The sequence below is a fragment of the Mauremys reevesii genome, linkage group 21, assembly GCF_016161935.1.
Source record: "Mauremys reevesii isolate NIE-2019 linkage group 21, ASM1616193v1, whole genome shotgun sequence".
In the NCBI taxonomy this organism is placed as follows: domain Eukaryota; kingdom Metazoa; phylum Chordata; order Testudines; family Geoemydidae; genus Mauremys; species Mauremys reevesii.
In genome coordinates this window covers 16,422,517-16,531,434 of record NC_052643.1, presented here as the reverse complement: position 1 = coordinate 16,531,434, position 108,918 = coordinate 16,422,517, and the positions used below count along the sequence as shown (strand labels likewise).

The 108,918-nt window shown below is 47.0% G+C and overlaps 1 protein-coding gene and 1 long non-coding RNA gene across 4 annotated transcripts; one reads left to right on the top strand and one right to left on the bottom strand.

Annotated features, from left to right (window-relative positions):
- Positions 1-11,152: 11,152 nt before the first annotated feature.
- Positions 11,153-14,378, bottom strand: LOC120387834. Its single transcript, XR_005590367.1, has 3 exons — positions 14,207-14,378; positions 13,071-13,164; positions 11,153-11,914 (listed from the first exon to the last, which is right to left on the bottom strand). It is a non-coding gene; the product is annotated as an uncharacterized LOC120387834 (long non-coding RNA).
- MIB2 (MIB E3 ubiquitin protein ligase 2) lies at positions 13,355-107,734 on the top strand. Of its 3 annotated transcripts, none has more exons than XM_039509046.1 (19): positions 13,355-13,464; positions 42,833-43,150; positions 47,226-47,397; positions 68,177-68,283; positions 77,297-77,491; positions 78,665-78,807; positions 79,740-79,847; positions 83,011-83,115; positions 83,898-84,060; positions 85,046-85,179; positions 90,011-90,159; positions 90,762-90,918; positions 92,603-92,757; positions 94,615-94,741; positions 95,899-96,129; positions 100,264-100,442; positions 103,533-103,717; positions 104,470-104,535; positions 106,615-107,734. In XM_039509046.1, exons 2-19 carry the CDS (start codon positions 42,904-42,906, stop codon positions 106,854-106,856), a joined length of 2,865 nt encoding a protein of 954 aa, XP_039364980.1. In that variant the 5' UTR covers positions 13,355-13,464; positions 42,833-42,903; the 3' UTR covers positions 106,857-107,734. The 3 variants fall into 3 exon arrangements, with proteins under 3 accessions (XP_039364980.1, XP_039364979.1, XP_039364981.1); XM_039509045.1 differs by lacking the exon at positions 13,355-13,464 and adding an exon at positions 14,333-14,761; XM_039509047.1 differs by lacking the exons at positions 13,355-13,464; positions 83,011-83,115 and adding an exon at positions 14,333-14,761.
- Positions 107,735-108,918: the final 1,184 nt, after the last annotated feature.

Below are 108,918 nucleotides of genomic sequence, written 5' to 3'. Positions count from 1 at the left end.
GTGAAGGCCCTAAACTGGGACTCAGGAGATCTGATTTCAATTTCTGGCTCTGCTACAGACTCCTTGTATGATAGTAGGTAAGTCACTTCCTCTGTGCTGCCATGCTCCACCTGTAAATGGGGATCATAATACTTCTTTGTCTTGTCTATTTAGACTGTACGCTCACTGGAGCAGCAACTGTCTCTTATTTACTTATCTAGCACAATGGGACCCTGATCTCAGTAAACCCTAGATGCTGTTGGTGGTATGTTTATTTCAGTGGAATTCACTGTTTGTTTTACACAAATTCTGACTCATTTCCAAGCTGTGTGTTTTATTGATCAGTTTTAAAAAATAAAACCGTGTAGCTGTTCAGAGTATTTGAGTCCAAATTGTCTAGTTCAAAGACCCTTCTCTCATTTAACGCAGGGAAGGCATTTTGCTGCAAAACTGCATTATTCAGCTCCTGCGGTCTCTGTGTATCCTTTAACTTCCCAGCTACAAATCTGGGCACACAGTTCAACCGAAAAGTTGGCCAGGTTGGGGGGGGGGAGGGGAGGAGAGTTTCAAAACAGCTAAAATTGGTTATTTCCAGGGTTTGTTTAAAAACTAGAACCGTGAGAAGGGCTGGGAGGCAGTTTGACCAAGACCCTGACCTGTGGGCAGAGGCTGGGTTAGTAAAGACCATTTAGCAAGAGAGCCTCTTGCTTAACCACCACCTTGATTTACTTTAAATGAACAAGTGCCATAGCTGATCACACTCAGCCTGATTCTCCCCTGCCTGGTGCAACATGGGTGTCAAATGTGAGTGAACCAGCTGGGCAGCATTTCACACCCACTGATCTAAATGGGTGACGAAGGAGCACGGCAGAGATTCAGCCTCATCCTGTATCTCTGTCTCCTATGGCCGGGAGCCTACTAACAGTGACGGCAGCTGTAAAAATCCCTCTGACTTCAATGGCATCAGCCCCTCCCCTGCCCCCCATCACGCTGCCTCAAACCCACCACAAGCAGCTGGCTCATGTAACTCACTGGATTTCAATAGGACCTGGACACCATTTGAAAATTGCAGCCCGAGCCAAAGCTTGGTGCAATCAATAGGAGTCTTTCCCTGACTCCCACTGGGTTTTGGATCAGGCCCCAGGACCATAGGCCCTCCCTTCCACAATGCACTGAGGGGGGAAGAAAACAGATTTTGTGGTGATTTTTTTTTTTAAGTTGGAGGAATGCTGACTCAGCTTTTTCAGAGAGATCATCAGCTCTGTAGGAAGCTTGTGGTCTGGAACACATAATGCTTAATGTCCCATTTAGTAGTTTTCAGTTCTAATCATATGGAGAAAACTGTATCTGCATTTCCCCCCATCCCCTGGTGCAGCGGCAAAGGAAAATGGATCAGTGAAGCTCCCTGGACTGGACTCGAAAGAACCCCTGTGCCTAGGTTACCTCATCTAATCTAGCCCCCTCCGCCAGTGCAGGAGTGTTTACCTCGATCAGTTAGTCTTAAATGTCCCAAGCAATGCAGGGGCTGCCATGTCCCCAGGGAGCCTGTCACATGCTCATAGATTGCAGGGCAGGGGAATTCACCCTCCATTTTTATCTGGCTAAATTTCATCCCCTTCCTTTCAGTCACTGTCCCTTTCCTGAGCGTGAGAACATGAGAGGAGCAGGGGGAAGGACAGGAAAGCACATCTGGTTTCCATGAGATCCCGAGGGCCTTGGCATTTGCGCTTCTTTTGACTGGAGGGATCCATCCACAGGACTGAGATAACACAAGGCCTGGTCTCTTGACATATTTCCACCCATGCAGGAGCTGACACTAACCCACGGCTGAGTGTGTGTTAGGAGTCATCCTCTGCAGCTGACTCTCACAGGATGTGAGTTTAACGAAGCCCCACTCTACAGAGCCTGGCTCTTTAACGCAAGATGCCAAGCGTCAACATACCTAGTTCAATCCCTGAGCTATTGGCCAAGATGGCAGCCATCAATATTAGCACAGGGAGAAAAGCTCTGTCAGGATCATGCTCCTGTGCATTTAAAATAAAACCTTGCAAAAAACCAGGAACCCAAATGAACTCAGCCCCTGAGACACAAACCGCCGCAACCCTTTGCTAGCAGGAGGACATCCCAGTGCTAGTGCAGCAGCCTCTTTTGGCAGCGTGGCTAGAGCCTGGAGTTGACTTGACATTATTCTTGCCCAGTCTCTGACGAAGGGTAGCAACCCACTGAAGGGGAAGGAAAAGCAGTCTGGAAATGGATCCTTCCTAGACACTCAGCTAAAATCCCTTACCCTGCTTTAACAAAACACCCCTTGAAAGTACAGGGCATTTGCTTGTTGTCCCTAAAAATGCTCTTAGATGAGGCTTTGAGCAGGTTGGGGGGACAACCAGGTACACTGCTTAGAGCTCAGTGTCCTATGAGCTATCCTTTGAGATCAGACCCTTTCAGATATTTCACTGGCCCAGCAGCTTTTCACATGCCCCGTGCCACCCTCCCACCAAGCAGGCTGGTGCCCCAGATTCAATGCCTGAGATACTCATGTGGGGATTGAACGCAGCTGGGCTATAGGAACTGACCGAGGATAGCCATGCAACCAATGGGATGAGTCCAGCAAGCAGAACAAGAAGCCAGGGACCATCTTGATGTGTCCTGAGAGAGGCTCCGAGCTCGACGGAGGATGGAGAAATTTTGCCTTTTCCTTCTAGTTCTATGCTTGATTGGAGTGGACTGCGTTATCACAGCTGTGTGTGTCCAGCCTCCGGAGGATCCGGAAATGTCAGCTTCCCCCCTGACTGAAGGCTGAATGACCTTTTGACTCAAACCCCCGTCTTAAACTACGCTTGTCTTTCTGTTAGCTCAACCATATCAGTCTAAAGCCCGACAGGAGACAGAAAAAGCCTGCAGAACAGAGTTTTGGCACTGACGGTGCTGTATCCTGGCCCTCTCCATCCATACTCATAGTTGCTCTTAATAAAATGGGTTGGATGCACTTCACAATAATAAAGAAATACTAATAATGATCTTTGCCTTTCTGTGGCACCTTTCAGCTCAGGAACTCAAAGCACTGTGCAAACACCAAGAGAATCCTTCAAAACACTCCTGACTTACACCAGGAAGGAACTTAGCCCAGCATCCTGTGGCGGAAATCGCTCTGGATGTAACTCGGTTGCAGTCAAGGAAGTTCCGGCAGGGTGGACATTGGCTCAACTTGTCTGAGGATTGCAAAGTCTCTGTCACAGTTTGCTGGGAGGTTGCTGGTAGTACACTGCCCCCAGCTGACTCAACCAGCCCGTGCTTCACAATCGAATACATCAGGGGGTTGGCAAAGAAATGGCAGCTCCTTGGTACTGACACTTGAAAATATAGCCATAAAGGGACAGCTAGTTCTAATCAGCACTAGAACTATGGGTTTTACGAGCTAGATCCTCAGCTGGGGTAGATCAGCATAGCTCTGTTGAGCTCAATTGAACTACCCAGATTTACAGCAACTAGGATACAGCCTGCAGGTTTTTAGAGTAGCACCAGACTCCCCGGGTTTGCTTTGCAGGGGCTCGCACGCACCTTGATTATTGCTTTTGAGCCCCATGGGCTCTCTCCCACCTCATCTGCCAACACCACACCCCCGAGGAACCAGAAACCTCAGTGAAATCCACTGGCAGCTGCTGGGTTTCACCATGCAGAACTATTACCTGCCCCTGTCGCCAAAGGAAAAACCAGAAGTCAGAGATGCAATGTAGACTAGTGGATACAGAATTGGACTAGTAATTCTATGCCTGACTCTGCCACTGGCCTGCTGGGTGGCCTTGGACAAGTCACTTGGGCTCTGTGCCTCTGTTTCCCCATCTGTAAAATGAAACTGAACTCCTTTATAAGGTGCTTTGAGATCTACTCATGAAAATTGCGATATTGCTAAGCATTATTAAGTCAGGCACAAGCTATCCAACCTGCGGGGGTCTTTTGAGAAATCTGCTTTGAGTTTGTAATGAAAGGTGAAAGCTGGCAAGTTTCACTGAGCATGTTTCACACAGCTCTCGCCTTTATACCGACGAGAACAGGCGGCAGCTGCACTTCAGCATAGCCAGCAGCCGAGTACATGGTGGAACGATCAGCACTCTGGATCGGTCCCATTGATCTGAGTTCAAATTCTGATGAGGCCGGCACATCTCTTTTTATCAGACAAAGTGGCTGAGTGGTTCTGGTGCCGGACTGTTCTGGAGTTTGAATCCCTTCCTTGCTCTCTCCCCACATCTCCTTTATAGCTATAACATGGGGATAACAGCACATCCCTACCTTACAGGGGTGCTGGGAAGATATACACAGTAAACATTCTGAGGTGCTCAAATACTACAGTAATAGGGGCCCAGATAAATACCTAAAAGAGAGAAATCCAGACCGGGGCCCATACTGCATGGTTCTAAGGGGCTTGCTATGGTACCAATGGTCTTACTAGAAGAGTTCAGCCCATACCAAACCCCAGGATCTGGTCTGTGTATCCAGACCATCCCCTCCCCGCAATAGATAGAACCAAAACCTCAGGCTTCAATGGTGAGTCTGAACTTTCCCAAATTCAGGTTCAGCCTATCATACGAAGAGGTTTGAATTGCAGAGCTGGATCTGATCCTTGGATTTAGGTTCCAACCCAGGGAGTAGCTCAAGGGATAGACTATATGATGCAACATGATATAGTATATAGGACACTGGCCTGGGAGCCAAGACTCCTGGGCTCTAACCCTGGCTCTGCCACTGATGGGCTCTGTGCCCTTGGGCAAGTCATTTTGCTGCTCTTTCACCTCCCACCTGTTTAGTCTGTAAGCTCTCTGGGCCAGGGACTATCTCTTACTGTGTGTACATATGGCAGCCAGCACAATGGGATCCTGGTCTAATTGCTATTGTAATACAACTAATGCCCCGGAATTACTTCCACATTTATACATCTATCAGATGGCTTTGATTTGGCTTCCTCTACCCTGGCTTTCATATCTGTCCCTTTTTGTTTATTTCAGTTTTCAGTTCACTGTCCTGGTTTTCTATTTGCAGCCTAGTTTAGCACAGGGACTCTTTGCTTTCGGCGCTATGGAGATTTTGTGCAGTTCCCTCGGGGAATCTTTGTCAGGACAGCGCCACACAAAACTCACCCGTGATTAATAACCGAGAAAAGGGGAAAGAGTCACTGGCCCTGCGTGCTGAAAGGTTAGATTGTTTTGGTAAACACAGATTCAATCAGCAGTTCCCAGTTGCAACATCCTACGGTTGCTCCATCAATGTAAGGCCAAAAGCTTTCAAGCAGTGAGTACTGTCTGAGCTGATCACTGCTGGACAGTTTGAATGCTATCCTTTAAAAGAAACCCAATTTAGTGATTTCCAGCCTTATGGCCCAGAGCCCTCTAACTGTCCACAGAACAGACAGCAGTAATGGGGCTCACACACACACACACACACTCTCCAGATCCTGAGGGAGTACTTTTCAGAGCCTCCTCCGGCCCAGTCGAGTTTGAATTGGCACGATAAAGCTCATGCTCAGGACCCAGCCTTCTCAGACACAACACGCCCCACTCATGCCCTGCCCCTTTCTTCACCTTGTAACTTGTGAGCAAGGAAACGGGGAGGGAAGTGGCTTGCACTTGCTCAGTGCAGAGGGCTCTGGTTAGCACTTACCCTTGTGTCCATGCAGAGGCTCTGCTCACACCTTGTGCTCCAGCACAACAGCCTCGTTCATCCTTCTGCATCCTGAGGGTCCAACAGAAGCTCCATGCTCATTCGAGCCATGGTCTCTCTGCTAAGACGGTCAACAAGGGATCCAACTAAAACCAGGACCCACCTCCCCAGCCCGTCTCTCGTAGGCTACCAGCTGGCACAGCCTCTTCAGTTCCTGGGATGAAATGAGTCATGTAGACACAGAGTATTATTGTGTATTCAACGCTCCTCAGATATTGGCTGCACCAGAATCACCCTAGGAATGATGCTGAAAAGGGATCAATGCTGCTGCTCTCAGGCAGGTGTCAAAACACTGCGAGAGGCCTCTGAATAACAGCTGCCACAGCACAGCAAAGGCACCTTGTACAGCAGAGCAACGCTATAGGCACGGCCGCTGGCTCAGCTCACCAGCCTCGTTGTTGTAGCTCAGCAGAGCACGTTTAATTCCAGCACACGCACCACGACTGGAAGTGCTTCTTCAGCAGGAACTTCCTTCCACGCCTTGTGTTTTCCCTCACCACTTATTGCATGGAGCTGGGATGCAAAAATCGATGCCAGCGAGGTACACAAGGGACGCTATGCCGATGAGCAAATAAATACCTTCAAATAGCTCTGGGAATGAGAAGGGAAGCTTAGAGGGGAAGCAAAAATGAACTGGGTTTGCCCATTGGCCCTGGCAGCTACACCCACCTTTTGCCAGGCACTTGACTTTCGGCATGGGTCTGGTGCATCTGGTATATTTCTGCTGTGAAGGCAGGTGTTTGCAGCACCCCCAGTTTGGAAGTGCACTGATGTTTTTAATCCGACATCATTTTCCAGCGAATAATTTGGTGGTTTACTGGGAAATTGCATAAAAAACCCACATGGGATCAAAAGGATGAACCGGCATGGAGGCTGTTCAGCCGATCGAAGGCCACTCTCAGTGCTGTTATCACGTCAGAGCCAGGCACCTGGGCAGAGACACAACACAACTGGATCAAGTGGGTCAAACATTAAAGAAGACCTCGACTGCCAGGACAGGAACGGAAACAGCCCCGACAAAAGAGGAGAAACCGGTGAATTATAGGAAGAGCTTAAAATAAAACCAAGGAGACCGGCTCTGCAATGCTGCAGCCTGCAGCCACACACATGAGGGGGTGGAAACTTGGCAGGGGAAAGGCTGGCTATTTTCAGTGATCCAGAAAACACTCGCATCTGATCAACCAAATATCTCCTGATCATCCTGCCTCTCAGGGAGGTACAGAGATGGGAATAACAGGGGGTGACAGGGAGGGGAAAGGAACTTGGAAGTCAGCAAGAGGAAGCGGTGAGAGAGGGAGCAGGCTAGAGGAAAGATGGTGATGAACCAGGCCAGGCCAAGAGAAATCCCCCCCATCCACCTCTTTCCTCCTTTCAAAATCCAGTTCCTGCCTCTTTCCAAACCCTTTCCCCAAAGCTCCAGCGAGGGATCCCCACTCTCCCTACAAAGTTTATCTCAGGGATACTCGGCCTGGAGAGCCACTTTCCCTGCTTTGGGATGACCAGTGATGGTGTCTGCTCAGTGCCCGTCAGACATTATACTGCAATTCGCGATAGCGGCTGGGAACGGGTCCCTCTTCAATTGTCGTTCAATCAAAGTATCCAACGCTGAATCAGCTTGGTGGGTGTCATTCTGGCTCGGAGTGGAACTGGGGCCCAGACACAAAACAGTAAACACAACTGGTTCCTTTGGGAAGTCTCTGTGGCAATGGCTAAGCCACCCAAAGGGCTAAATGCCCCTTGCACTCCTAGAGATGGTCTTTCCAAGGCATGGCTGAGGCCCGTTGGCAGATACTTGCCCCGGCAATGCCTGTCCCAGGCCTGATCTGTGAAGAAACAAAGGACTGTCTGCAGAGCTGCCAGCCTGGCCTGATTTCCAGCCCAAACACGCTTTAGCATTTACTAAAATGTTTATATATAAAGAATAGAATTCAAGAAGGAAGGGATTATATCTATCATCTAGTCTGCAAGCCTGCTGCCAGCAGGCCCCATCCACCCACTCCCACTTCAAGCACCCTGCCCCCTGCCCCGGAGGAGGAAGGCGAAAAACCTCCAGGGCCACTGCCAATCTACCCTGGAGGAAAATTCCTTCCCGAGGAACACAAATATAAACACAAATATAATTGCTGATACTCGAGCCATCCACCAACTGTAACAAACTCCAAACAGCACATTCGACAGTGTTTGTCAAACCTGCATTAAAGCCAAATGGGGCCTGGATCACAATCCTGGGGAATAATCCATTCAATATTTTGTTTAAAGTTCATTATTTGAACTATCCTGCAACCCCGGGCGAGGACGGCTTGGCCATTTCTGAAGTCATCCAGCCTCTCTGCAGCAGAAACAGGATAAAGCAAACAATTTGCTGGTGTCTTTTACAAACTGACCATTGACCCCAAGTCTGGATCCTGGCTTGTATGTTCAGCCACTACATCTGCTGTGCCTGCTTCTCCCAGATTACTGGTAGTTACATGAGATTGCAGTGTGAGCGTGCTAGGAGGTTACAGTGAGATTGCAGTGTGAGCGTGCTAGGAGGTTACAGTGAGATTGCAGTGTGAGCGTGCTAGGAGGTTACAGTGAGATTGCAGTGTGAGCGTGCTAGGAGGTTACAGTGAGATTGCAGTGTGCAGTGCTGGGGGGAGGGAGGGGGTGCTGTTGATAGGAGTTGCTGTGCAAATAGAGTAGAGCTTTGATGGTTTCAGACCGGGGAGGCGCTGCTAGTGCAGTGGAATGTGGCTTCCATTAAGGGCCAGTTCCTTTGAGCCTTGCTCCCAAGAGCAGCCCCAGTGACACCCAGCCGTACACATACTAGCGAAAGCGCCCAATGCCGACACTCATCAGACCCCAGCAACTCTAGATGCGAGCCTGCGGATTGCCCCAGCTGCGGCAGGCGTCGCTCGCCTCTCCCTCTCTGTGGGAATGGGTGGGGGCATTCTCAGTGGCCAGATCCTCACCAAGGTAAATCAGCCTCACTCCATGGATCTGGCCCTTCATTTCAGGAGGCACCTCATGCCTGTTTTGGGGGGCCGGCCTCTGCAGGAAGAGGAAGATGCACACAGATCTCAGTCCCCCAAATCCACTGAACTTGGATTTGCTAAACACCTGCAAAGCTCCTTACATCTTCATAGCACTGCACAAAGAACAGTGATAGTGCTGAGGTTCCTGACTGAGCCTCTGACAACACTTCAGCTCTCCTGCTCTGCCTGCAGAGCGTTAAAGAAAATCAAATATTTTATACCCCCACTCTCTCTTCCCTCCTGTCTCTGGATGAAGTTTACTCCTGTGCAGAGACCCAGCATGAGGTCTAGGCATCCTTTAAGTCCACATAATGGGATTTAAGTGGCACCTAATTCTTGCACTAGCTCTGGGCACGGGGGTGGATGTCCCCCTTTGCGTCACCACAATGCTGCCCGCGTCACCGGCACACGAGGAGAGACAGGCAGCGCTCGTCAGGAGCAGTGTCAAAGGCTAGGAAGACTTTTCAGAGACAAGAACAAAACATAAAAGCTTCCCGGAACAGCATGCAAGGGTGGCTTGCTCCCAAGTAGCACCAGAGCACGGACGGCTCTTTGAGGCACCAGGGGTCAGACAGGCACGTCAGATGTTGGAAAGAACATACCCATCTCCCTGAGAGAAGCAATGCTGCTGCAATGACCCTTTTGTGGTCACAACGAAAAGGAGGCTGAATCATTCCACCACACACAAGCAGTGCTAGGAAGGTGATGCCAGGGACAGAGACGTGTACAGCGTGCTGCCACGGCTTGGAGAAATCCCCTCCAAAGAAGGGAATGCCGCTAGGCAAACTACCCCACCAGCATTCATCTCTAAGGACATTATTATATAGTTCACCTAATGGCTTTGCCGTGATTCCTGGCTTGTTTGAAACCTAATCTGTTACTTATCTGCTGTGACTCAGATAGCAGTTCCCTGATAATGCGACAGGGAGGAGATTTGCATTAAAAACCCAAGGTGCTCAGGGATTCAGACATACCCCTTGGGCATTGAAAGCTGAAAGTCACCAAACAGTGTGTTAACCTGGGATCATGCTTTTTCCATAAAGATATGGGATAAAATCAGTTTCACAGTATTTCAGTTATGGGGGATGGTGGGGGCGTGGAAAGAGAACTGCTTTGGGGCCTGTTTCTATTAGATGAGCCCTGGTTTCAAAGTTGAAATCCAAATCTGCATCCAAACTTCAGGGATCCTGGTTGTGATTCAGGAACAGTTCTACTTTGTAATGTTCTCCTGTAACTTAAAAGTGGGCTCGGTTTGAAATATTTTACCATGTCCAGTACAGAGAGACTGGAAAACCAACACACACAAGGACACTCTGCCAAACTAACCAAGATGAGGGGTATGTGCTGGTCACTGCCTCGGGAGGCAGCAATCAAAATTCTGATCACAACCTTCATACACCTTTGAAATGTTTGAAACATGCAAAGCTGCCATTTGCAAGCTTAGCTGTTTTAAAGGGAGAGGATTCCTAGAACCAGGTTTTCAAATATAACCTCCCATGTTAAACATGGAAAATGCGCATTTGTGGGCACAGCTGGGTCACTGCACATGGAAATATGCATCTGGGCATAAAACAGGTGGCTCTCTGTTTGAAATCACAAGCCCACACACTGCGGCAATCTCTCAGTGGCTTCCCCAAACCCGGATCTTGGAATGTCTCTGAAAATGGGATGGGCCAGGTCTGCAAGCAAAGCCTCCAAATTTGTGCTCCCAGTTTTCTGCCCACAAATATTCGCACATGCTGACTGGAGAGCTGGATATCTAGCTACTTGGCTTAGTGCAACAATGACTGGTCCCATGGGCACAGAGGCAGTGCATAAAAACTACAGCTAGGAATGCTGAGGCTGAGTTGCATCACCTTTTAAAACCCTACATTCTCTTTCCCGCTCCTCCCATACAGCTTCATGGACTCTGAAGTCAGTGCCCTTCCATGCACAAATAGCAGGTGTGCCCATGGCACAAGCTGCAGAATTTGGCCTGTCTTGTCTGGGAGCAGGATTTCTGTGTAATGGCGACATCCAGTGGTCAAGTGGGGGGATTGCCACCAAAGGTAACAGAGAACCAGAACCTGACCCAATAAGCACAAATAATTATTTCCCATTTATCCAAAATGGCATTTCCCCCGCCCTCCCCCACAAAGATTTTGAGTAACCGCCCTGATCTTCCACAAATAGGGCTGTAACTGTCATTGTGCGTGCACCAACGTACACAACAGAAATCAGATCAGAGGAACTGAGTTGATCCCTTCTCTCTTAGGTCCTGATATGGCCCATTATCTTTTAAAGTATTTACCCCCACCACACCCCTGTGAGGGAGGGAAGTGCTACCATCCCCATTTTACAGGAAGAGAACTGAGGCACAGAGACTACATGACCTGCCCAAGGTCCCACAGGAACCTCTGTGGCAGAGCAAATGCTCCAGTCAGCATGTGCGAATATTTGTGGGCATTTTAAGGAGTTAAGCAGTGCACAGGCCTTGCACTGGCTCCTTATCCATGGATGAGCTTCAACCCCTGTGCGGTGAGTGGGGAGGGGAAATCGGTGACTCATCCAAATTTCACATGGCTAGTTACAGCCCTGTCTTCCAGTAACAGAGGAAGCCTGCTGTTATCCAGGGCCCTTCTGAATGGGAGACGTGTATCACGAGTCTGTCCCAGGCCAAACAGACCTACCACAAGCCTGTATTATCACTTAGCCCTGCCTCTGCGTAATTCCTCCTCTGCAACTTGAATACTAGGGCAGAGGCAACTAGGCAGTGTCAACCATAATTCATTTCTCCTTTTATCCTGAGCAGTAACATATGACCCAATAAACACAATTATGGTTCGGCAAATATTCACACTTCAGCTTGAAAAACGATGCTGTTAATTTTACCACGTGACCCAGCAAACACTCTGGCTTTTCCCATTCATTTCCCTCATAATACAAACTCCCCAAACATTATAATGGTTTAACTCATTATCTCAGGTCCTCCAGGGTTGCATTAGGCTCACTACCATCTACCACAGAGAGGGAGCTGGCGAATGGCCTCGCACACCTGTGAATTGACTTGAAATTATGGTTTGACTTTCTCCAGAATGTAAATATTGCAACAGTTCATGCTTCTTCACTAGCATTTTGTCTTCCAGGGCAAACAAGCAGTCATTTCTACCATGTTCATTCTTCTTTGGATGGGTGGGGGAGAAATTGGGAAGGGTACAATACCGCCACCACTGAAAGCAATGGGAGATTTGCCATCAGTTTCAATGGCAGCAGCATCTTTCCAATATATTTAAATAAGAATACCTTCCTCCCTTCACTCTTGTCAGCAGATCTCTCAAAGCACTTCAGTCTTTAAAGTATGTATCCTCACAACACCCCTGTGAGGCAGAGCTGTGCTGTTATCCCTGTTTTTACAGATGGGAGCTGAAGCACAGACAGGGTAGTGTCCAGATCCACAAAGCAGCTGAGGAACCTAAGTCCCAGCTTTAGGCTCCACTGCAATCTACAAAACTCCTGCTAAACCCAGTCGGTGTCTAAACTCTCTCGGCACCTAAGTTTTAAGGTAAAAGTTCCCTCGGCGCTTATGTTTCTGCCTCTGGGTGCTCACGTTGCTCCCTCCCTCTAGGTGTCTGGATGCCCATCTCCCACCTAAGCCCCTGATGAGTCACAAACCCAGGAAAGACAGGTGTGCTCAGAGGCCACCTACCAGACTGGGTCCCATTCAAAGGCTGGCCAAAGGAGGGGAAAGTGCAACTGACCTTATAACTTTTAGTCCAGTGTTAGTGGGACACCCTGGTTCAATGCCCCCCTCCCCGCCTTCTGCCAGGCTAGGAGAAAGGATTTGAATGGGGGAGGGTGTCTACTCCACCTCAAGGAGAGTGCTGTAACCACTGGAGTATGGGAAATTCCGATGGGAGGGAAGTGCACCCTCCATCTATCCTATTTAAGCTGTTCCACTGTGGATACATAATGAAATCATGATTGGAGCAGGGGGACTGGATCCCAGGTCTTCCATCTCCCCGCTAGGTAGCCTCACCACTAGGCTGCAGACTCTGTAAGGTGCTTGTTTCTCTCCTCCTCCACCAATGACTATCACACTGCACTCCAGTAGGCACTGAGCCAGATGTAGCCCAGTGGTTAGGATGCCCACTTAGGATGTGTGCTCTGATAATTGGTTGCAACCTCCCTCCTGGATTTGTATCTCACCTGTGACAGATGGACAGCTTGGGCCAATCAGTTTCTTCAAACATTTAATAATCTTTGCTCTATCTTGTTCCAAAACTGCAGCCCTATCAAGCTGTTAGCATAAAATAGAGCAAAGATGCACTGTGCACGTCATAAAAGATAAAGAAAATAGATCAAAGCAAGGGTAACGTTTCTTCCTACCTTTGAGGCTTGGCATCGTGGCTAGTAATTTCACTGTCACATCAGGCAATAAGATCACCTTCTCAAAGCTGCTCTATGCAGGTAAAGCTGAGTCCTGCACAAGAATCATCATATCACAACTTCTGAGGGGGCAGGAGAGGATGGGTTCCCCCTGTGGCTGATTTCCTCATTGGCAGAGAAAATGAGTTGATAGAGCCACAGGATACTTGATCCTAGTCTAATTTATTTAAAAAGCAATACCAGAAGGCAAAAGCAGGACTTACTCTAGGTGATTGGGTATGAATATAGGTGTGTAGAATGAGGGTTTTTTTTTATAAGCATTAGTGATTGTAAAACCCACTCCTAGGGATATTCACTGAAAGGGAACATAAAAGAAACTAATTCATATCAAAATGTGAGTATTTATTGACAAAAGATTGATTTTTTTGCTGCAGTCACTACCTCTACGTTACAACTATAACTGTTCTAACCTCTATAGCACCGTTCAAAGATCCCAATGTGCTTTACAAATCAATTGCAGCTGGTTGAAAAATACCAGTTGGTGTTGTAGCAGATTTACGGGGAAAAATGTTTAACTTCCTCTGAAAAAAAATTTTCAAATGAAAAAGTGAAACACACAATCTAAAAAAAAACCCTCAATCAAGGGTTTTTTGGTTGGAAAAAAATTCAAACGAAATGAAAAAATTCTGTGAAAATATCAGTGGCGTTTGTGTGTGCTCAGCACCTCTTTAATCTTTTATTTAGATGCCTAAATATGGAGTTAGAAGACCTAACTTTATGTATCCAGATCTGAAACTCGGGCCATATTATCCTCTGTTTAAGAGGAAGAAAGAGGCACAGTGGGGTTAAATTACTTGTAGGTCAGTACGAGAACCGGCAATAGAAGCCAGGATTACTAATCAGCAGCCCCCGTCACACTAGCCAATGGAACAGAACAACCAACTGAGCCTTGGCGCTGTGATGTTGTGTAATGTTCCCAGAAAGTGAGGGGCTACTATATTCCTCAACATGCAAAATCTCTGTGGTGGGGGTGTTTCAAAAACCCTCCACAAGGAAGAGAAGACATAATGGAAAACACAACAAGCAAAATCTGGCTTTTAAAAAAAAGTGACTGCAGCACAGGTGCACCTCATCACCTCCCCTGGCGCGGCTGCACCAGCTCCCAGATCCAAACTTTGTAGCGGAGACCTCTTCGCTTTGCAGGAGCGGGAAAACCCCACACCCGAGTACCCCCAAAGTTCAGGAAACTCCAGCTCCGGGTGCCAGCTTCGCAGCTGGAGCCCGGCTCCCGTGAGCATTGCCTGCACCCGCCTGTATTTCCCTGGGAAGAGTCAGGAGGTGGCGCTTTGCCTGCTGCTCTGGATCCTTTGCACCCAACCAAGCGGCAGCTGGAGGCGCGGGGCTGGAAGCGAGCAGCCCCCCCCCCGACGAGCCTCGGGGCAGACGGCAGCTTGGGCGCTGTAGTCCCGGCCTGTCTGCAGGCCCCGTGCTGGGGGGGGGAGAGAACTACGACTCCCACAATCCTTTGGGCCCCGGGCGGCCCGTCGGTAGAAAGTGAAACCCCTGCGAAGGGAGCTGGTGCCTCAGTGGGGAGGAGACGCGGCGGCGGCTGGAGGCCGGGGCTGCCCCAGCAGCGTCTCCCTGCGCAAGGCGCTTCCTCGCCGCAGAAACTTTGTAGCAAGTTTGGCCAGGTCAGCGGGCGGGGGCTGGGAGAGCTCCCGCAAGGGGCAGGAGCAGGGGTGGGGGTAGGGGCAGGAGCGGGGACAGGGGGGGTGGGAAGGCCGGGGGCAGCAGCGGGAGAAGGGGTGGGAAAGCCGGGGGCAGTTGGTTCATGGCAGCTTCTCCCTTGCAGGATCTTTATTCGGTCCTGGTCCCTTCCTCCATCAGGGCAGAGCTTGTTCTGCTCCTGCCTCTCTCTCGCGTGTGGGGCTGTGTCAGTGTTTCCACAGATGGTGCCATTGCATCACGCTGGCTGAGGGGCCCCGTGGAAACTTATGGCTTGTGTGGGTTGGGTTAAGGACAGGTGCCATCTGGGGGAGAAGGAATAATTGTGCAGTTGACTCTTCAGACTCCCCCTTCGGGGAGGGAGCTGGGGGGAGTGTCTGGCTGTTAAAAGAAGAGTTTGTGGGGTGGGACGTGGGAGTACAGATAAGAGTCAGTCCTCGGCTTTCTTTGGAATCCCAGCTTGCGTGTTCTGCCTCAGAGGACCTGACTCCTGTGTGCGTTCTCTGCATCCGCTGGGCTGGTTCCTGTAGAACCCCTGCCCGCAATGTATCTTCTAAGTGCAACTGGGAACCGTACGTGGTGTTAATTCTGAGCCATGCGCTTGTGGGAGAGAGCCCAGAGTTGGGACATCGATCGTGCTCTGAGCTTATCAAAGCTTGCTTGGCCTGGCCCTGGGCCTGGCCGGAACGAATGAAGAAACTTTAGAAGTGAGGGGAAGAGGAGAGGCCGTTAAAGCAGTCACCCTATGATAACCAACAGGGGAGACCTGAAAGCTGATCCCCCAGGAACTAGAAATGCTTGATGCTGGTTATCGTTAACTGACGGGCAGGGTTAGATGGTGGGACGAGGTGTAGCAGGATGCCTAGAGGAGGCAGGATGGGTACAGTAAGAGCACAGTCCCACTTCAGCGGTGGTGGGACTGGTTCTGATCTTGCACTGATGTAGATCCAGAGCAACTCCATTAGAATGAAACCGCTGCCTGACTCAGTGCAAGAGCAGAATTAGGACCAGCAAAGTGCTTGGTGTCTTGCTGCTGCTCAGTGTTGTGGGAAGGGGCTGAGTCCTGTTGGTCCCCTAGTGTCACTCATGATGATCCCAGGGCTGATGAGGTTGCTCCTTGGATTTGTTTCCAACAGATGTTGCAGTGACTTCAGGGGGAATGAATGGGCTTGTACAGCATATTAATCTGCTGATTGTAATCCTCCTGGTTGTACTACACACAATCCGCATGAGAAATAAATGACTGGCTAGAAGCTAGGTGGGAATGTGTATCAGAGCTTCTTCTGAGGCCCTCTGCGAGGTCTGTAGACCAGCCCGTGATATTCCCACTCAGACACCTCAGCCAGAAGGGGGAGAAACAAATCAAGATTTGTGGTTAATGTTGTGATCCCCAAATGATTGACGAGGGGTTGCACCCAGTCCAATCTCAATACCTCTCAGTCCCAGTTCCATAGGGTGAAGGAGAGAGGGTATGAATACAGCCAGGGCAAGGAGTGTAAATGTCACTCCCCTTCCATGGGGTGGAACGGCTCCTCGGCAGGTCTTGCCCAACGGATGATCTCCCATCTGTGGCATTGGCTCCCTGTGACCGTTTCCCCAGAGTCCAGGGCTGCTGGAGTCGGGTGCTGTTTGGTTTTGGTTTCTCTTCTCTCTGGCTTCATTCTTGGTGGGTGGCTTTCAGTTGTCCCTCAGGGAGTGAATTTATGTACTTCACTGTTAATTGAATGTATATTGCAGATGGGCGAGCGCTCTGAAAAGCTAAGAGCTTCCCACTAGATTCCTCACTCAGTAAAGCACCTGCTGCTCCGTACTGGAAATGGCTCACAAGTGAAACACGTGCTGCTTTCTGTGTCTGGCGCACCAGAGGTCTTATGTTTGTACAGTACTTACAAGCTGTGCAGAACTGGGACAGGAGCGGGGGAATGTAGCCTGTTGGTGGTGGTAGGGAGAGGGCCAAATTCAGACCTGGAGTGAGCAGCTGCAACTCCATCAAAGGCCCAGCACCAGGTCTGCATTTGGGCTAATAAGAGTAGCCCACTTACACTTACCCTGCTGTGAATGTCACTGGGTGCTGACACAGCGGAGTGCTGGTAATATTCTCCCTGGAGATGCTTTAGGCCAGACAAAGCCAAAATACACTGTGGGCGCATAGGGCCTGCCCAGCACGGGACAGAGTAGCTGAAGCAATGGATGCTTCCCATCTTCAATGTATACAATTCTAAGAGCCAAACTCAGTCTTGACACAAACAGATTCAATTCCAGTGACTTCAGTGGAGCTGAGCCCGAGCTGGGTTTGACCTCCCAGCAACTTAACGCTCCCCCTTCCAGCTAAGAGTTATCACCAGATGGTCTGTGCCTCTCCATCCCTAGAGAAGGGATTTACTTGGCTCAGATTGGGCCCCTTTGTTGCTTAGAAGACCGAAGAGCTGGTAGTTAGATAACACCTACTCTCATGAAGGACAGTGAAGAAAGCATGAGGGAAGAGGGTTTAATCGGTATAATCCTCACACCCAGATGCCAAGCAACCAGTTACTGTGGTAGCTAAATCCCTTGCCTGTGGCTTCAGATTGTTGGTGGGTGCATAAGCGATTGGGAAGGGAATCCCTGATTTTACTGAGGCTTTTTTTTACTGTAAATATTCTGCATTGTTATGGTTGGAGTGCTTCCACCCATCACATGTTGATTGGAGTCAGAGCATGTTTGAGTAACCTTGACAATGAGCTAGCAGGATCACTGTCCCCTTGTTCCAGTCTGTTGCCTTCTGCTCTACATCACTAATGTCCCTGTGTTTCTGTGGCAGTTTCTTTGAATCAGGAGGTTGAGGATTCATGTCCTGTCACCGCTAGAGCTCTTTCTTGAGGCAGCATGGTCTTGTGGCTAGGACACGGGCCTGGGGGGTCAGGTGACCTGATTCTATTCCAAGCTCTGCCGCTGACCTGCTGCGTTACCTTGGGTGAGTCATGTCACTGCTCTTTGTCATCCTACTCTTTCTATCTTGTCTATTTCTGTTGTAGCAGGGACTGTCTCATGTATTTGGAGCCCTGATATCAGTTAGGGGCCTGTAGGTGCTGCTGCAATACAAATAGGTAATAACTTTCCTAGTTGTCATTTGGTACCATCACCTTTGTTTCCTGGGGTAATAATTTTGTTTCCATTTTTATGCAGAACCCCAATACATTTCCCTTTCTGCAGCTCCTCCCCAGTGCATCCACCTCAGACTCATGGTCTAGGGAATACTTTGTAGAGTTGTTTACATTTGATTTGGGGCAGTCAGTGTTTGTTTTCACATGATTTTTGAGGAGGGGATGGGGGGGGAATCAAGGTTCGGAGAATTTTCCATAACCTGGTGGGTTTCTATTGCTTATTTGCATAGGCTGTACAGGGAGCACTGGGTTCTTTGTACCTCCAAGGTATGGTACCCACTTCTTGCTGCCGCTCCCACATGGAGAGATCACGGCATATAATCATAGGGTTAGAAGGGACCGCAAGGGTCATCTAGTCTAATGCCCTGCTATGTCCTACTCTCCTTGTTCAGTCTGCAATGACTTTTTATGCTCAGTTAAGTTTGTGACCTTTTGTGGCGCTTGGTAGCATGGTGGCTTTTTTCAGATCAGCATTCACTACTAATTCCCCGGGAGCTGTGATGTTCACTGAATGTTCCTTGCTGACACTCTGCATATGGCAGCGGCAGCAGCAGAGGTAGTATTGGCAATGTCATGTCTCTGTCTGAGCTTCAGCTGATGCCTCAGAAGTCTCAGAGCCTGCGGGAGTGGCGTGTATGCAGTTGCAGCGGCTGCACCCGTCTCCAGCCACTTTGTTTGGAGAGGGCTATATTCAGAGGGATAGCTCAGTGGTTTGAGCATTGGCCTGCTAAACCCAGGGTTATGAGTTCAATCCTTCAGGAGGCCACTTAGGGATCTGGGGCAAAAAATTGGTCCTGCTAGTGAAGGCAGGGGGCTGGACTCGATGACCTTTCAAGGTCCCTTCCAGTTCTAGGAGATTAGTCTATCTCCAATTATTACCTTTATTATCCTATGGGAACCTGAACCATCTTGATCAGTGATTCTGGGAGTAATCGACCGCTGTAGCCTGTTCTGAGATGGCAGCGCTCTTCTGATGGTTATTGAAATGTGCCAGTTTCCTTTCCCCTCTGATCTCCCTTCGCTGCATGCAGGAACTAGCCACCCTTGGCCATGGTGCGGTTGAAGTGGCTTGCTGTGGTGGTAACTTAAAGACATTCTCCAACTTGATACATCCGCAACTACTGGGTCACGTTGCCCTTGCCTGCCTGTTCCTATTTCATCTGTTTTGTTTTTCTCCTCTTCTCAGAAATGACTGTTCCCCAGGCCTTGTAGACTTCAGGGTCGTGCTGAACAGAGCCATGCAACTTGTGACAGCTCTGATCATGCCTTTTTGGTTGAGATTTTGTTTTCGGGGGTGCAGGGGTTGATGGTGTGGAAAGCAAGGTTCGGTGGGTGGACAGCTTGCAATCCCCCCCACCTCCCATGCATTCTGATTTGTAGCTCATCAGGGTGCTTATCGGGGAGCTAGACTGGTGTCATAATGTGGGGCAGGAGGGCGCGGAAGGAGCCTGCTGTGTGACTTGCCTCAGTCCTTTTGTAAGCTCCGATTGAAAGACCTGGAGGACTTGGTTGATTCCAGTTTTATTTCTTCTCCTTGCTCCCTGTCTCAGTCAAGATGCGATCAGACAGAATCTTGTCATCTGCTCCTGTTGATTCGCTTCTACCTCAGGAAAGCACCAATTGCCATTCTCCTCTAAAGAGGTCAGATGAATGGAGGTTGCTATTAGCAACGAAGAACATCTTTCCAGGCCTCTGTTTTCCTAGGTTCTTGGCGGGTTGTGCTGTCCCTTCAGGATTCAGGCGAGGAACCTTTCTTGGCCAACAGCATCCTCCCCAAGATGGAAAACCTCATTAGCCCGTTTCTCCAGCCCCAGCAGGGCTTAAACAAGTAGACTCGTTTGCCAGGTGGGCAGGCCTTGCAAACAAACATGCCAGTTAGGTAGCATGGCCTCGTTCCCAGAGGTGCTGGGCACCCACAGTTCCCATTGACATCACTGTGGCTATTGGGTGCTCAGCACTCTTGGGGGAGGGAGAGAACCAGGTCTCTAACTTGTCAACCTTGCCTGGGTGCTCAAGAGAGGCCAGCCTCTGCTAGCCTGTCTCTTCTTTATTTTTGACTTCTGATTCCTTTTCTGTTGTGGCTGCTGCTAAATACTGTAAAACCCTCTGTTTTTCTCTGTCTTGTTGCTTTAGGCTGTTCATGGAACTATAGCATCCAGGCAGGAGGAGGGGGAAATCTCATCAAGCAGAGAGTCTTGTGCATCTGATAAGCGAGGAAAGTTGAGTCTTTATTAAGCGTGGGGAGGATAAGATCTGGGCGAGTGAGAGACATTTATGCATCTCCAAAGCAGATTACTGCTATTGTGCAAACAAGGGACTTGGAACAGTCTTAAAATCCCAGCTGCTTGGTTAGCAATGAGCACTTTGGATACAGTCCTGACACCTTAGAATTCTTGCCCTGCAGGGTATGTGCCATTGAATAAAACGGAGTTCCTTTTTTTTTTTTTTAAAGGGGGGGAGAGGAAATGCCCTCACTTCCCTGTGGGGCAGAGGGGTTTTGAGGCTCCAGCCCCCAGTCTGAGAGTTATAGGTGTTCAGCACCTCTCAGGATCAGGCCCAGCTACCCACAGGATTTTGGGCATACAGAATCTTGTAAGTGGTAGCAAAGAGAGGGTTCGGAAGGGTTACGTAAACTGGAATGCCAGCCTGATGGCAAAATCAAACTTTGGGGTTAACCTGCTGTTTGGACCCATTTTAGGTGTCTGTTCTACTCTACCCCGGCATCAGTGGGGCTTTCCATGTGCCCACTGAATGCTGAAATGGAGTTTGGACAACAGAGCAACAGCTTCACGGCTATCAGTCCACAAACTAGCTAAATTAAAGCCAGTTCCACGACATGTGTTGCAATCACACCCTGATTGCAGTGTAGACGTCCCCCTTTGTCTGATAAGATTGAAGTCCCTTTGGGACAGGGACTGTCCCTTACTATGTGTTTGTACAGCACCTGGCACAATGAGCTCTGAACTTGGTTGGAACTTCTAGGTGCTACCTAGACACTACCACAACACGCACATACCAACTTTTTAAAGTTGGTATCTTAACTTTGCCAACTTCTCCCACATTTGGGACATGCTCAGAGATTATTTGCTGGTTTGGGGAAAATGTCAAAGCAGGGGTCAAATTTCTGAAAGAGGCTTGCATGGTAAGGTTACTGAGTAGTAGCAAACCTGATAGCACTTAGATAATGCCACAGCAATGCCTTTATCAAGGTGAAGGGAGGGATATTAAGTCATTATCTCGTCACAGCAGCTCCTCTTCCATGCATTTGAAGGGTCAGGCAAGGTCTCCTTCCCTGCATAGCCGCTTTGGACTAGAATAAAGCCAGTGAAAGATGGATGTGAAATTCAGTTTACACAGAAAGGATCAATGGGGTGGCATTTGTCAAGGACAGGTGTTGATCACAACAGTGAGATGCATTCAGCGTGTGCTGCCTTTACACGCAGCGCTGGCTGAGTTAATTTTAGCCTCTTCTCTCTGAACATTCCAGTATTTCAGGATGTTGCTGCTCTATACAAAACAATTATGCATAATGAAATGAGGAGACACTGATCCTTGAGCAAAGGTGCATTAATAATGCCCTCTTTGTTACTTATAGTTAAATGAGGTCTAAGAGCAGACAAGGTATAGGGCATGTGAACAAGCCAAAGTGCTTACAAGTGACATGGAAAAGCTCTGTCCTTGTTCTTTTTTAAGGGAGGCAGCTGTAGCATTTTTAAAAGCTTGTACTGGGTATAGTCTGTCATCTGAGACTTGGCTTTGTTCCAAGCTGACTCTGCTATTTAACCTACAGAAACATCATCCCCTCTCGTTTGTTCTGTGCCTGGCTTGAGCTTCTGCAATTTTCTTGTGGATGCCAATTTGCAAAATTTAAGCCAAACAGCAATTCTAATGGTGTAGGAAAAACATCCCTGTCAGTGATGAGGTACAAAGCATAAACAAATGGTCTGCTTCAGACCGGAGGTAGGTGGTGTGGGGTTTGATGGCTTGGCAACGAGACACGGAACCTGTCACTTCTCAGTTAGTGATATTTGCGATGAGCCGACCTCCTCTGCAGGCCCATTGTGTGAGCACTCTGCTTTGATTTTTATTTAGCTATTAAAGCACCTACCTTGGGCATGAGGCACTTTGATGATTTAAAAATACAATTCATTCAAAAACAGCAGATCAGCAGCAGATCTCACCCCATGTTGAACCGAAAAGAATATAGCAGGGTGGATTTGATTTAAATCACTAGTCAGGAAGACTCGATTTAATCATGGATTTCTATATAAAAGTGCATTCTTGTTGGCTGTTATAACCTTTTAATACATATTCTCTACAACTCAGAGAGATGTAGTTTCATTTTTAGAAGGTACATGCTATACATTTTTAAAGTGATTTTGAAAACTTTTCTGATTAGTTTTACAGCTATATCAGAAAATGAATCATTCTTTGGTTATTCCATTTACCAAAGATAATTGAAGCAGATATTTGTGAAGTCACTGGGAGGTGAAGTACCTCCCGTTCAACAGGCTAATCATTAGTATTTGGAGAATTTTCTTGCCAGGCTGTAATAGGAGGAGAACATCACCAGGCAAACATTTAAATTGTTTTATTTAACTAAAACAACAATGTTATGTATTATGGATTTTTTTCTTCAACAGCAAACAATATTTTAACAAAACAATCATATGAATTTTTGAATTTAGTTAAACAGTCAAGCTTTTTAAAATCAAGTTTGTTTTTGTTTGTTTTTAACTAAAATAGTTAAATGAATTTTTTTTTAAATAACAGCAAAAATGGTGGTTTGAAATAACAAGCATGTTATATCTAGAGACATAATCCACAGTTTGAGAACTGCAAAACTAAACATCTTTGATGGTATCTTCTGGACTGAGCACTGAGTCCCATTGAGTCGATAGAAAGATTAACCCAAATAATCTATACAGAAACCCCTGGAACCCCATAAGATTGGGTGCCTAATCCAACTGTTGGAACTCATTTACAAAACTTTTCTTAAACATTACATGACTATATTCTCAGACTATAGAATTAGAATTTATAATCGTTATTCCATGATGAGATATGTTATAGCTCAAAGATATCTTAATTAAAACTAATTTTTAGATAGGTTTTTTCCTCAAAAAGCATTTTATCAAAAAAGTCGGATTTTAAATAAAAAATTCAAATTTTTAATTGATTTTTATCCACCCTGGAATATGGTGTCACCACCTTTCATGCACCTCAAGTCTCATCCTGCCTTGCCCTTCCCCCTGAACAAATAAATAGGGCTGAAGCTCAGTAGATTTGGTCTAGTCCAAACCAAGGCTGTGGAGAAATTGTGTTCAGTCGAGTGTTTTATCTCCACCTGGGTTTAGTTTAGTGAATTGCAACGCTTGTGGATTTGATTCATGGATGAGGTTTGGACTCTTGCAGATTCTCGCGGCTGAATCCCAAATATAGTCATGACTGTAACACCGGCTTTTGCCCATAAATGGTTCTCGTTCAGATGCCAGTTCATATTTTTCATGGGTGCCTTTTGTGCCCCTGTGTAAAATAGACCGTGAGTCCGGAGGCTGTGCCAGGGCTGCATTTGGATATGAGAGAGAGAGCGAAGGAAGTCCTTGCAAAATCAGTTGTTGTGTGCTTGAGGATTTTTAGATAATTCTGAGTGTAATTTGCTAATTATTGTGTGGCGAATGATTGGCATATTAATCACAGGCTCCCCCCTCCCACCCACAGTAAACACATTTAAATCACAATGAATGATTCTGTTACGTGTAGGTATAATTATTATTTTTTGGCACTGTAGATGTGCAAAGTGGTTTTACAACAGGCGATGCTAAGCCCCAAAGTCTGGTATGGAGCAGCGTGAAAACATTTGTTCCCTGAAGATGTGGCGAAAGAGCTGTGCTAGAGGAGGAGAGGGAGGGAGGTTGGCTTTGACATTGAAAGCAAGTGGGGGCGTGAGGTCAAGAGTGGGGGAGATGATAAAGGCTCTAATCCTGGACCCATTTAAGTCAGTGGGAGTTCTGGCCACCTTTCAATGGGAGTAGGTGTGAAATCCTAAAAAAGCAGAAGTTTGGGTGAAAAGCAGGAAGCCTGGGATGAGGAGAAGGGCAGAGATGAGTCAAGAGGGATGGTGTAAAGCAGGGGTAGGCAACCTAAGGCACAGGTGCCGAAGGCGGCACGCAAGCTGATTTTCAGTGGCACTCACATTGCCTGGGTCCTGGCCACCGGTCCGGGGGCTCTGCATTTTAATTTAATTTTAAATTAAGCTTCTTAAACATTTTAAAAACCTTATTTACTTAACTAAACTATTGTTGTATGTAATATATTATATACTTATAGAAAGAGACCTTCTAAAAACATTAAAATCTATTACTGGCACGCGAAACCTTAAATCGGAGTGATAAATGAAGACTCGGCACAGCACTGCTGAAAGGCTGCCGACCCCTGGTGTAAAAAGCTTTGGAGGTGATGAGAAGACCAGACAGTAAGCCCAAAATGGGGAGCCAGCTCAAGGATACAGGAAGTGGTAAAAGCCAGAGGAGATGGCCCTTCAAGGGGAGCTCATGCCCCACTCATCATGCTGATAGCCTAGAATGTGAAATCCATGCACTGTATGGATCCTTAGTGCATGTCCACTGTTAGAGTGACACGTGTGTTCGTGTTGGGTAGAGAGGGAGCATTAGGCGCCATGGGAAAGGAAGAGTAAATCTTTAATGTTCAGACCTATTAACCATTGGAAGAACTTCCCAAGGGTCATGGTGGATTTTCCATCAACGACCATTTTTCAGTCGAGGCTGGATGTTTTTCGAACAGATTCTGCTTATTTCGCAGAAATTCTATGGCCTTGTGACACAGGAGGTCTGATGAGATGATCACAGTGGGCCCTTCTGGCCTGGGAGTTGATGAATTGTCAATGGGACGTAAGCACGTGCTTAGCACTTTGCTGCCTCAGGGCCTGAGTCCTTACCGAAGGCAAGGAAACTGGTGTGTAAACATGTGACCTGAGCTTAATCTAGAAGCTAATGCTGAGACTTGCTAACGGCTCAACAGCCTGCTTGGGTCAAATAACTTAGGCCTTTGCCAGAGGTAGATGATAACTTTCACCTTTCACCAGAGGATCCCCAGGCAGCTGAGCTATGGGAGTGTTGTCCCCATTTTACAGATGGAGAAGCTGAGATCTAGAGAGACCTGCTCGTGTGAGCAGGGTTAGCCTGAGAGAAGCTAAATGACACGCTCAAGATTTCATGGCAAGTCCATGACTGTCTGGGGGAATGTCATATGACCGTGCTAAAGAATTACAGAAGAGACATTTTCTTCTAACGTGGAACAAAACTGAGAATAGAAAAAAGTCTCTGCCTTTCTCTCTCTGTCCCACAGTGTGCATCTCTGGCTCACCCCCTGGACTGTGCACTTACACTCACCGGAAGAACCCCAGTCTCCTGCTTCCCACTCTGCTAGACCCTACTGCTTCCCTCCTTCCTGCTCTGCAGAGATGTTTCTTCAGGAGGCGAAGCTGCATCATTTCCTTCCCTCTGTCTCTGCATTTTTTTTCATGTCTCACTTCAACCCAAATGTAACTGGGCGGTGGAGCAGCATTTCTGACAAGAGGGTGCCACAGTAGCATAGGAATCCAGTTCCTTTCCATGCTCACTGAGGAGGGGATGTGTGCTTCAGTCCTTTATTGGAGCTTGGGGATCTATTTTAAAGGCCTGCCAAGGCTTGTCTCCTTCCTCATTTTAAAAGTGCCATGTAGGGACTTGGCATACAGAGTGCAGCTCTCACGGTCTCTGTGAGGTTTAGCATTGGGGGAAAGGTGCCATTTTGCCAACCTTGGGGACATCCTCGGGACAGATATAAGATGATGTGAACTCCCCATTCCCTGGAAGGACAGCCTCGGGGGGGATCGGAAAGGATTTCCGACTCCACACCCTGTACAGTCAGTAGATCTCTGCTGAAACTGCCAACAAGAGAACTAATTAGTGCCAGTTGCAGTGCGAACGCTTGCAGTGTTTTCAGTTTCATGATTTCAGCATGAATCTCATGATACTTGGTTTTTCATAAGCACCAGCTCCTGCTGCCAAGCAATTATGTGAGACTGGCCTGAGCTACAGCAGGAACAGGAAAGGACAAAGCGAGTGGCATTTTGTTTTGAGGGAGCTAATTGGCCTGCAGTCATTTTATGTCAGCGTCTCTCTGACCACAAGGCTTGGGTACTGTTTATGTGGTAGTGTTGCATGGGCAGAGATGCTGAGGACCAAGGTGAAGCACAAATCCTCTTTTCTTATCTGCTACCAAAATGCACAGCTTGAGTAACCGCCTCTCTGTTCTGCCTGTTAAGCACTTATCTCTGATCCAAAGGGACTGTCGTCCATTTCAATGATCCCTTTGGATATCTGCATTCAGTTAATGAGATTACAGCTACTTGCAAATACTGGTTTTTTTGTTGTTGTTTTTGTTTTAAATAGGGCCATTATTCACACCTCATCCTCAAAATCCTTGCAAAGCTTTCTGCTCCTCATCAATAAAAGCATCACAGCTGCATCGGCTTGAGTTCTGTGACTGCCACCCTTCTACGTTCCCAATGTGTACCTGGGAGGGAGAACAGTCTATGGTATAGGACTGACAGTGGTAAGATTGGGGTTTACATCCCAGTTCTGCCACTTATTTGCTTTGTGAGCTCAGCCAGTTGTCTAACTGCTGTGTGCCTCAGTTTCCCTGTTTATGTAGTGGGGGTGACTCTTGCTATATTTGTATGGGGCCTAGCAAAATGGGGTCCAGTTCCAGTGGGAGGCCTCAAGGCACTTCTGTAATAAACTTGAATAACAATTTTTACCCGCTTTGCGGCAATGCTGAGGATGTTGACATTCAGTTTTCTTCCTTGCGTCTGCATTCCTCAAGGGGCTCCGATGGAAGGCGCTGCAGCAACACAGGGCGTTACTATGAGAACGTCATTAGCCACTCCCGGTTAAAGCATTGTTGAAGTTTTAGCTACTTTGGACCAAAAGTTTCATTTTTATTGAGCAGAAACTTCCTAGCGATATGTGGGTCCGATACATGGGTACTGCAGCTGGGAACTCGCATCCCAGTGTGGGTGGACAGACATGCGCTTGTGTTCCAAAAATAGCCATGCAGCTGGGAGTAGCATGGGTGGCAGCTTGGGCTAGTTGCCTGAGTATGTATTCAGTGAGTCCAGGCAGGTTTATGCTTAAGTGACTAGCCCGAGCTGCTGTCCAGGGTACCCCCAGCAACATGGCTATTTTGCAGCGTGCTAGCTCAACCAGAGCTACCGCATGTCTCTCTACCTGCACTGGGACGCATGCTCCCAGCTGCAGAGTGAACATACTCTATGAGCAAGTGGTGGTAGTGGTTTATCTTCATTGTGCTGTTGCTAAGAATAGTTACACCAGAAGAGAGATTCGTGTGTGTGGTGGGGGGAGTCAGAAGGGGTCCTACCCCGTCCTGTCAGAGGCACTTGGTATTTGTAAAGAGTCTAGTGCTTTTAAGTCTCAAAACAACCTGGTGAGGCAGGTCTGTCTTACCTTTGTTTCAGGTGGGGAAACTGAGGCCCAAAGTTGATGTGGCAAAGGGTGACTGTCACAATCTCTGCTAAGCAGAATCAAGAATAGAAGTGAGTCCTGGCTTCGTTCTCTTGTCCTATCCATGACATGGCACTTCCTCCTTTCAGCAGGAGTGTAGTTGCTAAGTCTTTCGCATGTTTTGGTAATGTGAGGACATTGAATAAAGAGAGGAAGGATGCTCTCGTGCTTATGACACTGGACTGGGACTCAGGAAATCTGCGTTTTTCATTCCTAGCTCTGCCACGGACTCCCTGTGCGACTTGGGCACATTGTTTAATCTCACTGCCTCAGTTTCCCATTTGTAAAGTGGAGATCACAGGACTCCCTCTGTCTGAGCTCTTCAGGGCAGGGACTCCCTTAACAGGTGTTTGTACAGTGCCTGGCACAAAGGGTGCCTAAGAGCTGGAGCCTCTAAGCAGTACTGTACTTCAAGTGTTAAATTTCTTCCCGCAAATGTTTTCACTCTCTTGTAGCCTTGATATTTTAATTCCCCTGGTAGGACATTTATAGACCATGAGTGAAATCCTGATTTCAATGTAGACAGTGTTTAAACCCTCACTGCCTTCAGTGGGGCCAGGATTCACCCTGTGGTGGGAATCTTTGGGCCCAATCCTGCTCATTTTAGTCCCATTTCAATCTTAGGCCTTGCAATGGTATGTGAACAAAATTGTTAGAAATTTCCTAAAAAAATAAATAAAACCCAAGCAAACCTCTGAGCAAAAACCAGTGCTAGGAAGATGTGTATTAAACTTCCCTGCTCTGTCACTCTGCTGCTTGCTGCATCCCGTTCCCCAACCTTTTCTTTCTACATTATCTCTTTAGAATAGATTGTAAACTCCTTGTGGCAGAGATCTTATTTTGTGTTCCTAGAATAATATTTGACACTTAGTGCTCTTCACCTGTAGATTTAGAAGCACTTCACAAAGGTGGGGGAGGATCATTAACCTCCTTATACAGAGAAACTGAAGCATAGAAGAGTTAAGTGACTTGTTCTGGATGTCTAGCAAGTCAGTGGCAGAGGTAGGAGTAGAACCTAAAGTTCCTGAGTCATCATGCACCAGGGGAGTTTCTAGCACGCTGTTGGGTGATATCTATAATACCGGTGTGAGCGTACCCAACGGCATTCGGCCCCTAATCTAATGCCTTGCACTTGGCTGGCTGAGTGCTGCACCCAGCGAAGATAACGGCAAATGGATTACATGTGCCTTCAGTCTGGGCGAGTAAGCACTGTCCCTTTAAGTTCAAGTCACAGCTCTCGGGGGCTGTGCCAGATGACAGCCAGGGAAGAGGGAGGCTTTGTGCTGTATTTTAAGCCTCGTTGAGGGTGAATGAAGAGCAGGGATTTCTCTGCAATCACAGCTCTGATTTTTCTCCAGGCTAAGCAGCTCAGGCAGCAAATTTGTGTAAGGAGAAACTGGAGATCTGTGGTTGGCGGCCCATACCCCGGTTGGGGTGACGGGCATGAATGATGAAACCCCAAAGGAGTTTGCTGTTCCTGCTGTGGGGAGTGTGGACTGGTGTTAAGTCTCCGGCATTCCTTTCTGTGCGTAGCTGGACCATTCGGGGAAGCTTGCCACCTGGTTTCATTTAACAAAGTGGGTCAGTTTCTCTTTTCTTGGAGACGGGGAAGGGGCTTTTTTGTACTGACGTGTGGGGCTGGGGGTGCTCCTGGTTTCCAGTTCAGCACCAACGTGTGCCCAGAACAATGCCATTCTGAGAATTGAAACAAAACTGCAGCAGCAGTTTCTCTCTGTGGGAACCTTTCTCCCCCTTCCTCCCCGCCTCCACACCATTCAGCTTCTCGACTGCTGGTACGGAGAGGGAGGCAGACTGCAGGCTTCCAGCGCACTAAAATAGCAGCGAACAGAAGAACCTAGGATCCTCGGTGCTTAGTTCACCCTCTTCCTGTTGAGCCAAACATGGAGACTTCATGTTGAATCTTTCTGGGAATTCAAACCCCTTTTCGTGCCTTCCCACCCCTACCCCCCAGCCTGGACTCTCCAGATACTGTCAGTTTCTCCTGTGGCAGCTCTTGAGAAGCCAGATCTATTTTAACAGCCGCCTTTTTAGATGTGGCAGCTGTAGTCTTTGGAGGGGGTGGGAATACATCTTGGGGAGGGGAGTGGAAGGATGTAGCATGAATCTTAACCTCCCAGCTGCCTATTCGGACGCACGTTACTGGGTGGCAAGGAAGCCTTTGGATTTTCCTTGCAGACCTTTGGGATGCTGTGCTCCAGAGAAGCTGTCTATGCCTAGGCACGTTCGTGGAGATGCACCTGCTTTTCTGCTAACAGGTAATGGCTTTTCCGAAATCGAGTTGCTTTCAGTGCTCTCTGTGCCGAGACAGACTGTCTGTTTGAATAGCTTGGGAGAGGGTCTGATTATTACACCCCTGTCCTCCAGCTGCAGTGTTGTTCGTAAGAAATGCGCCTCGGAGTGTCAGGGGCACATGTTTGGCAATTGCTGTGGCACACGTTTTAAACAGAAGTTGCGGCCGTGCTTCTTTGCAGGGTTTTTTATTGAATGCTTGCCTCAGTGTTGCATTGACGTCTAGGGACACTACTGTAGATTCTCCCTCTTGGGTTCCAGGTAGGTTTTATTTTTAACCCTATAACTTTAGAGTGGGGAAGTGTTGGCACTTGAAACTTGTGGCTCAGATAACTCGGGCCTCAATCTGATCCGCGCCAGTGTAGCTCCATTGACTGTTCTCAGTCCATGTGGGTCTTGCTCAAACATGCACTAAGTTTGAAAGACCAGGCAGTTGTAACCAATTTTTGGAAAGGGTTTCTCAGCCTGTTTCTCTTTCCACCTCCTTCTTACACACCCCACTACCTCTAAGTAGAGTGAAAATGAACTGCGGGCACTCTGACCTGCTGGATAAATGTTAGACACTGCAGGTCTCCATAGTGATAGATCCTGCATAGTTACAGGCTGGTTCCTTGACAAATTACAGAAATAAAAGCCTTTCTGGGTGCTGGAGAGAAGGAAAGAGACAGCAAATCAGGCTGACTTTTGAGAGAGTGGATTGTTATTGTTTTCAGATGCCTTCTATATTAAAGATACAAGTTTTGGAATTTTTTAAAAACATTAATACAACTGGAAATGCAGATTTTTCCTTTCTACTGTTTAGCAACAAACAGAAACCCCCCAAGTGCTTGGCCTAGTATGGCCTAGTAATCATAAAGTTTCATTTCAGCTAACCCATGTCAGCTGTGGGAAGGAGGGAGGGAACAGGGAGGAAAAGTGCAAGTTCATAGCCTGGCAGTAGGAGATTGCCTACATTGCTTGGCTTATTGGGATTGGGGGAAGTGGACTCTGCATTTCTTTAAGGCAGGTAATGTGCCCCAAGGGCAAATAAACTTGGTCTGAGGAGACAACCTCCTTTGGAAAATACAGCATTGCTTTTAAAAAAGCTGTTGGTTGCTATGCTAAAACTGCCCCAGTTGGTCCTTCCTTGCTCCTCCCCTTAGGGTCACCAGATGTCCTGATTTTATAGGAACAGTCCTGATTTTTGGGTCTTTCTTTTATAAGGCTCCTATTACTCCCCCACCCCTGTCCCAGTTGTTCACACTTGCTATCTGGTCACCCTACCTCCCCCTGCCCCCGTCCACAGCGCAGAAGTACCTTGAGCACCTCCAAGTTAGCCCATTGGTTACGCCTGCCTGTTTAGTACAGCTGGCTTTCTTTCCAGTGCCATAGGAACATCTGCATCACATGGGCCAGAGGTTAGAAGGTGCTGCAGAGGTGATTGCAACGTTCCAGGCTAGCTTGACCGAGGAGTTGTGCACACACAGTGAGTGGGCAGCGTTGCTCTCTTGCTGTAGCCAGAATATTTTTTTACCTCTCTAAAGTGGGATAGAAAGGTCAGACCTAGCGCTTTCTCTTCTGCATCACAGTAGTCTGAAGCTCTGGAGCATAACCTGGATGCTCTTGATTTACATGAAGCCCCATTAAGGTCAGGATTCATGGATACTGTCATGTCTCTCGGTAGGTTATTTTAAACCCCAGGCTTGTGGCAATGGAAGGTGGCATTTTTCCCTTGGCCATCCTGGCATCCCTGCCCCTTGTTCCCCAGAACTATACGACTCAGACATTTTTTGGGGGGAAGGGTAGGGGGCTCTTTGTTTTAATGAGCAGTGCTTTAGTAGAGGAGTGCTCCCACTTCATCTCCAGTAAAACTCACGAGCCCGTTGGCTGCTGACTTGTCAGACTGTGTATGTAGTCATCTGGGTGGCAAACAAAGAAGGTTTTGATCCTCGTCCTTGTCTTGCTGTGCTGAACACGTACAGCTCTCCCGCGGATTAGGCATGAGGCAACATGCTCAGTACCCGCTTGTATGCGCATGGAAGGCACACGGCAAAAAGGCAGCCTTCTGGGTCAGCAGTCAAGGGACTGCGTGAAGGTTGCTGCCGCACAGATATTTTCAATAGCATTGCAAGGGTACAGTGGAATATGAAGCAGCCTGGAAAACCACTTTCACTACAGACTGGTCTATTGGAACGTCAGATTGTCAGAGCAGAGCTGTGGAGAGGGTTGGCCTGGACCCTTTTGTCTCCTCTTATGAGCCTTATTCACAGGGGCTGGGGACTGAGGCTCGGTACCAGGGGGTGGGCAGTAAAGCAGTCTGGTAGTTGTTGACTCTGAGATCTGTATCCATTACAGCGGCTGTTTGGATTCCTTCAGGTTCCTCTGGTATCCACACAGACTCCTGGCAACTCTGCCATGTGATAGCCAGTACCGACTCGTAAGGCGAGGTCTGGTCGAACACCAGCGATGACCTGCCGAGTGGTGGGGTGGTTGAGTCTCTTTCCCAAAGTGCCCCTATGCAGGTGTGGGTGTCCCAATGGCCACGGTGCAAGCAAGGCCTGTCGCGGAACCATAATGCAAGGAGGAATGCTGTGAAGGGGGAAGGGTCTCTGGATGCATAGAGAAAACGATGCTTCAGCAGTGCTCAGGGTGCCGAGTGATGTAACCCGGGTCCTGCCCACCCTGCCATGCACCTTTCACAGCACACAGCGTGTGTCAATCCACCTGTGGCTTGAGTAGCCGCTGGCTCTGCTGTTTAGGTAGCAAGCGAGTGTCCTCAGATCACAGTAACTTTTTCCTGGTGTGGTTACTTTAAAAGCAGTAATGAATTCCCTTTAAAGAGCAAACTCTCTGGAGCTCTGGCTGCATAGCTTGCTCTAGTCCTGGGGGCAGGTGAGTGGCATTCAGCTCCTTCGAAATGGGGGAACTCTGTATTAGCTACGCCTACGTCTCCTAGCTTGCTCTCCTCCCCTGGCTTTCCCCATCAGAATAGCTGATTGAGGGCCCCTAGGGAAGTAGCTTTGCTGTGGGCTCAAAACAATACGAGAGGAGCCCGTTTACGGAACTGTGATCTGGAACAAGAGGTGAGCAGGAGAATCCACAATCTGATCATGTTTAGGAAATGCTGCAAAACCATCTACTTCAAGAAAGCCTTTTCATCAGAAGAATGGCATAGAATGACACACTCATCACTGATGCCCCTCTGTTTCTAAATCCCCTACCACCATAAATTGATTCATTTCCTCTCTAGCATTTAAAAAAAAAATTAACCCCAGAGCCTGAAACAGAGAGAGAGAACTGGAAAACAGCATAAGAGGAGACAAGGTTATTAGACATTCTTTTTTAACCCTTCAAAGACTTAACCGAAATCTCACCATTTTTATTTGCCCAAAATGTGACTTATGTTCCTCAGTAGATATTGAAGATGATATGTGGCCGGGGAGGAGTTTATTCTTAGGTCTTGCTAATTCTACTGTCGTTGTTGGATGGTATTTTTAAACATCACAGTGCCACACAGGGTACCAAGCCGCTCCATGAACAGTAGGCATCACACTTGCCTTTCAGTTTTCCCCTGGTAGAGAGGTGCCTGGCCTGGCTGGAACTGGCCCTGTGTCCAGCATTTGCAAAGGGATGTTGTGTTCATAGTTTCTTGTCAATATTTGCATCTTGCTATCCTGTACTGCTTGGGGGCTGAGTGCACTGGTGTTATAGCTGTGTTTGGTCCCGGGATAGTACAGAGACCAGGTGGCTGAGATAATCTTTTATTGGACCAACTTCTGTTGGTGAGTGAGACAAGCTCTTGAGCTACGCAGAGCTCTTCTTCGGGGGCTAAAGACGGCTGCAGGGGGGGCGGGGGACCCAGGGGATGCACTAGCATGAAAGGACGCTGGGGCAGATTTTACAAAACACAAATAGTAATTGGGTCTCAACTCCCATTGAAAGCCCCTGGGAGAACCCAATTGCCACTTGTGCCTTTGGCAACCTCCCCTAGTGCCTATGTGTACAGATGTCGACAGGTTTGTGACTTTCTGATTCTAAGGTCACAAATGGGCTGCATCTACACCAGTATTCCCTCCTATCAGGAGCAGACACCTAGACCATCCCCTGGGCCCACCCTAGCCAGCAGGGTGGCTGGAACATGGGTAGCTGGTCCACACTGGCACTCCTGCTAACATCAGCTGAGCTGCACCAGAGGGAGACAGTAATAAACCGTCCCAGTGTAAGGGGTGGCTGGCTGCCAATAATCAGCTTTTCCTTTCCAAGCACATTGGAAATTCCGTCTCCCCCAGCATCAGTCCCAAGCTGACTCCCCTCGATAAGTGAAACGGGCAGCTCCAGGCGACGTGGCTTCGGAATGCAGGGGTCTTCTTAATGGGCACCCTCCAATGCCTGGCTTGCTTTGTTGCTGACATCAGTGATTCCCCATTCCCCCCCCCCCCAAATGATTCTTTCCCCCTCCCCCCGCAACTGATGTGAAGAGTCTTTCAGAATGTACACAGGGGCTTTGTAAAGCCATTGGTTAAAGCACAAAAGCCAAGGTGGCTGCATTTTTCCCCCCCAGTCCTGTCTTCCAACTTAATCAAGCGCAAAAACCAAAAATGTTGCCATCACCTGTCTTTGGCGGCAGTTCCAAATATCCCCTGGTTTGACATCAAGAGGAGATAACGGGAGTTATGCACCTCATTTCCTGTCTGCCCCTCTGAAATCTTACCCCAGAGCGGTGCATGCAACGGAAGACGTCGGGGTTTTTATGCAGCTGTAACTGCAATGGAAATGTTCTGGCTAGCTTGCATGTCCTTCCCATCTGTTCTAAAGCCCAGGGTATGAGGGTCATTGCATTGAATAAAAAACAGCTTAACTTGTTCAGTTCGCCAGGCAGATTTCATAGCCAGGGTCTGTCAGAATGGAAGCAACAATGTACAGAAAAATCCAGGCCTGCTTTATTTATTTATTTATTTATTAAGGGTGGATTTGGAATTGCCTCTGTCTCTGTGCAGAAAAGTGGCTTTCAATTTGCTTGTGAAAGGCAGCTGTCACTTTAAATGCAACAGCTGGGCTGTAATTAAGATTTAATCTAAATAAGAGAGAGGAGCCTTGCAAAATAAACAAACGTATATAATTTTTCCAGCTGCCCACTCTGACATCGCACATGCAGGAACAAATGACAACACTGATGTTGTGTTTAAAGGCCTGACTATTGAAATGTTTCTCCTTGCTTATTGGGCTCTGTAACAGGTTTACCAGCCATTGGCTTTCTAAGGATTTCAAAGCATTGGAGTGGATCTGTAAATGGAGACATTTTTGTTCCTTTAATTTTGCCTGCATAAAAAGAGTTTTTCTTGGTTTCTCTCCCAGCTCGCCATCCATTTGACCAGTAATACAAAGGGCATTCTGGAGCGCCAGGGGCTGCCATACTACCAGCGTTTCCTTTCCTCTTGGGTTTGCATTCCTGCTGGGCTAATAAGACGAGCACTTGCCATACTTTTGTGGGGGGGAGCAGAGAGTGGAATAATAAACCACCCCTAAATCGCCTGTCTGGGGATCAGCATGGGAGAGGGTCATGGCTGATGGGGCATGAAAGTTCCACTGCCTGCAGTCTGTAATTAGAAAGCATCCTCTTCTGCATGTGTCATGCTGTGATGGATTGTGTGGGACTCTGGCTGCAAAGATTGTCCTCGCAAAGGCCACCATTCCTTAGTGTGGAGATAATCATCCGTCAAGGCCTTTCTCTCTCCTGTGTATCTAGTTTGAGCATTGCAGAAGTCTGTAGAAGGGTCGTGAATGCAGGAAAGGTGAGGGCATGGCAAATGGATGCGAAGATGTTCTATGGGTAGGTGGTAGCATCTGGAGTGGGGGGAGAGACAGATGGGAATAGGGGAAGGAGACAGGGTGACAGAGGAGGGTGTGTGTGAGAGAGAGACATAAGAGATGAGAGGGAGGCTGGAGCAGAATTTTGTGGGGCCTTGTAAAGGTTGGGTATGTGTACAGTGCAAACACAAAACCCACAACAGCAAGTCTCCGACCCCAGGTCCGCTGACACTGACTTGTGGGGCTCAGGCTCCTGGGCTAAAAATAGCAGTGTAGACATTCGAGTGTTGTCTGGAGCCTCGGCTCTGAGCACCTCCCCCATTTTTGTTTTCGCCTGAGCCTGTCTACACAGGTAAGCCCCAGGAGCCCAAGTCAGTTGATTGGGGCTCGCTGCCTCGGGTCTTTTTTGCAGTGTGGATAAACCCGTTGAAATGTGATGGACAATTGGTTCCATGTGAAACGATTACGGCCCCTTCCTTGCTGCTGTATATCCCCACCCTGCAGTGAGTTCCTTGTGAGCACTCGTATGGCACTCATCACAGGATCGAGGCCTTTGCTTCCAGGAATTATTTTGGTGAAGTTCTCCAGCCTGTCCTTTTGCAAGAGGTCAGATTCGATGACCATAGTGGTCCTTGCTGGCCTTGGAGCCTATGGGCCAGAAGAGGGGAGATCATGCCACAGGACTTACCAAGTGGCTGTGAAGCGTGTGTGTGTCTAAATGGAGGGAGGATGGAGGGGGAAAGATTGGTTATGGAAACAAATGAAGTGGAATGGAATAGGTAAAATGAGAACCTACTGGAAAGGCTGTGGTGTGTGTGAAACCATGAAGTGATGCTGCAGCCGTTTGAGCTGCTTGTTTGTATGTTTCCTGTTTGTTTTATTTATTTATTTTTCAAAGCTCACTTCTATTTTTACGATTGTGCCAGATGTTAGCTGCATTAGCTCTGCATGTTTAAACAGAGCCGTGACTGGATCATTAAACATGTTTTTGAAATAGTCCGGTTTGGGGCAGTTATAATTAGGACAGCGTGCAGACCATTTATGTAACTTGATGGAAAAAGGCTCTTTTTTGGTTTGCAAAGGATTTGACCTAAAGGATGAGAGTCAGGAGGTGGAGAGAGAGGACTCATCATATAGATACAGCAGCTATCTATAGTCCAGAGAGCCCCAAGGTGTGTGTTCTGCTGGTACTGTGTGTTTGGTAACATGAGGAATTGCAGTGGTGATTAGCAACCAGGGCAGCAATGTAGATTTTTGGCATGCCTGGGAACCCTGCCCACCCCCCTGTCAAAGACAACTGAAAAGCCACGGAGTCATCATCTGAATTCCCTCGTGAGATCTTCATCTCACTCCCTTGCAGCACTGGAGTTAGGAGGCCGCTGCTAATGTGGATGGTGGATTGTGCATCTCATTTGTCCATCCTCTTAAGGGAAAGCAGCTATTCCTGCACCCTCCCAAAAGTCTGTCCCCCACCAGAGCTAGGCAGCTGAGAATAAGTTATTTTTAGGGCTGTTGATTAATTGCAGTTAACTCACGCAATTAACTCAAACGTAATCATGATTAATCACACTGTTACACAATCAAATACCGACTGAAATTTATTACATATTTTTGGATGTTTTTGTACATTTTCAAATGTATCGATTTCAATTTCAGCATAGAATACAAAGTGTACAGCGCTCACTTTATATTATTACAAATATTTGCACTGTAAAAATGATCAACAAAAGATATTTGTCAATTCACCTAATACAAGTACTGTAGTGCAATCTCTTTATCATGAAAGTTGAACTTACAAATTTAGAATTATGTACAAAACCCCCTGCATTCAAAAATAAAACAATGTAAAACGTTTAGAGGCTACAAATCCACTCAGTCCTACTTCTTGTTCAGCCAATTGCACAGACAAACAAGTTTGTTTACATTTGCAGAAGATAATGCTGTCTGCTTCTTGTTTACAATATCACCTGAAAGTGAGAACAGGCATTCCCATGGCAGTGTTATATCTGAATTCACATTATATCAGGGTAGAGGTATATTTAGGGAAGGGGAGAAAACAATTCCTCATCCCAAAGGTTGAATTCTAAAATGAAATTAAGATGTGCCCTGGCCAGTGGGGCCCCTCTCATAAATAACAAATAGCTTGTCATTTAATGCTGGGATGGTGTGTTCATGCTTAATGAGTTAGCAGAGTTTGTTTCCTACCCAGTTATGGAATAATCTTGAGTGGCTGAACAGAACCAACAGACAGGTAGTACAGAGTGAAGAAATGTTTAAAAAATCCAGCAGTGAATCACTGCATGGGAAGGAGTGCGATTTAGCTGTTACCTCAGAGGTCCATACTCAGTTCTGCAACTGATTCAGTGTAATTATGGACAAATCGTTTCTCTCTTCTGGTTATCAGTCTGTAGCATGGGACGCGGGGGTGATAATATTGCGCTAGCTCCTCAGGGGCTTAATTCATTCACGTTTGTAAAGCCCGTCGAGATCCAGGCTTTGAAAGCGCTGTAGAGCAGCAGAGCACTAATAAACCATCTCCGTGGAAGTGTATGAAACCAGCGGGCAGCTGAAGTGTATGTGAATGAACACTGATGTTGCCGCATCCACCTTTAATAGCCCTGTGAGTGGGAGGATCTGGATATTTCCTTATCAGACTTTTATTGACAAAATACTGGCGGTGACATTGACACTGGAGAGAGGCCAGGACAGAGCTATGTAAACAGGTAGGTTGGTAATCTCTGTGGGGGAGGGCTAGACAGGGAGTGCAGATGCTCAGGGATGAGTCTGTATTGCTGGGGCATGGTGGTTCCCTCTTCTCGGAGCATAATCAACAGTGGCCCTTTAGGTTCAGCCTAGCAGCTTCAGAAGTGGTTTGTTTTCATATTTGACATGTGAACCTCCTTCCTCAGACATTGGTGAAAGAAATGAGCAGGAAACATTTTTGATCTAGTGCCAAGAACAGTATGCAGAGAAGCTGTCTTGAATCCTGAAATGCAGTTAAGATCCTCGGTTTGTTTGTGTGGCTCAGTGTATGACTCTTTATTCCCACCACATCTTTTCACTTCCACCACATAGGACAAAAAAGAAAAATAAACTTGAACGCTGAGGGGTGGCTAGAGCAGTGGCAGTGTGTGTTGCCTTCAAAGTCTGGTGCTGCACTTTCGCGATTTCACAGGATATAAAGCGCCCTCACTTCCCACTGAAATCACTGGAAGATGCTCAGCACCTTGCAGGATTGGACATCTAGATGGAGGGCTGTCGTGGGGAGATGGGTCCAGCCCCAGCTGTGACACACTTAGCTTGCCTCCCAGGGTGGAGAAAATTAATAAAGGCAGGTCATGGGGCTATGTCAGGCTTCTGGGGTGGAGATAGGGCAGAAGCCAGCTGGATAGGAGGGGGACTGCAGTAGGAAGCCCTAAGGATCTCTGCTTGCTGAAGAGACTTCAAGGAGCCCAGGAGGGGCTATGGCATGAGAGCAGAGGGTGGATAGAGTATCCTGAGAAGACAGACCAGAAGCAGGGTGTGTGTTCATCTTGAGACTGGTGCCGAAGACTTTATCTTGTGTTTAGTCTGGACTAAGTATCACCCTCAATAAATACTAACTAGCAGAAATTACAAGGAACAAGATGGTCGAATGGATGAATGTTTGTGTGATATGCAGTGTTGTAACATGTTACTCATCACGGGAATGCCTCTTTAATAGAAATAATACAGAATCCATTTTAATCTCTATTTTTAGTTCATATAAATTGCAATGCAAAAACATTTCCTATCCTTGCAGCCATTTTTATTCTGGCCCCATCATTCTGCAGTGTATCTCTAATTACCTGCCCCTAAACAGGGGCTTAGTTTCAAGTGACGATTCATGGCAAATGTCATTTATGAACATTTAGGGCCGAATGGGAGCTATTTCAACAGCATCTGAAAGCAGAATTTAGCTCACTTTAGAACTTCATTCAAAATACAAAGAGCTTTAGGAAGAGACCGAATGTCCTATTAGGGGAGAAAAATAAATAAATTAAGCTAAAAGCCAAAGGATACAATTTTCACCTCAATGACTTAACTCCTATGTCACTTTTGAAAAGGAGATTTAAGCACTTGGCAGTCTCTCTCATTGGCTTTCTATGGGACTTAGGCTCCTAAGTCATTGAGATCCTTTTTGAAAACTTTACCCTACATTTTAAATAAATGTATTTCTTCAAAACACAGAAATGGCGGTGGGGGGAGAGACGGGACTATTCCCTGACTTTTCTGATGAAAGATGGTTCGCTAATCATCTAACTAAGACTGACACATGTAATCCCTTCTAAGAGCAGAATTTTTACTCTTGTTTCAGAAGAAAGGTTCTTGCTTAATCAAGCTACCGAACTGACTAAAGTTTGAAGTAACTGAATGGGACAAATTGCAAATTATTATCCCTCATTGTCCTCTAGTTGGAAACCAAAATAGCCACGTTAGTATCAATAAATTGCTGTTAAAACTTAAAATCCCAGCAACATCTTTCTCTCTCTCTCTCTGGGTGAATATTTATTTCTCATGTTCATGTATCTGCAGCACAGGACAAATCTGTCTTGCTGGAGAAACACCACAAATGTCTTAAAGAAAATGAGAGGTTTCATGGATCCTGTATGTGCAAAAGATCGGTGAATAATATTAACGTAGTATTTGGGAGGGAATGAATGCTGGGGTACTGAATGGCTGGAGAAGACCAGGAATAGGCAGGAATTAGACTGACTTAGGGATTTGGGGGTAGGATAGAGATTCCTTCACCTCTGGATCACTGGGTCAAATCTAACCGGCATCAGTAGCGGCAGGAGGTTGTTACTATCCTGTGGTTATTCAACCTGCATGAAATGGGTTTAGTTAATCTCAATTCTGTTCCCAGTGAACAGGTATCCTTGTAAAAACGACCATGGCACTTGAAACTAATTGATGACCTTTGTGGCAGCCTGAAAATAACTTGGCTCCAGACAGCATAACCTCCCTCCCTTATAACTTGCTGCATTTAAAAAAAAATAAAATTAAAAAAAATTGTGACCTCAGTGTTCTTTTCTGCCATGACAAGCAGCCGGCCTTGGCTGTGACATACTTTCCCTCAGGCCGCCCTGACTTGCTGATGGCTCATCTGTCAAAGACGAAGCTTACTTTTTAAATGTTGCTGAGTGTGGCTTTTCAATGGCTAATGCTTTGGGTTGTCTTCCCCCTCCACCTCCACACACCGTGTTTTTTAAATGAAAACTATTTATAGGTGTGTGGGTCTAATCTAAGACCTGTTGGCCAAGACAGGAACTCCGATTTCATGTGTGAAAGCAGTTTAGTTTAGTTTATATGCACGTTCTATCTTTAAAATGTTACCAGTAGGGGTGATGCTTCTGTGCCTGGTTTCTCATTTGATCGTGACTCTCTGATCATGTTGAGAGTTGAGCCCTGTGAATTGGACTGTTTAACGCTTGCTGTGGATATCGACACACCTCCCTATAGTAGAGCTCAGGGAAGATTTATAGCCTTTTTGTCTTGGGATTGATCTTGTACATAAGTAGGAACAAAAGCCACATGAATCCTTGCAGTGCGTTCTAGTCTTCCTTCTCAATATATTTTTGCAGTGTTCTGACACTCTATTATTTCCCAGAAACTTTTGCTACAGTCTCCTTTAGTGCTTCTATAGTCTACAGAACTACAGTTTGCTTTCTGGTCTTCTGAAGATGACCTAAATGTAAATGCTTGAATGGCTGATTTCTCAAACAGTGGAGGATAGATTTTGAAAGGCCATTATTATTTTGTAACCACAGTGAAGATAAATAGTTAACACCTTTTGGTGGTATTTGAAACCACTATAATACTGAAATGAACTGGGTAATGTATGGGCATTGCTGCCCTCTAGTGTTGGAATCAGGACTGATTCCAATGTGTCATAGATCCTATACTGATAACAACTAAAGGAATCTTGGTGGTCCAACTGGTGCCCACAAGCTGGATCCAGCCTGCCGGACAACTCCTTCCAACCCCCAAATGCATCCGCTCCTTTCCTCCCTCCAGCAGACCTGCTCTACAAAAAGGCATCCTCCATGCGGAGTGACCTTGTGTGTGCGGTCACACTATGCAGACACCATTTTGGAAGTTGCAAGTTTGGCCTGGCACGCAGCATACCTATAACCATAAAATCTTAGCTGGCTGCAAATTGGTTACGATACCAACCAGATCTGGAATATCAGTGCAGTAAGGAAAGATGAAAATTATCCTGCAGCTCTTGTAATGACACCCAAGCTGCTGCGCAGATGCTGCATCAGATCGTGTGTGTGAGATGGAGGAGCCAAGCACAAACTCGAAGCTGGCATTGTTCATAACCCTGCAGCAAGCAAAGCTGTGCAACGTGCTCCCAGAGGGGGAACTCCTCTGAATTTCTGGGGTTTATTATACACTCTAAACTGGGCTTGTGGTCACTGTTGTGGGCTCCGTTTCCAGGAGAGGTGGGGAAGGAGATGGGTTTTCTGTGAAAGCAGGTTGGCTGTTTCAAATGACTTTTTGGTTTAACCTCAGGCTGAGGCATAGTGGCAGGGAGCAGAGTTCCTCAAACAGAAGTGTCTGCACACATCCATGTGATTAGACCTCTGTGGCTGGTCTAACAGTGAGGTAGGAGCCAGCACTGGTAGCAGGACCCTGGTGGGTGGGGAAGAGAAGCCTTTTTCCTTACTTTCATTTCATCCGGCTTCTCACGCAGGTGGAACATTATGGATGGGACAGACATTGTTCGTAATGGAGCTCTACGTGAGTAGATGTAGTTTTGTTTGAGGGCCTGGGGAAAGAAGATTCATACCAATTTAAATGCTGAAATTTGTCAGCTTGGGTGAAATCCTGGACCCGTTGACGTATGGGAGATTTTTCCATTAGCTTCAATGCAGCCAGGATTTCATGCCCTGTCTGCAAGGGAGAGAATTTTATTTGAAGTCTCAGGATGTTCTTCTGTAGTATAACACCTTGCTACCCAAAGTAGCTCTCAACCGTTTTGGTGCAGGCGAGGGAGAGGAAGGGGGAATCTGACTTGACCAAAGATGACCTGTTGGTTTTGAGTTGCTTGTTCAGAAATGCAGAAACTAGAAAAACATTAATTCAGTGGGCCCTTGTAGGCCTAGTTTAATTAGCCAAAATTATTTATACACACACCTTGCTGTGACAGTCACATTTGTGTCTTAACAGTGTGCTTTCTTACTAGGTGTGCTGGACACACAGCTCCCTCCGTCTTGCCTCTGAGATTCCCTGCCAGCGAGGCCACTGCACCACGTGATGGACTTGGACCCATATGCAAGCATGCAGGTCGGGATGCGGGTGGTCCGTGGAATTGACTGGAAATGGGGCAACCAGGACAACGGCGAAGGGAATGTTGGGACCGTGGTTGAGATTGGCCGGCAAGGCAGCCCAACTACACCGGATAGGACTGTGGTGGTGCAGTGGGATCAAGGGACCAGAACCAATTATCGGACTGGATTCCAAGGAGCCTATGACCTTCTTCTGTACGATAATGCACAAATAGGTAAGGCCAGTGAAATATTAGTTGGACATTACACAGCTGCACCTCTGGTCAATTCAGTAAAGCCTTCTGTCTTAGCATACACAATGTCTGGCTACATCTCCAGGTCTTGCAGCTGCTAGGGAGACTCAATGTGGGTGTAGATTGGGAGCCAGGAATTCCTGCATACGGAAGCCCTGCTCTGTGACACGGGGTGGGGGGAGGGATCACTAAATCTGTGTCTGATTCATTTGTAAAATGAAGATAATACTTCTCAGTGTGTATTTGTTAGTGTTAGCACTTTCCATTTTCAGAGTGCTGGGCAAGGTACCAGTATCATGGGAGGTTAAATATCATCAGACTGCCATGGTGGTAGCTAGCTGTGACCAACAAGTCATCTAGGTCTTCGTCAAACATTCTCTCCCCTCCTCTTGACTCATTCTCTTTTCACTCCTTTAAATATTCTCACATTTAGAACGACAGAGCACAACTGCCCAGCGCTTTCACCTAAACAGCAACATTTGTATTTTTTTTAGGAGGGGTGGGGGAGATCTCATCTACTTAAAAAGCAGAGACTGGTCTGAAGCAAAACCCCAGGTCCAAGCAGCCCTAGGACTTTGGGAAAGGTCTGATCCCAGGGCAGATGTAGCTTCTGGATTTGGTGGGTTCACTACTAAACTCTATTGTAAATTCATGGGGGGGCAGCCTGAAATCCATAGGCCAGCGACAACCCTCTTAACCTCCTCGCCCCACCAAGGGGGGCACTGACCACCCTCCATCCCAGCAACCCTAATCCTGGCCTGATGTGGAGGGGAGCTGGCGAGTGAACCTACCCCACACTCACCCGGCAGCAGTGGCTCCTGTCCCACTGGGCTGGGTCCAGCTCCGGGTATTGCAGCCTTGCACAAGGGGCTGCAGCACCAGTGGGCTTTGCCCACACAGATATCATTAATATGAACCTGTACATACCTATCAATGAAGTACCAACAACAAAAAATCCATTGTCTTTGCACTCTTGTTTTTGCTTTCTGTGGGTACTGTTGAAGCCAGGCTAAAGCTGCCCTTGCCTGACAGACTCAAACTTTGCAGCTCAGAACCAGCTCTAAAGAAAAGCAGTTTAATTCCCATCACCTTCGTGGTTGACTCCAACAGCTTGAAAATTGCACTAGCCCAAAATCGAGGACTGGCAAAATGCCGACAAAACTTACGACTAGATCTGAGGTACCGTTACATGGTTTGAAAGATACCTTGTACATTTCTGGGACTAGATGTGGATGCTTTATATCATTTGAATGCCAGGCATCAGCCCAAAATTGTGCTGATTATTCTGATTTGCAGTTGAATTTCGATGCAACTTTTAGCAGCTATTGTCCTGAGAACCCTGAAGCCAGAAACCAATGATTTATACTATTGGGAAGCAGAGACTCAAGGCTGCTTTCAGATGTAATATAAACTATTTGGGTCAAATTCTGCCTGCAGTGTAAATCCAGAATGTTTTAATCAAAGTTGGAGTTGCTCCGGACTTGCACCAGGAGAGCTGAGGGGAGAAGTTGACCCCTGATCTCAGATGCAAGGAATTAGAGATGCTGACCATATTTAGGAAACTATTGCAAAGGATTGTGGGAACAAATTTTTCAGCTATGGATGCCTGACGTATATAGGCACCAAAATAAAAATGCCCTGATTTTCAAAGTTGCTATGTAACCCCAGATCCCCTGTGAGCTATGAAAATCAATCCTCTCTTGTTTAGGAGACTCACTCTAGGCAGCCAGAGTTGAACATTTTGGCATAGTTCTACAAATGGTTCTAGGTCATGTGAATGTTTTCCAACATTCTTGGGCCAGTGATCAGAAAGATGTAGGGGAGGGATCCACTTGTGACTGTTTTGTGTCCCTGATTTTAAATTGTTCTTAATGAAATCTGAGAGGAGATTGGTGTGGGGAGCTGGAGAATTCCTATTTTAATGTATTATTCCTGGTTTTTGTGTGCATCTGCGATAGGAGAATAAAGGGAAATACATTTTGATAAAGCCATTGATATATTTAATAAAGATTTTCACTGGCGAGCAGAAAAAGTGGCTCTGAAGAAAATCAAAAGTTGCTCCCTTGTAACATCATTTGAATGAAGCATTTGAGTTCATTTGCTTTATTCTTCTATTGCAAGAGCATGAAAAGGCACTGAAAGCCGCCATTAACCACTAATCCAGAATAAATGAAATGTGCTCACATACAGATGCTAACTGAGCTTCCCAGACCCCTTTTCTTGTTGAGACTTTATATCTTAAACCATTATTAAAACTTCATTTTCAAAGGAATCCTCCCCATTCGTGCAGAACAAGCTCCCAAGTACTGTGTGCATTGCTTCTTTTTAGTTATGTTTCAGATTCTCTGAGACACGTGTTCTACACCAGAAGGGCTAAAAAGCAAAACCCGTTCAATATGAAAGCTTCCCAAGCAATCTCACTGGAGTGGTGCTTGGTCTCTGGCGTGAGCGCTGGGGTTGCCAATTGCTGCGTGAAAGATGATGGGCTCTCTTGGGGAGCTCTCTGATCTGAAAACTGTTCTGCTTCATGCCCCAGCGGGAGCCTTTAGCCTAATCCTCCTCCTGCAGGGGCTGGTGAGGCAAGCCTATGTGGAGGAAGCAATAAGAATGAGCTGCTTTATTTTGTTGCTCCTGTTCTTGGGAGAAGCTCCAAGCATGATCTGGGTAAAGCCATCTAGGGCATTTATGGCTAGGGCTTGCAAAAAGGTGAGATTCCCAAAGCCCATTGAGTGTCACTGGGATCTGAGTGCTTAACTCTCGTGGGTGTGTCTGGAAATCCCAGCCCAGCTTTCAAGGGTGGGGTGCACCATGCTGCTTAAGCACTGCTGCAGAAATGCTTTCCACTTCACAAGCCACTCCTAAAGCCTGGAGGAAGAAGCCAGCTGGCCAGGAGAGGCCATGGCTGCTAGTGGGGAGAGGAGGAAAGACGGAGAAGAAAGCAGGGAGAAAGGAGAAAGATGGAGGAGACCTGGGAAAAGGAAGAGACAGAGACCTGCTGTCGTGTCTCAGATAAAAGGCGGAGGAAGGGAACCAAAGGATTCTTTGCCTGGGGTACCAGAATACCTAAAGCCTGCCCTGGTCTAGCGACTGATAGCAAATTGTCTGAGGATAACAAGACATCCCCTTGGGCTTCCTATAGATGGAGCCAGAAGAGGACCTCTGCACTAGAATAGTATAATAAACTTTTCAGGAGTGAGGATGAATGCATGGGAACCTGGAGTGCTCAGATACTATCGGAGTGGGGCAGGTATATAAAAGCCGTGTTTAAGGGCTTTGGCAGTAGTCTATACAAGTAGAGCTGCAGCCCCTCCAGCAGGGCCAGTGTGTCAAGCCGATCACCTTTTGTGAGTGGAGTCTGCCTGTGTAACGTTTCCTAAAGACACTCTGCAGTTGGCATCTTTATCAGCATTTCAAATAACCCAGTTTCTGCTCCCGGACTCTCCTCCTTCTAAAGCATGTAGTTTAAAACAATAAACAGTCCAACTTACTCTCTGTGCAGCGTGTGTGTAGGAAGGTGAAATGGGAACTTCAGAACCTCTTGTACAGGAACCTACTGAAAGTGGTTCACAACAGTACAGCACTCGGAGTACCCTCGAAGTTAGGGGTTCTCAAACTTCATTCCACTACAACCCTGTTCTGACATCAAAAATTACTACATGAGCCCAGGAAGGAGGATTGAAGTTGGAGCCCCTGCACGCTGGGCAGGGGGGCCAAAGCCCAAACCCTGCCCCCCTTGGGGAGGGCGAAGCCAAAGCTCGAGGGCTTCCGCCCTGGGCAGGTGGAGGCTGTAACCTGAGTCCCACTTCCCAGGGCTGAAGCCTTCAGGCTTTGTGTTCAGCTCTGGGCAGCGGGGCTTAGACTTCTGGCTTCAGCCCCAGGCCCCAGCAAATGTAATGCCAGCCCTGGCGACTGCACTAAAACAGGCTCCCGACCCACTTTGGGGTCCCGAGCCCCAGTTTGAGAACCGCTGCTCTAAGTAATGCCAGCTGAGCTCTGTCTAATGCATTCAGCCTTGAAACAGCTTCTCTGATGGGTTGTGTGTATTTGGGTTTTTTAGGTGTGCGCCATCCCAACATCATCTGTGATTGTTGCAAGAAGCACGGGATCAGAGGCATGCGGTGGAAGTGCAAGGTGTGCTTTGATTACGACTTGTGCACGCAGTGTTACATGAACAACAAGCACGACACCTCGCACGCCTTTGAGCGCTACGAGACTGCCCACTCGCGACCGTAAGTCCTTGGCTGCTCGCCAGATGATGAAAGTTAACCGTGTTGAGTTGTGTAAGTCACTGGGAGCCGTTTGGGGAGCTTTGCAGAAGTGTGAGGCTTGCGCCTGTACTCTTGTCAGTAGGGCTGGTTGGGGGAATTGTTTTTCCCTTTTTTTTTTTTTTTTTTTAAATACATGTAATTTATTGAAAACACTTCTGGATTTTGGGAAAGAAAAAAACCTGAATTTTCATGGAAAAAGTCACGTTAAATGTTCAGGTTTCAGAGTAGCAGCCGTGTTAGTCTGTATCCGCAAAAAAAACAGGAGTACTTGTGGCACCTTAAAGACTAACAAATTTATTTAAGCATGAGCTTTCGTGAGCTACAGCTCACTTCTTCGGATGCATAGAATGTTCAGTGTTTCTGCCGAAAGTTTGACTTTTTAGACCAAAACAAACTTGAAATAGGTAAAATTTCAACCAGCTCTGCTATTCGTGTTCTTGCACTGTACTCTTATCTAACTGCTGAGTGTCTGTGGGTAGTTCTGTTGCCTACGAGAGTTCCAGAATCAGGCCCACACTTTATACTGCCTCTTTAACAGCAAAGGGTCCCTGGATTAACTCTGTACTGCGTGCAGGAGCCATCTTTTTAGCATTTACAAAGACGTCTAGTGTCTCTAGAGAAATGTTTTATCACGCATCCAAAGGTATACCAGGCTGTTCTCATCGATGTCCCCGACTGCTGCTGTAACCTGTAATAGGTGGACAATACAAGGGCCAACTGTTTGGTATCTGCTGTCATGGGGAGCAAACTCCCAGCTCTGTCACAGCCTCTCTGTGCCACCTTGGAAGTGTCACATAACCTCTTTGCATCCTTGTTATCCAGCTGTGAAATACTGACCTATTGCTGTACAGAGGATGTTTTGAGCCTTAATGTTTGCAGAGCCTTGGATGACTTGCCCATGGGTGTAGGGGTACCCAGTGTCAGATTAGGGAGAAGAACCTAGAGTCCTAGCTCTCTATCTCCTTCCCCCTCTCTCCCCAGCATCCCTTCTTTCTAACCACTAGATCTCATTGCCTATGCAATTCTTCTTCACTTATGCAGTGGAATGTAGGTCCTTATTGTCTATAACACAGCACAGTGTTTATAAAAACTGCTCCTTTAGGGATTCTGGGGTAGGAGGAAAAGCAGTCGTTCCCAACAGTCCTTCACCCCCCACCACCCCGTAGCTTTCTCTCCAAACTTCAGCCTCTCCTCCTTCCTGTCTTGTGGTCCATGAGCCACCCAGCACTTGGGATAGGTCTGCTGAGCTTGCAGTAGCTAAGCGTTGGAGTTTGAGGCATAACTCGGAGTGTACACGGATCCTGCCAGTTTGTCCCAGACACTACCTGGTAGGTCTGTCTACACCAGTGCTAAACTGGAGTAAGCCATTACTGTCCTGAGTTGATAGGCTTTTACCCAGACTTCGCAGTGGTGTAAATGGTTACACAGTTTGCAGGGCAATGGAGAGTCTGGCCTCTGGTGTGTGAATCATGTTTGTTTAGTGAGGGGAAGTAATGTCGAAGGAATGCAGAGGGCCTGATCATGAGTGCGCTGCAGAGAGGAAGAGTGCATGGGATGTCCTTCTGTAGACGTTAAGATAATACAAATAGTGAATCCTCATCATCCCATCCCTAGTGCATCAGTGCTGCCGAAAGCGTTTCCATGGCCTTCATTTACACTAGTATCAGAGTTCCTCACAAACATCAACATAGTTATTCTCGCAACAGTCCTGTGGGGCAGGGGTGGTGTCCCCATTGTACAGATGGGGAGCTGAGCGATGATGCGACTTACCCATGGTGTCAAGGAAGCCTGAGGTGGAGCAAGGACGTGAACCCAGATCATCAGCTAGTGCCCCAACCATTAGGCCATCCTTCCTCTCTGACTGCAAAGCTTTGATGGGCACAAGACCCCGAGGCTGGCAGTAGCATGGGGTGCTAGCAGTCTGACCTGTAGTTGAATTCCATAATCCTTTTTGGATGAGATTTGCCCTGGTGAGCCAGTTATCCTCTCCTCCATCCTTGAAAGACACATTTACAAAATCTTTCCTCCTTCACGTCAGTGCAAATGTTTGCATTATTATATTGGGTGTTTCTTAAAGATTAAGGCCTCCTGGTATGTTACACAATTGATATGTAGATGACTTACTGTACCCCCATCTGGTACTCCCACTGGAGTTAATGGAGGTTCTGTTTGTGGAATTGAATCAGCGAGGATACTGTTCAGAGCTCTAGCAAAATGATGCAAATCATTTGGTATTCTGTTGAAGGAGACTGTCTCTGAGCCTTGAGGCTTGTGTTATCCATTAAGATTAGAACATTTCTCGCGGTTGCATTAATATGACAATCCAACCAGATAACATTGTGAAATGAGCTTTGAGGTTCCTGCAGTGCGTTCTCTCTCAACATTATAATAATTAGTCTCGTGCAACACTACAGCGAAGTAATCATTCATCCCATTCAGCAGAGCGGTTTAGAGCTTAGCCGTTAAGTTGCATGATCCCAGGACCAAAAACAATTACTGTAAATGGCTGTGCTGACACATGTCAACTTCAGCTCTCCAGTTCCCATGCACTTGCAGTGATTGCATAGGACACTGCTGTATATACTGTGCATACCTTGCAATGCCAGCTCTGCCATCCTTTCTGACCCTGACTGGGAACACCCAAGAATAACACCTTTTTTTTTTTTTTTTTTAAATCAAGGTGGCTGCTGGGCAGGTTTCTCTCTGTCTCTCCAGTATCCAGAACATGTGTCCTTTTCTGAGGATGCTATATGGGGAAGGAGGCAGATGGATCAACTTGTCCTCTTAAGGCCACTGTACAATGTGAACTCCTGAGCTGCTGGATTTGGGCAGTGGTGCACATGGTGTCAAAATGAAGCAAACTGCTGGGAGCTGTGCCAGTAAAGCTGTTGGACCTGTTCTTGCCTGGTCTGCTTGGATTTACCGAGACAGCACAGGGAGGGGGTCAGTTTTACAGTCTAGTGCATAGAGAATTGCCTGAGCCAACTCTAACCATCACTTTGGACTGGGCGCATGGATCCTTTTTTGCGCTGTACTGAGACAATCTCCTGCCCCAAGAAGTCTCAGAACTTTCTCAGGCTTGAGACGAGAGGGGTTTTTTGTTTTTTACCCTTTCTCTGCAATTGTCTTTCATACGTACAGTTTGTCGTGTCCGTGTCCCCTCCCCAGCTCCCAGTAACTTTGCAACAGGGAATGGAGCTAGTGTAATTTCCTGTCTTTTCACGGGAGTCCTGCCATGGAATGAGAGAGGCCCATTGCATTTTAACTAACTGATGAACATGTAAGATTACCATGAGATGATGTTCACCAGCAAACATTCCCCAGAATTCAGGTTTTTTTCCCTTCCAACTTGTCTGTCCATCCCTTGACGCTTGGTTGGAAACGCTCACAGCGAGCCAACGCAGGGGGCATTTCAGGCAGCCAGCCGGGGAGTTCCCAGACTTAATATAAATGCATGTTGCTTGTAGTCCTGCTAAATTCATGACTCTTGCAGCCCTCTCACCACATGTTGACCAAACTCCTGGTGCATTCCTCTGGCCATCTAGCAGCACGCTGGGTAGTGGCCACCTTCTCAGTTCTTCAGCAAGCTGGCTTAGCTGTCTTGAAAATCCAGCAGTTTGTGTGGAAATGGAGGGTTAAAGACTGAGTGAGTGAATGTAAAGTACGGGATCGCTTCCGGTACACAGGAGGCAAGTGGAAAGCTGGGAGATAGAAGGGCCAGAACAGACAGACCCAGGGGATTGTGGGATAGTATTGACGGACTGTCCAGACATGAACTGGCAACGTGAGCTTCAGCTGTGTTCTCAATGGAAAAGGAACCAGGCTTGGTCAAACACTATACCAGAACACTGGCTTGTACCTGTTCCCCTTAAGCGAGCCGTCAAGCCCAGATTCAGCCAGGGGGAAGGTAGGTGCATGTTAGAGAGCTTTGTGTGTGGACATTTAGGGGTGTTTGGGCATAAACACATGTCAGACCCCGGGTATACTGTGCAGTGTAGACACACCCAGACTAATTCCTTCTTGTTTATCTTAACTCACTTTGAAAGTGCATTAAACTGAACAGGAACAAGTCACTCTTCTTTCAGAACCGGAGTATCCACACGGAGTTAATCAGGAACAACTCCATGTGTAGACAAGCCCTAACTACAGCATTAGGGACGTGCCTTGTCCTTGGAACTCAGTCTGCTCAGGACTTGTACATTAAGCAGCAGAATCTGTTTTGATTGCCACCTCCATAAAACCTGTTCGCTCTGCAGTCCAGCCTTCTGTAATACACTTGATTAATCCTATCCTCCTCCTCCTCCTCCCAATAGTCTGTCAGGCGCTTTCAATGCTTTCGCAGGAGGCGAATGCATTCAGGGGGATATTTGTTATGGTATCAGGGTTAGGATGCGCGTTTGGTGGGGTATCAGGATTGAGGCACTTTTTACATTGATATCTCAGAGGACAAGGGTATTAATCCTGCTCCTATTGAAACCAAAGACAAAACTCCCATTGATTTCAGTGGGATGGTGCCATTTGCAAGCATCTAAGGGACGCAGCCAAGGCTGGTTAGCCCTGAATTCAGACACGGTTCTTTTTGCACGTGTCAGTTTGTAAAGACCCCAGAGTCCTATGGTTGGGCTGTTTGGTTTTTCACTTTTTTCAACAAAAATGCTTCATTTTTTTTTCTTTTTAAAATTGGCACCATCCTGTCATGCCAGCCCTGTGTGCTGTTGCTAGGGCAGAAATTCCAGTCTCTGGCTTCCAAAGGAGACTTCATTAACCAAAGTGAGAGAGGGGAGGAAAGCCCCTGAAACATGGACTAGTTTATTTGACGCTGGACTTCAGAAAAGATTCTGGCTTGGATCCTAGGCTGCAGCTCTGGGCCTGTTGTTTTATTTTATTTCTATTCTGGTCACTCCCAAAAACCCAACCTGGACGGAGACCTCCATCATGCTAGGTGCTGTACAAACACATGCAACAGCCCAGTCCCTGCCTCAAAGAGCCTACAGTTGGCTGCACCAATCCTGCAATGAGCTCCATGTGGGCAGGCCTTCCTGCAGGGTCTAGACCGAATTGGACATGACTCAGCAGACGAGTGTGGCCGGCACTAGGAAGGATGGAGGCTGGGCATAATCAGACGAATGGCAGATTCATGCAGCCCTTGTTGGCTCAATGTGGGTGACGTTCACCATGGGCATTGGGTTTGCACAAGGCCTGTGCACCACTTGGGTCCCACATACAGCTTGGTGTAGTGGGTTTTTGTTGGAGGAAAAGTCCCCATTGGCCCCCTCACCATGGACCCGTTGTCTGGGAAGAGAATCCAGTAGCCGTCGCCAGGCAGAGCGTCAGGGTTTGTGGTACCTGCTGTTCATCTTGCTTGTTTTGAGTTCATGGGTTTTGCTCAGTCCAGTAGGAAAGGGCTCGTATTTCCATCCATTTCCTTTCCACGGTGGATCGTTCAGCTGTGGGGTGGGGATCATGGCACAGATGGAACGATGGATTTTTAACGGTAGTGGGAGGGGTGTGGGCATGGCTCGTGAGCTGTGCCTCACATTGTGTTTAAACCCACAGTAATCCCAAATAAATTGAGCACATTAGCATGAGCCATGTCCCTCCAGGTATGGAATGGATGACAAAAAGGGACCCAGCACGAAGCTGTGAGAGAGCTTTCTTGAGTCTAAATGGGGGTTTGGAAGAGAGCGGGGAAAGGTAGCACAGTGGTTGTAACTAGGTTGCACACTTGGTTTTTCATGCTGTTGGCTACGTTTGGTGTCTCTGTAATTTACTATGTGAGGTCTGCGTGGGTCAGAGAAATTATAGCTCCAAAAACACAGGGTGGGAGCTTCCCGTTGTGGAAGGCTGCAATTTTAAAAATGAATCAGAAATACACATAGTGACTCTTCAAACTACTGGGCTCAAAAGGAAGGCAGGGTATCAGAGCGCTTTGTTTGTTGCTTTATTTATTTTGATTGTGTTACCCTGCAGGATATTGTAATATAACTGCGAGATACACATTTTTATGCAACAACCTTCACGCAGGGAACTGCTGAACTACATGAAGCAATTTTACAAAGAGATGCTTTGCAATTTGGGAGTAGGAGAGACTGGGTATTGCTTTTGTTTTGGTGCGAGGAGAATTCCATGACTTTTATGTCCTAACTGCTGTAGTCTTGTTCCAGGGTAAGAATGGAGTAAAAGCCCTGATGTAAAAAAAACTAAAAATGGAATGAAGTAACCAAAAAGAGATCCCACATAGATGCTTCCTGGTGGTGGTGGCTTGGTGGGTTTTTTTGTTTTGTTTTTGTGTTGGTTTTTTTTTAAAGTGCCTCTCTTGAACATCTGATATTTGGGCTGCAAAAGCATGTGCTCTAGGCGAGAGGGCAGCCTTTCCAAAGAACACAACTTGCCTACTTATGAATCAGTGAATCCTGAGCAGTGCCAATGGGAATGCTGCTTGTATCATTCATTTTAATTTTTTTTCCTGTAAAGTAGAAGAGGGAACCCTTGGCAGGTCTCCAGAGACCTGCAAAGCCTGCATGTTAAAAGGAGATCGTAACTGCTTTGTTGTGGGTTTTGTTTTTTTTAAATAGGTTACGATAGACTTAATATTTAAAGGCTCTGATCTCCTCCTTTCTCCTTTTGGATGTGGGGATCTTTTGGTTATTTAGGATTAGGAAATGAACAACCCCTAGCGTAGCAACACTTTGTTTTCAAGCCTCGGGCAATGTATTGCTCCGAGCCCACTTGGGTATTAATTAGCATGAACACTTAGAGCGAGGAAGCTGCTCTGGGGAGAGCCCACCAGAGTTTCCAGCATCCCATGATCTTGGTTCAGTGGAATTTGTTTCCAGAAACCACTAGCTCTGTTACGGCATCTCCACCACTTCCACATCTCCACCACTTCCACCTCCCTTCTGCAGTATTCATGGCCCCATGGGGTGGATTTGAATGTTGGCGTTTTGCATGGCAAGAGAACACAGTCCTCTTTATGGAGCTGCATTGGCCTTCTAGGGGAGAAGGTGGTTAATTTGACATGGGACATCCCCTCTTCCCACGGACCAGTAGTCAGCTGTCCATGTCTCTTCCCATCCTGACTCCCTTGCATCTGAAGAAGTGGGTATTCACCCACGAAAGCTCATGCTGCAGAACGTCTGTTAGTCTATAAGGTGCCACAGGATTCTTTGTTGCTTTTACAGATCCAGACTAACACGGCTACCCCTCTGATACTTGACATCCTGACTCCGTTAGCTCTGTATGCTTGGCCCAGACACATGGCTGTGTCCTATGAGCTGTTTTGCCCCCAGTATGTCACCATCGTTATTTCTCCCCTGTGACTTGGCAGACGGAGAGTGCTCCATACATAGCCAGTGGGATGTGCTTGTGTAACGAATGGCCATCCGCTTTCCCTCCCTCGCTGGAGCCCCTGTGAACGAACTCCGTGGCTAAGCCGAGACTAGACAGGCACGTGAGTGTGTGCGATGGCTCGGTAATCCCAGGATTTAAGAGGCCCTAAGCACTGGCGAGCACACCGGGGAGTCCCAAATCAGCTTTGGAAATAGTCCCAAAAATATATAGTCACCTGAAGGTCCTTTAAAGCCCGCAGCGGCCCTTAGTTCAACCCACTGGCCGCGGGCAATTCTGATTGTTACTCTTGTAACCTGGCTATTGTATGTGCTGGGACTGGTCAGCAAGTTCCTAGCTGCTCCAGGAAGGCACAACAGGTCCAGTTAAAAATGAAGCTAGCGTTTGCTGGCTCCTGTGCTTCCAGCCAGGCTGTTTGGAGTTCAGCATTTCCGGGCAGAGCGCTCTGCTCGCGCAGCATCCCTCGAAGCTTGTGGCGCGGCTAGACCTAGGCCTTCTGTGATTTGCACTAGCGGGACTTCTTACCTCACTAGGACAGCTCCATGGGTGTAGTTAGAGCAGTGCCAGTTTCCCAGTGTAGGGAAGCACAGGGCACTCGGATGGTGCTTTTAACAACTAGGTGGGAGGAATTCTGCTTCCTGCTCTCACCAGGGTTCTAGCTGCCCCGCCCATCACAACTGGTTGTTTAAAGTATTTTGAGTCTGGGAGCTCTTGCCTAACTTGTTCTCTGTTGGCTTCAGTTCAGTATCTGTCTTCCTCGTTGATTGCACCGTGCATCATTTCTCTGGGCTTATGCCACACCTCTGTTAATTTCACTCCAGCTTCCCACCTGGCCCGCCACAAAGAATGGCCCCTTTCATCTTGTTGACCTAGGTAGCTAACATAGTACCGGTTTCTTTAGTGATGGGCCTGATGCCTTTGTACAGGAGCAGCAGGAGATGGTTTTGACAGTCAGTGCTGAAAAGTTAATGAGCAGACTCTGGCGAGCTATGGTTTGTGACGTTTTCCATGCCAGGACTCTCCTCCCATCTGGCCAGGATCTAGCCAGTCCACATTGCTAGACAGGGGCAAAGTGGGAAACGGGTGAGGTAGTTGTGACCCCTTGTGCTACCTGGTTTTTGTGACTCCCTCTCCCTGATCCCCAACCAGCCTGGTGGTCATGGTCCCTGGGTTGAGAACCCAGGGGAGAGAGTCCCAACCCATACTGTTCCTCCGGGAGGATGGAGACCACAGGAAGGGCATGGTTAGAGAACAAGATTAGGAGTTTGGAAATCTGGGGTTAAAACTCAGCTCTCTGCGACTCCCCGTCTGACCATGGTCTGGTCACTGCCGCTCTCTGCCTCGGTTTTCCCTAACCCTAACCCAACCCTGAGCTAATGGAGTTTTTCTTTGTCTTTTCTGGCGCTATGTGAGCAAACTGCCAGTAAGAACTGCTCAAAGCACTCCTTAGTCCCTGTTTTGAGCTAATTATGTTAAAGGATAAGTAACAAAATATGTCACTTGGCGTTCTCCCCAGGGCCTTTGCATCATTCCCAGCACAGTAGTCTGCCATTTAAAAAAAGGCTTCTTATGAACATCATTGTGGGATCCTGTAGAACATTCAAAAACACTTCCAGTCTAGGATTTTTAATTAAAATAAATATTTTTTTTTTTTTTTGGAGACACAATGGGAGGTTTTTTCTAGCTCAGAAAACCAGTTCAGATAAAATAATCCTCCAACTAGTTGCCTGTTTTCAGAACTAAGCTATAGGAATCCACCATTTTTACAGTTTTGAAATATCCCAATATATCTCCTCTTTCCTTGCTTGCCTGTCTGACTTATTGTATCTAAAGCTGTAAATACCCTGGTAGAGACATCACACAGAGATGTGATATTGACACTTGGTAATGTCCCTGGGCCTTCTAGAAATTGAATATAATTTTCATTCAGTGGACAGCGTGGTTTTTGAGGGTTTTTTCCATGTCACTGGTTGAATGTAAAATGATTTTTCCACTAACAATCAATAACTGTTTCCTGTCTGAGAGAGACATTTAATTTGATGGAAGCTAAAAGGCATAAATTACACTCTTAAAGCTGTTTGCCAACTGCTGCAACGTTTTACAAGAGCTGATCTTTATTTAGCCAGGGCAATCCACAGACACATTTCCTTTAGTTTGCATATATAAACATATTTATTATGAGGTGATAAAATCCCTGAACTCTGGGTAAATTCAGATCCGTGCGGGGTTCTATGTATGAGTCAGGAATGGGGATCCCATCCCCAACCCTACACGCTGCCAGGGACCTGTAGCAAGGGAAAGGGAATCTCCTGAGATGTTAAGTGCCTGATGAAGAAGCTAAAGTCCAACAGATAAGCCACTTTTCAGACAGTGGAGCAATGTTGAAGGGGAAGGAGCATTAGGGATTGTTGACAAACCAGTGGTGTATGCCTATTGTATTGCTGTTTTATGCTATAAAATTGAACGTGTTGATGATCTCCCAAGTCTCCCTCTGGCTGAAACTTGGCAGCTCTGAATGAAATGTGTTTATCAAAGTCATGGCGATTGCGATGAATCAGCCATAGGAAAAGCTAGCTAGTCTCTTGCTGCATGATTTCATGATTAAATTATTGAGGTTAATGGATGTTATGCAGCCCTCATTTAGAAAAAGAGAAATGGAAGCCATCTAGGTCTCTGTAGCCTTAAACAAGGCTGTGTGTGATTGTGAGTAATATTATGTACATAGAGATGTACTAGAAAAATCCATAAGTCTGATGCCATTCGTGCTTTATTTCCATGTTGTTTCCTTACCGGATGGAGAGTACTATTAATGTATGCCTGGGAGTTATCTTGACAGTATCATTACTTTTTTCAAGGGAATGGTGTCTGGTTTATTTTTAGCATGAATTGGGTATTCCAGGAGACAAAAGGTCAATAGCTGTACCTGGAGCCATATCCTTTGCAGCCTTCTTTCATTTAGCCCTATCGCATCTTCATTTTGACTACAGTACCCCTGCCTCCTTCCTGTTCCATTCCATTCATCTTCGTTTATACCTTTTGGAATTGGGCTGAACCTGTGAGTTTTTATATGGCTATATCTTGGTCGCTAGCATGGGGCAAAATCCTCATCCTCATTTTCTCTTGTGACCTAATTTTACCTTTTGACATTATGATCTGCCTTGGGGGGGGGGGAATAAAATTTATTTTGGGTTTTAATATATGTGTGATTGCATTTGGTGTCTGTTTCTCATCTCCTGAATTGTTTCCTTTTTTGCTAAAATAAGCCAAGAGATTTCTTCCTGCTTCCTCATTTAATGTGACAGTCACTTTCAAAAATCCTCAATTATAGAAAGGAGGAGCCTAAGCAAAGGGTAATGGAAATTCAAAACCAAAATTTCCCCGTCTGAAAGTCTGACTTCTTTGCTAAGGCTTGCATCAGAAAAGCTCAGGAGTTCAGCGCTTTCAGCCCCACTAATGGCTGTCAGTGTGAATCCTCTGATAGAACTTAGTATTGTTGTATGTTGTGACATTTTCTGAGACATCTGTCCCATAGATTCTGCACTAAGACAGCATCCAAGGCACTGGAGAAGCCATTAGCAGGTGTGTGAATTTCTCTTTCTTAGGAATAACCGCATGAAAATAAGCTATGGAAAATTTGAGGCTAAATGTCACCAATAAGCTCTTGACAGTAAAATCTGTTAGGCAGAAGAATTTCTTTGCCAAGAGAGATGGTGGCCAAAGCACTAGGAAGCCTTGACGTAGGGAGCAGTCTTTCACTGGCATGCACCGGGTTAGACTAAATGACGTAAGGCACCATAATGTGATTGTTTCCTATGTGAGCAATTAAGTGTAAAAGCTGCATCTGCTCAGAGCTGTCTGAAAGGGGGACTGCCGGGCTCCTTCTACAACCTAATTGCAGGGCTTTGCATACCATCTCCATATATTTTCTTGTATCTTTTGTTTCACATTGTCTCTTTTGTCCCTTCCCTTGTGCTGCAGTGCCCAGGGCCATGGTACTGTGGCAGCCTCTTTCTCAGCATTCCCTTGTCTTTCATACTCTGTATCTAAAATCTGTGTGTTCCTTTAATGGGTTTGTGTGTCAGCCAGGCTGTTGTTTGAGAGCCTAATGCTCAGGCAGTTTCTGAGCTCAAGCTAATTCCATTTTGGCCTAAAACAACCCAACTCTTCAGGAATACTTTTATTTTCATTTATGATGCTCAAAATATTATAGAGCATCCTTGACAGACAGGGCAGCATCGTTGACACCTCAGGTTTGCATATGTACACTCAGGCCCCACCACTCAGCTTGCGTTTTCTTCCATCTGTGACTGCAGCTCCCAGAAACATTTGTATCATCTGACAACAATCTGTTGGAACGGATTTCAAATCATGTGACCTTTTTTGGGTGACATTGTCTCAGCAATCCTGCTCAGATTCTGATGCACAGCAATTTCCATCACTAATTATGTTTCCAACCATGGATGATTCAGAACTATCAAGTACTAGCAAGAGTCATGCAAATTTAATAACTAAACTGTGGGATTTGGATGGCTCAGGAGATCGGTAATTGGATATAGATCCTGTTGCTTCTAGGTCGCTGGTTTGCATCCCAGTCAGTTGGGTAGTGAAGGGTGTCTGGGTGGCCTGTGTGAAATGAGTTGTTCCCAGTGAACTAACATCCATATCACAGAGCCCACCGCCTTGTATATAATCATATAATTACTCTCCTGTTGGTAGTCTGAACAGAGAAAACGAGCATTAACTGCAATGGGATCAGGATTTCACCCTCTGTGTTTAGTGTTTGTATTGGGATATGGCTATTGAAAAGGCAACAAAACAATCCCCTGGATCCAACACTGGAAGAAATCTATCAAAGGCTTCTTGAGTAAACATGCCATGATTTTTACTTTCTCCATCTTGCAAGGAGAGGCTACATGCTCCTAACCAAATATTTCTCACCTCATTCATTGGGCTTCCTCCATTGCTGTTAAAAATACAGTCCCTTGTAAATCTAAATACAGCCAAAGAAATGATATTTGTGTGGACAAGTTTTTAGCCATTTGCTGTCTTTGGTGATGCCAGTTGCATTTACATGTGCATGTATTAAACTCACTCCTTCCAGCAAATTCCCCTTTGGTTCATTAAAATACCTTTGTCATCTGCAGGTAGAGGAAGAGAGGAATTTATAAATTCCACAGTTCAGACGAATGCAGACATTGAAAGATGAGACTAGGTGAGATTGGCAGGTCCAAAGTTTAATGCACATTTTTAGAAATTCTCTGTAGGTTTTTACTTAGCACACATTGGTACAGCATTGGCACATCAGCACATATATTTTGTGGTTGCAGTTTAGGGGCCTGAGTTAGAAAACTTGCCCCAGGGTGGCTTCATGAACTTTTTGTAACCTCTAAAACCAAAGTATCTGCCCTTGTCTGGGTATGGGGAGGAGGCATGTGTGCTGCATCTCAGTAAGGAAGTGGTGGATTAACTCACTGAAATTCTTGGTAGGATCGTCCCCAAAATAGGTTTACGTGAGTCTTGATCCCTTAGTCACCAGTGTCGTCCATCTAAGCCTTGTATTTGGCTGGAGAGCAGCTGTCTGTGCTTTTGACATCTGTTAGAATTTCTTTTATCCCCAGCTGGGAGTGGCCCAATTTAATGCTTTGGGAGTAAAGTTAATCCAGAACTTGTTGTGTGCTGACATCCCGATCACTCAGAGCTTTACCTACAGGATTCTTGTTCTTCAGGGACTTTTTTCCACACTGGCTTCATATGTCAGAAGCAAATTTTATCACCTTTTAGATCAGTAAGTATCCTTAGAGGAAGGATGGGCTTGCACTTAAGGTGGTGTAGTGACTTGAGATCTGGGTACAGTTCCCGACTCTGCAACAGAGACAGCATGGTCTAGTGGATGGGATGCTATTGAGAGCCCAGGTGCTAGGTTCTGTCCCGATCTCCTGCGTGACCTCAGCCGTGACACTTCCCCTTCTCTGGGCCTTTTGGTGGTTGTTTTTTAGTTTAGTTTACAAGCTGTTTGTGGCAGATTCATCTGTCACTAGGCATGTGTACAGTGCTGGAGCAATGGATCCTCAGTTGAGGTCTCTGGTTGCTACTGTAATACAACAGCACATGTCTGAGCCTGGGTGAATCATAATAGTCTTGTGCCTCAGTTCCCCATCTGTAAAGTGCAGTGTTAATTCCCTATCTTTCAGGGGCATTCCAGGTAAATCCATTAATGTCAGTGTGGCACACGGATGGGGAGAGCCATATAAATACCTAAATAGAAGAAGCTTAGTCTAAATACCCTCAGCACTTTGGTTCCCAGCATATTGGTTGCAGAAGAATAGCTTCATTTATGTACAGTGATATGCTCCTAATGCTGTCCAAGGGGACCTTATAGAAATCTAATACTGCTGGAATTTCTAGGGCAGAAATGGGCCCAGCTGCAAACGGCTGTCTTAATTTAAATAGTTATTAAAGGCAATATTGAAATGATTAAATTTATCCCCAGGGTATTTTTGCAACACACTCATAACCTTGGTTGCTATCCAGTATTTGGAGCAAAACACCTCAAATTAGATTACAAACCAAGATGTATTGGTTCAGGACACCTGGGCCTTGCATTGTTGTTCTGTATGGCTGGTCAGCAGCCTGCTCTGAAGGCAGCAGGGTTCCAGGCAAGGTCTCCACTTGTGTGAGGCCAGGAGAAGGGAGCGTTCAGAATGGATGACCTCCAAAAGTTTGAACAGAACTAAATCTTCATCCTCTTCCCCAAAAGAGAAGTGTCAGTATTATTTGTATTATGGTAGCATTTAGAGATCCTACCTAAGATTGAGGCTCTGTTGTGCTAAGCCCTGTGCAAGTATACAATAAAAAACAGGCCCTTCCCCAAAGACCTCACAGCCTACTTAGAGGGTGGAGAAAAAGGAAGGCGTATTACTCCTGAGATGAGGCGCTGAGGCACACAGGAATGAAGTGACCTTGCCCAAGGTCACCCAGGAAGTCTGTGGCAGAGCTGGGAATTGAGTCGCAGCCCAGTGCCTTCTCACTAAAATATCCATCCCCTCTCAGTCTCTGCCCTATGTGGGCGTGCGTAAGGAGATAAGTGACCGTGCAAAATATTGATCCCAGAATGGAAGGGGGAAACCAAACCTCTAGATGTTCGGGGCCAAGATTCAGGGTCTGACGGTTTTCAATGTGCTGAGTACTTGGACTTCAAGGGGAGTTGAGGGCGCTCAGCACCTTACCAGACTGACCCCTCTGGGGGGGATGGGCACTGGAGGAAACTCTGACACATCAAACTTTTAATGTCCACATCTCAAATATTGACTTGTAAGAGTGACCCACTCCTCCAAAGGGATGCAATGAATGCAGTGTCTGTCAGCTTTGTACGTCGCTTCTTGATGCCTGTGCCTCCCTCCCACTGGCCTTGTCTTCACTGCTAAAAATGTGCATTTTTACCTCCAGGGTAGCTAATTTGCATAAGCTTATCCTGAGGTTAAAAAGCCACTGAAGGCAAGACATGCTAGTTTTTAACATGAGGTAAGCAGCTCTGTACCCCCCCTCCAGGAAGTGATCTTGGCGAGTTCACATCACAGTAAAACTAAAATGCCTGGTTTTCAGTTATTTTTACCTCAGGATAGGTCAGGGATGTTAGTTTCCCTGAGGTAAAAAATGCACCTTTTTTGGCCGTAAAGACAAGTTCAGCGTCTCCTGTATGGGAATTAGCTGTGCAGCCGTTTTCCTCATGCTGCTTATCGGCCCCACTCTCATCTCACTTCCTTTGGGCTTCAAACAAGCCCGGTTGAGTCCTAAATGTAAGTGAAAAAGCAAAAAGCTGTTCTCTTCCATCCCTCCTGAGAGACAGGGTCACTTTCCTTTCAGTGTTCTCTGCTGTTTGCTGGGAGGGTGAGGGCTTTTCATCTGCCCAGAAATCATCACTTAGACTCCTGGCAACGTGCTGAGCATAGTGTTGTCGATCGCAGGGAGGGGAACGGACTCTGGCCTACAGAGCTTTATAAAGAAAGGGCAGCAGAGGGTGAAACTGAACCATACATTGGATCTTTGGCTGGGGCATAATGTCTCCAGCAGCTATGTTGGCAAGCTCTGGGCTGCCCTGACCTGTTAATATTCTGATAGAATTTCCTTAGCGCATCTTGGTGACTGACCTGAAGATAAAAGTTGAAGCAGGAAATTCACACACGGTCTAAACTAGTTCATTTCTACAGGGAAGCAGTAGTTGTGTAATTTGTTATGTGCAATGCCACGTCAGTCAATCTTCTTATCTTTTCTCAAATAGGTCACTTGAATTCTAACATTTGGTGCTTTTCCGTTTGCTCATGTCAGGAGTGTTTGTTATAAAATGAACATTCTGCTGTCTGTGTTCTTCATGAATAAATATTAATGTCCTTTCGTATCACTTTGAATGGGAACATATGAACATTCACATTGCCAGATGGCTTCAGATCCAGGCCAGCTAGTCCAGTGTCCTATCTCTGACAGTGGCCAACTGCAGAGGCTTCAGAGGAAGGTGCAAGAAACCCTGCAGTGGACAGATATAAAATAATCTGCCCCCCAGGTAGTCCTCTTTCTAATCTTTAGTAGTTAGTGTTAAACCCTGAAGCATGGGATTTTGTATCCTTTCCAAAATTCTAAGTATCTTATTCATATAAATGTCAAAACCTTTTCTGAATGTTGCTAAGTTCTTGGTTTTAATGATATCCTGCGGCAAGGAGTTCCACAGTCTCATGTTTTATATGAAAAGGTATTCCTGTTTACATCAGTTTTCAATTTACTACCTTTTTAATTTTGTTGAATTTCCTATTGTTTTTGTTTTAGAGACAGAAGTTCCTGGTCTACCCTCTCTAAACAATGCATTACTTTATATCCCTTTTGGCTTGTCCTCTCTTCTAAGAGAAAGTCTGAATCACTTTTCGTGAGAGGTTTTCCAGGTCCTTAATAATTCTCGTCGTCCTTCTCAGAACCCATTCTAATTCTGCAGTACCCTTTTTGAGATGGGGTGACCAGAACTGTGTACAGTATTCTAAATGAGGCTGCTTTATATGTATAGATTATGGACACAAATTTTCAAAGCTGGGTTTCCCAACGTTAAGCTCCTAAATCCAGATTTAGACACCTAAATAAAAGTGGCCTGACTTTCAAAGGTGCTGAATACCTGTAGCTCCTTGAAGCCAGTGAAAGATCAAAGTTGCTGAGCAAATGTATCTCTCACTGACTTCAAGGAGCTACAGGTGTTCAGCACCTTTGAAAATCAGGCCACTTTTATTTAGGTTTTTAAATCTGGATTTAGGAGCTTAACGTTGGGAAACCCAGCTTTGAAAATATTGCCCCATAATCTTTTATAACCTGAACCTTGACCTTCAGTTTAAAAAAAAAAAAAAAAAAAAAGTGAATGGAAGGAAAGGATCTGAATAATAGTTCACTAGATGCAGTTTGCCATGCTAGAATTGCAGAAAAGTTGAGTGCCATGAAAGCTTAATTTAGGATCTTTGATTTTCCCCTTTGATTGTCAAGCCTCAAAAGTTATAAATCCAGATCCTCAGCTGGCCTAAATGGTCATAGCTCTATCAGTGGAGCTATGACAATTTAAACCACCTGAGGATCCAGCTCATCTACTGGAGAACCACTTTATGTCTCCCTATTTTCTCGGTCCTATTTTAGTTCTTGCTCAACTGACAAAAAATTAAAATGGTTTTCAAGTTACTTAGTTAAATAGGTGGATTTAGGAGTTGAGCTGAGTTTTTTGTGTGCCTGTGATACAGCAAGCTTGTAATCCAAGCTCCAGAGCTGCCATTGTCTAGATCTGAGCCATAAGGTATGTAGGATGCAAGGGTTAAGAAACCACATTTTTCTAAACAAAAAGACAATTCCGCCCCGCCCAGCTTTAGAGCCTGCATCACAAAGTTGAAGAGAAAAAAAAATCTGTTCTGTTGAGGTCCAAATTAGGTCAAGTAAATAGTGGCTTTGTGAATGATTAGTTATCTGGAGAAACTGAGAGCAATTCATCAAGGGGAGAGGAGGGTTAAACGTTTGTTTCAAGACGGAAGTAGCTGAGGATCCTACCTCCCATAGTCCAATTGTTTGTCTTAAATGATCATTTTAAAGCTTCTCCACGACTCCCAGTACAATTGTGTTACCTTTTTTTGAAGAGCCACCTCCTACTAGGAAAGGAGGTTTTGTTTTGAATGGTTGCTTAAGAGAAGTAACTCTAGGTTGCATAAGTGGAGCAGAGGGAGAAATTAAAAAAAAACAGAGAGAGACAGCATAATGCATCTTTCGTTCCTTATGGTGGTTCTCCACTTGCTTGTTGTGTCTCCAAATGGTTTGAGCAGAGTGTCTCTGCTGTCTCCTTGAAAATTGCACTTTGGAGTCAAATGAATCTTTAATTGCTAGCACTGAGATCAGCACAGTGATAGTATAGGATGTGTCTGAGACCATATTTGCTGTGAATTTAAAAATAGACTTGAGCAGGCTAGCTGAAGACAGTCTGGGGTCTTAAAAACCAAACCTGCTGAGTTTCAGCTCTTCTTTTCCTCTTTGTTGGTTAACAGCCTACAAATCCTATTGGAAATGACAGTAGCACATCCAGTATTTACAGATGCAAAATACCTGTTGTAATGTGATCAAACTTAAAGGGAAATCATAGTGAGAAACTCCATGCATGGGCTGAGCTATCTTGCCTGGATCTAGCTTTCAACATGAAAGGACAATTTACTGCTCATTTCTGTATTACAGTAATAGCTAGAATCTGAATTCAGAACCCTATTGTACGAACAGACCATCCCTGCAGTGAAGCATTTACAGTCTAAATAAACAAGACAGACAACGGGTGGGAGAAGAAAATATCATCATCATCATCCCAATTTCACAAATGGGGAGAGTGACACGGGGGTGAAGTGACTTGCCCAAGTCACATATGGAGTCTGTGGCAGAGCTCAAGTCTCCCACGTTGCAGCTGAGTGACTGAACTGTAACCCAGTCTGTCCTCCTCATTCTTGTTTTAAAGCTAGAGATGTTGTGTAATAAACACAACTTTTATCAAATGCTCTGTGTGCATGACTGACTATAAGGTGCTTCAAAGAGAATAGAAAAGCATTCAGCATAATACAGTAGAACAGCAGCACAATACTACCTTGCATTTTAGCCATGTAGTGCACAGATAAACACTAGCTTTGAGGGCAAATATTAGGTGCATCTTTTAAGGCATGGGTATAATATGATGCAATAAAATGATCATTGCTTGGTGTTTCTAATTAGCTGAGCTGTGCGACACTGCTTCCTGATTATGATCTGCCATAAGAAGCTGATAGCTGTTCGGTATGCCATGTCCTTGATGGTATAAAAAAATGTTTCTCTCTTCCCTCTGTCAGGTTACACTCTAGATAATGAAAAGGCCGCAATTAGCAGGATGTGTGTGCAAATATCTCCTTTTTATAAACACATTAGGATGCTCAGCACATGATGGGAGATCCATTAGCAAGCTAAAGAAGGCACAAGATTTAGGATTTTGGTGAGTTGATAAACACCATTTCCAAGTACCAGCGTAAGGAGTTTATCTTCCTGAGTCCCAGCCTTCTGTCCCTAGGTATTAGAGGGGGAATAAATAAAGCATTCAGAGTTCAACGCAGTTTCACTATTGTTTTCCTAACCTTAGAGCTGCACTCCGTCACTGTGTAGATGTGGATTGCACTACTTTTATACTCACTAAGAAAAAAAAAAAAGTCAGTTGTCTCTAGACTGTGTAAAACAAACAGATTCTTAAGAACTTGGGCTGCGTAGCCCCACGGGGGAGCAGAGACAGAAGCAGCAAACGCTGGAAGGGCGGTGAAACTGCCTAAACGTTATGGGAATTGGAAGCTGTTTTAACAGGACATCAGAACCCATATTTACCATCATGTAGGTATCGCTTTTAAATGTGGGCTTTCTGTGTTTGACTTGCTGGATTTCTTGGAAAGCTGTTTTTAGCAATTTAATTTCTCGGTGTAGTGAGCAACTGAGTTGCATTTTTGTTAGCAGGTACTTTCTAGAGTTGTGCCCTGTATAGAAGGCTTTGGGAGCAGGGGATGCCTGTGGGGCTATGCAGAAGTTCTGTGCCCTTGTGTGATTTAGTGGTGGTGTCAGGTTTGTGGGAGGAGCAATTACATCACCGTTCACCCCCCCCTTTCTCTTTCATTGATCTGTTTTGAAGGATTCTGCTCAGTGCCCGAGCACGGCAGTTTGGATTGCTGAGTTCTGGTGTTCCGCTTCTGAAACACAAATAACCTCGCATACTTTGTACTGAGACTAATATACCCTCATAATATGGTCTAAGACCATTTAATAATGCTCTGAGCATTACATCTTCCATAGCACTGCGTGAACAGTTAGATCAATGAGGTTACTTAGGGTCAGATTGTTCCAGTCTGTCTTACCATGAACAGCACCATATTCTATAGGTAGTTTGTAGAGTCCTTCTAGAGTAAGGTATTACTAGACATGAGTTAAAAGTATCCAAGTCTGACCCCTTAATAAGCTTGTTTCCTGCTGTGATCTCTGGTTTGCAAATCTCATGAAATCATTTTTACCCAAACTTTCTAAAAACTCTGGTTTCCCTACACAGCAACCTCAAGAATGCTGAGCGTATTGCAAAAAGGGGGACGCTCTCTTTTTAGGCCTTGGTCCTGGATGTGCTGAGGGGTGTGTGTGTATGTGTGAGAAACTGCATTAAAACTTTAGATCAACATGAATTCCTTTTTCTCGGTCATCAGAGGGTGTTCTAAAGCCCAGAGCGATGTAAAATAGATCATCTTGAGTGCCTGCTGCTGGCAGCCATCTCCACAACCCCTTCCTTCCTTGTCTTACTCCTCTTCTGTTAACTCATCCCCCCCCCTTGTTCTGTGCGCTCTTGGCCCTGATCCTGCAGTCTGATCAGTGTGGGCAGACCTGCGCGCTACTATAGAGCCTCACTAAGACTGCCTGCCTATCATTTGTACTTCCGTTGTCCACATTACCACAGTATGCACCTCGGAATCTTAATGTGTTTATCTTCACAACACTCCTGTTATCCCCATTTAACAGATGGGAAACTGAGGCACAGAGAGGCTAAGTGACATGCCCAAGATCAGTCTATGACAGTGTATGGAATCAGACCCATCCTTCTGCAGTAATTTGAGCATTGCACAAGTATAAGGGTGTTCCCATGGAGATCAACCTGCAGGACCGGGGCCTTTGCTTGTATGTTGTATCCTTTCCCCTAGCCCTTTGACCATTTTGCCTATTTAGATTGTAAGCTCTCCAGAGGAGGGGTCGAGTGGTTGTACAGAACCCAGAGCATTGGGGCCCTGATTTTAACTGAGTCCTACCCCAATGCCAATAATAATAAATGGGTCTATCTTCTCTGGCTTTTGTCTTTCAGAGTCACAGTGGGTCCACGACAGAACTTGCCTCGTATCACGTTAAAAGGCACTTTCCAGGGGGCCAAAGTTGTCCGTGGCCCAGACTGGGAGTGGGGTAATCAGGATGGTAAGGATCGTAGTTCCACTCCCCTTCCCCTCCCCTACGCACAACCCCCCTCCTTACAAAATCTACTGTAAAAACAGTTTGATACCAAGCTGCTAACTGCAAATGCACACTACAACAGGAAACGTGCTGGAGCTATTCAGATGCCACTGATTTTTTTTTAATAGCTCTAATTTAGTATGTGTTTTGCTTGTATTTATTCATTTCTGTGGCATCTCTCTCCTATCTGAGGCCAGGTCTACACTACAAACTTAAGTCGACATAAGCCATGTTAAGTCGATCTAATAATGTATGTGTCTACACTACCAAGTCCCTTTCACCTACCTAAGTGGCCTGTAAAGTTGACTTCTGTGCTCCACCTCTGTGAGAGGCATAGCGCTTGATGCAACACCCATGGGTCGACCTGGGGATAGTGTAGACACTGCGTTGTGTCATTCGAATAAATTGGCCTCCAGGAGGTGTCCCACAGTGCTCTGCTGTGACCACTCTGGAGAGCACTTTCAACTCTACTGCATGTCAACCAGGTATATAGGAAACAGCTGCTCCCCTGTTAAAGGCCTGGGAACTTTTGAATTTTCATTTCCTGTTTGATCAGCGTGGAGACTAGAGAGTGGGCCAGCACAGTTGATCATGGAGACTCAAGACTGCAAATTCTCTCCAGCATGGAGCACACAGGAGGGGTTGGATCGTACTGCTGTGAGGGGAGGAGAGTCTGTGCAGGCAGAGCTCCGATCCAGCAGAAGAAACGCTGACATCTCTGCCAAGATTGCACGGGACATGCGGGAGAAGGGCTACACCAGGCACATGCAGCCGTGCTGCACGAAAATAAATGAGCTTCAGCAAGCGTGCCAGAAAACAAGGGAGGCGAACAGTCTTTCTGGGTCTGCCCCACAGACATGCCGCTTTTATGAGGAACTGCGTGCGATTCTCTGCTGCGACCCCACCGTGCTCTGTGGTTACCTCCCAGGAGCCCCGGGTGACCTCTGGCAACAACGAGGAGGACATTGTTGAGGAGGCGAATGTAAGGCAGGCAAGTTGAGGATCCATTCCCCCCGACAGCCAAGAACTGTTTTTAACTCTGGAGTCCATCACTTCACAGGACCAGGATGCTGGGGAAGGCACTTCTGGTGAGTGCACATTTCCAATCAAACTGTAGAGGTTACATGCCATTATTTTTGTTTAATCTGAACAAAAATGCAGGTGTAGTGGGTATCGGTGGCCACTCCAGCTATGCAGAGGGTGCTCTCTGAAAAAGACTGTTTATGTGCACAGGGATGGCCTGGGAATCGTCCATGGAGATCTCTAGGAAGCTTTCATGGAGGTGAAGGTTTCTGGGAAGGGCAGCCTTATTTTGTCTACCACGCTAGGTCACTTTCCCATACCACTCCAGTATTAACTCTTCTGGCATCATTGCAGCATAAGGACCTATCTGTACCAGACACTTGCAGCATCAGCTCCCTTGCCACCTCTGTTACCCTCAGGAGAGTGATATCGCATAGGGTCACTTAGGAGAAACAGGACAATTCAACAAGTAATCTGCCTCCCATTTGGTGAAATCTGGGTGTCACAACCACATTTTCCCCAAACATGCCATAGTTGTGATTGGAAGGGATCACCGTGTATTGCAAGCAGCATTTGAAAAAAAAGGGGGGGTGGCTTCCTGTTTGTCTCCCTTCCCCCCCAACCCAGTGCCGCTTTTGTTTAAAAAAAACAAAACCTAACTATATGGGAGGCTTTACACTGGTGCCTGTCCTCAAGTACCATCCAGGTTGCTAGGGGAAAGGGGTTTTTCTTACGTTCCTACCTGTGATCCCAAGGATGTCTTCACAAAAGCAGCAGCACAAGACCTCTCACCCATGCCTCGTGCCTGGAGCAGCAAACAGACTCTTGCAATAACCAGTGGTTGTGATTATGTTGTGGCTTGCAGTGAAGTATAGTAAGGGGTGTTTTTTTTTTTTTTAATTAACCTTGCACCAGAAATCATGTATGGACGATCAATGCTACTCTTGTGCTTTGCATTCCTTGCAGCTGAAATCTTGTCCATCGGCACATCCTCCACACTGGACCAGAGACTTTCCCAGATTAGAAGGTGGAAAAAGAAGACTCAGGAGGACATGATCAATGAGTTAATGCATGTCTGTGAGAGTGAAAGATGGAGCTTAGAGTATGGAGGGAACAAGAGTGTGCCATGTAGGAAGAGATACTGCAGATTCTGAAGGAGCAATCAGACATATTGAGGCGTCTGAGGTTCAAAAAAGGCAGCTGAATACTACAGTCCTTTTGCAGCCAATGCTGAACCTGCTGCCATCATTGCCAAGTTCTACATCCTCCTTCCCCAAATGGCCTACGAGGCGGGGAGGGGAGAAGTTCAGTATCTCTTGCACTTCACACCAGAGGAGGGTACAAGGACCAGAAGGCGCCCATTCCCACACCTTTGATTGTTGTTGCGGTTCATCTGTAAGCAAGCTTTCCTTGTTTCTCCCCTCACAGGGTCATCAGCCCTTTTGACCCATTGCTTATTTTATCTTTGCTGTCTGTGTGTTTGTGTGCATAATAAAACTTAATGTATTGAGAAGAAAAGGCTCTTTATTCATTCAACACATGGTTGGTGGGGCTGGAGTTTACAGGAGAGAAAATGCAATGGAGGGGACAGGTTGGTAAGGAACAGCACAGATAAGTGTCGCATTATTCTGGCTCATTGCTGAAACTGGGTTTCAATGCCTCAGAGACACAGAGCCCCTCAATTTGCTCTTCTTATAGCCCTGGTGTCTGGCTGATCAGAATTGGCTGCCAGGCGATCTGCCTCAGCCCTCTACCCCGGCAGAAACTTTTCTCCCTTTTGTTCCACAGATATTATGGAGCACACAGAAGGCAGCAATAACAATGGGGATATTGCTTTCACTGAGGTCTAATCTAGTAAGCCAACAATGCCAGCGACCTTTTAAACGACCAAAGGCACATTCCACCACCATTCTGCACTTGCTCAGCCTATGGTTGAACCTGTCGTTAGTGCTGTCCAGGCTGCTGGTGTACAGCTTCATGAGCCATGGGAGCGAGGAGCAGGCTGGGTCTCCCAGGATCACAATTGACCTTTTAACATCACCAATGGTTATTTTGCAATCTGGAAAGAAAGTCCCTGCTTGCAGATATCTGAACAGACCTGTGTTCCTAAAGATGCACCTTTCCTGACCATCCCATGTTGTGTTGGTGAAACAGCCCCTGTGATCCACCAGCACTTGCGGCGCTATTGAGAAGTACCCTTTTCAGTTTATGTACTCTTTGGCATGGTGGTCTGGTGCCAAGATAGGGCTATACGTTCCATCTATCGCCCTACTGCAGTTAGGGAACCCCATCATGGCAAAACCATCTCCTGCCCAGAGTCCCTACCCTTCTTAGCAGAAGTCTGTTAATGGCCCTGCAAACTTGGATCACAACAGATCCCGTGGTAGGCTTACCCATTCCAAATTGAGGCCCCACTGACTGGTAGCACTCTGGCGTTGCAAGCTTCCAGAGAGCTATCACCACTCGCTTCTCTACTGTCAGAGCTGCTCTCATTTTAGTATTGCTGTACTTTAGGGCTGGGGAAAGCTCTGGCACAGTTCCTGGAAAGTGGCCTTATGCGTTAGCAAGTTCTGCAGCCACTGCTCATCATCCCATAGCTGCATAACAATGTGGTCTCACTGGTCAGTGCTTGTTTCCCGGGCCCAGAAATGGCGCTCATCCATGTCAAGATGATGCATGACTGTCACCAGGGACTGCGAATTGCTCCGCTCTGTCTTCCAGCAGGGCTGTTTGCGTGGCATCACTTTGTTCTGCATGGCAGCTCCTGTATCGGCTGTATAAATACTGCAGGATAAGGTGCGAGGTGTTTTGTAATGCTCACAACAACAGTGTACAGCTGAGTGGGGTCCATGCTTGTCGTGCTATGTCATCCACGCAGGTAACCCAGGGTTACGAAAAAGGCTTGGTTTGTTTGCCGTTGACTTCAGGGAGGGAGGTAAGTTCATCAGGGGAGGCTAATGCCATGTTCCCATAACCACCCGCACCAATGTTTTGGTCCCATAAGGCTTTGTAAGACCAACCCGAAATTCCACTCAGCTACCCATAGTGCAGTGCTCCATGGGTTGATGAGAGCCCTGCTAGTTAGGATGCACTCCGCTGACACGAAGAGCGTAGTGTGAACACGCAAGATCAACTTGCTTAAATCGAAGGCTCTGTGTTGATTTACATAAAGTCAACGCAACTTTGTAGTGTGGACATGGCCTGAGTGACACTCAGGTACTCATTCTCTTTTTGCCACTGAGGGCAGGACAAGAGGCAATGGGTTCAAACTACAGCATAGCAGATTTAGATTAAATCTCAGGAAAATCTTCCTAACCATAAAAACAGTAGGACAGTGGAACAGATGCCTAGGGAGGCTGTGGAAGCTCCTTTGCTGGAGCTTTTCTAAAGGAGGCTGGAGCCATCTGTCTTGGATGGTTTAGACACAACAAATCCTGCATCTTGGCAGGGGATTAGACTTCATGACCTTTCATAGAACCATAAGGATAGAAGGGACCGTAATCTATACTCTTAACCCGTTGGGAGGTAGGGTGATAATACTGTGCCCATTTTACAGAAGAGGAATGCTGTGGTACCCTTGCACGTTTATATCAAGCTGCACATTTACGCAACACTTTACAGAATGTAGAGAGACACTTTGCCCCAAGGAGCTTATCGTCTCATTGGAAGTTACTGTTTCTCCCTGATAATTGTCAGGTTCTCTGTTAATCCTTTTCTCTTCTTTATGGTGCTACAGTCCTTCATCCAGGTTAGTGGAGACCTCTGTTAACAATGGTCACTGGTGAATGGCCTCAGCCTTCTATATGAATTGTAACTGCAGAGTTGAAAATGGGGGAGTGAGGCGAGAGAACACATCTGTGCCCGTCTCTGATCCTGCCCTAAAATATAATCATAATCTCTTATGGGCCTGATCTGAAGTCCGATGTCAATTCTTCCATTGATGTCAAGGGGGTTTCATTTGAGCACTATGTGCAGTAGTTAAAGAATCTTTCCTGTACATTCATGTTCCAAAGCCCTGTATGTGACAGAGTATTCGCAGCTTGTTTCTCCTGCATGAATTAAATGTAAAACTTTCCAGTTGAGAATAACTTTTTTTTGGTGGGGACTGGATCTGGGCCAGATTCTCAGCTGGTGTAACTCAGCATCACTCCGTATGACTTGAACGAAGTTGCATACATTTTATATCAGATGAGCTTCTGGCCCTCGGGTTTTAGTTTCCTAGAACCACAACAATTACGTATTTTGCTGTTCGGGGCAGGTTAAAAGTGTAAATAAAGGTAATAAATCATGTAAACTCTGTCAGAGGACGCTAGTGAGGTGGGCTAATTAATCTCACAGCCGCATGTGTCTTATTAGGGCATTAGCAGCCAAGTGTGAAGTTTTCTACTGTAATGATCTCACTTTTAATTTTGCTTTGTGGCTTCCATCCCACCCCCCTGCTGCCTGAAACCCTCTAAAGGAAATTAGCATTGACTGCCGCAGAATTTGCTGATTAACCAAATGCCTCCCTCATGCTCGACTGAGCTCCTCCAACCTGGTCTGGGCTCTGGCAGCTGTGTCAGCTGTTCGGCCCTCTGACCCTTTTATTGATTGTTTTTCCTTTTACCTCAATCTGAGCCTAAATTCCCCTGAAATGAAATCTGGATAACTGCCACCTCCCTGCTTTATAGTGAAGGATCTGAGAACAGATGGAATAGGGGAAGGAAGGATGGGTGACTTTTATCGAGATCCCTGCTGACATTAAGAAATGCTGACTGTTATTTGTCACTTGTCGCTGTGTTCACATTGCTGAGGGTCCAGGGCACCTGCTGGGTTTTGTGTGTCTGTAAGTGCCAAGCACAACAAACAGTACCATTGGAGAGCCATCACCCCACCATAGGGGTGTTGGAGGGGGGAGATTATTTACCTTTACCAGCCTTTTCGCTGTCCTGTTCATGGTTGTCTTGGTCAAACTGTGGAACTTGTATATTTTTGCTCCCAGTGTCCCTGCCTTCACCTCTCCCCCAAGTATTTTAACAAGGCTGCATGCCCCATCATCCTCTTCGGCCCATGTCTCTTCCCCTCTGGGCACAATAGAAGTTGTGCGGGGAGGGTGAGTCTCCCTTGCTCATCTTGTTTGCTCAGTAACAAGCTCTAAGCCACCTCAATGGTGAACAAATGCTCCTGTTTCACTTGCCCAGCCAACAGCTGGCTTTTTATTTAAATCTTTAAAGCAGGAAGGATCCCACTGCCTGGACAGAATTCTCCTTCACTGCCCCTTGGAGAGGTCTCGTCTTCCCCTCCTCTTTTTCCGTTGTCCTTGCGCCTCAGAGAGCTGAATCTGGCGTGCCCAAGAGGGTTGCCTTCCCTGTTGTACAGAGCAGGAGTTGAGGCACAGACACATGAGCAGACTTGCCCAAGTTCACCCAGGGAGTCTGTGGCAGAGCTGGGAATTAACCCCTGAGGTTTAATCAAGTGCTGCGTCCACTTGTTCAGTGAGGCCTTTATCCTCAGCGTGCTACGGGTGTGTTTAATTGCCTCTCGTGTGCTTCACTGGCAGCCCAGAATACTGTCCCTAATGTGCTGCGGCATCTCTCTACTGGGTTAGTGCAAACTGCTTGCTCCGCAAGACGCTGGCCCTGGTCAGTGGAGGGGAATGTGGGTTGGATGCCTGTCCCTTCTGGGCTGACTTTTTGCACTGACTGGAAAAGTCTTTTGGCAGATGAAGATTATGACTAGCTGCTTTCTAGCTGGGGCTGCCTCCTAATCTTAAAGGCTCTTTCGGGCTTAACTGTGTAGGTTGCATTCTGCAGACACTGACCGCGACCGATATGAATTGCAACTACGGAATATGGACTGCCTGGCTGGTTATCCAGCTCACTGCTTAAGAATGGGGCTGTAGGTGTGAATCACATGCTGAGCTGTTTGTCTGCTATTCTTGGGGGAAGATTTTTTCAGAGGCCATGGAGGGGAGTTGGGTACTCCATTCCCATTGTAAGTTGGTAGGAGCTGGGAGTCAAATTCTTGTTTCTGTCTTGAAAATCTCCCTCTTAATCAGTGATGGAGTGGACTGGGAACATCCCCTGGGCCAACTGGTTCTCTTTTTACGTTACACAGTTGGCTCTTGTTACAGGTGTGTCATAAACGCAGAAGGTAGCACTGCTCATCCGAGGATTTCCAAGAGCCTCAGAATCGGCCCTGTGAGTTAGGAAAGTGCTACTGCGCCCATTTTAGGAAGTGGTAAACTGAGGTAGGAGATTTGCTCAAGGACACATAGTGAGGCAGTGGCAGCTCTGGGAACAGAAACGATGAGTCCGACTCTCTATCCCTTGATAGCCCACACTGCCTCTTGAGAGAGAGTGTTTCCTGTAAGCAGAGCCATGAATACTCGCCTAATCTGGGGAAGCTTGTTCATACCCTTCAGTCTCCACACCTGCAGGGAAGAGGACCCTGAAACAAAGCTTGTCATTGTTTGCTGGACTCACGAATGGTGGTAGAGAGCAAGAGAACTGACTGGGTAGGAGTTGAAAGAACTGCCATGTTTCTACCTGGCCACAGTGTGTCATTTTCGCACCATGCATTGTCTAGCTAGACAGTATTTCTACGGTTCAGGGAAAGTGGCTTTTAGAAGGACCCTCTTGTAGAGTGTTGCTTTTGCCCATCCACACTTGCAAGTGGAAAGGTTGTCCAGCATTCATAGAGCCTTATGTAATGATTCTCTCTCTCTCTCTCTCTCTGAGCCAGCAGAGACTGGGGTGTGTATTAGCTGAGTTTCCCCAGTTAAAAATAACTGTGCACTCACACAGTGCCCTTTGCAGCATGAAATGAGATTGCGAAGTTCAAGATGGAAAAACATAAAGGTGTCAGGATAATTGCAAAGTCTCTCGATTTTTTTTTCCCCCCTCTTCCTTTCCCCTGAAAGAAGGGATAGATGGTTTTGGGGCTCTGTGCTGTATGTAACCAGCATGCTGCCCGCTAGCAAAGCGCACCTTTGCGTTGGTTTTGTGGAGTCAGCCTGTGGGCTCCCAGAAAGGGCCCTGCAGAAATCCTACCCAAACCCTCACATGCAGAAATCTCACTGCCACAATCTCTCCCTCCTTCCCCCTGCCCAGCTGGTGGCTTTGTTCCCACTGTTCTGTGGTGGTATTTTATTGGAGAACTGACAAGTGCATTCATTGGTTTAGGCCCCACTTTCTCTCCCCGCCCCTCTCATTTTATTTCTTTAAAATTAAAATGCCACAGAAAATAATCTTTTTTTTTTAAATTTTTTTTTTAAAGATGAGGATAAAAACCAAAGCCCTAGTCATTTGGAATCATTTAAAAAACATCCCGTGGTGCACATTTTTTGCATAATATAGAGGTCTTGATCCCCATGTCCAGGTTAAATTCTAGTCTAGCCAATTACATTCTGCTAACATAGATCTCTCTATGGATTCAGAACTAAATACAAAACTCACTCTTAAGATGAGCATTCATGCAATAGCCCTCTTGGTCTCATCACTTTATAGAAATTTAAAAAACAACCCAACACTAACTTCCAGTCCATTCTTGTGACTACTCGTCAAGGAAGGTGCTCACATACCATGGTGATGGAGATTTAGATGTATTTTATGGTCCCTTCCTGACCTAAACTACTGAATAGGGAGAAATGTGGTCTGAATAGGGGACTGGGAGCTAGAAATGTCAAATTATTGCTGTGAAATTGACTTCCTTTGTAGACTTGAGCAGATCATAGAAGCTCTTTTTTGCCTGTTTCCTTATCCATAAAATAGAGATAATACTAGCTACTGCCCTTCACAGGGAATCAGTTAATTAACATCTCTGGAGGACCCTAGGTACGCTATGCATTATTAGTCAGTGTGGCACTGGTGTTATGTCAGACAATGAACACCTGAGTGGCAGGCGAGTATTAAGGATCTGTGGGAGTGTAAGTTAGCTGGTTCTTATTTCTCTTTTTTTTTTTTTTTAAAATCAGGTGGTGAAGGTAAAACTGGGAGAGTGGTGGATATTCGTGGCTGGGACGTGGAGACTGGCCGCAGCGTGGCCAGCGTCACGTGGTCTGACGGCACCACAAATGTTTACAGAGTCGGGCACAAGGGAAAGGTGGACCTGAAATGCATTGTGGAAGCATCTGGCGGCTTTTACTACAAAGAGCATCTCCCGAGACTAGGTACGTGGCATGTTGACTTTAGAGTATGGGACTGTCGTAACACTTGGTCATTGTCAAACATGCCTGAGCATCTCTCACTGAAGCCCATCCTGATTTGACAGAGAAGACTGAACAGCTAGATATATAAAGTTTCCATGTAACACATGCCATTTAAACAATAACGGGAGTCAAAAAACGGATTAGTCGTGTAGCCTGGTCCTCCTGTGATATGAGAGTACTTGTCTGTGGACATTTGGTTTGGATACCAAGTCCCATTGGCAGGATAGGTACGTAGAGGCCAATTAGTTGCTTGTGTCAATGTAGGAAACTCTCTGGGGAGTGTCCGTTACCTGAGCAGAGAGTTCAGCGTAATGAACACCGTGCTAATCCAAGGCTTCTCATCCTTTCAAGCTGTAACAAGGCAGCCAGTGCTCCTGTGTTTGGAGAGTCTGAGCTGCATAGTCCTGCTGGACTGGCATGCCAGGGGGACTGTGGCTTGAGGGAGGTTTTGAGAATCCAGCACCCAAATACCTGCCCTAACTGGGAAGATAGGAATGTAGCTGTGGTAACAGCTGTCGTCTAGTTCAACACCGTGCCTCAGCCTATCTCAGCTTCTAAGGCTCTAAGGAAATGAATGAAGGAATCAACACAGAGTCAGTTGTGAAGCCTCAAGGTCTCCCCTTAAAGCCCACTGAGGTGTATAATCCAGGCGTTCGGGGCCCAATCCTGCTCCCCTTGAAGTCAGTGGAAGGATAGCCACCGGCTTTGCTGGGGGTAGGATCAGGCCCACACAGTCTTCAGCCATGAGCAGCTGTCTGCCAAAGAGTAGGTGGGGGAGATGTTAATTGGTGGAAGCAGATGTGGGAGTTTGGTGTCACTAGGGGGCCAGCTTTCAAATAGATTCCTTTCCATAAGGGACCAAAATGCCTTGGCAGGAGATGCCCCCTTCTTGACTTCTAGTGTTATCCAGTTAGGACCAAATCCTGCTCACCAAAGTAATCCCATAGACTGCTGTCCCACAGTGTGCATGTCCATGCCTGCTTGAGGAAAGTGAGCAGGATTTTTGGCCTTAATGCTGTCCTATCTCCCATTTGGGGGAATCATTCATTCATTGAGATGTTAGAAAGGAGCAACAAATACAGATGCTTTACTTTCTGTGTGTGTGTGGGGGGGCGTCATTCTTCTTCTGTTCAGGAAAACCTGCTGAGCTGCAGAGGAAAGCGAGCGCAGAGAGGCACCCCTTCCAGCATGGTGACAAAGTGAAATGCCTACTGGACGTGGACATCTTACGAGAGATGCAAGAGGGGCATGGTGGCTGGAACCCTAAAATGGCTGAGGTACAGTTATTTCTGCTCACTGCTGCCCTTAGAGAAATTACTGGTTGCTTAGGCTAAGAAATGGCCAGAAACTGCGTGTGTATAACCTATTACCTTCTGTCTAACCTGCTCTTAAAAACCTCCAATGATGGACATTTTAATGATGAATGCTAAATTCATTGATTGATTAATGGAGAGAGCCATCTTTTCCCTGCCCCCACAAATCTATTCATTTGGGATTTAATATGTTGCTGAGGTTGCCGAAAATAGTAGTCATCCTTCAGTAAATTTACCATCGGACCACAGAGAAGATAATGCAGGTCTCTGAGCAATGTCACTGTCCCATCAGGCATTTGCTGTGGGGCCATAACACCTTTTGGTGAGCTCTGCTGCATAAATTAAAAGCTCTTGAAGACCTGACTGTGGGGACACTGCATCCAGGCACCTGTTACAAGACAGATTAAAGATGGCTCCATAGGGAAGGGGCAAGAATCAGCATGAAAGAGGCTGCATGCGTACACACTCTCAGTGCTAAGATCTGCTCAGTCTGAGTCCGTGAGACGCATTAAATGCAAGCCTGGTGAGAACAGATACAATTCCATTCCAGTTTAAGTCTGAAACAATACTTTGTTTGCTTAAAAAAAAAAAAAGTACGTAAATAAAAGTAGCAACCTTGAAATCAGAAGTCTGGGTGAACAATTTTTTCCTAATGAATACCATCAGATGGCAACTCAAATCATGCCTCTGCATGAGCCGGTGCTACGCAGCTCGACAAGATCTGTTGTTTAGCAAACAGCATCTTGGTTGGTAGAGCGTCTGCCCATGCTCCATGACTAGAGCTCCTCGATGCTAGGGTAATACACATTATTAATAGTTAGGCTAACCAGCGAGCTTGGCTGGTGTAAATTATCCTAACTCATCAATATTTCTTTCTCCTCTTTCCATATTTAAAGTTCATTGGCCAGACAGGGACTGTGCACAGAATCACTGACAGAGGGGATGTCAGAGTCCAGTTCAACAGCGAAACCCGCTGGACTTTCCACCCAGGAGCTCTGACTAAGGTAAGTGCTGATGTGGGAAACTGTCATTCTGCACACAGCTGTTGCTCTGCCCAATGACTGCGGCCCCCTACGATGTGACATAATTAGTCTTGGACAAGTGCCCAAGAAAACGCTGCTAGACTAGAGAGGGAGGGGATGGGCTTAATTTCTTTCCAGCCATCAAAGCTAAGGAAATCCTTGATTTCTAGCTCTATATGCTAGAGAGAATCTGCTAAGAAGAAGTTGGAGTTCAAAAGGAGGGAAAAGTGGTAATTGGAAGAATGTGATTTTTAATGCCCATCTCCTACAGAAAGATGCTAACATGGATGAGGGAGGCATAGGTAGTGTAGGGCTGGTTTCCCCTCCTTTACAGTGCGGCTCTTCGAACCACTTGCACAGATTTCTCCAACAAAAAGGTTGTGGGTAAAAGGCAAAAATAACGTAGGGTTTGTATTTACCTAAATCATTTGGACTCTGTCAATAACTAAGCTGAAAAGTTGTTGACAGACAAAATCTCGTAACAACTAATGCTTGATCCTGCTCCTAGAGGAGCTAATGGCAGCCAAATTTCTTTTGACGTCAGTGGTCGTGATCGGGCCTTTAATGGATTAAAAGCTGGAGTGCTACATGGAGAAGCTGATCTGCAAAATCTGGGTCGGGGAATTGAGTCTGAGCATGGTGGAGTGTGTTTTGTTTTCTTTTTTGAAAGGCTTAGAAGAGTTTTGGTCTGGTTTTGTTGTTGCTTGTGTCAGCATGAGTATTTCAAGCCTTGTTTGCCCATGGATGACTCTGGCAACTGGACAATTGGTGAAATAACATGGAAGAGTGAAAGCTGCGCAAATGGGGGGGAGGGAATTTTTAGTTAGACTATTTCAAGCCCTGGGTGGGGGGGGGGTGCAGTTGTTGGTTTGTAGTTAGTTTAATGTTTAACTCCAATGCCCAGTTAACGGTTCAGAGAGAGGATGTCTCTCCTCCTGGCCCTTTCAGTGTATGGTTTATTGTGAATACACCACCTCTGAGACAACCAAAAGCATCAGGGAAGACCAGTTGTGACATGCCTGATACTTGTCAGGTTAAAAAAATCAAGCAGGAAAGATATTAGCCCAATTTTTAAGAAATCCTTTGTAGCTCACCTTTAAATCCAACCTCTTCCCATGAGCCATCCATTTTCTCACCTGTAATTTCCCCCTCCCCTGTTAACCTCTTCTTGGGTTTTTGTGCGTGTGTGTTATTTGGGGCCAGTGGCTGATGGATTTAATCCTGTTGGATAACTCCCGACTCTTTGAGTGGCCCCACTGACTTCAGTGGGGCTGTTGGTCAAGGAAGGGTCTAGCCAGTGCTCGTCAGGGTAATGGGAATCTGCTCATTAGGCTGTCGATTTTGGGACCAGCAGATATTCTTTATCAACATATGTAAAGTGTAGACATATGGGACTATCTGTGTTTATTATTGATTTCTAATAATGAGATTGTAGGCCCTGATTCAGGAAGGTAATTAATGCTTTCCTGAATCAAGGTCTGAGTGAGCCGTGCAAAAAAAAATTGCCTGCTAACGTTAGTTCTTGATTCAAAACTGGCTTGCTTCTGTGGCACTGACGCGGCTTTCTGCGTTGCTTTCTCTGAGGCTCTGTGTTTTACTGGCATAGATGTCTGCCAGAAGCGAGTTTGAGTTGTGTGCCTGAGAATTCGCACTAATCACGTTTTATATTCGCATGCATGCTTGCGCTAGCGCTGCTCGTCCAATCAGGGAACAAGAGCAACACCATGTGGTTTATCTGACCAGTTGCATCTAATCAGTGACTCTGATATCTGGTATGAAATGCTTGTGTGTCCCCTGGTTTCTAGGAAAAGTCCCCCCTTGTCACCCTTCCTGGGCCATACCATTGCCTACACTGCTGTTATGGCATGACTGGCCTCTCCTTGTCCACAATTTTTCCCTGGTGTGAATGAGTCAGGACACAGCAGCTTTTACTCATGGGAAAGGGGCAGTAGCCCCTCTAAATTGCATCTCCATTCCCAGGGGTGCTGCCTGGGGGCAGTTATTTAACTCTGTGTTCGTCCCATGCAGCACTCTGCTTGTCAGGAATCCGAGGGCCCTTTGTGGGCCTGAGAAGTGGGGAGGTGGCTGAAGGCAGACAAGTCCCAGTGATCACTGTTAGGGAAGCTACTGGGGGTTTTCTTTTTAATTAGAACGAACCCCCTGCTGGACACACACAGCCCAGGAGAAGCTGATGGCCTCACCCTCCAAGGGAGGCCCTGTATGAACAGTGCAGCCACATGGGGGCTCCTGCTTCCTTGCACCTGTCTGAATGCTACGCAGGCATGTTAACCTCTCGCTCGTCTTCGGCAATTCCTTCTGGTCGTCTCCTTCAGTTGCTTCCCCACACGTTTGCTGTGCCTGTGTGTCTTGTCTAGGCTGCTGATCTTTAGCTCTTCCTGGCTTCCGGCAATAACACCTAACCCTTAGCAAGCACCCATCATCCTCAAAGCACCTGACAAACTGGAACTAACCTTTTCTTTCCTCTTGCTCTCTTGGCGTCACACGCTTTCTTGCCACGTTCTTCGGTCACTTCTGGCTTCCCTTCCCATCTCTGCCTGAACGCTCTGACAGATACAAGTCTTTTTTGTCCAACTCCTCCCGTTCTGGGGCCCTGCTTTATAAAGTGAGGTTGCCAGCCTTCCCTAAAGTGATCTGGGTCTTGGAACGTGGATGGGTTTAAACATAGCCTTGGTTATGTGGATGACGGGCATAGATGGACAAATATGCTCCCTCTCCATAGAGCAGGAGCATCTGGCAAAGGAAGGAAATGGATGATCTCTGACTTCTGGTGGAAATAGCAAACAAAGTTAATGCTAGTAACAGAGTTAACTGTATCATTGAACTCTAAGTGCTGCATCTGACATGGAAAGGGGGCAGACCTGGGAAAATCCCTGTGCAATCCCAGCTGATATTCATACGCATAAAATCATGTGAGTGGCTGCAAAAGAAAATTGTGCTGCCCTCAAACCATTTGCCCTGCCTATTCCTGCACATGGCTTTTTTTAAATAACATGACCGATGTTTTTGCAAAGGTTAGTGCTTTATGGAATTGTTTTGTTATGGGTTATCTTTTTTTCCTTTTTTTAATGCCTTGTTTTTTGTTTGTTTCATCCCCTAAAAGCATATGACTTTCTTTTTCTTTTAGCTCAACACCTTTTGGGTTGATGATGTTGTCCGTGTGATAGATGATATGGAAACAGTGAAGCGATTCCAAGCTGGTCATGGGGAGTGGACAGATGAAATGGCACCTGTGAGTGCGCTCCAGTTCCAAGACAGTCCAGTAACTTGCAATTTCTAATCCATTAAGAAAAACGTTAGCCGCTGGATATGCAAGCCTCCTTGCTCTTTAGCACCCCCTATTGGTCAGTGCATGGAGACACGTGGGCATGTTAATGGCTTTCGGAAATAATGTTGCTTAATGAGTCTGGTCCTCAGCAATGCCGCTCCACAGCTGCATTCAGAAAATGAGGGCAAAGGGTGAGTGGGGGAGGGAGGGACACCGGCCAAAGGAGATGGCTACCAGTGAGTTTAAAATGAAATTCTGCTGAAATTCTAAGCAAACAAATTTAATGTCTCCCTCCTATTTCTTCTCTAATTCTCAAGGGTGAGGGACAAATGGTTGCAAATGGAAAACTCTCCTCTGATCAGACTCATGGGGTTAAAGCGCAGAATACAGGGTGCTCCATAAGCAGCAAAATGCACAGCAGAGACCGCCAGCTTTGTCTGCCTCTTACGGTTCTGTAACCATGCTTTGTTGTTTCACTGGCTTCCTCTCCAGATGTTTGTACTGTATCTTGGAGACCCTCTTCCCCTTGTATGTGAAAAGACATCAGTTTTGTATACAACCAAATAAGAAGCTGTTGAGAACACTTGTGTATTCTTGAAGTGGGAGTTGTCATCTGTGGTGTCTCATTGAATGCTTCTCTTCACGTGCTAGGAATGCTGCCTGGGATGCATTACCTTGGTTTTGAAAAGCAGGAAATGTGTTGCTTTCCTTTTTAAAAATAAAAAAAAAATCTCTTCCCGTTGCAGACTCTAGGGCACATTGGCAAGGTGATTAAGGTGTTTGGGGATGGAGACTTGAGAGTGTCTGTCGGAGGGCAATCCTGGACCTTTAACCCAGCTTGTCTCACGGCCTACCAGAGAGATGAGGATGCAAACCTCATGACAACGGAGAACACCAAGGAATCCAAAAGTGAGAGAGCAGGGGGGGAGATGTGGTCCAGTTCTGGTCAGGGCTGAAAAATAACCACTGTATCTTCCTAGGGTAACGATAGTATTTCTCTTCACAACGTGTCAGATGTTAACTGGCGAATGGCTACATCACCCTTCTCCAAGCAGAGTCCCAAAAATCCATTTTAACCAAATCAGGGGAACACCAATGGCCTCAAGGTTAAGCCACAGGACTAGGATTTAGGACTCCTGGGTTCTTTTCCTGTCTGTTTCGTAGGCTTGCTATTTTGGCAGTGGGTAAATGGCATAACCTCATGTGCCTCAGTTTCCCAGTCCATAGCATGAGTATAATGATACTTCCCTACTTTGCAGGGGGTGGGAATGTTTTTAATTCATTAATGTTTTTATGTGCCATCAGATCCTTCCATGCAAGGTGCTGTGGGGGTACACAGAATTACTATGCCCAGCTCACGCTGGCAGCGAAACGGGGGTTTGGTGGTGGTTTCTGTTTTGCAAATCTGTTCATAAAAGTTCTGTAGCCTGGCCATATGTTTGAGAAAGGGGAAGTCTTGTTGATTTGTCTTGGAGTATAGATTGACCGTACAAGTGAAATAACAAGTGGAACACCAGGGAAGTGCAGGGAGTGGAAACCAAATCTGAAACCCCGTGGTGAGGATTTTCCTTTCTCCTGCAGATTATGAGCCTTTTATTGCCTTCCCTACAGCTGGGCATTCATGTTATTGCTTGCCCACATGTAATGACCCTTAGGGAGAGGTCTTCCGCAGGCACTGAACATGGGATCTCTGGATTTAGATGTATCAGCCTCTGTTGCTTGAGCTAAAGCACTAGGCCTGTTAGCTGGAGGGAGTAAAGTAACAAGTTCATAAAGCTCTTTATATGGACTGGTCACTATAGAGGGACAAAGGTCCATACTGGGTCCATGTGGTTACACACACAGGTGCTCATTGCCACCATGTAACCTGGGGCTGTTTCTCATCCCCACACAGGCACTTTGATCTCCATCCTAGAGAAGCTGCTGTGCCAGAAGATGGAGTTGGATCATCCAGGGCGCTTGGTCATTGAGGCAGCGCATGGCAATGCTGTTAAAGTCCAGGACCTGGTTCAAAAGTACCCAGACAAGGCAAGGCTCAGAGAAACCCTCCAAGGTTGATGTGTCTTTTGTCGTCAATGTGTAAAGCAAATGGGGGGGGCTGCTAACACCTACTGTAAGGAATTAACAGTTGGTGACTGTTTTTTTGCTTTAACTGATAGTCCTAGAGCTTGTCTCTGCTTCAAGAGGTCCTCTGCTCCCCCTGGCAGGGCTGTGGGACTCCTGCATGCAGAATTTCCCTGTGCCGTTGTAGCGCGAGAGGAAGCCTTGTCCAGTGGTTAGAGCAGGGGACTAGCTGTCGAGAGCTGAGTTGCTGTGGTATCTTAGACGCCTTTTGTGTGCCTAGATTTCTTCCCCTGCCAAACAGGAGATCCCAAAACTCACTGCTTCATAGCAGGGGGTAGGAGGCTGAATTCCCTGGTGTGTGTGAGTTGCTTTGAGATCCAATGGAGGGCGTTGAGGCATTGTCCCAGGAATTAGCCAAGATAACTGCCATGTCATAGCAGGGCACTTTCTGCCTGGGTTAGGGATGGGCAGGAAATCCCACTGATCTCGCCCGGGAAGTCTCCCTTACGCACTGAAGTACATGCAAGCTCGATCCTAACAGACCCACCAGCTTGAACACTGCCCTCTCCTTTCGTTTATCCACTCTTTAGAATTCACGTAGGCAGCCTGACCTGCCCGGTTTCTAATGGTAACTAACTCAAACAACGTGTCTTTCAGTGACAGGCCTGCTTTGCTTGAATCTTCCCAGGAGCCAGGCAGCATGGCTGGAGGTGCAGCCCCTGGCTACCTGCTATGTTCTGCTGCATTGGGACTGAGTAGGGATGTCTGGTGGGATCAGACCAGTGGAGCCAATCCCAGAATAAATTACGTGAACACAGAAACCATTCTACGGAAGCAGCATGGTCTAGTGGTTAGGGCACTGAACTGGGACTCATCATCCTTGGGTTCTATTCCCACCATCACCTTCCTCTGTGACCTTGGGCAAGTCATTTAGTTTCTCAGTACCCCCATCTCTGTCGAATGGGAATAGCGAGATCTGTTGATGAAGGGTGCTGTACAAGAGCTAACCCATATTACAATGTACCAGTTGTTTGCATTCTCAGTGCACCTGTACTAGGCACGTGTGGTGATGTGGCCCTCATCGTAATGCATTACCAATAAAGAAAAGAGTTTGCCTACAGATGCCTCTCCAGTAGAGTTGGGGTCTGATTGGCCTAGGTAGCCACCTATTCAAACACTGGCAGATTGCCCAAGATTCTAGCTATCGCCTTAACAGCTGCAGGTTTGTGCGTGAGTAAATGCATCTGTCACAAGCCAGAGAACTAGAGAGCAGAATGCCTTCGCACGGTGTCCTTGGAAGCAGCTGGGAAAGGAACATACATCCTGTGGAGGCCATGACCGTGTGGCAAGCAGGAGCAGATTGATGGGACGTTAGCAGACACCAGGATCTGTTCTGAGCTATAATGAAGCTGAGATCTAAGTTCTGACTTCATGGTTTGCTGCCAGATAATTGTTCCAGTTCATTACATGCGAAGTTAGTGGATGTGGGAGGGAAGGAATATAGCCAGGCACCGGTGTAAAAGTAATAGCCAGGCACTGGTGACAGGGTCTAATCTGAAATGGGAAAGTGCCAAGTGTCAGGATTAGGTCAGGAATAGTCCTGCTGCATCCTGACCTCAGAGAAGGATTTGTTCTTTCTACTAGACAATTATAAATAGCGAGAGGCAGGCGGATTCAAGGGCTCGCTCGGCAGGGTGAGATGAATTGCCTGCCAAGGGGCTACCAATGGGGCAGATACCAATGTTACGCCCTTTACGTAAGGGGGATGCATTGGCATCCAGTGTGTCATTACCAGTATCACTGTCCTGTCTAAGCCCATGAAGGAAACCTGCACAAACTGCTGCTTTGCATAGGGTCAGCTGCAGAAAAACTCGATGTTACTTGCCAAGCCATGAAGTCTTTGCCAGATCCCTCGCTCTTTCCCCTTAAGCCCTTCATTGATTTCATTTGTGTCCCTGCCCTCCTGTCTTGGCCTTCTACAGGATCTTTGGTCTTCAACTCCTTGATCCTTAAATCTCTCAGCAGCAGATCAGCAATGCTATTAGCCCTCCAGGCTGCCCGGTGTGTAAGTCTGAGTGACTGAGAATACTTGCTGCTTATATCATGTTTGCTCCTTCAAAGCCCAGTGCGAACATCAACTGATCTCCTGCCCCCCTGCCAGGGAGGTATTGCTGGCTACTGTAGCTTTTGGCAGATAAATTAAGAATCACCCCTGGTCCCTGTGGGATTTGGCATGAGATCTGGGATTAGACACTCAGGAGTTCCTGACATAGCATCTAGGTTTACGCTCGCACCACTGCCTTTTTGGCAGGAAGTTCCCTTTCACCATTGGGGTCTGGAATGAGTTAATATGTTAGCTGGGGCAGGAATTGCCTTTTATTTTAGCCTGGTACAGCACCCGGGGCTGTGCAGTGCCATTTAAAGTGGTGTTGGGAGGCATAGATTTGCTGCATACAGTGAAGTTCAGTGTGCCACCCCTCTTCTAAATCCTAGAACAGAGGTTCTCAATGGGGGAGCGGGGGGGCATCAGACTTTTGGGGAACACAGCAAGCCTTCTGATTCATAGATTCCAAGGATAGAAGGGATCATTGTGATTATCTAGTCTGATCTCCTGTATCTCACAAGCCGTAGAACTTCCTAAAATAATTCCTGGAGCAGAACTTTTAGAAAAACACCCATCTCGGTTTAAAAATGGTCAGTGATGGAGAATCCACACAACGCTTGGGAAATTGTTCCAGTGGTTAATTACCCTCACTGTCAAAAATTTGTCGTCTTTTCAGTCTGAATTTGTCTAGATTCAACTTCCAGCCCTTGGAGTGTGTTAGACCTTTCTCTGCTAGATTGAAGAGCCCATTGTTAAATATTTGTTATCCATGTAGATACTTACAGACTGTAATCCAATCACCCACTTAATCTTCTCTTTGCTAAAATAAATAGATTGAGCTCTTTGACCGTCACTATAAGGCCTATTTTCTAATCCTTTAATCATTCTTGTGGCTCTTCTCTGAACTCTCTCTCCAATTTTTCAATATCCGTCTTGAATTGTGGGCACCAGAACTGGTCACAGTATTCCAGTAGCAGTTACACCAGTGCTAAGTACAGAGGTAAAATAACCGCTCTGCTTCTACCTGGGATTCCCTCATTTATGTATCCCATGATCACATTTGCTCTTTTGACTTTAGCATCACATTGGGAATTCATGTTCTGTTGATTATCCACCACGACCCCCAAATCTTTTTCAGAGTCCCTGCTTCCCAGGGTAGAGTCCCTCATCCTGTAAGTCTGCCCCACATTCTTTGTTCGTAGATGTATTGGTTTACATTTAGCCGTATTAAAATGTGTTTTGTTTGCTTGTCTCCAGTGTAACCATTCCAAATCACTCTGGAGCAGCAACCTACCTTCTTCGTTATTTGCCACACTCCCAATTTTTGTCATCTGAAAACTTTTAATGATGACCAGGAAGAAAACATAAAATCATTGATAAAAATGTTAAATAGGGTAGGGCCAAGAACCGTTCCCTGTGGGACCCCATTGGAAACGCACCCACTTGATGACAATTTCCTGTTTACAATTACATTTTGAGATCTATCAGTTAGCCAGGTTTTAATCCATTTAATGTGGGCCAAGTTAATTTTATATTCTAATTCTTTAATCAAAATGTCATGCAGTGCCAAGTCAAATGCCTTACAAGAGTCCAAGTATATTACGTCAACACTATTACCTTTATCAACCAAACTCAGAGTCTTGTCAAAAAATATCAAGTTTGTTTGACAGGGTCAGTTTTCCATAAATCTATGTTGATTTGCTTTTATTATATTATCCTTATTTAATTCATATTAAGTAAGTCCCATATCAGCCCAGAATCAATGTCAAGCTGACAGGCCTATAATTACCCAGGTCATCCCGTTTACCCGTTTTAAAAATTGGCACATTAGCTTTCTTCCAATCTTCTGGAACTTCCCCAGTGCTCTAAAACGTATTGAAAATCAACATTAACGATCCAGTAAGCTCCTCAGGCAGCTCTTTTAAAACTCTTGGATGCAAGTTATCTGGACCTGCTGATTTAAAAATGTCTGACTTTAGTAGCTTCTGTTTAACATCCTCCAGATAGACTAGTGGAATGGAAAGAGTGTTGTTATATGATGAGACTATATCATCTGTCTTTTTCCCCCACAGATACAGAACAGAGCTATTTATTGAACACTTCTCTTTTGTGCGTTAACATTGATGAGTCTACCATTTCCATTTAGTAATGATTCAATACCATTATCAGGATACTTTTTGTTCCTAATATATTTAAAAAAAATAAAAAGTCGTCTCTTTGTGTCCCTTTGCTTCCTTTATCAATTTTCTGCAATTCCTAATTCCTGATTTATATTCATTACTCTCAACTTCCCCTTCCTCCCATTTATTATATATGATAGTTCGGTCGTTATGATAGAAGTGTTGGGGCCAAGCACCAGGTCGCAGTGCCACCTGCATATATTTGGCCCTGCCGTCTTAGACAGCTGCCTAGCTTGCCTATAGTTAAACAGCCCATGGGTGCTTAAAAGTGATCAGGCCAGGTGCCTGGCCTGGTGTGGGCCAGGTGCCTCCCTGCACCCCTTCAACTCCATGGCCTATGCCCAGCACAATGGGGTCAGATCCTGCTTGGAGCTTCTGGGTGCTGTGGAATACAAGTAATCATCTCTCTTTCCCATCAAGTGATACAGAGTCTCGGAGCAGGGACAGTGCCTGAGTGCACACTGAGACCTTTCCTAAACCATTATGTGCCTGGATCCTTCCATTCTTGCAGGTTGATATAAAGAATCAGGGCAGAACCGCGCTGCAAGTAGCTGCCCACCTGGGCCGGGTGGAGGTTGTGAAGATCTTACTGCAGGCTAATGCCAACATCGACCTGAAGGATGAAGAGGGGGACGCCGCTCTCCATTATGCAGCTTTCGGGTAGGAACTTTTTCTCCCTGCGTACAAGTGTAACCTTGCTGATGCTCTGTGCCAAGGGCCAGATGCTCAGCTGGTGCAAATCAGCATAGCTAGGTTTGAACCAGCACCGCAGAGAGGGGAAGAGCCTCCAACCATGGAGCTGCACTGATATACACTAGCTGAGGATGTGGCCTCAGACTCCAGGGGTTGGTTTTCACGAGGCCCCAGTCTCCACGGGAAGGTGAATTCTCGATGGTACGAACACCTTGGGAGAAAAGGGGGGTGACCGCGGTTTGGGTATGTGAAAGGAAGAGAAGGCGACTGAATTTTGAGTCCCTTTTTTGAATGGCTGCGTACAGCCTAGAGAGACAGGAGGCTGAATTCTGTTCTCTATTACCCTGGTGTAAATCCAGAGAACTCCATCGAAGTCAACAGGGGTTACTCCAGATTTATATTACGCCAACAGAGAGCAAAACCTGGTGCTCCAGTTAGGATTTATTTTTATGTGACAAGAAAAGGATGCAGGAACCAAGATATTCATGATGTTGCATGTCTAATAGTTGTAGATTCTCTCTCCGTCTACATCTTTTGATCATGGCGTCCAATCTTTTTTTTTAAACCAGAAATCAAGCTGAGGTTGTCCGTGTGCTTGTCAGTCATGGAGCCAATGCAGACCTGTTGAACAATGCCAAGTGCACAGCCTTATATGTCGCAGTCAACAAAGGATTCACGGAGATCGTGCAGATCCTTTGTGAGCACAACTGTGACGTCAACCTCCCGGTAGGTTATTTTCACACCTCGTATCACTGATGATATTTTTGCTGTTTAACTGTTTGGGGTGAAAGTCGATCCTGAAAGCTTGGCAGTGCCCGCTGGTGCTGAGCTGGTTTCTGCCTAGAACTCGCATCCACCCTGATATTCTAATTCTGGGTCCCTCCGTCCCCATGCCTCCCTCACACACTGTCTCTCTTTCTCTCTCCCCCCAGCTCTGCCAATGCCCCTTTAACTAGTGGTGCAAGTAGAATTCATTTCTTAACGGTACACTACACCAGCTAAAGGGTCGGGGGGATGGGCACATGACCTCCGCCCGGGGCCCTGCACTCTCCCCACTCTCCGTGATCCAACCTGAGCGGGTGGGAGGCTCTGTCCTCCTCCTGCTGCACCAGAGACTTCTGAGCTGCACTGCAGTGGCGAAAGGAGCAGAACGTGCAGCTCCTCCAGTGCAGCTGTACCGTCTCCAGCCCCGTCTCCAGCCCCCCCCATGCAGCTGCATCTCCTGAGTCCTGTCTGGGTTCTGTACAGCAGCCCCGCTAGAGCTGGGGCTGGGGGTGGGTGGGCTGGGGAGGTACAGCCGCGCTGGAGGAGCTGCTGGCGTGGGGTTCTGCTCCTTTTGCCGCTGCGGTTCCTGAGAGAGCCTTGAACCGCGAGGCTCTCCCAGGAACAGCAGCAGCGAAAGAAGCAGAACGTGGGGCTGCTGGGCGGCCCCACACCAGCAGCTCTTCTGGCACAGCTGTACCAGTACTGCCCCCAGCCCTGTCTTCTGGCAGGGCTGCCTACAGACCCCAGACAGGAGACGCTAGACACAGCTGCATGGAAGAGCTGGGGGCGGTACAGCCGCGCTGGGGGAGGGCGGCCCCATGTTCTCCTCCTGTGTTTTTCCGGTGTGGCATACCAGCTATAAATATCTTACTGACACGGCGGATCGGACTGGACCAACCTTCTTGCATCACTGCCTTTAACCCAGTCCAGTAGCACCTTCTGCTATTCCAGCAAGCGGTGACCCTGTTAACTGCGTTATATTTGAAGGCTCCAACAATGCTTTTCCTGTTCCTGTTATCGGGGGCTGGTGAGATTTTATTTTTCAATCTGGTATAAAGGAACTTGGGAGAGCAGCCGTGAAGTCACTGGGCCTGTCCCATTTCTAGGGCTACTGGACTGGTCTGTAACTAGCCTTTAGAGACCGATGAACTAGTTTTTCTTCTGGGGTGTGTGAAATTAGGAGATTGGCAGCCCAGAAAACCAAAGGCCTCTGTCTGTCCCCCATGGTCTAGGCTCTGGCTACACAAGCGTGCCCATCTCCCCTGTCAGTGTGCCTCAGCCTCGACTCATAAGGAGTCCTCCTAGGGGTGAAAGGAGAAACCTCCGCTCTCCAGCAGACCCATTCAGACTTTGGCTTTCCTGCTGAGGCTGTCAGCAAGGTTGCCAGCCTCAAGGCTGTCCAGTGGCAGGGGTGGCTCTTTTGGTAATGCGCATGCTTGTCTACTAGGAGCTGGGCTGAGGCCCAGCAAATTCATTTCATGTAGGCCATCGAACTGCCATCAGGTGGTGGTGACTCATGGTTGTTTGGCCTGCGCTGGATTCAAACCCGAGGCCCTGTATCCTTGTCTCAGCCAGCCCCTCGGGGATGATTTGTTGGAGGGGAGCCTCTCTGATGTCACCTGTGCTCTGCTGTGGCTCCCTGCAGGATTCGTTTGATGACACCCCCCTGCACTATGCCATCACTGCCGATTTGAAAAGCGTCATCGAGATCCTCACTGAGGTACCGAACATCGATTTCACGGTCCAGAATCGCCAAGGCTTCAACCTGCTGCACCATGCGGCACTGAAGGGCAACAAGCTGTAAGTGAAAGGGGGAGCTCTTAGCGTGTCACTCTGTTGATCAGGCTGCGGTGTGCGTTGCTGGGAAACCCATGGGATGGGTTGAGGAGATACTGGGTAATCCTAACAGGGAGCAGAGCCTGAGTCTGAGCTGTGAATTCCCTGCTCTGTTGGCGATGAATCGGACACAGTGACCCGCGGTTGGTGAAAGGGGCATGGGAGAGCAGCAGCCTCTCTACGAGGCAGGGGAAAGGGGATGGAAAAAAGCCTTTTGAGAAAGGGGTGAGGCTGAGGACATGGTAATATACAGAGCAGAAATGCCCCTCCCAGCAGAACTTGGTTCCCTGGCTGCCTTTGCTTGCGCCACCCCTTTGCCAATTCCCAGAGGAAATCCCCTCTCCTTGGGAGTGAACTAGGTGCTTCTCCATGAACAGTTTGAAGTATCTGATATTGTCCTGTTAGGGGACAGATCCTGCACTTGCAAAAGGAGGTGGACTTGGCCTCTCAGATCCTTTTCCTGTCTCTAACCCCCATGGTCCTGTATCAGTGTATTAATTTTCTGCAGAAATGGCTCCTCAGTCAGGGAGGATGAGGTTGAGATCACCACAATCATTACACCAAGGATCGGTGATTATCAGCAGTGCAAGCACAGAGCAGTGTCTTAAGCAGTCGCCTTTCTGCCCCTTGCCACCTTCTCTCCTACAATATGCCTGTGCATTTAGCTTTGCAGAGCGCCGCCGACTCGTCTTTTCAGCGGAATCAGAAATAGGTGCTTAATATTCCAAAAAGCAATTTCCTAAGCATTAGCTGAGAATAGCCCCATCCCTCTGCTCCCAGAGAGCAATGAACATTCCTAAAATCTAATCTCCTTTCAGGAGAAGTGACAGTGAAACATTTCATTCATTTGTTCATTTCTTCTCTGCTGCCTTGTGAACACTGAACAGCCTCTGTTTCTGAGCCCTGGAAGGCGACCCACATACAGATGCGATTTCTGGCAGAGGTCTGAAGCCTCTTCAAGGATTATGAGATCTGTGAAAATACAAATAGCTCGCTTTCCTGACCAACACCTGCAGATAGGCTGTACCCCTCACAAACTTCCCGGCTACATGTCTGAGACCTGTATTTAAAGCGTTGGAGAAGTCTATGGAGTGAGTGTGTGTGTCTAGTTGTGACTGCCTAGGTAAAGCTGCCACCATAAATCCATTATAACTCATGGTTCTGTGTATCTATAAAACCTGAGGCCATGTCTACACTAGAAACCTGTGCCAGTGTAATAGTGTCCGTGTGAGGGGTGGGATTCTTTACAACAGTTTTATACCACAGAGAAAATTCCTCTTTTGTCAAAACCCAGTTTTCAATTGTCAAGCAGCCCCCAATGTTTCCTTTGCCCCTCTCCTCTCATTGTGCCTTCACCTGGAGCAGCTTCCTTCTTTCCATGTCTCAGACCTCCCCCCTCTTCTCCCTCCCATGGCTTCCGATCACGGATCTCCTTTGACTGTCTGCCCCAGTCCTGTGCCTGGACCATTCAGCTATCAGGGGTGGGACATGGCAGACAACAACTGGAAAAAAATGGGTCAGATCTGCCCTGTGTGTGTCCTCCGTCAGACTGGTCTGGAGATACATCCAGCTCATTATTGACATTGTGAGTTTATCCTGCTTTATTAAAAGAAAACAGAGGGCTTTTGTTTGACTTTGCTGATTAAATCTGCAAGATGGATGGAGCTCTCTGGATCACTGTCCTGGCTCATGACGCTGCCTGTTATAACATTAGGAACATTAATCGCTGCTCAACAGAGGAGGCAGGCCTGTCGCTTGTGCATCAGTCTCCTGCTGACAAATAACTCTCTGGTCTCTGCTTTAATCTCTTTAACCTCCCAGAGCCATAAAGAAGATTCTGGCACGAGCCCGGCAGTTGGTTGATGCTAAAAAGGAAGATGGCTTCACCGCCCTGCATCTTGCTGCCCTCAATAACCACATAGAAGTAGCAGAAATTTTAATCAGAGAGGTAAATAACTTGCATGAGAAGTGGCAAGTTCATGTTTCGGGTCATCGCCAGTTCTCTGGGTGTGAGTCTAAAAGGAAGGGAGCCATGTCCAGAGCATAGAGCAGAGGGACTAGGAATCACTAGGGCAACTGCTGCAAGTTCTGGCTAGGAGTAGAGTATTGCAGCTTGGATCAAAGGGGACTAGGAGCCCTGACTCCAAGGTGCTATTCCTGCCCCTCGGGACAGTATTCTCTAATGGTGAAAGTAGGGGACCGGAAGTCAGGAAGTAAATTGGAGTTTTGCCGTTGACTTTGGTGGGGGCAGGGTTTCAACCCTGGGATCTAGTTCTAGCTTTGGAGAAAGTGGTGGCTGGAGTTCAGGACTCCTGGGTTTTGTTTCAGACTCTGATTTGTTGTGCTTGTGCCTCTGTTCCTCCACCTCTGCAATGATGGGTACCTCTGCCTCATAGGGATTCAGTGACTTTATGAATCAATATTTGTTGCCACAGAGATCTCTAGGGGACACTGTGTAATGCAAAGTATTAGGGTGATTTTATTAGGTCTGGTGTAGTCCCCAGTGGTAAGCCAGTTTCAGTTTGAAGTGCATTCTGATTCTTCACCAGCGCTGTCCTCTGCAGACCCAGTGCTGGCAAAATGACTGTTGAGCCTTCTAACAGGGTATCCTTTCAGGAGAGGCTAGCTGCGTGTTTGCTGCATCCTGTCTCCTGGCATTAGAGAGATTTTCCTATTACTCCCTCAGCGGTCTGAGTGCTTGAGGGAAACTGAAGCAAAAGACACAAGGACTCAGTCTTGCTTTGTAGAGTTTAGGAGCTGGTCTATGACTGTCTGGACCTGTTCCAGGCCTTCAGTTGGCCGGTGTCAAGTAATTTACTAGCTGTCACCTCCAGATCATTACCAGCCAGGAGAAGAGTCCCATGCACTTGTTCCCTTGCAGTAACCACTGCATCACCTGACTGTCGAGGCTTTCTGGACCTTGGGGCCAGGATGAAGAGTAGGATCTGTTTGCTGCCCCCATTTGGGTCCCCCCTACACTGCATTTGCATGGGGATGGAATTGATAAACCAGGTTTTCTCCCTGTGCCATGCAACTAGTGTTCAACAGGGGTGGTCCTGGGACTCTGCTGCTATTTCTCCGCTGAGTGTTTTTCTCTCCTTTAAGGGTCGCTGTGATGTCAACCTCAGGAACAGCCGGAACCAGACTCCCCTGCACCTGGCAGTCACCCAGGGGCACATGGACTTGGTGCAGCTGCTGGTACGCGAAGGCAGCGATGTCAACGCCGAGGACGAGGACGGAGACACGGCCATGCACATTGTCTTGGAACGGCAGCAGCTGATGTCAATCATGGCCGAGGAACAGGAAGGGGGGGAGGGACTGTCCCTCTTTTCCAAGGTGAGAGAGAGAAGAAACAGTGCTGCACCAGGGGAGTGCCTTGCGGCGTCGGAAGGTCCATTGACAGACAGTTAGGGTGGGTGGCAGTCTCCTGAGGGAAATGGGGGGAGTCCTTTAAAACTAGACTGTACTAAGCACTTGGGAATGTGTTTGTAGGGAATGACCCAGCCTTGATCAAGGGGAGAAGGGCTGGATGTGACCGAAGGGTTCTTATTCCATCTCTGAGTCCTATGATACTTGGCGCTCAGCCGTGAACTCCTCCACTGTGCCCCTAAGAGCTGCATCAGTATCTCACGCTCCATTTTACAGATGGGGCAGAGAGAGGGGAAGTGGCTTGGCCCTAGTAGCAGAGCCAGGAGTCCTGGCCGTAGTTCATAGACTGTTCCGCATTGACTCCCTTTTCCTGTTGGATGGTACTAAGAATATAACCCCCGCATGGTGTGAAAGTAGCTGGGTAGGGAACAAGACTCTGTTTACATGTGGCCTACATCGTATCCAAGCCAGGGGGTAGTTTTAATCTGTCACCTTAGCTCCATCCAGGGGCATGAGAGAGAGTATATCACACTCCCTGTTGAAAATCCTGGGTAAAATCCTGGCCCCATTGAAGTCAATGGCAACACACTCATTAGTGTCAATGGAGCCAGAATTGCCCGTCCCCCCCAGTCATTGATTTCACTCCATTTGGGGCAAAAGGTGTGAGAGGCAGTGGAATTTGAGCAGGGGAGTTTGGCTGTTTCGCATCTTTCCCTCATCTCCCCTTCCCCTTGGTGAGGAGGAGCTGGAGACTGAAGTAATTGCTTCCCAGCATTCCACCTCTTGCTGTAGATCTTGTAGGCACGTGCTCTGAAGGCCTGGAGGCTTCCCTCTTACAGTTCCCGCTTGCAAAACAAACACGCTAGGAGGGGGGGAACGTTGCAGGGCACCACCAACCATACTTCAGGGACTGTTGTCCTGCAAGGCGACAAGTGCAGTGGAAAAGCTGCTTTTCAGCATGCCTGCTCTCTCTCTGGCCCAAACTTGTCCCTGGTGTCACATGGCCGACTTCAGTTGTAATTGCTTCAGGGCTGAATTTATTGCTTGATCTGAACTTGGGAAAACTTGATCCTTAGGCCTCAAATCAAGAGGACGGGGCATGTCAGCCACTGGAAGCTTAGCCCAGCTCTCCTGCAAAGGTTTCGGCATAAAATTAGCCCTTCAAACTGCTCCATCACCTGTTTAGGTACATCTACACTTGTGTGCCAATTTACAGCGGAAGCTGTGTGCGCAGTGTGGGTGAGATGAGAATTATTCCAGTGCAAAGGTAATTTGACAAATTTAAAAATCTGACATCAAGTTCAAATGTAATTTAAAATGATTAGAAAACCAACAAATTGGCATAATGCAGTTCTGCACACTGCGCCAAACTGCCTGTTTCTCCCCTCCCCGCATCCTACTCAGATCTGCTCTGAAAATTCCACCTCTTCCGTTCGTTTGCTTGCTGTATCCCATGGCACCAGCTTTGATTGCGAGAACTGATGACTCCAGTGGGTGGTACAGAATGCACAAATATGTCCCCCCAGCAGGGCAGAGGCTGATTGCTGATGCGGTAATCAGAGCCCAGTGCCAGCATCCCGCTTTTTGCTAGACACAGGCAGTCTGTCAATCAGTCCTCACTCCTTATTCTACCAGTCTGGGAACATGAGCGAAGGGGGCAGGTTTCTAGTAACTCACTGAGCTCTTTTTAGAGGGGCTGACTAGCTTTTGGGACTGCCGCGCTGCAGGCCCTAGTAGCTAATACTGCCGGCAGAGATTTTTCAAAGCTGTCTTAATGGTTTTGGATGCCCAGTTTCCATTACTGTAAATCGGATTGTGTCCTCAGATTCCTCCGGGGGCTTCGACAGTCTAAATGTACAACTCCTGCCTCTCGAATTTTATAGGCCCTGATGTAAAGCCCTTGAAAGGAAATGGGAGTTTTTCCATTGACTTCCCTGGGCTCTGGATTAGGCCTAGACACACTCCTTTTTAAAGCCGGCGATTACTTTTCCCCCCCGCCCCTCCATTCTGCAGGGAACTGCTACTATTCAGCCTTGTCAAATAACATCCCTTCCATTTGCAGAATAGGTACACTCCCATGTGCACCGCCCCACAGCTGGTAACGTGCTCAGCGTGGAGGGGGCACCATCGCCCAGGCATGGGGGGCAGTTTAGTCTCCGTGACCCATTCAGTCCTGGCCTCTGTGCTGTGACTGGGAATTAGGGTGCAAAGAGCAGTGGTGGTTTCTGTGGTGTAGACGCCTCTCTGCTGAGGCCTGGCCTGAGACCCCTGCACTCATTTCAGATGGGCCAGCGGATGGCGTTACCAGCTGCTAACGAGGCGGGAGCGTGCTGAGATTCAGACAGTCCATTCTGTTCTGCAGCATGCACATGACCTAATGGGCCAGCCAGTGGATATTCCTCTGGGATGCAATGTTGCATCCAATAATCTAAGAAGGCTGGGACCTTCCCTGTCCCCCTCCCCCTAAATAGCTGCCACTTGGGACTCCATCCACTAACTATTCATCCCTGAAGCTTTAATGTAGTGTCCTTAATGTACCTTGTAATGGAAATGTGTTTGCGTTGCCTCTGTGCAATGCAGCTTTGTCGCCTGTCTCGGATCCCAGGAGGCCCAGGAGTCTAATCTCAGGAGGCCTGCGTCTGAGAGCTTGGCCATCAGAGCAGCGGGTGGGAGGGGGAAATCCTGCTTGCCTGTGCTGTGACTAGCTCTGCCAAGAGCTTTCAATCCAAAACCCAAAGGGAATTGGTGACAGAACAAGGGTCTGAGGGATGGGATACAGCACAGACTTCCTCTGTTATCAGGCTGTTCTGAGAAGTCTCCAGGCCAAACCCCCGGGGAATCCCGAGAGCTGAATTACATTTCCATATTTTAAGCCTCTCGGTGTAGTAGATCAGACTTCTATCATTGGACTTATCTGCAGCAAACCTTCTAGCTCAACAAGCTGACAGATAGCCTGCCAGCCTAATCCGGTGCCACTCAGACATGCTCTGAATTTAGCACTCGGACTTCAGCGCAGCGTAGAAAGGCAAAGCTAAATTGGGTCATGTTGGTAGAGTTGTAAAATAGAGGGTCTGTCGGGGATGTGTGTGAAATTGGCACTTCATGTTTCATTTCTTACAAAGCCAGCCAGCATCTTCACAAATCTAACAAACTGAGCCTTCTCTGCATCAGCTGTTATCGTCATTTCACAGGTGGGGAAACTGAGGCCCAGTGGGGGAAGGGATTTTCCCAAGATGAAAAGTGACCTGGTGGCAGAGTCAGGAATGCAACCCCGGTGTCCTGAGTCTCAGTCCCATGCCTTACCCACAATACTGTCCTCCCGATACTTTACCCTCATCTTGACATGGATGGATTTGACCAGGCTGCTTCCTTCCCTTACCCCTCATGTCTCATTAGAGTAGTGCAGAGCTTAGGTGCTTTGCTGTGTGTCAGTTTTTATAAGCGATTGCCAAACTAATGAGCCATCTGCTGTGGTTTTCTCCCTGTAATGCTCATACTCTCCACTGCCGCCAACGCCGCCCCCTTTACTGTGATGGGAATTGCAAATACCAACAGTTAGACCCTGTTCTTCAGCCTGGCACTAAATGAGTCACTAGTTTTATGTCTGAAAAATTGTACATGTAAGTTGTTGGCAGGCTAACTATGAGAAGATGGAAGGCCTTGTGGTTAACACACTGGACTGGGACTAAGGAGATCAGGGTTCAGTTCCCAGTCTCCTTGTGTGACCTTGGTTGAGTCACATAATCTCTCTGTGCCTCAGATCCCCACCTGTAATGTGAGGGTGATAATCCTTCCCTTCTTGCACCTTTTGTCTGTCTCATCTATTTAGATCACTCTCTCTTAATACAAGAATGTGCAGCACCTGGCACAATGGGGCCCGATCTTGGCTGATGCCTTTAGGCACTACTGTAGTAAAAATAAGTATGTGACTTAGACATCTAAGTATCTGATTGTGTTAACAAATAAGGGGTGCAAAATTACAGCTGCAGCTCTTTGCACCTGCAAATTGCAAGCTCGAGAAGTGAGGCTGGTTTTCTGGGTTCTGACCCATAGCCAGGTTTCTAAGTGCCTTAACAGAGACCCTTTCTCCCCCTCTCTTAGCTCCAGGCTTCAGGCTTCCTTGGAAATGTAGAGCTGAATGTTGGTGCTGCGATTGCATGTTTCCTAGCACAGGAAGGAGCAGATATTAATTACGCCAACCACAGGGGAAAGTCTCCCCTGGATCTCATTGCAGATGGAAGGATAGTCCAGATCATCAAGAACTTCTCCCAGAAATTCAGGTAGGCTACACAGTGGGACCACTTCCTAACCCCAAACCTGTAGGTGCTAGCCATGCCAGACCCACACCCTGCAGAGCAGACTGAGGGGCACCTTCAGCTGCCATTGACTTCAGTGGGAACTGATCTTTTGTGACTGCCTTGCAGAATCAGTGTCTTCTGGAAGAACTGGCTGGTGGTCTCCCTCAGGACCTGTCAGCCTTTGATATCTCCCGGATGCCAGTCTGGGGCCTGGCCGATGCTTAAAAGTTTTGATGGTATAGCTATGTCACGTCCCTAACCCATGTAGCTATGCTGCCGAAAGCCCTAGTGTAGACACATTTATGCTGGCAAAAAACCCTTTTGTTGGTGTTCTTTCATTTGGGGAACTGGTATAAGCTTAGACCAGCAAAAGAACTCTGGTACCATGTATACGAGGTCTGAGCCTCTCCTGTTTGGACACTGCTGGCAATGTGTTTCTGGCGGCTTGTTGGGTTCCAGGATGTCCTCTGCCGCTCGCAGAGGAGGAGGATGTAGCAGATTAGTGATACTTGGATAAACTCAGCAGCCTGACTTTGAATAAAGAGACACAACTGCATTTTAGCTGCCCAGCCTCTTACTGCAGGATGGGGTGTCATTTGGCCCTGTAACAGGGCCTGTGCACCGTTTACATGGGCTCTCTGCACAGAGGTGAATTTCACCCTATTGGTCTCTGAACATCAGATCATTGGAGCTGACCTCTGTCGTGCAGTGCAGTTTGGGGTTTTGTTTCACTCTTAATCTACTAATCACAGGATCCAAGTGAAGTACAGAAGGCAGTGAACCCCAAATGCCATGTCAAGGTTGGGTTCTGGAAGTCCCTGTAGCTGGACAATGTCCATCTTTAAATTGATAAGTGAAACAGATGAGCAAATCTGTCTGATACCCCCATAGGGAGAACAGCGTCAATGGCTTGGCCTTCGGTTCCCGTTCTGCAAAACCTTATTGTTTGGGTTTTGGTGCATCAGACCTGAAACTACTGGTGGTTGTCATCAGAATTCTTTCTTATTTGTAGGGTCCTACCAAATTCACGGTCCATTTTGGTCAATTTCACGGTCATAGGATTTTAAAAATAGTAAATTTCATGATTTCAGCTATTTAAATCTGAAACTTCGTGATGTTGTGTTGTCCTGACCCAAAAAGGAGTTGTGGGGGGTTGCAAGGTTATTGTAGGGGGGTTGCGATACTGCTACCCTTACTTCCGTGCTGCTGCTGGCAGCGGCACTGCCTTCGCAGCTGAAGAGCAGCAGATGCTGGCCGGGAGCCCAGCTCTGAAGGCAGAGCTGCCACCAGCAGCAGCACAGAAGTAAGGATGGCCTGGTATGGTATTGCCACCCTTACTTCTGCACTGCTGCTGGCGGGGTGCTGCCTTTAGACCTGAGCACCCGGCCAACAGCCACTGCTCTCTCGCCGCCCAGCTCTAAAGTCCAGTGCAGAAGTAAGAGTGGCAATACTGCAACCTCCCCGCCCAAAATTACTTTGTAACTCCCCTGCAATGCCCTTTTGGGTCAGGACCTCCAATTTGAGAAACAGTGGTCTCGACCGTGAAATCTGTATAGTATAGGGTAAAAGCGCACAAGTTCAGATTTCACGGTGGGAGGCCAGATTTCAGGGTCCATGACATGTGTTTCATGGCCGTGAATTTAGTAGGGCCCTACTTATTTGCATCCCGAACCTCTGGAAATGAGCAAGGGTTGGGTAAATGTTTGGGGTTTGGGCTCATCTTAGTACAATCTGTGAATTCCTTAGTTTTGTGATTTTAGCATGTATCCACTTTCTTCCCTCTGCTGGATTAGCTTTGCTCAATGGAGAACAGGGGAGGCATGTCTGTGTGTAATAAAACCCTGTAAGCAGTTAGGGAACATTTCACCCCATGAAAACGTTTCGAATTTGTTGCATTCAAAAACGGGGAGGAGGTGAATCCTCTTCAGAGGGGATGACTTAGCAGTAGCCCAAGACAGGTAGATTCCATCAACAATGTGATTGTTCCTCCGCTGGCCCCTTCCATTCGCACACCGCTGATATATATAGGATAACTAGGAAAGAGCATCCATGCTGTTAGTGTCTACTAGAATGGGAGCTGGCTATTGGAAAAGCACAGAAAGAATCAGATGCCCAAGGGTTAACAGAACCATTCTGCGTCCTCTGCATGGGGACTTGAATATGATTTAACTTGGCAGTGGCTCATCATGTGACAGATGCCATCTTAGACCTGTCAAGTTTAAATAATGCCATGAGAAAAAGATAGATGGTGTTTACCAGTTCAGTAAATCCTCTGATTTACGTTATGTCTTTTGTACTCAGGCAGCTGCTCCAGAATGGAGGGGCAGATTTAATTAAGGGCAGCCTTCCTCTATACCAAAACCAGCCTGTCTGGTTTTTTTTTCCTCTGCCGACACAGAGTGGAGGTGGGCTGTATTGGTGATACTTGCCTCAGGATCTTCCCCGAAGCTCAAGGGTGTCTTGGTCTAGGCTCCACAAAGTTGCGATGAGACGCCGGACAAGAATCCAAAGCTATAGGGGGTCTGGGCAGTTTGACTGTGGAGTTGAATCCAAACTTCCCCAAAGTTACAGGGAATGTTGTGGATTCAGGAGTCATGCCACTGAGGTCAGGGTCTGGCTCAGAATCCAGACTCTCTGGGGTTCAGATGCAGGCACTGAGGTCAGGCCTGTCCCGTGTGCTTACGAGAGCGGTGTAACCAAAGGGGCTGCCTTTGCTAAATATCCCAGCTCGCTGACTTTGCACTGCTGATGGCTGTGCTGGCAGGAGCCCACCGTTCTCATCCATAAGAAGTGTTATATCCTGCGCAGGTACCTTCCACTCCCTCTCTCCCCTCACCCTCATGCATTTGGGCTAGATCCTCAGCTGACGTAAACAAAGGCAGCTCTGTCCAAGTCAATGGAACTTCATAGACTTGCGCTGGCTGTGGATTTGGCCTGTTGTGTGGCTCTGAAGCATTTGTCCATACCCGTCCCTGCCATGATAAGGCCATTGGGGAGAGCTGCTGAGCATCCTTCTGTGTGCGGGATGGTGCCGCAGCCAGCAAGGTCACTAATTCTATGTGGTGGTTGCAGGGATGAGCAGATTTCTTCAGACAGCTCTGTGGTGACCTGCAGCCTGCGCAGAGTGCACACCACCCCCAACACAATGACCAACCTCAGCGTGCCCAGCATGGCGGCCCCGTCCGAGTGCCTGGTCTGTTCTGAGCTGGCTTTGCTCATTCACTTCATCCCGTGTCAGCACAGCATCGTGTGTGAAGGTAGGTCGCTCCTGTTGGTTCCTTTGCCGGTGTTGACTCCACCTTCCCATTCCCCTTGTCTGGGGAGCATCTTGGGATGGGACTGTTGGGCTCTCACCAGAGCAACCCCAGGGCTATTCCTGCAATGGCCTTTTAGATGTGACACCCTAAAGTCATGGAAGTTCCTGCTGTCCTACTGGATTGGGACCCGAGGCAGCTGCTCTGGATGGTTCAGAAGGAAGTGGCAGACGGTCAAGTTCCAGCCAGCAATGTTTTCTCCAACAAAACCATTTCCAAGGGATTCCCCCACCCCCACCCTCTCTGGCTTTTGTCTTCTGCTTCCCTTTGAATTATATTAACAGATCAGCAAGTCCGTTATCTCCGCTGGGTCCCTCCGTCTGGCTGCAGAGTTCGGTTAGGAGCAGGTGTGAGAGCCCCATCCATTCCTGTCAGAGTACGGGACCGTTTTGCAGCTGTTATGCGGGGATTTGAGTCTGGGAGGGCGAGGTTATAATGGCCATTGTGGTAATGCAGCTGCTAAAGAGTTGGGCTGTTGCATTGAAGCTCTGGGGAAGGGGCAGCTGAAGTGACAGGACTAGCATGTAGCTCAGGGAGATTCTCAGCTCCATGCAGACAACGACCGTCTCTTACAGTCCAGGCGATTCTTGGATCGTTTAAAAATGTGATGCCCTTGTGTGTCCTCTTTGCTTTTGGGCTCATTCAAGCACCACTGGGTTTAGCTGAAATCTCTCTCCTTTTCCTGCCCCCGGTAGAATGCTCCAGGAGGATGAAGAAGTGCATCAAATGTCAAGTGACAATAACCAAAAAACTCAAGCAAGGTAGGTTGCTCTTGTTGTCCATGGCTTTGAATAGAAAAGGCCCCTCTGAATGTTTATTTAGGCTACAGCCCAACTGATGGCTGCTTGATCTCGGTGACATTAGCGTACAGAGGGCATTCTCAGCCTGTCTTGCAGTGCTCTCACAGCCATCACCTCACAGCTAGTCTCAGCAGAGATGCCACTGGTGAATTGTCTTTCCTCTTTAGAGGCAGCTGTTACAGGCCAGCACAGGGGGCCTCGTTGGCAGGGCAGTGTGTTTGCGCCTTGCCACTGCCTGTGCTGTGAATCGATAGCAGACGTCCGTCCAGCCCCTTGCACCAGTAGAGACTTCACAGTGAAAATTTGTGATCAAGGAAAGCTTGTAACATGCAAGAGCCTAGCTTTGCCCTTGTGCTTTAAAGGCATTTTAACCTAAGTCACCTTATGGGAGCCAGGTAAGTGGGGTTGGGGTTGGTCCCAGGGCAGTTAGGTTTGACTCTTTTTTGATGGAATTCCTCTTCTACCTTAGCCTGGATCTCTGCAGTTTTATACAGGGAGTGCCTTCCATTCCCATAATTCAATCTCCCACACAGGGAATACTGTAATGAAGGCCGCATGCTGGTTCCATGCCATGGGGCAGCAGGCTCCTGCCAGCCATGGAGTTCACCCATGGCGCCTGCTGCAGTGCTGGCAAACAGGACACATGGGAGTGGGTGTATCTGCACCCCTCTGGCAGAGGTACTGAGGACAAAAAATGCTGCTGCTGATTTGGGTGGCACTAGGCTGTGATCTTGCAAATGGGCCTGATGCCAACTGGCTGCCTTGATGGAAGTATAGAGGAGCCAAGAATTTGTCACATGAGCTAGACGTACACTGCTAGCCAGGGCAGAAATCCTCCCTAGGAGCATCCATAGGCAGGAGTGTCCTGTTACTGCAGCATTCTTCAGCCATATAGAATGCAGGAAAATATAATGGCTCCCCCCTCCCCGAGTTGGAATCCCTGTGAAGATTCCAGTCTGTTGCAGCAAAGAGATTTATGGAAGCAGTCAGGCTTTTGAGCATATCAGCAGGAAGTCAGCCGGCTTGGGCCTCACCATTTATCCCTAACTTCATCCCAAAATTCCTTACACACTTAAAAGGAATGGTGTCCCTAGCCTCTGTTTGTCAGAGGGTGGAGATGGGTGGCAGGAGAGAGATCACTTGATCGTTACCTGTTAGGTTCACTCCCTCTGGGACGCCTGGCATTGGTCACTGTCGGCAGGCAGGATACTGGGCTGGATGGACCTTTGGTCTGACTTAGTATGGCCATTCTTATGTTCTTATGTAAACTTAATTGATGTGGTCACTTCACCTACCACTGGAATGCAACCACCTCTGGGGTGAATCAGGGCATCTGTTTAAAAGCACACAGCAACATGACCTAGTTGTTTAGGAACAGAATGTGAATAGTATTGTGTCTAGCTGAAACCAGGTGGAATTTACTTATCTTAGCTGGAATTTGCCCAGTACATGGAGCTTTCATCTCATCTGAATTAGAACCAAGTGTCTCTACAAGTTCTCCTCTGTTGAACTTTGCAAGTAAGGAGGATTAAATTACCCTCTTGAATTCTATGGCTTGTGTTGTGCAGGAGGGGTTATAATGCTCTCTACCAACTTTCACATCTCTGAATCTATAGCCTGGAAAGCTAGAGCAGAGAGCTGAAGCAGTACTGCAGACAGGAATTTAAACTCAGTGAGGCGAGGGCATGCAGTGCCATAACACGTCGCAGACCAGTTACTGAGGAGCAGCGTGCCCAGTTCTTTGCTAGCACTGCACTTTTCTCTACTTCCAGGCAGTGGCAGCAGCTTCTGGAATGATGAGGGAGGATGCACATCTCAGAGAATACGATTTATACGCCCCTTGAGGCCGCTGTCCCTTAACAGCTCAGCAACAAACCAAAGGAGAGAGAAGCACTAGCCACCTTTTCACGAAATACTTCTCTCCAGCTGTCTAGTCAGAGAGTTAATTAGTGCTCCCAGGGACAGGGAGTGCATTGGAAGGTGCTTGCAGAGGAAATAGGCAGAGTCCCCAGCCACTAACTTGCTTCCTGTTCCCCACAGACAGCACAGAGGTGGAATGCAGCCCCAGTGCCGAGCCCACGGACCAGCGGAAGCTGATGGAGGAGCTACAGAGCCGCTACCGCCAGATGGAGGAGCGCATCACCTGCCCTATCTGCATCGACAACCAAATCAAACTGGTCTTCCAGTGCGGACATGGCTCCTGCCTTGAGTGCAGCGAGGCCCTGACTGTCTGCCCCATCTGCAGGCAGACTATCCGGGACAGGATTCAGATCTTCGTCTGAGGATGTGCGCTCTCCCCTCCCCTTCGCTCCCTCTCCTACCTTCCTTCCTCCCTTTGTGTGTTCATTTAGTCGAGAATCATGACCCATCCCCTGTGTTTGTCTGACTCTGAAGCCATCCTGAAAGGGGGAAAGTGAATCACAAGAGTCACTCGTGGGGGAAACGCTCTCCCCATAATGACAGCGAGCCGCCAAGCTTGTGGGGAAACGGGCCTCCCGCCCTGTGCTCCTTTCCCAGCATGGACGGCGCCAGGCGGAATGCTGACAGGACGCCCCCGTGCTTTGCGCTGACGACGGGAGGGGCTGTGAAACCAGCACCGGGACAGAGTGCTTTCATGTGCAGACATTTCAAAAGACATCCCGCTCCTGTCTAGTTCCCTGCAGCGTCTGATTCGCAGCCTTACACAGCTCTGGCAGGATAGGCTGCGGCACAGTCCTTCTCGTTCCCCGGCAGGCTGTGGCAAAGCAATACTCTCGCACTTTACACAAGGAGGTATCCAGTGGGATCGGGCACTGCCCTTGGCTCTCCCGCAGGCTTGTCAGTTGCGGGGGTCTCTCGTTAGACAATGTGCTCTCAGAACCAAGCCTTTTGGGCGTGACGAGGTACTTGGATTTGGGCAGCGGGGAGGAGTCTGGAACTGACGTGTTCCCAGAGAGAGACAGAGCGTGTGCCTTAGAGATAAAGTAGTGAACATTTACTGAAGAAAATACTTGCAGCGTGTATTTTTGACCTCTAAGTGACACTCTTCTGCCAGCAATCTACCTTTTTTTTGCAGCCATAATTCCAGAGATTCTTGAGCTTTTTACCCATAATGCCGAAGGCAGGTGTCAAATATTCCAACCGAAATGTAAAAAAATAAAATAAAATACGACTAATAAGGTGGAGGAGAGGAAATTCGTTATTCTCTTCGGCAGAAAAATTTATTAAAATAGGACATTTATATTCCATTGGACATTAATAGGAATGTGTGAACAATAGTGTAAATCCTGGGGTCAACTTGATTCCAACTGGATCACGTTTTCCAACCAGTTGATTTGGGAAAAAGCACCATCCAGTGAACTCTCACCCGTACCTGTGACTGGGTTCTAGTGGTGGCACCCTGAGGAGCTCCCCTGTGTGTGTTGTATGTAGCTTTGTTCTACGCAGTTATGCTGCAGACCAGTATAATCTTTTCTTACACCTAGAAAGCCGTGTATAAAATCAACCGAAACACAGGGTTTCTTTCTTAAATTTGTTCATTAGCAAAGACATGGCAAAGGATTCAAATTAGTTTTGAATCCTTGTGCGTGTGTAGTGGTTAGAAGAATATGTATTGCCTAGTAGTAACTCTCAGTGTCCCAGGAAATTGTCAGTCCCCACTTGCTACAGATAATATCTCAGAATGCTTTCTCAGTTGAGTTTATTACAATGTCTATGATTTTTCCCAGGCAAAGGGACAATCTTGGGTCACATTTAACCCCCAAACATAGATTATTTGTTAAAATAAGATTTGACAAAACTAACATGTAGGTTTCAAGAATTATATTTTATTCCCAGGAAAACAGATTTTCTAATAAACAGACACTCCCCCCCTTCCTGGTTGCTGTATCGTTCTAAGTGAAAACGACTGTGAATGGCCATCTTCTACTACCCTTTCTCATAGGAAGTGGTACCAGAGACCACCAGTGCCTTCCGATAATGTGAGGGCACCTGGCTTCAGCAGTGGAACTGAGCATGCTCAGTACAAGTCAAGCAAGAAATGTGGGTGGGGCACGTGGCCCCCATGTCCCGCCCCCATGCGTTGCCTCTGAGTGGTACTTGATGCCTCAAATAATCCCATTCAGTGCAATGGGGCTGCTTATGAAGTAAGTTGCTACTCATCGTAAGAGTGGCAGAATATGGCCAAATGGGACTCCTCTGTAAAGAAAAGTGATGTTAACAAACCTTATTTTTATTGTCCAGGCCTGGACAAATGCTGAAAGCAAACAGTCCGCATGTAACCGCATAAAGTACGTTTATAGTTGGATTTTCAGAAGGGCTTCCTGTCGGACTGACTCTGCTCCCACTGAATGCAGTGGGAGTTCT

Excerpts from the sequence above, each read along its gene's own strand:
- MIB2 (XM_039509046.1), top strand. The coding sequence starts at position 42,904 with ATGGACTTGGACCCATATGCAAGCATGCAGGTCGGGATGCGGGTGGTC. Across the intron at positions 83,116-83,897 it reads GGACAGATGAAATGGCACCT|ACTCTAGGGCACATTGGCAA; the intron begins GTGAGTGCGCTC and ends TTCCCGTTGCAG. Across the intron at positions 96,130-100,263 it reads GACTGTCCCTCTTTTCCAAG|CTCCAGGCTTCAGGCTTCCT; the intron begins GTGAGAGAGAGA and ends CCCCTCTCTTAG.